General features: G+C 44.4%; 3 long non-coding RNA genes and 2 pseudogenes across 3 annotated transcripts in view; 3 read left to right on the forward strand and 2 right to left on the reverse strand.

The window, feature by feature from the left end:
- The window catches only part of LOC148977213 (uncharacterized), a 10,975-nt gene extending 5,099 nt beyond the window's left edge, over positions 1–5,876 (forward strand). Inside the window, exon 4 of the long non-coding RNA XR_016145592.1 lies at positions 5,177–5,876. This is a non-coding gene — a long non-coding RNA (uncharacterized LOC148977213). The remainder of the gene's footprint in view (positions 1–5,176) is intronic.
- Positions 5,877–27,710: 21,834 nt separating this feature from the next.
- On the forward strand, positions 27,711–38,585 carry LOC148977214 (uncharacterized). Its single transcript, XR_016145593.1, has 3 exons — positions 27,711–27,802; positions 29,993–30,059; positions 38,566–38,585. It is a non-coding gene; the product is annotated as an uncharacterized LOC148977214 (long non-coding RNA).
- Positions 38,586–40,691: 2,106 nt separating this feature from the next.
- Positions 40,692–71,266, reverse strand: LOC148977215 (uncharacterized; annotated as a pseudogene).
- LOC120470737 (uncharacterized) lies at positions 52,980–67,491 on the reverse strand. The gene is made up of 4 exons (XR_016145594.1): positions 66,412–67,491; positions 55,474–55,544; positions 54,876–54,948; positions 52,980–53,362 (listed from the first exon to the last, which is right to left on the reverse strand). It is a non-coding gene; the product is annotated as an uncharacterized LOC120470737 (long non-coding RNA).
- A 3,914-nt stretch (positions 71,267–75,180) lies between the features above and the next one.
- On the forward strand, positions 75,181–76,416 carry LOC148977216 (uncharacterized; annotated as a pseudogene).
- The last annotated feature ends 67,763 nt before the right edge of the window (positions 76,417–144,179 follow it).

Genomic DNA, 144,179 nt, shown 5'->3' on the forward strand with positions numbered 1-144,179 from the left:
TGTATCTCACCACTGCCTGTACCACGTCGAATGCCATTGCCACTACTACCTCCAACCCTGAACGGAGGCATATGGCCAGCACTATTGCAGAGGGACAGGGTAAGAAGTCTCCCTCCAAAAATAAGCATAAGTTCCAGCCTTACTGCCCTTATCACAACAACCGTGATCACTTCTTTGGATCATGCCCAGAGGTGATGAAGTTCACTCCAGCTCAGCTAAGGGATTGGATTGTGGAGAATAAAAGATGCCACAAATGTGCCCGCTGTCATTCGCCAGACAAATGCACACTGAAGAAACCTTGTAACCTGTGTAACCAGCTGCATTTGACCATCCTCCATGACATCAGCGGTCAGAATACGACCAAAATCTTGATGGTTCAATCTCCCCATGAGGAAGCGGTCTACCTTGACCTGCCCAGTCGCTCACCGAGGGTCTTGCTTAAGGTCTTGAGAGTGACCTTACACGCTGGGGGCCATAGCCTGGAGACATTCGCTCTTCTCGACGATGCCTCTAGTCGAACAATCATCTTGCCCACTGCTGGTCAACATCTTCACCTCCAGGGGGAGCCAGAGGTGCTTTATCTGCAGACTATACGGCAGCGGGTAGTCCCGGTGGAGGGCATGACTGTGTCCTTTTCTATATCGCCGGCAGGGCAACCGGAGATAAAATATCCCATCCAGAATGCCTTCACCTCTCTGTGCCTTAGCCTGGCTGAACACACCTGCCCTGCAGAGGCCCTTAAGAAGCAGTATCCCCACCTGAGAGAGTTGCCACTTCAGTCCTTTCCCCGAATAGCACCTCTTGTGCTTATCGGCTCAGATTACCCTGAACTGATCGTTCCGACTGAGCCTGTCTGGATGGGTCCGAAGGGTGGACCAGTGGCAGTTCATACAGCATTAGGCTGGGCCATGCAGGGACCTGTTAGTGTGACCTCCCGCCCGGATGTGCACCTCGAGTCCTGCCTCTTCATGACCTCTACCGCCAATCCGTTACCTTGTGCCACTGCGGAGCTCCTTAGGAATGTCGAGTTGTTGTGGAAGCTGGATGCTTATCCCCACCGAAGCAGCAAGGATGTGACTCGCTCGAAGCATGATGAGTATGCATTGGAGCTGTTACGGACCAAGACTGTCCCTGTGACCGTTGATGGCATTCAACGATATGCCACACCCTTGCTACGTGCCCCGAATCGCCCTTTGCTTTCGGTCTCCAAATATTCCGTCATGCCCTTGTTGCGGGGAACAGAAAGACGACTGGACAGGGATCCTGAACTCGCCAACATACACCATAATGAGATTGTTACGACCCTTGGCTCAAGGGAAGCAACAAAAACAAGGGACACACGCAAACCAAATTATAGGCTCAAAAATAATGTTTATTTAACTACAAATAATAAGACAAAACAGAATAATGAAATGAAAACAATTAAAGAAAATAAAAGTGTTTCTGTAGTAATCAGCAAAATCAGTGTGTAGAGCACGGTGCATGGTTGAAAGTGTAATGCAATGTTGAGGTTTGAAATGTGAATGCAAAAAACAACAAAATACAACGCAAGCCAAACACCAAAGCAAAGTCCGAAACCAAAGAGCCCTCCTTCCTTGGCTCAGATGGTGATCTTTTAAGCGTCTAAGGTCACAGGTGTTTCCATTGAGGCAATTAGGCCATTTGATGCAATTAGCGCGCTCAGGTACCAACAGCAACACTCAAGACCAACAGCAGGGGTCGTCACACCCCTCCCCATAAAGACAGGGACTCCCACAAAGATCCCTGTAACAGAACAAACAAATCTCAACAAATAGGCATAATATATTACTCAAGTTCAGGACCAAAGACAGCTCCCAATAACGCCAAAGGGAATGATGCATTTGAATCCAATAGATTAAAATGCATCACGAGCACGTGACAGCGCATCAGCTACCACATTTTCCAACCCTCGTATGTGTCGAATATCCAGACAGAAGGATTGCAAAAACAAGGACCAGCGAACCAACCTCTGGTTAGGACACTGCAAAGAATTGAGAAAGATTAATGGATTATGATCGGTGTATATCACAATAGGTGCACAGGCGTTAAGGTAAACCGCAAAATGCTGCAAGGCCCAAATCAGGGCTAATGCTTCCTTTTCGACCACAGAATAGTTACGTTGGTATGAGTTAAACTTTCTCGAAAAGAAACTAACTGGATGGTCTACTCCGTCCACATTCGACTGCTGAAGAACAGCTCCAGCCCCAACATTACTGGCATCAACGTGCAACGTGAAGGGTTTATCAAAGCACGGAGCCATAAGCACGGGCGCTGAACACAGCAGGGATTTTACGTTCTCAAAAGCTAATTCGCAACTGTTAGACCATAAAAACTTTGTCTTACCCTTTAACAAGTCTGTCAGTGGTGCTACCACAGTAGAGAAATTGCAACAGAAAGATCGATAATATCCTACCAACCCTAAAAACCTCATAAGCTCTTTCTTGGTCGTTGGGGAAGGAAAATTCTGGATGGCTTGCAATTTAGCCTGTATCGGACACACTTCTCCATTCCCCACTACCTTCCCAAGATACGTGATGGTCGCAAACTCGCATTTGGCCAAATTCACGGTAAGTCGAGCATCAGACAAACGTCTCAACACCGAACGCAACCGTGTTAAATGAGACTCCCAACTGTCACTAAAAACGACTAAGTCGTCCAAATAGACGGCACAACCCTCAAGACCACAGATTACACGATTCATGAGGCGTTGAAAAGTCGCCGGAGCATTTCGTAGACCAAAACTCATGACCCGGTAAGAATGTAACCCTGACGGGGTGACAAAAGATGAAATTTCTTGTGCTCTCTTGGTTAAAGGCACTTGCCAATAGCCCTTCAGCAAGTCAAACTTGCTGACGAACTTGGCTGAACCAACTTGGTCCACACAATCCTCGACTCGGGGCAAAGGAAAACAGTCCGGCTTGGTTAAGGCGTTAACTTTACGGAAATCCGTACAAAATCTTACAGTACCGTCTGACTTTCCAACTAAAATACACGGAGAAGCCCAATCAGAAAAAGAAGGTACTGCAATATCGTGATCCTGCATATATTTAATTTCCCTCTCCATCAGTTCTCGTTTCTCAGGCGCAACACGATAAAAACGCTGTTTAATAGGCTTTGCGTCCCCAACATCGATATCATGTTCTACCCATTCGGTACGCGATGGCACATCTCCAAACAATTCAGGAAAACTACGCAATATGCTACATAATTCCTGACATTTTTCAGGCGATAAATGATGGAGAGTAAACTCCAAATTGTGCAATGACTCGGAATTATTCAAACGGCCACGAAAGACACAATCATCGGGCGAGAGCGTCTCCTCTTCCTCACCCACCAAACTCTCAACATTACCCCCACCGATAGAAACGGTGGGAAGTGCTGAATGTAAAGAAATCACATTTGCTACAGGTTTGGTTTCTTTTTCATAATAGGGTTTTAATAGATTTACATGGCACCGTTTAACTGACTTTTTACGCGATGGCATCGAGACGTCATAATTTTCATCAGTCAATTTTCGTTGTACAACAAATGGGCCATCAAATTTGGCTTCAAAAGGAGAGGATACAATCGGCCGTAAGACAAGAACTTGATCGCCTGGTTCAAACACTCGATGTTCAACCGTACGGTCATACAATTGCTTCATATTTTTCTGATGTTTTCCTAAATTTAATTTAGCTAATTCTCTAGCCTGGATGAGTCGATTTTTAAACCCCAAAACATATGACGCCAAGTTTTTAGGAGGTTCTACAGCTTCACCAACCTGCTGAAAGACAGACAACAATCCACGAACATTATGGCCAAAGACCAAGTCATTAGGGCTGAAACCCGTACTTTCCTGCACTACTTCACGGGCAGCCAACATCATCCACGGCAAACCCTCCTCCCAATCTCTATCCAGTTGCACACAGTACGCACGGAGAAGTGACTTTAACGACTGGTGGAATCTCTCCAATGCACCCTGACTTTGTGCATGATACGCCGTCGATTGATTATGCTTAATGTGCAGCTGTTTTAACACCTGCTGGAAGAGATGCGAAGTGAGATTTGAACCTTGATCACTTTGAATGATTTTTGGAATCCCAAAAACAGATATAAACTGGGTCAAAGCTTTCACAATAGAACGGGACGTAATGGTACGTAGTGGATATGCCGCAGGAAAGCGCGTGTTCAAACACATCACAGTGAATAAATAACTGCTACCTGACTTCGAACGGGGAAGTGGCCCTACGCAATCAACAATAAGATGTTCGAAAGGTTCACCAGTAGCCTGAATTGATTTCAGTGGAGCTGGTTTCAACACCTGGTTTGGTTTACTCGTTAATTGGCAGGTTTTACATGTCTTAATATAAGCAGAGATGTCTCGTTTTAAACGCGGCCAAAAAAAATATCGCAACAGGCAATCATAAGTCTTACGCACCCCCTGATGACCAGATTGATCATGCGCAATTTCGATCATCATTTGTTGAAATTTAGTAGGAACAACAACCTGAAAAACAGGATCTCCCACAAAATTTTTGTGAGGACTCCATTTTCTCAACAACACTCCATCTTGAACAAAATATCCACGGGAAACGTTACACTCCTCTACTGGAGGCACTGCACTCCGTAAGAGTTCATCCAAAGAGGAGTCATTCCGCTGTTCCTTCCCTAATTCTTCTGCAGAAACAGGAAAAGACAAAGCAGACAAATCAGGCATAAACAACTTCATGCCGACTTTATCAGATTTAACCTCGTTTTGACCACATACTACATCCCTATTGGCACATTTCATTGCACGAGTGACGACACACGCTGAATCCTGACACAAAGAACTCAGTTCAGATTCAACTTTCTTATCAGTCATCACTATGGGAAACACTGAAGTATCAGCCCACACTCGTTCACCTACCAGTCCATTTCCCAGAATTATATGGACTCCCTCCACTGGCAAGGCTGGTCGTACTCCCATTACAACCTCACCTTGAATCAAATCAGACTGAAGCCTTACCTTATGAAGAGGCACAGACAGAGTATTCAGTCCTATTCCACGAATTAACACACTCTCACCAGTATGAGACTGTGAGGAAAAAGGCAATACTGATTCCAAAATAAATGAATCCATTGCGCCAGTATCCCGCAAGATTTTAACAGGGATTTCCTCTTTCTCTCCAACCAGGGATACACGCCCCTCTGTAATAAAAGGCGAGTAAGAAGATAAATCAACATCAAATTTTTGATTTTCAAAAATTTCACTCCCTGAAGACAGGACTGGTGCCGCGAGAGCAGAAGGTTTAACATGTGAGCTCTGTGCATTATGTTTGGACTTCTTTTTAAGGACCGGACAATCTGCTTTCCAGTGTCCTTTCTCATGACAGTAATTGCAAATCTTGTTTGGATCAAAAGTTCCTGTGGAAACGAGGTTACCGTTAGACGGAGACTTTATGTACTGAACATCACGAGCATGCCAATCGACAAAAGTGGTTTTGTGCGTCAGTACAAAATCATCGGCCAACCTAGCCGCTTCCTCTGGTGTTTTAACATTATGCTCACCAATGTACACAGCTATACGGCTTGGGACTGAATTTTTAAATTGTTCCAACACCATCAAATGCGTTAAATCCTCCAGTGTTTTAATGTCTAATGATGAACACCAATGATTAAAGTGTTTTCTCAGATCACGCACAAATTCTAAGTTTGTTTGTAACTGGTCTTTTTTCTGCCATCGAAAGCGCTGTCTGTATGCTTCGGGTACACATTCATACGCCTTTAAAATTAAAGATTTAACTCTCTCATAATCTTTACAATCATCCACCGACAATGAAGAAAAAACTACTTGTGCTTTCCCAGTTAACACACACTGTAGTAGAGCAACACGATTATCATCGGACCAGTTCCTTAATTCTGCCATGCATTCAAATAGAGTAAAGAAAGTATCAGGATCTTCCTCGTTGAATTTAGGAATGAGTTTTAAGTTTGAATTGATCGAAAAAAACACATTCTGTTCCTGACCAGAACCAGAAAGCTTACCTTCTTTCACTAGGTTGAGCTTGAGAAATTCCAAATCCAACTTTGCCTTTTCTAATTCCCTTTTACCTTGTTCAGCACGCAGTTTTATGTTCTCATGGTCCATCTGTAGAAGTAGCAGCTCTTTTTGCTGTTCAAAAGACAAATTACTTTTTAAGTCAGGTGCAATCGGTACATCTTTTTCCTCCATCTCGATATCTAAGATACCTTGTTTAATTAACTCAATTTTCAAAGCTGTCTTAACATTTTCTTTGAGCCTTTTATCTTTTATCACAATTTCATAATGTTCAGCAATACTCAATAATTGCTCTTTAGTACACCCGTTCAAAAGTTCATGAGAAGGTGAACTAACAAACTCATCAATATCAGCCATGCTAACCAGCGACGCCTTCAACACCACGGATGTGCTCCCGAGATAATTACTACTACCCACTTTCACCGCAACACTACACAAAAATAACAAACCCGACACATCTCAAAAGAAACATGCCGCTATGCCTATCAGAGAAAACTCACGTTCAAAAAAACAATATTGCACATTCACTTACCAACTGGTGATTTCACACGGTGAACAAATTAACTTTGGCAAAAAACATTTTCGTGTGTCCAACAAATAATCAATTATCAAATTAAGCATCCAAAAATGTACGCAATCAAATTATCAAAGGACGGACGAGCCCCCAATTTGTTACGACCCTTGGCTCAAGGGAAGCAACAAAAACAAGGGACACACGCAAACCAAATTATAGGCTCAAAAATAATGTTTATTTAACTACAAATAATAAGACAAAACAGAATAATGAAATGAAAACAATTAAAGAAAATAAAAGTGTTTCTGTAGTAATCAGCAAAATCAGTGTGTAGAGCACGGTGCATGGTTGAAAGTGTAATGCAATGTTGAGGTTTGAAATGTGAATGCAAAAAACAACAAAATACAACGTAAGCCAAACACCAAAGCAAAGTCCGAAACCAAAGAGCCCTCCTTCCTTGGCTCAGATGGTGATCTTTTAAGCGTCTAAGGTCACAGGTGTTTCCATTGAGGCAATTAGGCCATTTGATGCAATTAGCGGGCTCAGGTACCAACAGCAACACTCAAGACCAACAGCAGGGGTCGTCACAAGATCCAGAAGCTTCTTGATGCTGGTTATGTGACCATTGTGAAGGATGTGGGCGAGAGTCAACCTATTGAGTCGTGGTACTTACCTCATCATGTTATTAAGCAAGCTAGTGGAAAGCACAGGTTAGTCTTCAATTGTTCATTCACGTTCAGGGGCCAATGCCTGAATGAAGACTTGCTTCCGGGACCTACCTTGGGTCCATCCCTCTTGGGAGTGTTGCTCCGATTCAGGCAGCATTCAGTGGCCATCAGCGGCGATATCCGTGCCATGTTCCATCAGGTCCGTCTGCTGCCACAGGACCAGGCTCTCCTTCGCTTTCTTTGGCGGAATCTAGAAACAGAGAGGGAGCCAACCACTTATGAATGGCAAGTGCTTCCCTTCAGTGCAGCTTGCAGCCCATGCTGTGCGATCTATGCGCTGCAGCATCACACCAGGAGTTGTGATGACAGTGACCAAGAGGTAGTGGATTCGGTGGAGAACTCGTTCTACGTCGATAACTGCCTCCAGAGCCTGCCTTCTTCCGTAGCAGCCAAGACCTTGCTTGAGAAACTGCGTATCCAACTTGCTAAAGGCGGATTTGAGATCAGGCAGTGGGCGAGCAACACTGTAGAGGTGGTGAAACATCTCCCTCCAGAAGCAAGGTCAACCAGCACCGAGCTGTGGCTTTCCGAGATGGGTTTGGGCCCTCAAGAGCCAGCCCTGGGTCTCCGTTGGGCTTGTATCCCAGACACCCTTGGATACAAACACAGGGCAGGACTGACCTCAGCTTCACCCACCTTGAGGGTGGTTTACCGCACCTTAGCCAGTCAATATGACCCGTTAGGCTACATATTGCCTTACACTACGAGGGCCAAGGTGATTGTTCAGGACCTATGGAAGACCAAGCAGGATTGGGATGATCCTATTCGCCCAGCTGAGCTGATGGATCGGTGGCTTGAGTGAGAGCGTGAATTGGTGGATCTTCATCGAGTGCAGATGCCCCGGTGTTATGTGCCTGCATCAGTTGATTCCCCTGCAACAGAATGGGATCTCCACGTCTGTTGTGATGCATCTGAGAGGGTCTATGGGGCAGTAGCTTACCTCAGAGCACAGCCTGCAGAGGGTGAGGTTCAGGTTTGCTTTGTCTTGGCCAAGTCAAGAGTGGCACCAAGAAGGCAGATCTCTGTGCCCCGCCTTGAGCTCTGTGCTGCCCTCCTCGGAGCCCAGCTCTCATCCACTGTGCAAACTGAACTTACCTTGCCCATCCGCAAGGTGGTTTACTGGAGTGACTCTACCACCGTGCTCTCTTGGCTGAAGTCAGAGTCCTGCAGGTATAAGGTCTTTGTAGGGACACGCATTGCTGAGATACAAGACCTCACTGATGTAAATAGCTGGAGGTATGTGGATAGCCAGAGCAATCCTGCGGACGACATTACAAGAGGAAAGACACTGCAAGAGCTAGCACAACGTCAAAGATGGAGTGAGGGACCATCGTTCTTGTGGAAACCTGAAACTCAGTGGCCGGTCTTCCCTCCGTTGTCCATTCCACTGCCCGAGAGTGAGACGGATGAGCTCAGGAAGTCTATTGCCTGTTACCTGACTCACGAGATACCTGCCTCTCCGCTGCCTGATGTTTCACAATACAGCAGGTTAGAAGATCTGATTGCAGCAGTATCCAAGATGGCCTCTGATGGGGCGGCTACTGCTGCTTCTCACCTTGCAGCGGAAACACTGCTGATCCAGGGAGCTCAGACGGAGAGTTTCCCAGAAGAGCTTCAAGCTCTACTCAAAGATAGAGACTTACCGAGGAATAGCCGACTCGTCTCCCTCTCCCCTGAGCTGGACCCTGCATTGAACATGATCCGGGTAGGCGGAAGACTGCGCCGGGCGGAGTTGGAACCTGATGTCCTACATCCGATTGTCCTTGACGGTGGTGATCATCCTCTTTCCAGACTCATTATAAAGAGCTATGATGAGCAGCTTACTCATTGTAAAATGGCGGCGCGTGCACACGCAGCGGCTTAGCTCTCCACATATCGACATGTTTTGAGTAGTTTACTAATAGTTTATCTTGTTCTAAGAAACACGTATGCACAAGTATACATAAAATACAGCCAGCATGAACTTCTTGTCATTAGTTCGATGCCCGGGGGCTGTACTTTTAACCAGGAAGATCCTAGACACAACATACCGTCTGAGCTCGTCAGACCACCGAGGTCTCCGTGGATTACTCTCCCAGCAGAGAAGCAACAGAGGCGGCGCTGTGAGAGGAGACAGAAGCGGGGCTGCAGAGCCGGGATACGAGCTAGGCTAGGCAGAGACCCACACAAGCCTCCACTGCCGAGCCTCTTCGTCACAAACGCAAGATCCCTTGCCAACAAAATCGACGAGCTGGAACTCATTACATCTACGCAGAAAACCATCCAGGACTGCTGTGCTATGGTAAATACGGAGACTTGGCTTAGGCCAGCAATCCCAGCGGAGGCTATTCAGCTAACAGGCCGTGTAGCGCACCGAGCCGACAGGACCGCGGATTCCGGTAAGAACAGAGGAGGGGGGCTTTGTGTTTACACCAACAACAATTGGTGTACAAACGCTGTAATAACTGACACTTACTGCTCCCCGGACTTGGAGTATTTAACAGTAAAATGTCGCCCCTTCTACCTACCGCGGGAATTCACAGTTGTTGTTATCACTGCTGTCTATGTACCTCTGGATGCCAACATTAAAACAGCTTTGGCCTACTTGCTAACTGCCATTAGGAAACAACAGCGGGCTTATCCAGAAGGAGTTTTTGTTATAACAGGTGATTTCAACAGTGCCAACCTAAAAACTGTTCTCCCAAAATTCTACCAGCACGTAAAGTGCCCCACAAGAGGGAAAAACATACTCGACCATGTTTATAGTAACATCAAGCATGGATATAAGGCATCACCTCTTCCCCACTTAGGACTGTCTGACCATATCTCATTGTTTTTGACTCCAGTATATAGACCAATCATCAACCGGATCAAACCTACTGCCAGACTAATACAAATATGGCCGAAAGGGGCGTCTGAGGCGACTCTCATTCGCTTGCTAATCACACGTGACCAGCGGTGAAACTTCCATCCCTGCACTTCAAAGACAACAAACCACGCAACGGACCCGGCCGGGAAACCCCCCCTTCGACGCGACGCAGACAAAGGGAATTCCCTCAGCCACTACAAAGCGCAAGTACTCCAGGCTCTAACTGAACTGGTGCTTTAATGTTAATTGAATAATCTCTCTAAGAAATGAAGGTTCAAATTAATGCTTGGTGGTCCTTTCAGGTTATGTCTTACGTGCATATAGGAAGTTGAAACTTTCTTCCTCACTCTTTCCAACTCACTCTTTCCCTTTCGCGACTGTATGAATGTGTGTGTGCGTGATTATGTTTAGTTGTGTTTAGAATAGCTAATAAAGTCTTCCATATATTTGAAAAGATAAATCTTCTTGTGACGTGTTTGCACATTTAATGTCTTGTACTGTTCGATCTAAAGTTACCTTGCTAAGACATAGTGTTTCACTATAGATTCGGTTATAATTACGGCCCGTTCAAATGAATTCTAAGCGAGTCATTTGCTCGGTTCAGTGATTCGGTTCCATAGATTCATTGCAAATCAATTAATCATTTCCCTTTGAGCTAAATTGGCCTTCGGCCCCCTTAAATACATTTTTTGTATATTATTAAATGTTGCATTTGCTACATTTTTGGTGGAGAATGCAAGGCAGTTCAACCTAAATTGTGAACATATATCAAGAAATTATCTTTTCATTTTTGGTTGCGGATGCGAGATCCGAACCTCCGCGAGTCTGTGTGTGACGTATGCGCCGCGCGCACGTTGAATGTTGCTGCTGCTGTTATCTGTGAGTGAAGCTCTCAGAGAAAGCTGAGAAGTCTAGTCTGTCGCCTATTTTGTTTTCTTTATACCTGCATAAAATATAAGACCTCACACTACAATAAGGTAGGAATTAAGCGTGTTCCTTATTTCCAGAAAAATACCTCGTTATAGCTGATCGACATCTGCGTGTTCCAGAGTCTTTCATAGAGCTATAACGTTGTGTGTGTGTGTTTATATCAGTCAGAGAAGCCGAACGAAATCAAACTGCAGTAATTAAAACTAACCCTGTAAGTTACAATATTTTCCTGACAGAGCGTCAAGCGTGTTCCTTGTCGAATCTAGTCATAAAAGCCTTAAAGTTATCTGATCGCAGTGCGTGTTCCATTGCTTCTCCGTGATAAATGCTTAATGCTTTCTGTTTATTTTATTTGATCGCAGTGCGTGTTACATTGTCAAGTCAAGTCAAGTCATTGACTTGTCATTGACACATTGTGATAAACACTTAATGCTGATCTGTTTATTTTATTTGATCACCAGTGCGTGTCCCACTATCCGTGATCCCCGTGATAAACAGTTAACGTTAAAGTTAATGCTTTTCTGTGTATGTCTATTCAATTATTTATCGTGTAAACACTGCGCGTGTCCAAGTGTAATTGAATAGGACTTATTTTAAGTTTTGTCCAAGTAAAGCTTGTTTAGAAACTGAACCAAGTTAGACCCTGTTACTTTGTGTGAAACTAAACCTGCACAAAGACAGAGACGAGATCATCGTTCTCATACAGCGCACCGCCGCGTGCTTAAAGTTATCACTCTCAACAAACTGAGTGAAGCCCCATGTCGTAAACCCAGCTACGAGTGGTGTATTTTATTTGAACAGTGTGAAATGCGCCGACATTTCCCGTAATATGATCGATTGTTACTGTACATGTTCTGTGAACATTGAAATGCGCTCACATTGCATGGAACTCTAACAAACTGCTTACCAACTGCAATTCACTGTTCACCCACTAGCGTTCGCTTGATCGCTTTAGTCGCTATCGTGACACGGAAGTCTTAACCAACACTTCCGGGTGAACTCTGACCCCCTCGAACTTTGTAAACAAACCAAACAAACGCTACGCTAAGCTAGGCTAAGCTAAAGCTGAGCGGTTGTTTGCATTGAGGCCTGTGCTAAAGCCTTTAGCATCAGTTACTATTATCAATACTAACCCCAGCGGTTAGCTATAGCAGTGTTTCCCAACCCTGTTCCTGGCGGCACACCAACACTGCGTGTTTTCTTTGTCTCCCTAATCAAACACACCCGATTCAACCCATCAGCTCATTAACCCACCTGATTATGAGCTGATGGGTTGAGTCAGGTGTGTTTGATAAGGGAGACAAAGAAAACACGCAGTGTTGGTGTGCCGCCAGGAACAGGGTTGGGAAACACTGAGCTATAGTGTCTGTTTGAACAACGTTAAAGTGATTTAACCAGTTAGACACCTATCGATCTTTTCTTGTTTCTTCTTTTAACTTTCTCACACTTTTCTTTAAAGTTATCAATATTGTTCCTGAAAGGAAAATACTGATTAACCATCATTAATTATTTTACCTGCATTTTACTTGAAAAAGAAAATGCTGGTTTATGATTATTAATTGTCAAATTTCGAATTTGATTTTAAAGAACAAGAAAATATTAAACCAAATTGAAATTCTACTTTTTCTAGAAAGATCATTTCTAATGATTTCTAGATTTATTTTTGTAATAGTTCTAACTGCATAATTTTCATAATTTTTACATTTCTCTTTGAGATCTAATCACTTTAGGTGAATTAGGTTTGAACTTAACTCCGAAGTTAAAATTTGGAAAGTTGTTATTACTATTACAAAAATAGTGTTAGACTCAGATTTGCTTATTATCGTCATTGCGCTTTATCCTTTCGTCTTGTTGGTTATAAACATAACCACTATATTGGAATAATTCATTTGCGTGACGCTTCAATAGGAGACATTACCATCTCAATACGAGTTTCAAATAAACCAGAGACAATCGTCTTTTACAAAGTTTATTTGTGTGTTTAGTTGTTCATCAACTATCAATTATATACTCGTAGTAGATCTAAAGGTAGCGGGATCCAACCTCCTTGCTTCATTTCTCCCTCATCGCGTCTTTCCTGTTTTGTCCTGCTTTATTCCATCTAATTTTGCACATTTGTCGGGAACAAACCTGGAAGAACCATCAACCAACTCTAAAAAGAGACAAAGATAATCTTTCCCAACAGATTATTAGGTATTTGATTTTTAATCAAACCTTCTTGTGTTCTTCTCACTCTCCCTGTATTTGTAAACGCAATTTAAACGTTGACATCTTATCCAAGATTAATTAACAGAGACAAGTGTTGAGCAAACTCCGCCTTTAAAGCATCCCTGCTGTAAGCCCTGCTGTAAGCGGTCCAACCGAAGGTGTGTACGTCAATCCTGTCAAACTCAGAAAAGAGGTATCAGCATTATTATTGTATTATTTTTCATTGCAAACATAAACAGTAATATTGTTTACCTTTCTGGAAACAGATTGTCATTGATAGAAACATTTATGAGAAATGAATACTTTCCCTAGTTAATGATTTCCTTTTTGTTTCGTTTCTTTCTCATTTGAAATTGGTTGTTAACTTTTCTCTCTTCTTCTCTTACTCAGTTGAGTGAAGTCCTCACCTCACGAGTTGAAACCAGCTTTCCAGTGATAGAAAATATTCACAAAAAAATATTTTCTCCCATTGAAACAAAAAGCTTTTTTTCATTTGAGATTTGTTTTAACCTCTTTCTTTTTCTTTCCTTTACCCAGTTGAGTGACGAGATCTTCACATCCCTTGCCTCACTGTGTACATTTAGACCAACATTTAGTCATCACGACACTTCACTATTGGTGCACACTTACTGAAACTACACTCAGCCGTGCAACCACATATAGGCTTATACCACACAGATCTGTGTCAGTCTCTTCACCAAGCGTGCCAACATGTCATGGACGACAAACCCCACTGCCCAGCGGGAAGATGTGGACGCCTGGCTCAGAGGCATTACAGACTGCCTCACACCAAAGACAATTGAACTGTTATTATTCTTAATAATAATCATGATTCTTAGAAGATTCCTGACACACGATTCAAGCCTAACCAAAATAACCTGTTCCCTAAGCAATGCCTTCGCAGTCCAGCTAAAGCTAAGCCACCAGCACGTCACCCACCTTCAGGAGGAGCTGACACGTGCCCAAAGCCGCATAGACAAGCTGGAAGTGAAAGTCCAGGACGACCTCAAGAGCACCGGGTTCCTGAGAGAGCTGATGCACACTAAACACTGCAAAGACCAGCTCAAAGCGTCCGACGAAGCGGAGCAAGAAACAAAGACCCAAGTTGACAAGCTCCAAGAAGCCCGTGCAGTCACTGAACGTGACAAACAAGAGTTAAAGACTGTCCAGAAACACCTGGTAAACCAACTCCAGTCTGCTGAACATCAGCTAGAGAAAGCCAAAGCTGACATTGAAAGTAAGAACTCTAAAATCACTGCTCTGGAAGACCACCTGCAAAGGTGCAGCGTTGAAATAGATCATCTGATCCAACAGCGAGACGACGCCAACGACGAGCTCTACGCGGTCAGAAATGAACTCCAACATGTCTTTACACAGAAACCAGAGTCAAGAAGGGAGAGACCTCCCTCAGCATCATCACTGCTGAGCAGAACAGAGTCCTCCATCCAAGAACTGTCATCCTACGGAAGAAGTGAATGGCCACACCCCGAAACGTCACCGGCCTTCACCACAGAACTCTTCCCTGTCAACCGACAAAGAGAGATCATCCAGCCAGACTCCAAAGCTGCACCTGGAATGACCTTCAAAGATCTCAACCAGCTAGCTAAGAACATCACCCAGTTTGACCCGAACTCCACGGAGGGCCACAGCATCCAGGCCTACCTCCAAGATATTGACTTCCTCCTAGAGGTGAGACCCCATATGACTGACAGAGACATTTTATACCTCCTCAGATCCACATCCAGTCAAGAGGTACGAAGCGTCCTAGACCGACAACCTGCTCATGTCAAGTCAAACTACCAGCTGCTACGTGAGATCCTGATTAAAGAATGTACAAGTCCAGAGTCAGAACAAGGCGTGTTAGTCGCCTTGGAAACCAAACAAGGTCGTCAAGAGACTCCCCAAGCCTATTATCACCGTTTCCGACAAGCCTACTTCGATGCACATAGCAAACCTGAATCTGAAGAGGATCTGAACTTCAAAACCCTCTTCCTGAGAAACCTGCACCCAGGAGTCGTCATCTCGGCATCATGGCCTGCCCAGTCACCATGACGCTTCAACAGCTACGTGACCTGACACACAAGGCCTACATCAAACAAAAGATGACTTCAAAGAAAGGTTTGAAAACATCCACAGTGTCAAACTCCAGCAGCCAAGACACAAGCCTTGCACTGGAAGACACCCAGTGGCATGACAACGCCACAGTCCTTCATCAGGAGCACAGAGAACGTGACTCCCATGCCGATGACAGCTACCACTCCAACCACGTGGAAAAGTCATGGGACCCACCAGAAGGAAACAACTGGATTTAACGAGTGCATCCAAAAGCATTCTATGTGGGTAAGCGACAACGAAACCCACCTCCACACCACACTGAGTGTGTCCAAGAACACGACAGTCTCCCCTCAGAAGACATGGAGCAACTACTGAGTCGACTGCAAGTGTTCTTCAAAGACAAGCTGAACACAGAAGACCAGTGATCACCTTGCACACCTTCCTGAGACGTCCACCTGTTCTACAACAACACAGAACAAAGTGGCCTCTCACAGTCAACCACTGACAAACACCCAGAGGTACCAGAAAACACCATCCTGGTTACCCATCACACCACAAGCTCCAAACTCAAGAACCATCTGTGTGCTGCCGCAACACCAGTAAGCACAGAAGTCAGACTGTCTGTCACAACCAGAAGGCATCACAAGTGGAATGCAACAAGGAGACCATGTTTTGCACTACAGCTTCACGCATCTGTGCCAAACCACCTCCCAATGTCTGCCAGAGAACTTCCTGCCTTACTGGACTGACCCCCCATCAGATCACAGAAGATCCCTTTCCAAGGCAAAGATGTGACAAGCTCATCAAAGCTAAGCCATCAAGCAAAGGGGGGAGCAAAACAGACTGAGACAGATCTGACATACATACAGCATACATACAGTACATGCACTACACTACACAGTACTGACATACACAAGTTAAACACATCTACCATGAAAACATTCAACAAGCATGTTTTTCATTGTATTAGCTAACCTTTCCACCACAGGAAACATATAGCAGTACACCCAACAAGTATAACACCTCTCATTACATGTTGACACCTGTCACTGCATCACAGTACCCATACTGGAGTCACTCAACTGCTTTGTTTTGTTTTACCTCTTCCTTCCCTTCTTCTCTTATTAGGTAAAATCCCTTTTGCCCCATAAGGGTCAAGGTTACAATATAAGGATTGACGCACCACGCCTGACGTTTGCAAGTCACCTTAGAACGAATGTTAGCCAGAGAACTCCCTGCATCATTCGAATCAAAATTTGGAAGGTAAATTGGTCTAAACCTAGAACAATTTAGAAGTGGATAAAACAAACAAATCAAATTTAGTCACAAAGTTGATCAATCGCCGTTTAACACAAACTAGAATAACGGTCCTAAAATTGAACTAAACTTTTTCCACATAATTGACTATATTGAGAGAGTGAACTCGTTAGGCCTAGATAACCTAATGCCCTGCACCAGTAAAGTGACCAGTCATGGAGGAGTTGCCTTGTTGTTTGCTGTGTGTGTTTGCTTCTTCTTCTTCTGTTTCTCCAGCGTTCAATGATGTCTTCTTCTCAACCCATCATCGATCGAAGGGGGGATATGTAGGGAATCAAGGCGAATCAAACACAACTTAATCAAATTAATCTCTCATGGGATTAATTCACATGGCTTCAACACTCCAAGTTCTGGAGCCCACATTCCAGAGTCACAGAACGGCATTGAGGGTTTGCTTTGGGGGGACAATAAACCCCCCCCCCCCCCACCCCACCCCTCCGAAGACTTTTATGGTCCTGCAGATAGCAACAGAATGCCACAGGATTCTTCCGTGTCAATATGTTAATGTTTACTAAGACAAATCGGCTCCAAAATGGTGGAACGAGAGGCTCACAACCAAGACCCCTTTGATCCCCTGACAGAGATGTTCCACAGAACACATCTCCTCGTCCCCCTTACGAGTTGAACTCGCAGTAACCTTGCGGTTGAGATCGGAGATCTCACACATAAAATCATATAAACTCACCACAGAACAATTCTTGGACCTATAACCAATCATAATTGTTGTTGTTCCTACACTTCATGTGTTATTATGCTTAGATCACATAATAACCATGTAATTGTTGTTAACTATTAACTCTTGTAATTGTTATACAACCATTAGAAGTGTGAATGCCTCGTTTGCTCTTAAACGAACCGTATTCTCGTAATTCAAAAGATGGCTTGATTGAAAACTGTCTAAAATGCTTTGTTTTATGATTATAATATATAATCTTAAACTGTGTTCTCTTGTTCTCTGCTAAGTGCTGGAGACCAGCTCACAGACCATGCATAAATTATGATAAAGCAAGAAGTAGATCCACCTCCTGAGATCATGCCATTACCCATTGGCCTGAAGTTTCTTGGAGGTTGGACTAGAGTTTAAGTTAAAGATCCGAACAAAGGACCTCATGTTCAGATTTTTGTGATTTTTGTCAGATTTTAGTTCAGTTCGTTCAGTTCTGTAACTGTTAAGATCGTGCCTCTCTCTAAAACCAGCAAGAGAGTGTTCTGTTCGTGCTTATCTCTGAAACAAAGAACATGTCCGCATGCTTCTACATCGACTAGACCAAATTCGACCAGCAGACGAATAATCCATCAAGATCAGGGTTACAATTCAGCTCAGTCAAGCCATCCGACTCGCCTTACTTTCATTTCTTTCCTTTCTTTCCTTTTTCGTAAAAGTCTCGTTTCAAAGTTAAGTTTGCCACGCGCTTCGAATTGGAAAAGACTCTCATTCGCTTGCTAATCACACGTGACCAGCGGCGAAACTTCCATCCCTGCACTTCAAAGACAACAAACCACGCAACGGACCCGGCCGGGAAACCCCCACTTCGACGCGACGCAGACAAAGGGAATTCCCTCAGCCACTACAAAGCGCAAGTACTCCAGGCTCTAACTGAACTGGTGCTTTAATGTTAATTGAATAATCTCTCTAAGAAATGAAGGTTCAAATTAATGCTTGGTGGTCCTTTCAGGTTATGTCTTACGTGCATATAGGAAGTTGAAACTTTCTTTCTCACTCTTTCCAACTCACTCTTTCCCTTTTGAAACAACTACAGATTAAAACATGGAAGTTACTCTAGAAGTACTCCGATTCTATGTCTCTACACAGATTGTCTGTGTTCATTCAAATCATTTAATGCACTAAGGGTGCACTTAACAAAAAACCATTCACATCAGACACATGGTAGTCAATCCAGTCCATGTGATCACATCCCTTTGATATTTCATTGCCCACTGTGCAGTTTTGAGGAGCCCTGCACAAAGTCAATATTTTTTTCTCATTTACGGCAGCATCTAAAAAATCATGAAACTGTGCAGTGTCCATACAACAATTGCAATTTTGAGAGCAATGTCTACTCTACATTTAATTCCCATATATGTAGAGAACATGGTGCACTTGATCAAAGGCAATTGAAATCTGAGATTCTCTTACACGTTGCTACTCACAATGTAGATAATGTGCAACACGAAGAACCTTTGAACCCTGATCCAGTAGATGAGCAATTGGAGGAAAATGATACAGAGAATGAAAACCTAGATTTATTGCATCATCAATTGGAGCACAATTTAGCTGCACTATTTCTCAAAATGCAGGCAATTTTGCATGTTTCTGATTCGGCTGCGCAGGAAATAATTCAAGAAATAAATCAAATTGTACTTTTTTCAGAGCCGCTTGTCTATCGTGCAATTCAGCAAATTCTCCTTCAACATGGACTGAGTGACTGTGATTCATTAGTGAGAAAAATAGTGAATGCAGTTAAAGACAGTAACCCAATCTTGACAATGACCAAAGATGGTGAGCCTCTTTCCACAATAAGCAGAAGAGCATCATATTTTCAAAGGGAATTTCCAATTGTCATGCCGATTGAATACAAGCTTGATTCACAGTCAGTGTCTTATGTGCCTATTCTGCAAATGTTGCAGAAAATTCTAAACAGGGCTGACATTCTAAATAGGGTCCTTTGCAATGATCAATCAGTGAATGAATTAAAGACTTACAGAGATGGCACCAACTATCAAGAAAATGACTTTTTCAACACCGAGACCTTCAGGATTGTCCTGGGTCTTTATGTTGATGAATTTGAGCTGGCCAATCCCCTTGGTACTTCGAGAAAAAAACACAAAATGTTCGCTCTCTATTGGGTTCTAGCCAACCTTCCCTCAAAAGATCGTTCATTACTTCAGTCAATTCAGCTAGGAATTTTATGCAGAGCTACTGCAGTAAAACAACATGGTTATGCAGACATCTTGCGCCCACTTGTTCAGGACCTTGAAACTCTTGAAAAGCATGGTGTATACATTGAACAGTTAGGAGACTGTGTGAAAGGAAGTGTGCTTTTTGTGTCATCTGATAATCTAGGTGCTCATTCTTTTGCAGGACTAACTGAGAGTTTCACTGTTGAGCACCCATGTCGGTTCTGCTTGGCAAAGAAGAGTGAAATCCAGGAGAAGGAAGTCCGGTCGGGAGCATTTGAACTGAGAACCAAGCAGGAGCATGACAGGCATGTAGCTGAAGTGTTACACGATGCGAGTTTGGTAAAGCAATATGGTGTAAAAGGTAGCTGTGTTTTAAGTGAAAGGTTGGAACATTTTCACACAGTTGGTGGTTTTCCACCTGACCTAATGCACGACCTTATGGAGGGTGTCATCCCTACTGAAATGTCCTTGTGCATTAATGATTTGGTCTCAAGGAAATTAATCTCTCTGGAATCCCTGAATCAAACTATCAAGCAGTTTCCTTACAAATTTTCAGACAAAGTTGATCAGCCTCAGATCATCCCAGGCACATTTGAGGGAAAACATAAAGTCTTCAAGCAGGTAATCCGTGACACCAAGAACTTTAAAAATGTTACACAAACTTTGGCTGTTCGCCATCAAAGACTGGTGGCTTACCACATTGACTCCCCCTCCTTTCTCAAGCCACCAATTGAGACAAATAAGGTGATGGGTACTTTGATGTCAACTTTCCCTCAGAACATTCAGGAATTCCTGAGACACAAATATGCAGTTCAGAACACTGTCCTCGCAGCATCATCTGTGAGCATTGATGGAATCAAGTACAATCCAGATATGGTTGTATCTGTTGGCACTTGTTCAGGTCTACCTGATTTCAAACAGATTTTCAAAATTCTTGTCATCAAAAGTGATGTTCTGTTTGTGTGTAAAGATCTGACATGTTGGTACATTGAGCACCTACGTTCTTTTGAACTGTGCAGTCATGTGCTATCACTGTCAATTACCAAACCCTCAGATCTAAATGACCCATTTCCTTTGCCAGCCTATACAATTCGGGGCAGGACCTACGTTACGCTCAAACATTATATCACATGCTGAATGAATGACAATTCATGTTTTAAAGGGACTTCAAAATCATTATTTACTCTCATTCTTATTCTGTAGACAAAAAATATTATTTTTGAAAAGATTTCTGACTGCTTTTGTCAGTACTGTGTCAGAAAATAGTGGGCAAAGTTTCTCAAGCTTTAGGAGGACACAGAAGCATATGTAATTTCATTATACTATTGGTTCAAATAGTAGATCAATAGGTTTGGTGAGAAACAAACTGAAATGTTATTTATTTTCTTTAAATTGTAACATCCTGTATGCACTCGTGAGAGAGCCGCAATTTAATGCTATACTGTGTGAACGGGTGCTCCTTTGCACAGTATAGTTTGTTCAAGTTTTATAAATAGTTTTTTTTTTAGAAAAGTATATCAATCTTGAACAAATTCTCCTGTGCAAAGCAGCAAACCAGCAAACCTTCACACAGGATATACAGATAAATTGATTATATTGAAGTTAATTTCTCAACAATCCCATGTATGCCCCCTTAATGCTTGAACTGTATTGCACAAGTCACATGAAATTATTAATGCCTCTGTGTACTTCTTAAAATATAAAAAGGGATGAGTGGAACTTTTTCAAATCATATTTTTCCCAAAGGATGGGTTTAGAATGATGAAATTGGGGTAAGCAGTCTCTTTATTTTAAGAAAACTAACTAATTTCTTTACCTTTTGTAGAAAGAACAAGAATGGAGACAACAACCGTACTCAGAGTTATAGTTTGTGACAACGACATCAGAAAAATTGTACTTCCTATGAAACCACAGACCGTTGACTCACTGTTGGAACAACTTGAAGAAAAGCTGGGACTTCAGTACAAGTTCGCACTTCAGTTTGAGGATCCAGACTTCAACAATTCCCTCGTGAATCTTACCGACATTACTGACTTGCCAGATAAGCCCACACTGAAGATTGTCTCCCTTGTGACGACACCAACCCCTAGCACAGCTGACACTGAAGTCCTGTCTGTGGCTTCTGATCCTCCACTTCATTGTCTACGTACTGCATGGCCAGAAACTTTCGAGATCCCTACTTTTCCTGTTGACGTTTAATACAGATCGTACAATACGTCAGGGAAATCTACAGTACATGCGAGATCAAACATATCTACAATTGTCAGGAGAGCTTAAGCATGAGATTCTCGAAAAACTCTCGGAGACAATATACAGTTACAAAGCTTACCCAGATAAGGAAGATTTCGAGGCTGTTGCTACTGCTTTGATACAAAAACATCCCTGTCTTACCCAGCCTGGCTCATCCAAGGGGTGGAATGGGTGGTATGATAGCCTTAGATGGAAAATGGGTAATTACCGCTCAAAACTGCGTCGAGCTGGATGTTTGGAGGTATCCATAAATGGTGGGAAAAGAAGAGGACTGCAGCCTCAGAAAAACATCAAAAGACCTAAGAGGTTTGAAATCAATTTTCTACCGAATTTCCCTGATGGTGAAGATGAAGCCAGCATGGAGTCCAAAAGAAAAGAGATGGTGGAAGACATGAAGAAACGTCGTCTTAATGCTGCACTGATATCCCGGAACATGAATTCAACATTTGCCCTGCGTAGGAAGGAATTGGTAGAGAAGGAGCCTGCTGTGAAGATTACAGTTGAAAGGTGACCAGCCCTCTTCACACAGAGTCAGGTGAGTCTTTATTGCTTTCCTATATAATTTAGAGGGATAGTTCACTTTAAAATTAATTTTTGATATGTTTTATCTTACCTCAAGGGCATCCAAGATGCACGTGTCTTTGTTTCCACAGTATTTTAAATTTTGTTATTTTTCGGTCAAACCGTTGTTGTCTGTCAGTTATATAATGGAGTTTTATGGTGTCCTCCCTCGGTTCACGTCAAAGAGCATGCACAGAGAAGTCCAAATTAAACATGATTTAATGACTCGTAAATGTAAGTACGCATAAGAAACTAAACGAGTGGTTTGTGTGAGAAAACGAACAGTATTTATATCATTTTTACCTCGTGTAACCACAGCCATGTCCAACTGATCTGACAGCACGGGCGCTTCGGTCTGAACGCTGGTCCTTCCCTGGTCTCTTCTGTCGGGGAGCGGCCCTCGACTGTGCATCCGGGTGGGGTAACTCCTGCGCGCATGCCGGTCGACCCGCCTCGCTGCCCCTCCAGGGGGACGTCTGTGGTTCGTATGACCCCGCTGGTACACTTCCTGGAAGCTTGGCTAGAGCTTCCCGGTCTGTCTCGCTGGGTCATCAGAACGATCAGATTCGGCTATGTGATTCAGTTCGCACGGTCTTCTCCCCGTTTCAGGGGAGTTCGCTCCACTATGGTCGGTGGTAATGCCCCGGTCATGAGAGCGGAGATTGCGACCCTGCTGGCGAAGGGTGCAATCGAGACGGTCCCTCCAGCCGAGATGAGGTCCGGGTTTTACAGCCCCTACTTCATTGTTCCCAAGAAGACCGGTGGGTTTACGACCGATCCTGTATCTGCGCATTTTGAACCGTACTCTCCACCGACTTCCGTTCAAAATGCTCACAGCCAAACTCATTTTCGAATGCGTTCGGCCTTAGGATTGGTTTGCAGCGATCGACCTGAAGGACACGTACTTTCATGTCTCCATTTTGACTCGACACAGACCGTTTCTTCGGTTTGCTTTCGAGGGCCAGGCATATCAGTACGCGGTTCTCCCATTCGGGTTAGCTCTGTCCCCTCGCGTCTTCACGAAGATCGTTGAGGCAGCCCTTGTTCCCCTTCGCGAACACGGGGTTCGCATCCTGAACTATCTCGACGACTGGCTGATACTGGCACACTCTCGAGAACAGGTTTGCGAACACAGAGACCTGGTGCTCCGGCACCTAGCCTGTCTGGGCCTTCGGGTCAACCGGGAAAAGAGCAAACTTTGCCCCGTGCAGAGGATCTCTTTTCTCGGCATGGAGATAGAGTCGGTCACCATGTCCGCGCAGCTCACGAGCGAGCGCGTGCACTCACTGCTGACTTGTCTTCGACAGTTCGAGGGCAAGAGTGCGGTTCCACTGAAACTGTTTCAGAGGATCCTGGGGCACGTGGCATCCGCAGCCGCGGCAACGGCGCTCGGTTTGCTTCATATGAGACCGCTTCAGCTGTGGCTTCGCGATCGAGTCCCGAGGTGGGCATGGCATCGCGGCTCGCTCCGAGTTCCAGTGACTCCAGCGTGCCGCCGAAACTTCTTCCCGTGGTCGAACCTCAGCTTTTTACGGGCCGGTGTCCCTCTTCAGCGAGTTTCCAGGCATCTCGTTGTCTCCACGGATGCATCTACCACGGGTTGGGGTGCCATGTGCAATGGGCATGCAGCCGCGGGTTCCTGGACAGGACCCCAGCGCCTCATGCACATCAATTGCCTCGCACACGCAAGTATGCGTTTCCCCCAGTGAGCCTTCTTGCACGGGTGTTGTGCAAGATCAAGTTTAACGAGGAGCAGGTCTTGCTGGTAGCCCCCTATTGGCCCACCAAGACGTGGTTCTCCGAACTCATGCTCCTCGCGACAGCACCTCCTTGGCCTATTCCTCTGAGACAAGACCTACTCACTCAGAGACGGGGCACTCTGTGGCACCCTCGTCCCGATCTCTGGAGGCTGCACGTGTGGCTCCTGGATGGGACGAGGCAGGTTTGAGTTCACTGCCACCTGCGGTGGCGGCAACCATCACTTCCGCTAGAGCGTCGTCCACGAGACACCTTTACGCGTTGAAGTGGAACCTCTTCGTCAGCTGGTGCTTTTCTCGCGGAGCTTTCCTTCCTGCAAGAAGGGTTGGAGCGCAGGCTGTCGCCCTCCACCCTTAAGGTTTACGTCGCGGCCATTGCTGCCTCTCATGAAGCAGTAAAAGGTAAGTCCTTAGGGAAGCACGACCTGGTCATCAGGTTCCTGAGGGGAGCGAGGAGGCTACATCCGCCTCGTCCTCCCCTCGTACCCTCTTGGGACCTCTCAGTAGTTCTAAGTGCTCTGCAGAGGCCTCCCTTTGAGCCTTTGCAATCGGTAGAGTTAAAGTTTCTGCCCATGAAGACGGCACTCCTGGTTGCACTGGCCTCCATCAAGAGGGTGGGGGACATGCCCACCACTCCCTTCCGGGACCAGGTGGTGAACCTGCAAGCGCTGCCCCTGGAGGAGGCAGACCCAGCCTTGGCACTGCTCTGTCCGGTACGTGCTCTCCGCACCTATGTTGACAGAACACGGTGTTTCAGGACCTCAGACCAGCTCTTTGTCTGTCATGGGGGGAGCCAGAAGGGAAGGGCTCTCTCAAAGCAACGGCTGTCTCACTGGTTAGTGGACGCCATTGCTTTGTCTTACCAGCAGCAAGGCCGTCCGTGCCCCCTTGGTGTGACGGCCCATTCCACTCGGAGTGTGGCCTCCTCTTGGGCTCTAGCGCACGGCGCCTCGCTAACAGACATTTGCAGAGCTGCAGGCTGGGCGACACCAAACACCTTCGCGAGATTCTATAATCTGCGAATTGAGCCGGTGTCCTCTCACGTACTCGCTTCCACCAGTACTGGACCCGCTTAGGTGTCTTCGCTTGCTCGCCATTCCACTCCACGGATTGGATAAGTGCGATATTTCCTCAGTGTCTTCCGTTGAAGCCTTGAGTCCTCCAGCACCGACGATGCGTTCACCACTGCTGTTGCTATGGATGCTGGCTAGGTGCCTCCATGTGCACGGTTTCCTATTGTAACTGTCTCATGTGTATTATCCACTGTAAGCCTCTCTGAGCATGTGTCTTCCCTTGGCAAGCCATCTGCCACCCCTGGAGTTAAATTCTTGTAGCGACCTGCGGTTGGTGCTCCAGTGATCTCCATATGCGTTCCTATGCGGCCATATGCGTATTTGTAAGTCCTCCTTCGGTAGGCATCTGGTAGCATGTCCCTCCCGGGATATGTTTCCCAGTGTACCTTGGTATTCCCGTGTCAAAGTGGGATCCCTGTTAAAAAAAAAAGGGTTCAGGGGTCCAGACTTTCGCAGGGCACTGGAAGACAGCTTGAAGATGGCGTGATGGCACTGACCTCCATTTTCCGTCACTTCTGACGTAACTCGAAGTGACTACGAAAGGGAACGTCTCGGTTACGGATGTAACCCTCGTTCCCTGAGTAGGGAACGGAGACGTTACGTCTCCCTGCCACTTCTGCTGTATCGCTGGGTAGACGCCGGAGTTCAGCCTTGGCTCCTCAGCAAAGACATACTGCGGTTGCATTCACTTCCTCCTTTTATACCCACTGCGTGGGGCGGAGATACGCTATGCAAATTCCGCAGCCCCAAGGCATTTTCATGCCATTGGCTCGTTTTTAAATACTCGAAGAGGATTGGCTTTCTATGCGAAACCCCCATTCTCCGTCACTTCTGACGTAACGTCTCCGTTCCCTACTCAGAGAACGAGGGTTACATCCGTAACCGAGACGTTATTAAATGTACTCCAAACTTCCATCTCTAGAGAGACAGTATCATGAATTCTGGTGCAATTTTCTGCTGGTATGAGGTGTTGGACCATGGAACTTGGAGCATGTCAGGGCCGGAAGGCAGAGTGAATGGTAGTGCAATAAGTGTCTTATGGTGTTATTATAACTTCAAATATTTCTGGTTTAGCATTGCAATGTTGACAAAAGGTGCATCACCTACTTCAACTCCTTTGGAGAGACAGAGTGGCAGTGCCAAGCAGTTGCTCAACACTGGTGGTAGGTATTTATCATATTTATCATCTAATGGGCTAAAATCTACTAGGGCCATATTATGTAAAATGGCAGTACCTACCCTTTATCAACACTGTTAGTTCACTTTAAAAAAAAAAAAACTTTTGCTGATAATTTACTCACCCCCATGTCATCCAAGATGTCGATGTCTTTCTTTCTTCAGTCGAAAAGAAATTAAGGTTTTTGATGAAAACATTCCAGGATTTTTCTCCATATAATGGACTTCAGAAGTTTTAGTGCAAACTACAAACTGTTCAGAGGGCTTTAAACGATTCCAGAAGATGAATAAGGGTCTTATGAAGCGAAAGGATTGCTCATTTAAAAAAACGAGCGATTAGTCCTTTTTTTTTTTAAATGGACTAATCTTTTTTTGAGTCATTTGCTTCATTCATCGAACGAAATGAACAAATTGAATCGAAAAAAGATTTGTTCATTTTGATAAATGAGTTCGAACATGAGAGTCACACAGAAAAGAGCAAGGTGAGCATTTCAGCTTATAAAACTTAAACTTTGTTATTTATTTTTTAAATGAGCGATCGTTTCGCATGATAAGACCCTTATTCATCTTCTGGAATCGTTTAAAGCTCTCTGAACAGTTTTCACTGAAACTGTCTTTTGAACCTTGAACCGTTTGGTTCCCACTGTTCCCACAAATCCTGGAATGTTTTCATCAAAAACCTTTTTTTTTCATCAAAAATGTATTTTCGACTGAAGAAAGAAAGACATGGACATCTTGGATGACATGGGGGTGAGTGAATTATAAGCAAAAGTTTTTTTTAAAAGTGAACTACTCCTTTAAGTCCTTAGCTGATCGATTTCTAACCAACTGCCTCACAATTTGCACTATTTACAGTATACAGACCCACTCTAGCACAGTCATGCTCACATCACTAGCATAAGTCCTACTTTCTGTAGCTTTGTTACGAGGAAGCAACAACTGAAATATACAGTTTGGACTGACAATTGTATGAGTAGATGATTACAAAATATTTATTTTAAAATGAACTGTTGGAGTTGGATCTTAGTGGTGATAGTGATTTTGTTGATTACAGTGCATTTGCATCTTCAAGGGGAGTGAAAGGAGAGTGGACCATTAAAACCACAAAACACAATTTGCAAACTGATTCCGTGTCATGTGGTATCCACACACTTGCTGTAAGTTAATAATGTTACCCAGTGTAAATCACTGCAGGCATGTGTCAACCAATTTTAACCTTTTATCATATATAATCTACCCATGTACATTGATATATTACAGCACAAACATGTTTCTGATTATATAATTAGTGACAAATATCCTTTTTTTCTTGTCAAAAAACTTTTGCCTTCCTTCAAGTTTGCCACTGAATTCATGAAGTCTGCTGGCTGCATTACCTCCTTCCAGTGCCCTGCAATAAAACAAGAGAGAATGCGCCTAGCCTCACTTTTGTTTCAGTCTTTAGGTATGTACCTTATTGATTGAAATGTTATTAATAGGTATAAATATTTTTAAAGCTTAGAATTTTGTTGAATGATACCAGAGATCAGTATCAAAAATGTCAAAAATGTAACAGGCCGATATATATATATATATATATATATATATATATATATATATATATATATATATATATATATTAGATAGAGAGATTCAAAAACATTAATTAATCGATAACAGCTTTTTGCACTGGCTTAAAAAGTCAATTTATGTTTGTTAGGTATTCAGAAATGTGGATTTAGAACAGCATTAATTTTTAATTTTAAAATATTTACCCTTTTTTTTCATCAGTCCATGAAACTGGAAATGGTGCAAGTGGTCAAATGTGTATATTTACCTTTAATAAGAAAAAAAGACAAGTACATATTTATAAATATATATATATATATATATATATATATATATATATATATATATATATATATATATATATATATATATCCTGTATTTACAGATCGAACTAAAAAATGTGGAATTTGTGCCAAAAATGTTTCAGGGAGAAAGACAGTAAGTGCAGTTTTCCATTAGGAATGGAAACTTTTCATATATAGTATACATAATCTCTGTACCTGACATGTATATAATAATTTACCAACCTGTCATATATGTGGTTCACATCCCTATTGTATATGTGATTTTTCTCTTTGTTTTGTTTTAACAGGAGGCAGAGCCGGCTTCAGACCGCTTTTAGCAGGGGGGCATTTATTTTCAATGGGTGGGCACTAGGTAGGTATGGGGACTTTTTTTCCCGATATTAGATATCCTATATTTATTATTGCTACTGCCTTTTCTGTTAGCTATTAACATGAAGTAATGCAACCCACACAATAAACACATAAAACATTACACATTGTTGCAAGACGAGCGACTCTTAAGAAATTTGATCAAGGGTTAAATAGGCCTATACAAAAAAAAAATTGCAAGACCGACTCTGACCACAGCTTTATAATAGCAAAGCTAACGAACATGTACATAGTCTCTCACTGACAGAATAGCCGATTATATGCTATCTCAATGGCGGAAGTGAGAAAAAAAAAAGCTAAGTTACTCATCTTTATTCTGCTTTGTTCTAACATAAGCATTTACATTCGTAGCCTTAAAAAAGCATCATGTAGTTACCTTTATCAAATAAAACCTTTAACACCTTTAACAAATAAAAAACACCCACAACATACACAGATATTATTCTACAATTTCCATTTACAAGAAAATATAGGCTTAAACACCTGTTTCTCCAGCCCGATCTCATGAAAGTTCGTGTCTATGGCACGAATGTCATTTCTCGTGGCATTTATACGCCAAAAACAGTTTTTGCGTGTATTTGGCACGCGATTTTCGCGTACATATGATACGCACTTTTTTGCGTATAATACGCACGAACTCCCCACCCCCCTCCCCCCTAAACCTAACCCAGGGTTTTTTAGTGCGTACCATATAAACGAAAAAAACACTTTTGGCGTATAAATGCCACGAGAAATGACACTCGTGGTATAGATACGCATCTTCATGAGACTGTGTTGGTTTCTCCACGGCGGGAGTGAGTGACATTTCAGGACAATGGGCAGCGCAAAAACTAGGCCAACTAAACTATTAGTTTCATCACGTGACAACACATAGTGAACATTACAGTACATGCCAGTTAGATAAATAGCTACACTTACGACTCGGACTCGACTGTCTTTGGTCTCGGTCTCGACTACAACACTGCACGGTAGAAGCACCAAATACCAAAGCCGGGCTGTCGTTGTCTTGCTGTATGGGGTAATCGATGTGTAAGGAGAAACTGTGGTATTGAACCATTTTCTAATTTCCATTTTTGGAGAGTTTTCATCTGTTTGCTTTGTTTTGAATGCAGGAAGCTCGCGCGGTCGCGCCAACTGAAAATCATTTCATTCAAGTATTAACGTGCGTGATTGGGGGGGGGCGGCAGGGGGGTTTCCTCACGGCGTCACACTGGTTTTTATGTTGGCTTTATTGTATTTTCAGCTAATGAGCCGTTTGTAGACATATATTTGTACTATTTCTCACTGAAATGTGAATTAAATTAAACTGATATTATTTTGTAAATTATATCATAATTCAATTTGGGGGGGCACAAAATACATTTGGGGGGGCATTGCCCCCTAATGCCCCCCCATAGCGCCGGCACTGACAGGAGGCATGTACCTGTGGGGCAGTGATGCATGTAGAGTGTGCCACACACATGTGCTACATATGTCAAGGTAAAAGAGAATATTGCAGAAGTCTCTCTCTCTCTCTCTCTCTATATATATATATATATATATATGTGTGTGTGTGTGTGTATGTATTTTTTTGTATCTAACCTGTACCCTTGGCAGGTGAGTGTGTGCGTGTGTGTGCGTGTGTGTGTGTGTGTGTGTGTGTGTGTGTGTGTGTGTGTGTCTGTACATACTCACTCACTCACTCGCTCACTTAAACACTCACTCAAACACTCATTTACTGACTCTCTCTCTCTCTCACACACACACACACACAAACACACACACTCCCTCACTCAAACAAACACTCAATCACTCACCCATTCAAACACTCACCTATTAATTCACTAACTCAGTCACTCACTTAATCACACAAACACTCACCCACTTACAGTTTTTTTTATTCGCTTTGGTACTATTTTCACAAGTAAGGTGTACATTTTCAAAACTCTTAGTGCTAATATCACAACAGATCATCAAAAGTGCACTTTTTTCAAACATTTCATCATGTTTTCAACTGTGTTAGTACAATTCACACAATCACAAAGTATCCTTTTCACAACACAAAATAAGTGTTTCATCTACATTATTGTTTCATTCACAGTAACTGCCTTTCATAAAGCTCTTACTATCAAACTTTTGATTTGCATCTCTTTTTGTTCAGTTTGATACTTTTGTCTATTATTTAATCCAACAGATCTTAATGGTTAATCAATTAATTTTGGTAAACATATAGATTTTCATTTCAGCAATATACAGTATATGGATTTTGAGAACTAGAGAAATAAAATGTGTGTTTGTATGAATATTTAAATTACATGTAACCAGTAACCACACATGATGAATACTCGTTATAGCTAAATTTTTTCACATAGTGGTGACCAGTCTGACCACAATTGGCCACTATGTACTGTAATGTGTGCACTAAATGTTATGTTCCCATTCAGGGAACTTCGAGCTGCGTGTAAACGCCGTGGGAACGCCTCTGCGTGACGAGTCATGAAGCACGTATGAAATCTGTCCAATGGCGAGACGGAACGTCATAGGCGGGGTGACGTATCGACCAGGAAACTATAAAGCATCCCCGAAACACAAGCGCAACAGCTTCTGAGTCTTCACAAGCGCTCTATGTATGAATTTTGTCTGTCTGTCTAATATTGTATATTTATATATATTGATATGGCGAGCAAACAACAGCAGAAAGTGTGTTCATCCCTGCCCTCGCTTCATCACGGGTGGGGATACACACGATCTGTGTGTTGTTTGTTTGGGAGTGCAGCATGCTCAGTCGGCTCTCGAGGGGGCCGGCTGTGCACTGCGAGTGTCTGCCCATGAAGACACTTCGCTCCCGCCGGGCACTCTTCGAGGAGAGTGGTTCGGTGCGCGCTCCCCGCGGCTCGGGTCCCGCTGCTGCCGAGGCACAGCGAAGGCTTGCGTCGTGGGGATCGCAGATGGATCTATCAGCGGGGATTGAGACGGGCCCCGCCCTTTCTCTGCCCTTACCTGGTAGATCCAGTGCCTCAGTTCTCGCTGCGGGAGTCCGCGTTGCGGTTTTTCCTGCCCGGGCTGAGGCGCCATCACTTCAATTATCCAGTTCTGAGGAGCTGGATGTTGAAAGTGTGGATGCAGAGTCTATGGACTCAGTGGAGAGCGAGGGAAGCTCGTTTGCCATCCCAGTCTCCCGCGAATGTAGTAAAAATAAAGGGAAAAAAAAAAAAAAATGGAGGTTTTTGACTCGGGCTGTGGAAAAATTAACCATTGAATGGCCAGTTGAGACCTCTATGTATGCTAATATTGCTGGGTCTAGGAGATATGAGTGAGGGGGAGGTCGTCGGCACTGACGTGATTAATGAGATACTGCGTCAGGCGGCAGATATTTCTCTCCGTGCCACCAAGGAGACGGCCAGATCAGTCGGCCGCTCTATGGCAGCCCTGGTGGCCACGGAGAGGCATCTGTGGCTAAATCTGGCTAATATGAAGGAGAAAGATAAAGCGTTTCTCCTGGATGCGCCGCTGTCGTCCGGGAAAAAAACAGGCAGCGGCGCTCCAGAAATGTCTCCCCCTCCGTACTCATCCTTCGGGGGCTGCTGGGCGAGAGCAGCCCCGCCCGTCGAGAGAGCGTCGCGTCTCGGGCTCCTCCCCAGCAAAACTGGGCTGAGACGCGGCGTTCTCAGACGAGGTCTTCCCGGGATAGAACCGATCTGAGGACGGTTATTGTCGCCAGGAAGGCTTCGTCGAAGAAGTCCTGACGCCACTGGTGTCAGGCTACTGAGGGTGGTCCCCACCGTGAGACAGAGGTGTTCGCCGCTGAATCCGGCGCCCGCTCTCTCTCGGTGCCCTCAGGGGTTCGTTCTGCCAACCCTGCCTGTAATGGGGGGTGCAGACGGTCCCAGCGAGCGATTTCCCGAGGGACGCTCGTTTGCTCCGAGGAGCGATACAGAACGGTCGTTAAACCCTGCCTGTGCGCGGTCACAGGGCGCTGTTTCTGTTTTTAAAAACTACTCCAGAGGCCAGTCTCGAGAGACTGGTACCCTTAGTAGAATTTCTGGTAGAATGGGGAAGTCTTCCAAATATATCTCGTTGGGTCCTGCAGACTATCGAACGCGGGTACGCGATCCAGTTCAGGTCGCGTCCACCTCGTTTCCGGGGGGTTTTGCCCACAGTGGTGACCCCCGAGCAGGCTCTGGTTATGGAACAAGAAGTGAAAGCTCTGCTAATGAAGGGGGCGATAGAACGAGTTCTTCCTCCCGACAGAGAGCTGGGGTATTACAGCCGGTACTTCATTGTTCCAAAGAAGGATGGGCGGCTGCGTCCGATTTTAGACCTGCGCCTCTTAAATCGGTCAGTAGGGAAGCTCAAGTTCTAAATGCTGACTCTCAAGCAGATCGTGTCACAGATCAGGTCCGAGGACTGGTTTGTCACGATAGACCTAAAAAAAGACGCGTACTTCCATATCTCCATCCTTCCGCAACATCGGAAGTTCCTGAGGTTCGCTTTTTGGGGCGAAGCGTACCAATATCGGGTCCTTCCATTCGGCCTAGCGTTATCTCCTCGAACCTTCACGAAATGCATGGACGCGGCCTTGGCCCGCTGCGTCTCCAGGGCATTCACATTTTAAATTACATCGACGATTGGTTGATTCTGGCTCAATCGGAGCATCAGGCAATTCGGCATCGAGATGCCGTCCTCGCCCACATCAGAAGGTTGGGGTTGAGACTCAACGCTAAGAAGAGTGTGCTTTCGCCAGTTCAGCGGACCACTTTTCTAGGCGTGGTATGGGATTCGACGACGATGCAGGCACGTCTGTCGCCGGCTTGTATAGCCTCGATTATCTCGACTGTCAAGCAAGTGAAGCTAGGCCAGTCACTCACTGTAAAGGAATTCCAGAGAATTCTGGGTCTGATGGCAGCAGCATCCAACGTGTTACCGTGCGGCCTGCTGTACATGAGACCACTACAGTGGTGGCTCAAGACCAAGGGGTTCTCCCCGAGGGGAAAGCCGCTCCGCAAGATCAAGGTCACGCGACGTGGTCTCCGTGCCCTGGCTATGTGGAAAGAACCTTGGTTCCTGTCCCTGGGACCTGCGCTGGGAGCCCCGTGTCGCCGGGTAACGGTGACGACGGATGCCTCTCTCACGGGCTGGGGAGCGATCATGAGTGGTCGCTCGGCCCGCGGGTTGTGGCAAGACCATCATCTCCGATGGCATATAAATTGTCTAGAGATGATGGCGGTGTTTCAGGCTCTGAAACACTTTCTCCCAGACCTCAGAGATCATCATGTTCTTGTCCGGTCAGACAACATGTCTGTGGTCTCTTACATAAACAACCAGGGGGGTCTGCAGGGACCCGTTCTGCTGAACCTGCCTGTGAGGGTGGGCGCAGACGGTCCTAGCGAGTGGTTTCCCGAGGGAAGCTCGTTTGCTCCGAGGAGCGATACAGAACAGTCGTTAAACCCTGCCTGTGCGCGGTCACAGGGCACTGTTTCTGTCTCTATAATTACTCCAGAGGCCAGTCTCGAGAGACTGGTACCCTTAGTGGAATTTCTGGCAGAATGAGAAAGTCTTCCAAATATATCTCGATGGGTCCTGCAGACTATCGAACGCGGGTACGCGATCCAGTTCAGGTCACGTCCGCCTCGTTTTCGGGGGATTTTGCCTACAGTGGTATCCCCCGAGCAGGCTCTGGTCATGGAACAAGAGGTGAAAGCTCTGTTACTGAAGGGGGCGATAGAACGAGTTCTACCCCCCGACAGAGAGTTGGGGTATTACAGCCGTTACTTCATTGTTCCAAAGAAGCTAACGATATACGCCTCCCTCACGGGCTGGGGGCGATCATGAGTGGTCGCTCAGCCCGGGGTCTGTGGACTTTCTCCCAGACCTGAGGGGTCACCATGTTCTTGTCCGGTCAGACAGCACATCGGGGGTCTTTTTATAGACCATCAAGGGGGTCTGCGCTCATGTCCATTATTCAGGCTAGCGCCAGATCCTTCTGTGGGCCCAGGGGAAGCTTCTTCTTTGGCGATTTTATATCCCAGGATATTTAAATCGGGGAGCAGACATCCTGTCGAGGCAGGGGCCGAGGCCCGGGGAGTGGAGACTCCACCCCGAGGTGGTGGAGCTCCTATGGAGTCATTTCGGTCATACCGAGGTAGGCCTATTTGAATCCAGGGACTGAGACACTGCATGCTGTGGTTTCTCTGTATCCACCAGCCCCTCTGGGGTTGGATGCGATGGTACAGGAGTGGCCGAGGTCACCCCTGTACGCATTTCCCCCGATTGCTCTGCTCCCAGGAGTTCTGGAGAGGGTTCACCGAGTCGGGGTCTTTCTACTGTTAGTAGCCCCGCGTTGGCCGGCCCGAGTATGGATGCGGGTCGATACTTCACCCCCGCCCAGATCTATGGAGGTTGTGGCTTGGCCTCTGAGGGGGCCCAGCTCATAGAATCGGGTCTCTCGACTGAGGTCGTGGAGACCATCCTCCAATCCAGAGCTCCGTCCACGAGGAGATTATATGCCTTGAGGTGGCAATGTTTCACCTCTTGGTGGGGAGAACACCAGTTGGACCCAGTTAACTGCCCGGTGTGGCGGTGCTGGAATTCCTTTGGAGCATTTCTCCACAGGGTTATCCCACTCCACACTAAAGGTGTATGTGGTGGCCTATCTGCTTACCACGTCCCTTTGAGTGGAGCTTTTCACGGGAGATACCCATTGGTAATTCTTTTTCTTCGTGGTATTGTGAGGTCAGACCAAGAGAAACTAATCTGCTCTGCCCTCTGAGGGCTCTAGATGCTTATGTCCACAGAGCTGCCCTGTGGAGAAAGCCTGAACAGTTATCTGTTTGTTTTGGACCTCCGAAGAAAGGTTGTCCCGCATCTGAGCAGAGGTTGAGTAAGTGAGTGGTCGAGGCCATCTCATTTGCATATGAGTCCGCCGGTCAGCCTTCTCCTTTGGCTGTCTGGGCTCACTCAACCAGGGGTATGGTAGCTCCGCTCCAGGGGCGCAGGTGCTTTCGTCTAAATATGTGCCTGATTTCATACAACGGACACCTGCTCGCATGGCGGCGTTGGTATTAGCGTTCCCACGGCGTTTACACGCAGCTCGAAGTTCCCTGAATGGGAACGTCTCTGGTTACGTATGTAACCCTAGTTCCCTGAAGGGAACGAGACGCTGCGTGTCTATGCCATACTCCCAGCATGCCCGTGAGCGCTTGCTTCAGTCCTATCAGAAGCTGTTGCGCTTGTGTTTCGGGGATGCTTTATAGTTTCCTGGTCGATACGTCACCCCGCCTATGACGTTCCGTCTCGCCATTGGACAGATTTCATACGTGCTTCATGACTCGTCACGCAGAGGCGTTCCCACGGCGTTTACACGCAGCGTCTCGTTCCCTTCAGGGAACTAGGGTTACATACGTAACCAGAGACGTTTTGTTCTTCTTTAGTTACATTTCATTATAGAAAGTATACCTATGTTACAATTATATCTGAAAAATAAAAACTATAATTTGCCTAAATGATTGTAGAGGATGTCTTCATTGATCCTTGATTTGATTAGGCCTACATATATGATGGATATTTGGAAATTATAGATTATGTAAATGTTGGGTACTGCAAGTGTATTGCCTAATGTTACAGTAAAACTGTGTAATCTGTCTTTTATAGTACTGTAGCATATTCATTTCAGCACTTCTAAGGCCGATTTGAAACATGTATCTTGCATTGTTTGCTGTTGGATGAACTGATTGTTAAAAGTACTAAACTGAAAGAAGATCATATTGTTGTGTTTCAGTGATTAAACCAAATGTTCTCATTACATATTACAATAATCTTGTGTTTGAAATAATTATTATGTGGACTGAAAACATGTGCAACTGACTGAAAGCATTACATCAGGTTTTGAAAGAATGACTAGCTGCGTTACAAGTGTGATCAGTTTGGATTTTTGTACTAAGAGTTTTGAAAATGTACACCTTACTTGTGAAAATAGTACCAAAGCGAATAAAAAAAAACTGTAATCACTCTCACTCAAACACTCGCCATTCAATCAAACTCACTCACTCCCTCACTCAAACAAACACTCAAACAAACACTCACTCACTCACTCATTCACCAACTCAATCACTCAAACACTCACCCCCTCACTCAAACACTCACTCAAACAAACACTCAATCACTCACTCACTCATTCACTAACTCAATCACATTAAACACTCACTCCCTCACTCAAACACTCAATCAAACACTCATTCAAACAAACACTCAACCACTCACTCACTCATTCACTAACTCAATCACTCAGACACTCACCCAATTAATCACTCACTGAAACACTCTCACTCAAACACTCACTCATTCAATCAAACAACCTCACTCAGTCAATCACTCACTCACTCCAACACTCACTCACCCAAACACTCTCACTCACTCACTCCAACACTCACTTACTCAATGATGCATTCAGTGCATGTACATACTCACTCGCTCACTTAAACAAACACTCACTGACTGACTCACACACACACACACACACACACACACACTAACTCACTCAAACACTCACTCACACACTCACACAAACACTCATTTACTGATTCTCTCTCACTCACACACACACACACACACTCACTCACTCATTCACTCTCAATCACTCATTCACTAACTCAAACACTCATTCAAACACTCACTCAGTCACTCACTCACTCAGTCACTCACTCACTCAGTCACTCAAACACTCAGTCACTCAAACACTCTCACTCAAACACTTACTCATTCACACTCACTCATTTAATCATTCACTCACTCAAACTCAGTCCTTTAAACACTCAGTCACTCAAACACTCAGTCTCAGTCAATCAAACACTCACTCATGCAAACACTCAATCACTCACTCATTCACTAACTCACTCACTCAAACACTCTCACTCAAACACTTACTCATTCACACTCACTCATTGTGACGGTTCAATAAATGGTTGTGCTCATGTGTTTGTCCCCGAGTTATAGGCTGATTGCTGGAGGGCGTGGCTTTACACCTGAACCAGATCATGACGTTTTAAAAGATACTGGGTTAAACAGAGAGAGAACGATGGCTTACTGGTGTTGTTGCGGCTCTGGGAACTTCCAGAGAGCTCACAGGACATATGGGTCACGGGAGAGCACAACCGCTTCGGAGATCTGAGACGATGTACTTCCCCTGATGAGGATCTTTTGATTTTGGATTTTTGATTATGTTTGGTTATGTTTGGTTAAACTGACATCACTTGAGCTTGTTACTTACAAATACATGCTGACATACTAACTAACATTTATACTGATCTCTTGACATATCATATTTAATTACTTTATGTAAAATAAATCTTATGGTTTATGCAGCGGTTGTGTGGCGTGTCCCTTTCTTTGTTGCGATCTTTGAGAAGAATCGTAACATCATTCACTAACTCACTCATTTAATCATTCACTCACTCAAAATCACTCACTCACTCATTCACACTCACTCATTCAATCAATCAAACAAACCCACTCCCTCCCTCACTCAAACACACTCACTCACTCCAACACTCATTTAATTCACACTCACTCAAACAAACACTCACTCACTTACTCACACACACGCTTAAACAGTCAATCAATCTCACTCACTCAAACACTCTCATTCACTCCAACACTCATTTAATTCACACTCACTCAAACAAACACTCACTCACTCACTCACACACTCAAACAAACACTCAATCAATCTCACTCACTCCAACACTCACCCAAACACTCACTCCAACACTCACTTAATTCACACTCACACAAACACTCATTCACGCACTCAAACAAACTCTCAATCACTCACTCAAACACTCACTCACTCATTCACTGACTCAATCACTCTCACTCACTCATTCACTAACTCACTCACTCATTCAAACACTCACTCATTTAAACATTCACTCACTCAAACTCACTCACTCAAAAACTCACTCATTCACAATCACTCACTCTCTTTTATGTCTTGTTTCTTTTTACACAGCTGACCCAGACCTGTTAGGCCAACCCTCTGGATCCGCAGAAGCCTTTGTCCCCATTCATAAATTATGCTGGTCAAACCAAGAGAAAAGAGGTAAAAGCAAACCCAAACTTTGCCCTTGTTCTCAAATATGGTCTATACAGACTGTGTCTCATTTACTGTAGCAACATATGTTGCCTAACTATGCTGTTTCTAACAACATTATTCACCTTAAACAAAAATCTATTATTTTGACCAAATCTATTAGCTCTATAAAACTTTATCTATTTAATTGTACATTCAATTTAATTCAGTATTTTATATAGTTTAGCTTCCTGCAATGATGTGTATGTTTGATAATGTCTCTATGTCCCAGGGCAGAGCAAGTAAACAATAGTTGTTTCTTATATATAAACATTTATGTTTATATATAAGAAACAACTATTGTTTACTTGCTCTGCCCTGGGACATAGAAATAACAAACATGTCAACTCTTATAAAGGATTGACATTCCTCTTCAATTAATAGAAAGGTTTAGGTAGTAATTACATTTTTGTAGAATGTCCCACATTGTAAACCTGTGATGTTGACATGAATTCTGACATATTTTTTGAACAGAAGAGACCGTTATGTCCATGTTGGAGGCCATAGGAAAGCCTATGGCCATATCCAGTGAGGAAGAAATGGAGGAGGACAAGGAGGAAGAGCAAGAAAATGAAGAAAGATATAGGGATGATGAGGGAGTGGAGGAGGACAAGGAGGAAGAGCAAGACCATGAAGAAAGGCGTAGGGAAGATGAGGGAGTGGAGGAAAAAGAAAGGAAAGTTTACAAAGTATTAGGAAGGCTAACAGCGCAAGGAAAGAGCTACCTGGTAGATGAAGATGAGTTGAGGAGGAGGGTCAAAGGAGAAAACATGTCCACAAACATGTTCCGAATGTTGATAAGGGTTTTTATTCCTATTATATGCATACATTTAAGTATAAAAGAAGATCGAAAGTCAGATGTAGTTTGCCACTCTGCCCCTCATGGCTATTGATAGGCATGGTACGGTGTTTAGAAAGCTCTGCTCTCATGCTTTGCATCTGTGACACTGTATTTGTTCATACATAGGTTGGCAAAAAAGATGTTCCACCCAATGTGCTGCAGCAGCCTAGAAAGGCAAAGATAAAGCTGACAATATTCAGCACTTTAACAGAGGGAGAAGCAGAAGACCTAGCCAAGGGGTTTGGTATGGCACTGGCCAAACATGTCCCGAAAGAGAAACTACTTGCAGGTATACCTGAAGAGGACATCCGAGCAACACGGAAAAAAAACTGGCAGTGTAAATGAACCAAAATAAAACAATCCCGGGTCACATTATCCGTGTATTTTTCGGAATCTATGTGTGAAAGGGGCTATAGAGTATATCCATTTAGCCTCTTCCGGGTCCAATAACAATAGCGGAACCTGTTAATTTGTTTACGATCAAGTCATTTAGTGAAGCACCCTTGCCGGGAAAGGGTTTTTCCCTTTGTTAAATTTAATTGGCCTAATATGCATTTTATTCTAACATTACCATTGTACAAAGTCTCTGTATCAAGAGGTCAATTAATCAAGTGATAATGTCATGCATATTGTAATTCCATATGATCCTCAAGTCTTGGTCACCTTCCTATATTTATATAGCGCTTTTAACAATATGGGGCTATGGCTATGATGCAACAGAGTAACAATTCCAGGTAGTAACATGAATATTTTAATTTATTTACAGGAGGAGCATTGAAAAAATGAAAAGTAATGTGGAAAACCTTGGTCCTGAATCTGAGCTGGATTTGGCCACCCACCGCTTTGGGCCTACAGCGGCTGAGGTTTTCTTGTCCTTTTTAGAGGACTCTTTGAAATAAACAGTACCCATGTTTCTGCACACATGTACTAATTGTTGCTGTTATCAGCTTATTTCTAAATAAAAACATAAAAGCTCATTACTTTATTTGATATTTGAGAAGGCTTTTATTTTCGTTGTCAATTGTTTTATAGTACAATGTGAACAATCAAGTCAATTGTTTTATAGTAACTTTTCTGGAGGACTCATAGTGGAGAACAAGTAAAATGTTTAATAAAATGGCAAAACTCCATTTGAATAAAAATTTCTTGTCAAACCTTATTTGTATTATCTTTTTGGGCCACTGATTGCTTTGTTTTTTCTTCTTGATTTTATAGGAAAACTTCATGTAACATCTGTCCTAGTCTCTGAGGCAGTGTTTCTGTCAGTCTTTCTTTTTCTGTTTGCAAGTAGTGGGCGTATTTTACGTGAATTGTCCTCATCACAATGTAGCACAAATCTTTTAAAGTTTATATTTTCTTCCTTTGTTTGCTCTTCAAGTTCATTGACTTTATGGGCAATGTCCTCAGGAATTCTCTCCCAGGTCTGTAAAGTCTTCAATATGCTTTCCAGTTTCCTGACAGTTGTACTATGCCTATCTTCACCTGCATTTTCATCCTGTATAGGCCCCACTGAAATGTTAATTGCATGTTTTGATGTCATCTCACTCATCTCATTTGGTCATTTGACGCTCTAGAGCGTCAATCGGCACTCCCCTTACATATATTAATAACTTCGGATTGGATGACGGTATTAATTTACTTTTTTTTATGAAAAAGCTGACATTCGTCTGCATAAACTGTGTTGACTTCCGCGATTCAAAAGCATTTTGTATTTTAGTGCAAATCTATAGCATTTTACTGCAAAACAAACGTCTCGGTTACGTATGTAACCCTCGTTCCCTGAGTAGGGAACGGAGACGTTACGTCAGAAGTGACGGAGATTGGGGGTTTCGCATAGAAAGCCAATCCTCTTCGAGTATTTAAACACGAGCCAATGGCATGCAATGCCTTGGGGCTGCGGAAATTTGCATAGCGTACTCCGCCCTTCTCCGTGAGTATAAAAGGAGGAAGTGAACGCAACCGCAGTATGTCTTCGCTGAGGAGCCAAGACTGAACTCGGCATCTACCCAGCGATACAGCAGAAGTGGCAGGGAGACGTAACGTCTCCGTTCCCTACTCAGGGAACGAGGGTTACATACGTAACCGAGACGTTCCCTTTCGTAGTCACTTCGAGTTACGTCAGAAGTGACGGAGATTGGGGGTCTGTGCCATCACGCCAACTTCAGGCTGTCTTCCAGTGCCCTGCGAAAGTCTAAACCCCCGAGCCTTACCTGTTTTCCTTAGGGGATCCGACTTAGACACAGGATTACCAAGGTACACTGGGAAACATATCCCGAAGGGGACATGCTACCAGCTGCCTACCGAAGGGAGGACTTACGATTACACATATGGCCACATAGGAACACATATGGAATCACTGGAGCACCAACCGCAGGTGGCTACTAATTTCAGCTCCAGGGGTGGCAGATGGCTTGCCAAGGGAAGACACATGCTCAGAGAGGCTTACAGTGGATAATACACATGAGACGGTTACCAAGGGGGAACCGTACGCATGGAGGCACCTAGCCAGCATCCAGAGCCACAGCAGTGGTGCCCGCATCGTCGGTGCTGAAGGACTCAAGGCTTCAATGGAAGAACTGAGGAAATATCGCACTTATCCAGTCCGGGGAGTGGAGTGGCGAGCAAGCGAAGACACCTGAGCGGATCCAGAACTGGCCGAAACGAGTACGTGAGAGGATACCGGCTCAATTCGCAGATTATAGAATCTGGCGAAGGTGTTGGGTGTCGCCCAGCCTGCAGCTCTGCAGATGTCTGTTAGCGAGGCGCCGTGCGCTAAAGCCCAAGAGGAGGCCACACTCCGAGTGGAATGGGCCGTCACACCAAGGGGGCACGGAAGGCCTTGCTGCTGGTAAGACAAAGCAATGGCATCCACAATCCAGTGGGACAGCCGTTGCTTTGAGAGAGCCCTTCCCTTCTGGCTCCCTCCATGACAGACAAAGAGCTGGTCTGAGGTCCTGAAACACTGCGTTCTGTCGACATAGGTGCGGAGAGCACGTACCGGACAGAGCAGTGCCAAGGCTGGGTCTGCCTCCTCCGGGGGCAGCGCTTGCAGGTTCACCACCTGGTCCCGGAAGGGAGTGGTGGGAACCTTGGGCACATATCCAGGCCGGGGTCTCAGGATCACGTGAGAGTAAGCCGGCCCGAACTCCAGGCACGCTTCGTCAACGGAGAATGCGTGCAGGTCCCCCACCCTCTTGATGGAAGCCAATGCAACCAGGAGTGCTGTCTTCATGGACAGAAACTTTTAACTCTACCGATTGCAAAGGCTCAACGGGATGCCTCTGCAGAGCACTTAAAACTACTGAGAGGTCCCAAGAGGGTACGAGGGGAGGACGAGGCGGATGCAGCCTCCTCGCTCCCCTCAGGAACCTGATGACCAGGTCGTGCTTCCCTAAGGACTTACCTTCCACTGCTTCATGAGAAGCGGCAATGGCCGCGACGTAAACCTTAAGGGTGGAGGGCGACAGCCTGCGCTCCAACCCTTCTTGCAGGAAGGAAAGCACGACACTGATCGAACATCTCCGGGGGTCTTCTCCGCGAGAAGAGCACCAATTGACGAAGAGGTTCCACTTCAACGCATAAAGGTGTCTCGTGGACGACGCTCTGCGGAAGTGATGGTATCCGCCACCGCAGGTGGCAGCGAACTCAAACCTGCCTCGTGCCGTCCAGGAGCCACACGTGCAGCCTCCAAAGATCGGGACGAGGGTGCCACAGAGTGCCCCGTCTCTGAGAGAGTATCTTGTCTCAGAGGAATAGGCCAAGGAGGTGCTGTCGCGAGGAGCAAGAGATCGGAGAACCACGTCTTGGTGGGCCAGTAGGGGGCTACCAGCAAGACCTGCTCCTCGTCCTCCTTGATCTTGCACAACACCCGTGCAAGGAGGCTCACTGTGGGACACGCATACTTGCGTGGGCCCCGTGGCCAGCTGTGCGCCAGCGCATCCGAGCCGAGAGTGCCGCGGGTCAGAGAATAAAACTGGGCGCAGTGGGACGAGTCCCGAGAGGCGAACAGGTCTATCTGTGCCTCCCCGAACTCGTCCCAAATCAGCTGGACCGACTGGGGATGGAGTCGCCATTCGCCGGAGATGGGGCGGACCCGGGACAGCTCGTCGGCTGCCCAGTTCCGGTCTCCAGGAATGTAAACTGCACGAAGGGACCTCAGGTGCTTCTGACTCCATATCAAGAGGTGGCGGGCGAGCTGCGACAACTGGCGTGAGCGTAGACCCCCCTGGTGGTTGATGTACGCTACTGCCGTAGTGTTGTCTGAGCGGACAAGCACATGCTGGCCCTTGAGCAACGCTCGGAAGCGGTGTAGGGCGAGCCGTACTGCCAACAGCTCGAGGCAATTGATGTGCATGAGGCGCTGGGCTCCTGTCCAGGAACCGGCGGCTGCATGCCCATTGCACATGGCACCCCAACCCGTGGTAGATGCATCCGTGGAGACAACGAGATGCCTGGAAACTCGCTGAATAGGGACGCCGGTCCGTAAGAAGCTGAGGTTCGACCACGGGAAGAAGGTTCGGCGGCACGCTGGAGTCACTGGAACTCGGAGCGAGCCGCGATGCCATGCCCACCTCGGGACTCGATCGCGAAGCCACAGCTGAAGCGGTCTCATATGAAGCAAACCGAGCGGCGTTGCCGCAGCCGCGGATGCCATATGCCCCAGGAGCCTCTGAAATAGTTTCAGTGGAACCGCACTCTTGCCCTCGAACTGTCGAAGACAAGTCAGCAGTGAGTGCGCGCGCTCGTTCGTGAGCTGCGCGGACATGGCGACCGAGTCTATCTCCATGCCGAGAAAAGAGATCCTCTGCACGGGGCAAAGTTTGCTCTTTTTCCGGTTGACCCGAAGGCCCAAACGGGCTAGGTGCCGGAGCACCAAGTCTCTGTGTTCGCAAAGCTGAGCTCGAGAGTGTGCTAGTATCAGCCAGTCGTCGAGATAATTCAGGATGCGAACCCCGTGTTCGCGAAGGGGAACAAGGGCTGCCTCGAAGATCTTCGTGAAGACGCGAGGGGACAGAGCTAACCCGAATGGGAGAACGGCGTACTGATATGCCTGGCCCTCGAAGGCAAACCGAAGAAACGGTCTGTGTCGAGGTAAGATGGACACATGGAAGTACGCGTCCTTCAGGTCCATCGCTGCAAACCAATCCTGATACCGAACACATTCGAAAATGCGTTTGGCCGTGAGCATTTTGAACGGTAGTCGATGGAGAGAACGGTTCAAAATGCGCAGGTCCAGGATCGGTCGTAACCCACCGGTCTTCTTGGGGACAATGAAGTAGGGGCTGTAAAACCCGGACTCCACCTCGGCTGGAGGGACCGTCTCGATTGCACCCTTCGCCAGCAGGGTCGCAATCTCCGCTCTCAGGAGTGGGGCATTGCCACCAACTATCGTGGAGCGAACTCCCCTGAAGCGGGGAGGAGACCGTGCGAACTGAATCGCGTAGCCGAATCTGATCGTTCTGATGACCCAGCGGGATATCCCGGGAAGCACTAGCCAGGCTTCCAGGAAGTGAGCCAACGGGGTCATCTGAACCACAGACGTCCCCCCGGAGGGGCAGCGTGGCGGGTCGACTGGCACGCGTGCAGGGATGACCCCGCTCGGATGCGTCGAAGCCCGCTCCCCGACGGAAGGGACCAGGGAAAGCGGAGCGTTCCACGGGGGTCCGTTCCGCCGGGGGTCTGGCGACAGAGGGGGAAGGGATTGGCGTAGCCCGGGGACGACACTCGCACCCTTCCGCACCCTCAGAGACAGAGAGGAATGTGTGGGCTGACGCACTGGAACGTCGAGCGCACTCATTCCAGTCTGTGGGCTCAGTGATGATGTCAAGTCTTTCTTAACCAACTCAGGGCGCTGCCCACCCGTGGGCGAGCAGCGGGAACTGAAAACGAAAGATTTTCCCCCCGGCCCTCCACCGGGGGCAGGAGGGGGCCTGCTCCCGCCTCCTGGGGAAAAACTCAACTCCATCACTGAGCAGCCCGTATCAGGATCATCGCTTACCTGGCGTTTAGCGGGGTGTGCGGCCTGAGGGGGCTGTGACGCCTGCCGGCGGCCTCCTCCACGCCGTGGCCCGGATGAAGGCTGCTGCTGGGGCGGGGCGGGAGGCAGGGGAGCCGCGGGGGGGCGTCCTCGGCGGCGAGCAGCGGGAGGCATCTGTGCCGACGACTGGGTGGAGGCAGCAGCTGGTCGTCGGGGCAGAACATGTTTGATTGCCTCCGTCTGCTCCTGGGCAGTGGAGACTGCTGGGCAACAGTTCTCGACTGCACCGCCAAAAAAGGCCAACCTGGGAGAGAAGGGCGTCGAGCAGACGAATCCGCTCAGCGCTCCGAGTGTCTGCCAGGTTGACGCTCCTGGACCACACTAGTGGCCATCACCTGACCAACGGCGCGAGCGGCCACTTCCGTTGCCCTTTTGGAGAGCAAGGTCAGTGGCGGACCGCAAATCTTCGAATGCCGTTGGATCAGTCCCGCCCTCGAGCATATCTCTGAGCATCTGCGCTTGCACAGTGCTCATCGCATGCAAAGCGGAGGCCGCCCGTCCCGCCGCTCTACAGGAACGCGCCGCCATGGCAGACGAGAACCTACAGGCTTTGGATGGGTGCCTAGGAGGACCACGGAGGAGGCGCCCCGTGGACACAGCTGTATCGCAACAGAACGCTCCAGCGGGGGCATCCCAGTGCACCCACGGGCGGCCCCCCCATCGAGGGGGGAAAGGCGGGGGAGAGATCGCGCTCTCGAGTGGACAGAGGAGTCCCCCAAGAGCGCGATAACTCCGCATGCAGCTCGGGGAAAAAAAGGCAATGGAGTTGGCCGTGGCCTCGCGGCGGCAGCTTTGTCCAAAAACCAATTATCCCTCCGTGAGAGATCGGGGGAGAATGGAGGATGCCACTCTAACCCAATACTCCCAGCGGCTTGAGACAGCATGCCGTCAGCTCGGGATCCGACACGGGCAGCGCTGGCTCTCCCGAAGGGGGCAGTGCAGCCGCATCCTCATCTCCCGAGGACTGTAGCCCACCTAGTGATGCTGCGATCGACATCACATCATCATCTGGAGCGCTGCTCGAAGCAGCCGGTACCACTGAAGAGGCAGCCGACTGAATCGAACTAACGCTCGCTGGCTCACGCACTGAGGCGGGAGGTGTGGCCCGAGAAATCGTCGGGGCTTTATGCCACACCGTCACCGTTAATTCGCCGGGTCCCCGGTCGACGGGCCCCCTTTCGTGAAGGAAGCCGATCGAGTAAGGGGGACCGGGGCTCTCACTCTAGTGAGATTTTTATTTTTTTTTTTATATATATATATATATAAAAATATACATTCTATATATAAAATATAATTTTTCTATATATATATACATATCTTTTTTTTTTTTTTTTTTTAACCTCAGTGTGGAGATGGTCATGTCCCCATAGCAGGAACACGAGTCATCCACGAATGCTGCTGCTGCATGCTGAATGCCCAGGCATACAGAGCAGCGATCGCGACCATCAGATGACGACAGAAATCGACCGCATCCAGAAGAACACGGGCGAACCGTCTTTAAAAAGACGTGCCGCGTGTAGCTCTTTTACAGAGAGGAGGAAATTCACTCTTTCAGCGCTGAGGCGACCAGGGAGAAGCGCAAAGTCTGGCAGACCACTGCACAGATCGCAGGCAATGCAGAAACTCGCTGGGTACCGCCGTCACACCAACACTGAAGAGGACGCTCGTCTCGAAGAGTCTTGTAATAGCTTTCAGGAGTGAAGAGGTTCTCTTGGCTCCGAAGCGAAAAACATACTGCGGTTGCGTTCACTTCCTCCTTTTATACTCACGGAGTAGGGCGGAGTACGCTATGCAAATTTCCGCAGCCCCAAGGCAATGCATGCCATTGGCTCGTGTTTAAATACTCGAAGAGGATTGGCTTTCTATGCGAAACCCCCAATCTCCGTCACTTCTGACGTAACTCGAAGTGACTACGAAAGAGAACAAATATTACTTTACTCTAGTCTATTCAAATGAAGTGCAATGCTTTCGGTGTGTGTCCAATCAAAGATCTGTGTGTGAACCAATCACAGACCAAAACACAAGATGACGTTTTCAGACAACGTGAAGGGGTGTGGAGATTAGCTTTAGCCAGGTGTTTGCGTGTTAGCGGGTGCTAAATGCTAAACACGGTGTCCAAACGCGCACAGTTGGAAGTGATCAGATACAGCTTATTTGCACTTTCCAAGATTATTTTCAGAGAAGACCTGCCACAACGGAGATTCTCTGCCGATCAAGTTGCTGAAATGCTTTTTGCCGACAGTGATGAGAGTGAAATCGAATCTGATCTGATCCAGAGCGGTTTGATTTGGAGGAAGATCAAATATTCCACGGACTCGATCCATTTGAGGAGTAAGTATGAATGATAGATTACTGACAATATATTGTCTAATATATATTGTGTAGTTTTTAGTCAGATTATTTTATTATAGCTTTTCAGAAATAACGGATCTGTAATCAAACAATGTGTGTGCGCACAAACCATTTGCGCCAAGTCATGCGCAAAGTATGCGCGCAATCAAACTATGAACGCCATGTGCGTAATCAAACATGTGCGCGTTTTGCCCCAATGTAATCCATCTGCTTTTATAAGCTATTTCGTTTACTTTGCTTGTCTATTTATTGAAATGTTTTTTAGGAAAATGTTATTGTAGTTTTTCAGAAATAATGGTGCAGTAAGTTATATTTATCTATATAGGCCTATATTTGTCTATATGGAATAGAGTGCGGATCGGGCCGCATTTTTCTGTCCGAGCCCGACCCGCGTCCGACAGGGCAGTACCAGAACCCGACCCGAGCCCGACAGGCATTAAGATATTTATGTCCGAGCCCGACACAGTTAAAAATCTTCTTTTTTTTTCTCATACTAATGACACATACGTTTGTTTGTGTTGAAAGCCCACTTTTATTTAGCAACTGGAAGGCATTCGGAAAATGTTTACAGATGTGCGCAACGCATCAGCATGCGCCACACACGGCCAAAACAGCGCATGTTAACACAGGCGCGCACAAGAGGCCCAAACAAATAAACCAATTGAAATTAAATTAACAAAGCTAGGTCTATATTAAATTACCCAAGCTAACAAAACAAAACATTAACGTAACAATTTTTAAACGTAGGCCTATGAGCTTATTGAAATGAAAATCACTCGTCTCTTACCATTTTTCTCGGAAACTGTGAGGCTAACTGTAACATGGGATTCACATAATCTATCCTTCAAGGTTTAGGCTAATCCAGGTTCTTATGCAGAAAAAGGATTGCATCAACGGTGGATGGCTTCAAGGCTGTCCTCCTCTGCTCGATGGTCCTGCCAGCAGCACTGAAGTTGCGCTCACTGCTGCTGCTGCTGGCTGGAATAGCAAGGATGCCGCGGGCAAGGACACTAAGCTTCGGGTAGTTGAGTTGATGATCGCTCCACCAGCCCAAAACATCTCTGTCATCCTGCATTGTATGATTTTGAGTCGAGTACATCTCGACTTCGTCTGTCGCATCTGCCACAGGTACATTTTCCCACTCGTCGTCAAAGTCAACTGCAGCTTTCTTGGGCGCGGGTCCTTCAGTGGCGGTCTCCTGGGTGCGGAATGGGATGTCACTGAGCTGTCTCCGAACCTCCTGGAGAAGGTTGTCTCTCTCTGAGGAGGACAACATTCGGAGCTGGCTATATTTAGGCCAAAGGAAAGTTGCAATTTTTTGGAGTTCTTGGATCTCCACTTTACGCAAAATCCAACAGAGATGCCGCTCGCGGATGATGGCTTGATAGGGGCTGTCAGTCGTTTTTTTTTTTGCAGTGGCGCTTCAGCCGCTCAAACCACAGAAACACTAGGTTTATCGTTGGGTACTGGTCACCTTCAAGTTCAAGCTGGGCATCGTAAAATGGTTGCAGGAACTCGACAAGAAAGTCAAGGACATCTGGAGATATGGCATCGATCCGCCAGCCCTCTGCACGATCATTTAGTTTTTCGCGTAGTTCTTGATAAACCGAGCGGACAGAATTTAAGGTCAGATATACCGTGCTAAACCTTGTGTCTGCCATTTGGATGACTGTTTTTGACAGCAAAGCTGCCATGCCCGACTGTTTGACATATTTGACAAGTGCCTTGGTAGCTTGCAGAGTGTCTGCAACATTTGGAGCATCTTTGGCCAGCTGTGTGGGGTCTAGGGCGTGTCTCATCACCGTATTATACACATGATCTTGGCAGTCAAGTCTTCGATATGGTCTCAGGGCACTGATGATGTTTGAGCCTTGGTCTGTGACCCACACCACTTTATTCAGCAGACTCATATCCAGGCCATCCTCCGTTAGAAGTCTGATGATTTCTCTCCTAATATTCTCCCCCGTCTTAGCCTCTTCCAGTGGGAATGCGACTGTTGTTAATACGGTGCTTATCATTTTAAATGATCGTGTCACGAAATGGCAAGTGATGGTCAAGTAGCTTAATTTGTGGTAGTCCTCCGTCCAGATATCCGTTGTCATTCCGATTGAATTCACCTCAGACAGAGTATCATTTAGCTGCTCGACCAGCTTTGCGCGTTTCTCTATTGCCAGCTCACGGCACCGTTTTGACACAGTGGTGGGATCAGGCAGTACATCCTGCGCTGCCACTGAACCATATGTTGCACCGATGTTAATAAGCTGCTGGGCCAGCTCAATGAAACCCTCTCCTTCAATGGAACGAAATGGCCTTATGTCTTTACAGCAGTACTCAACGCATTTTTCAGTCAGTTTTTGTTTGTCCCGCTGAGGAATTTTTTTTGAGGAACTAGCAAAGGCAGTGATACTCGGCTGCAGTAGCCCAGGTGACTTACAATTTTTATCCACATGACGCTGCAAGGCGGAATTCCCGGTCCTCTTGCTGTCATATTTCATGAGAAATCCACAACTCTTACATTGAACATAACCAACATGTTCATCACTATCAGCCTTGACAACAATGTAGAAAAACTTCCACACAGTCGACTTTCCTTTATTTTCGGTGGTTTTAAAATCTCCTGAGGCCAATTTCTTTTTAACGTCTTCCATTTTTGCGCTGCCAGCCACATGTAGCCCAATATGCAATATTATGCACGCACGTGTTGCACGTTGTCACAGCAACATAAACAAATTTCCGCACACATGGAGATGGAGGTTAGGGTAATATTTAAAATTTATTTTAATCACAAAAACAAACATTTGCATCCAGTTAAACAATATAATAAAACTGTTTTAAATTTCAAATGTTAAATGCCTTATCGCGCCGACGTGACCGAGCCCGACCCGAACCCGAACGTCATTTCAAAATATTTGTTCGAACCCGGCCCGGCCCGTCGGGTACCGTCGGGTCCCTTCGGGCTCGGTTCGGGTATCCATCCTCTAATATGGAAGGGGCTTTGCTTTAGACATTGTATTTACTCTGTGCATTTTATTATAATGTTTTGTAGGGAAAAAGACATTATAAAACTTTTTTTGTGTGTGTAGCTTTTCAGAAATAATAGTGCAGTATGCCTTATCTAAGGCCTGATACTATTTTGTCTACATGGGAAGGGGTTTCATACATTTTATTTACTCTGTGCATATAGTATGATAAAGGCTCCAGTAATAATTTTGTCACTTTCCCCTTTCAGATGTCCAGCACCACCAGGGCAGTTGGAGTAAGGATTGGAGACTGAAAATAATACTGATGTGATGTGGCGCCCAATCCACACAGGTTTTGCCCCAGACTGGAACCTGGAGTGCAATTGGACACCTCCGTAGAGCAAAGCCCCATCAGCCTTTTCAAGCACTTTTTTTTAGTGCTGATTCAATCAGGACATTGTGTGCCAACACAAACAAGTTGGCAGAGAGAAACATTGCTGCTGGGAAAAGTTGGACCAGCATCAACCCTGCAGAGATGCTCAAATTCATTGGCTTGGTTTTGTACATGGGAGTTCTAAAGCTCCCAGCAGTAAGTGACTATTGGAAGAGCATTTTTTTACAATCAAACATCAAATATTGAAACATCAATATTTCAAGTCTTTCAAATGCAGTCCACAGTGCCATCTAGGGGTGGTTTTGTATATTTTATAAATTGAGAGATGAGAACATCCTTTGGATCCATCAGATGGCTGCCTTTATATTCTTATTTATTTGTTTTTCTCAAAAAAGTATGGTGACTACAGTTACAGAAATGTAAATATTTGTTTTGTTCCTTTATATTTTTTCACCCAGTTTTTTTTGCAGGTGTTCTAAAGTTTTTGAGGAATAAATATTTGTTGTAAAATCCCTTGTTCATTTATTTTTCATATTTTTATATAATAAAAACAAAAAAAATTAATTTCTGTTTTTGTATTTATTGGTGAAATATCACATTATAACACACATAATTGTTTCAAAAAGTGTATTTTCAATGCATCCAAATTGTAGCTGAGAATCTGTAGAATCCATAAATATGTCTCTCTTTTCTCTGCTATGAAAATTGACCGTTCCAGAAGCCAAAATATCAACATAGTGCCAGGTGGACTTAAAACCCCAATGACCTTGAAGGGTTAAAAGTCCCTTTGCAAGTAGTAGACAAGCACATTTTTTATGATATGAGAAAGTACAGCAGTCACATACATTTGTCACTATACATGGTTTTGATACTGCTCTTCCAAATAAGCTTTCAACCTCAAGTGTTTTGTGAGGCTTTGTAGAAATTATATACTTATTCTTTTGAATCAAGTTGTTGGCATGGGCTTGCAGTTGTGTGTCCATATCTGGAAAGATCTCACCATCACCACAAGTGAGAAGACTAAATAAAATGAGACGCTTACATGTACGCCCCCTTGTACCAGCGAGACAATTGCAGAACTGCTCTGCAGGGCATACACGGTAAACTACATCCCAGCAAACAAGCTTCTTTGGGGCCCGAATGGGGCCCTTGCGGGCAGCCCACTGTGGGCCCAGATACCGGCGTGAAATGCGGGGCACGTGTGGGCCCCACACTTCGGGACCCAGGTGGGGCCCCAGTGGGACAGCCCACAAGTGTGGGCTGACTGTGGGCAGGCCCACAGTAAGTAGAGTGGACCCCATTGGGGCCAGTTGTGGGCCCACGGTAAACCCTTATAGGGGCCGATGTGGGGCCATTGCGGGCAGCCCACTGTGGGCCCAGATACCGGCGTGAAATGCGGGGCACGTGTGGGCCCCACACTTCAGGACCCAGGTGGGGCCCCAGTGGGACAGCCCACAAGTGTGGGCTGACTGTGGGCAGGCCCACGGTAAGTAGAGTGGGCCCCCATTGGGGCCAGTTGTGGGCCCACAGTGGGCTGCCTGCAATGGCCCCAAATGGGCCCCTATAAGGGTTTGCTGTGGGCCCACAACTGGCTCCAATGGGGTCCACTCTACTTACTGTGGGCCTGCCCACAGTCAGCCCACACTTGTGGGCTGTCCCACTGGGGCCCCACCTGGGTCAAGTGTGGGCTGACTTTGGGCTGGCCCACACAAATTATAGCAGGCTGGATGTGGGCACACTGTGGGTGCAGTTGCAAAGTTTCAGCACACAGAGTAGGTACACCCATATTACTATATGCAGTACAATTGCACTTGTTAGCAGCAATAAATCGAGGGTCATGTTTTTTTCCCCAAATAATTTATTTATATTTAATAATAATTATAATTAATGATAATACAGTTTTAAACGGCAATAACCACAGAAAACAGGGGATTGAAAATTAAAAATCAATCCCCTCAGGGGAAACAGTAGGTATTTCTGCAGTTCTGGCCCTTCCTTGCCGTCCCCATCTCTGTCCCAGGGATTACGGAGCCATGTCTTCATAGAGGCTTCCACATCACATGCAGTGGCTTGACTGCTTTTTGTCACAGCATCTAAGTGAGAAAGGATCAATTGAAATACAAATGTTAAAAACAAAATAAGGGTTGTACTGTTGAGCCATTTCAACCTAAGAAAGTTTTCAACCTGCACTTTGAATGAGGAAACGTCTTCTGATTGTTCCAGGTGCTATTTATAAATGCTTAACTAAGAGAATGACTGAATAGGTCAATGAGAGAGCTGCGGTTTATAATAACATTTAGTTGTAAGTCATTTTGGTTGGTTAATGATGAACTAAGCTTTTACAAAACATTCATAAATGATTAGCAATTGATATACTAACATTTTATGTATGTTTTGTTAATTCTGTTACAAGTCATTTACAAGTGATTAGTAAATGATTAACTTATTTTTTATGAAACATGATTATGCATTTCATAAATGTTTAAGTGATGTTAATTATTGTATGTTTTGTAGATTCAGTTATAAATAATTTACAATTGTTTAGTTAATGATTAACTAATCATTTAGAAAACATTAACATGCATTTAATAAATGTTCAATAAAGGTTTTTATTTTCTCCCTACTTATTAAAATTTAAATTTAAAATTACAAACAACCACCAGCCTGAAAAACATGTTGTATGAAGACTGTTTAAAATACCCCTCCTAATCCTCACAGAATTTGCAAGACAGAACTGATAACACCTGGGCTTATCGATACTGCGGTCTTCCTTAAAAAAAGCTTGTAATTATTTTTTTTGTACTCGTAATGATTTGTCATTACAAGTGCACAGCTATGTGAGTGGTGTTATTAAGAGTGACCACGGTTAATAGATATGAAAGATATTAATAAAAATGATGTTAATTCAGCCAGCGCACATACCTCTATTTGCTTCCTGTTTTCGGGCGAAGCCCACAGTAGTCGATTGTCGAGTTCACGCGCGCGATCATAAGTGAATATCATCTCAAACCTCTGTGTGTTCAACATCTGATTCGGATGAACTATCCATTTGAGCTGATATTCTCAGAACACCACACAGTGGTAGGTTTGAGACGATATAAATGAACTCACGTGTGAGATCGACAATCGACTACTGTGGGCATCGACAGAAAACAGGAAGCAAATAGAGGTATGTGCGCTGGCTGAATTAACATCATTTTTATTAATATCTTTCATATCTACTGCAGTCAGATTGACCGTGGTCACTCTTAATAACACCACTCACATGGCTGTACACTCGTAATGACAAATCAAGGATGTTAAGAGGCTAAAAGCAGGTTTAGACCATGCCCCATTGAAGTCAGCAGGGTGCAAATTTTAAAAAGATGATAACACAGTGTAGGCAACACCAATTTTTGTCTGTACTGACAGCACTCCAAATGTACAAAAAAAATAGCTCAATGTTAAAATTGACCGGAGTTTTCCTTTAATTTGGCCCCAGGGCCCGTTTAATGTTTAATACCGGGTTTTGGTTACTATACCAACGTATGGGTGAGTTCTTATGGATGAAGGCCTGTTGTGTTCGGTCTCTTGGTTTGTGGTAGTGGCAGCTATTGTGAAACTCACCTTTGTCATGTACTGGGTGTGGATGGCATCAAGATCTGGTCCTGAAGAATCACAGGGTCAAATGATATCTCATCTGGTAACAAGAGCATAGTAACTTTAGAAACTCTAATGATATCTTTACCCCCTGATATTGCATTGTGGATTTAAATTCAAACATTTAAAGGCTAAGAATATGAGCCATGAGTAAACTGGCCAGATATCTGTGAAAAATAACTTGCGTGCCTAAAGTTGTCGACCCCCTGAATTCAGCATTAAAAAGTTAAAAGAACTTTAGTATTTATCATTAAAAAAAATTACATGAAAATAAATAAATACCTTAGCGCTGGACAGTATGGTGTCTCATTGGCCAACATAATTAAAAACACACCTAGAGAATATACCAATGACCATGATATCCATGTTATCATAATAGTTTAATTATTATAACTTATGACCATTATAACATTATATTATTTTGCCAGCTATTATTTAGCCTACAGGCTTCTCAAGGACAATATCACTGAAAAAAAACTGGGGTTAATGAGTGTGAGACTTAATTAAAAAGCATAAATCCTACAGACCCCAAACTTTTGAACAGTATGATTGAAGTTTTGCTTACTAGTCGAGTTCATAGCCGTGGAGGTTGTCTTGGGACAGGGCTGTAGCAGGACATCATGGTGATTTTCTAGACTAGAAAATAACATGCAATGTGTCACAGAGCCAACAATGTTACATAGGATTTGCAATAGAACAAAGGGTTTATTACAAGGAATCAAGCTAGAGATGCAATGCAGAAAAGAGAAAAAGAATATATAAAATCTTAACGTAATATATTGTGCAAGAAATGCATATGAAATTATTATCATGAAACAATAATTCCTCCTTTGTTGTGGAGGTTTTTTTCAGTCCCTTCTGAAATCACTTTTATTATCAATCTTTGTAAGTGACGTCACTGATCAACAGTACGTTACAGCAGGCACGTGCAGAGGGGGGGGCGTTGGGTGCTTCAGCACCTGCCCCTTTGCCCCTTGGTGCACAAAGTGCCCTTTTGTCAAAGCAAAATTTCCTCTATTTTTTTTTTTTTTTTTTTTTTGTATTAACATGCCCTTTTGTGAATGCCTTCCTGCCCATGCCCAATCTAAATATTAGTAAAATTTATGAATAATTAAACCCAATTAATAAATAAACCCACGTGATGACCTTTCACCTGACGACGACAACCTCATCATAACGGGACGATTCGCCGCCGCCCGGCCGCCGCCCGCGCATTTTTTTTATTGCCAGAGGATATTTTCAACACTGCGGCAGCTGGTAAGTGGTGTTTCATTCTCAGCAAAGTGATTTTGATGATGTTTATTTACTTATTATTATTTTACAAGATCGATGTGATGTGAAGAGAGCATGCAGATGTTGTTTTGTGTAGAGAGGTAACGTTAAATAACGTGCTGTTTCAGTTTGAGGGAGAAAAGTTTCACAGGCTTCGAAGGATCTGGTTATTTGACAAATGTTATTTGACTAAACTATTATTATATTACAATATTGTTTTTTTAAAAACGTACAGTGCCTTAAAACCAATTATCTTTTTTTTTCGAGTATTTTCCCGTACTCAAAAAAAAAAAAAAAAAAAATCAGAAATTAATTAAAATATATTTTAAATGTAACAAAATATTTTTTTTTCTACAATAGCAACACTGTTTACAACAGCAAGACCAATATAGCCTGTAAACTCAATAATATCTCTCTGGAAATAAATGTAATTTATATATCAATGTCAATATAAAATGAATAATATACCTGACCCTACATCAAAGTGCAGTGTGAAGAAGATGTGACCCTAGTAGATATCAGGAAAAGGTATGAAATGTCCTTTTGTGTTTGTTTTCTGCAGTGCAAAGATGCCTCGCAAAGAAAGGATAAAAAAGCAAAAAATGAAGGAGCTGCGTGAGGCAGCAAAGGGCAGTGGATCCCTTTCCAGCTGGTTCATGAAGAGCACAACAGGTAAGAATAACACATGTAGCCTGTCATTTGTTTTGCAAAGGTGTTCAATTTTAGACAACAACTACTACAACAACAGTAATAATAACATTAATTGCTATATTCCAGTGTATCAGTTGTTTAATGTTTTGTTTTGTATCAATATTTAAGGTGGACTTATTGATTAGGTGCAAGAGTAGTAGTGATGGTTAAAATAATAGATTTATGCTGAAATAGTAAATTGTGCCTTGTTCCTAGATGGACAGAGAGTGGAAAGTAATAGATCAGATGAGGAGATGGAGATAGAGGAAGAAAAAGAGGGAAATGTAAGCGCACAAGTGACAGAAAGAGAGCAGGGAACAGCAAGCCAGGAGACAGAGGCTGGTGAGAAAGAGGGAAATGTAGAGGCACAAGCGACAGAAACAGTGCAGAAAGAAGCAAGCATGGAGAAAGAGGCAAATGTAGAAGCACGAGCGACAGAAACAGTGCAGAAAGAAGCAAGCATGGAGAAAGAGGCAAATGTAGAGGCACACGCGACAGAAACAGTGCAGAAAGAAGCAAGCATGGAGAAAGAGGCAGATGTAGAGGCACGAGCGACAGAAAGAGAGCAGGGAACAGCAAGTCAGGAGAATGAGGCAGATGCCAGAGAGAGGCTATTTTCAAACCTGCTGAAACAACAACAGCCAACTGACCCTGCCCACGTCCTACAATTCAACATTAAATACGATGAGGCCTTTATCCAAATGTGTGACAATATTGGACCCTGCCAACCAATACTGTCATTTCCAAAGAATGTTGAGGGACGGTCATTTCAGAAGAAATGGTATGAGAACAACCCATGGCTGGAATATTCTCCTAGCACTGATGCCATGTTTTGCTTCAGCTGCCGTCTTTTTTTAAATGATGAAAAATACAAGTGTCACACTAACTGGAAAAGTGTTGGATTAAATCGCTGGAGGAAGGCTTTAGAAAAAATTAAAGAGCATTGTGCATCAGAGGCTCACATGTGTGGTATGGTGAGGTGGAACTCGTTCAAGAAAAAATTACTGGAGTCAGCATTTGAAGTGGGTGACCTTGAGTCGCAAGCTGCAAAAGACAAAGAGAGGGAAAGGAACAGAGAAGTGTTGTCTCGACTGATTGCCATTACTCTTTTCCTGGCAAGACAGGGCATGTCTTTCAGGGGAGATGATGAGACTTCATCAAGCCAAAATCGAGGGAATTTCTTAGAGTTAGTGGAGTTATTCAGCAAGTATGACAGTGTAATTAAATTACACCTTGATGCCGTAAAAGAGAGCCAACGAACCCAAAAAAGACCTCTTGTCTCGCTCCTCTCGAACAGAACCCAGAATGACTTAATCAAAGCTTTGGGCATATCAGTAAAACGTGTCATCAGAGAAGAAATTCAAGAGAGCAAAATCTTTTCGATACTCCTGGATGAAACGACAGATGTGTCCCACACTGAACAGGTTTCATTTGTTGTGAGATATGTACACAACATGAAAATAAAGGAGCGATTCATTCAGGTTTGCAATGTGCGTTCAACAAGCGGAGATTCTCTTGAAAACCTTGTGATGGCTCTACTGGAAGAAAATGACCTCAAAATAGAAAACATCCGAGGTCAAGGTTATGATGGGGCTGCGAACATGAGTGGGCACTATAAGGGACTGCAATCCAGAATCCTAAAGCAAAACCCAAAGGCTTTGTATGTGCACTGTCAGGCACACTGCCTTAATCTGGTATTGGTAGAAAGTGCAAAGTCAAACATCTGTTTTGTCAACTTTTTCAATCTAGTTGAAAAACTTTACACTTTTATATCCAACTCATCAAAACGGCACTCTGCATTTATTGAAATGCAGAAGAGGAAGCACCCCGATCAGCGTCCACTGGAGCTGAAGAAACTCTCAGATACTCGGTGGGCCTGTAGAGAGAGTGCACTTAAAACTCTGATGAAGGTCCTCCCATCTGTCATGCAGTTCCTTGAGGAAATGACACAGCAAGATCCCCCAGACTCCTCAGCTGGTGATGCAATGATCCTTTTAAAAAGCATCAATTTTGAGTTCTTCTTGTGTCTGGAGATGACCTGTCCAATCTTCCAGGTGACTGCAGTTGCATCTGATGCATTGCAGCAGAAAGACATGGACCTGGCTGCAGCATACAGCATTGTTGATGGAGTTTTAAAGAGGCTGGCCTACAGCAGAACAGAAGAAGAGTTTGAGAAGTTGTATAAACAGGCTGCAGAGAAGGCGGCATCAGTGGGCCTGGATCCTCCATCTGAGGTCCCTGGTCAAGCTAGGAGGAGGAAAGTGCCAGAGAAGTTCAAGTTTGCTGCCACATCAGCTACGACTGACCATGCTTTCCCAACTTTGCTGGAGTACTACCGTGTTAAAGTGTATTACGTTTTTGTGGACACGATGATACAGGAGCTTCAGAGACGCTTTAAAGGAGGAGATGATTCCAAATGGGAAATCTTGCATGCCTTCCATTGCCTGGCAGTCCCAGAGAACTGGAAAACAGCTAGCATTCCAACAGCAGCATTCCAGGCTGTGAAGAAACTGTGCCAGTTTTATAACATTGAAGATGAAGACAAATTGCAGACCGAATTGAAGGTCTTCCATACATCATACACATGCCCACCACCAGTCAATGTGTCATCTATTCTTTCAGTGGTCAAGGAAAACGTCTCGGGTTATGACTATAACCCTTGTTCCCTGAGAAGGGAACGAGACACTGCGTCGATAAAATCGACTCTTTGGGGACGCTCCCTAAGCGTGCGCCTCTGAAGTATGAATGAAACTAATCCAATCCTGATTGGTGTTGCGTCGTGACGTAACATGTGACGGCATACCCGGAAGTATAAAAGTGACGCTGTCACAACACACACTAGCCTCGCGATGAAGCAAGACGCTCAAGGGTCTGAAAAGGGGGCGTGGCAACACGACGCAGTGTCTCGTTCCCTTCTCAGGGAACAAGGGTTATAGTCATAACCCGAGACGTTCCCTATCGAGGGAACTCAACACTGCGTCGATAAAATCGACTCTTTGGGGAACGAGTACCCACTAGGCCACGCACCGAACAGACCCGCCCCAGAGTGAAACTGATTAGGCACTCAGCAAGGGCCGAGTACGTGTGCACCGGGCGTACTGGGAAGGCTGAGACTGTAAAACCTGATGAAAGTATGCGGGGTAGCCCAGCCGGCTGCCTCACAAATCTCCTGCAGAGGTACTCCCGACAGAAGGGCCCTAGAGGAAGCCATGCCTCTAGTCGAGTGAGCCCTTAAGGCCAAAGGTGAAGGAACCCCACGTACCTTGTAAGCCTCAGTAATAGCCTGGACAATCCAGTTACTTATAGTTTGTTTGGTCGCCGGGAGCCCCCTCTTAGGTGACCCAAAGCATACTAACAACTGGTCAGATCTTCTCCAAGAAGCAGACTTTTCCAAGTATACACTCAAAGCTCTGACGGGGCAGAGCAAGTGAAGCCTCTCTTCTCCCGCCGACACATGAGGTGGAGGATGGAATGCCTGAAGGACTACAGAGCGAGCCGTACTCGAAGGAACTTTAGGCACGTAGCCCGGACTCGGGTGCAAAAAGGCCTTTACTTTGCCAGGGGCAAACTCCAAGCAAGCTGGCGTTACCGCCAGGGCCTGGAGATCTCCCACCCTCTTAAGAGAGGTAATCGCTAAGAGAAAGACCATTTTCAACGTTAAGTCCTTAGGCGAAGCCGACTCTAAAGGTTCGAAGGGAGCGAGGGACAACCCTTCCAGAACTATTGCCAGATCCCAGGCAGGCACCCTGGACCTGATCGCCGGCCTCATCCTCCAAGCACCACGGAGAAACCTAATGACCAACTGGTGCCTCCCCAGAGGTCCACCATCTACTGGCGCGTGGAAAGCCGAAACGGCAGCCACGTACACCTTAAGAGTGGACGGGGAGAGACCCGCAGAGAAACGATCCTGAAGGAATTCCAGAACTGAAGCCACTGGGCAGTTTACTGGATCCAACCTTCGTTCTCCACACCAAGTGTGAAACACCTTCCACTTGAGGCCATATAATCTCCTGGTAGATGGGGCCCTAGAGCTAAGTATGGTTTCAACCACCTCAGCTGATAAGCCAGCATTTAGGTACTGAACCCCCTCAGAGGCCAGACCCACAGCTTCCACAACTCTGGGCGAGGGTGGAAGATTGTGCCCTCCGCCTGAGACAATAGATCCCTCCTCAGAGGAATCGGCCATGGCGGAGCTATGAGGAGTGATATTATATCCGAGAACCATACTCGTGTCGGCCATCTCGGGGCAACCAGAAGTAGACTGATGCCCTCTTGACGGACCCTCTCCAGGACCCCTGGGAGCAGAGCGATCGGGGGGAAAGCATACAGGCGAAGCCTCGGCCAAGCCTGTACCATGGCATCCAACCCCAGTGGGGCTGGATGTGAGAGGGAGAACCAAAGTGGACAGTGGGACGTCTCTCGAGACGCAAACAGATCCACTTCCATCGGTCCGAACCTCTCCCATATCGACTTCACCACATCCGGATGAAGTCTCCATTCCCCGGGCCTCAGCCCCTGCCTCGACAGGATGTCTGCTCCCCGATTCTGAACCCCTGGGATATACATTGCCCTTATTGACAATATCTTTCCCTGGGACCAAAGGATAATCTGATGCGCCAGTTTGCACAGAGGGCGCGATCTGAGTCCCCCCTGTCGGTTCAGATAGGCCACCACTGACGTATTGTCTGTCCGTATAAGGACGTGGCGACCCTCGATGTCTGGGAGGAAGCTCCTCAAAGCCTTGAATACCGCCATCATCTCCAGGCAATTTATATGCCAAGTGCGATGATGGTCCTGCCACAGACCCCTGGTAAAGCGGCCGTCCATGACCGCGCCCCAGCCCGTAAGGGAGGCGTCTGTCGAAACGGTTTCCCGGCGACATGACACCCCCAACACTGGCCCTTGGGATAGGAACCAAGGCTTCTTCCATATTTGCAGAGACTGAAGGCACTTGCGCGTTACTCTGATCATACGGAACGGATTTCCTTTGGGTGAGAACCCCTTGGTCTTCAACCACCACTGGAGGGGCCTCATGTGAAGGAGGCCCAGAGGAATAATGTTGGATGCCGCTGCCATGAGGCCCAGCATCCTTTGAAAGTGTTTCACAGTGACGGCCTGACCTAGCCTCACCCTGGACACCATCGCCAGAATTGACTCGATACGTGCGGGAGACATACGTGCCTGCATTGTAATCGAGTTCCACACGACTCCCAAAAAGGTCGTGCCCTGGGACGGTTCTAGCACACTCTTCTTCAAATTGAGTCTTAACCCCAATTTTTGAATATGGCCAAGAACGACATCTCGATGCCGAACTGCCATCTCCCGAGACTGGGCCAAAATAAGCCAGTCGTCGAGATAATTCAATACGCGAATCCCCTGAAGTCTCAGTGGAGCAAGGGCCACGTCCATACACTTGGTAAATGTGCGGGGAGAGAGTGCTAGGCCGAACGGAAGAACCCGATATTGGTATGCTTCGCCCCCGAAAGCGAACCTCAGGTACCTCCTGTGACAAGGAAGGATGGAGATGTGAAAATAGGCGTCTTTCAGATCTATCGTGACAAACCAGTCCTCGGATCTGATTTGACTCACGATTGTTGGAATGGTCAACATTCTGAATTTGAACCTTCTCAGAGACCGGTTCAACACCCTGAGATCCAAAATTGGCCTTAACCCCCCATCCTTCTTTGGAACTATAAAGTACCGGCTGTAAAACCCGGACTCCCTGTCTACCGGAAGAACACATTCTATGGCTCCTTTCGACAGCAGAGTCTGTACTTCTTGTTCCAACACCTGAGCCTGCTCTGGGACCACCGCAGTGAGCACCACCCCAGAGAACTTGGGGGGGCGGTGCGCGAACTGCAGTCTGTACCCAACTCGTATTATCTGCAGGACCCATGGAGATATGTTGGGAAGATGATACCATCCCTCTACAAAATCTGCTAAGGGTACCAGCCTCTCGAGGCTGGCCTCTGGTGTCTTTTCGCTGGAAATTGATGCGGCCCGAAGCGCTGTTAACGGCGGACCTGCATCTTTTCCTAGAGGGCCCCGTTGTGAGAACAACCTCGGTTGTCTCACTGCGGAGGGGGCAGCCCTCTGAAGTCCTGCCTTGGCTAGGACCTCTTTTCCGAAGTCCTCTTAGCCTGAATGACGTCCCTCAGGTCGCCCCTCTGGCTGGAGGACTTCGGTTTTTGGGAGCGTTTCCTCTGTTGCCAAGACCCCGGAGGGGGGGCTCTAGAGGAAACGCTCTCCTTCTGCTCTGCCCTGTGGGAGGAGCTGGCTGATGGCTGGGGCTGATTGCTTTGCCCCCCCCTACTAGATTTGGCCTTCGCTTTCCGGGGGAGGTACTGCTGGAACGCCGCAGATTGTTTTCTCGACTCCTGAAACCTGTCGACAACCGAATTAACGGCGTCGCCGAACAGGCCAGAAGCCGAAAGCGGCGCATCCAGCAGGAAGGACCTATCCTTTTCTTTAATACCGGATAAGTTCAGCCACAGATGCCTCTCCGTGGCCACCATGGCCGCCATAGAGCGGCCAATAGCGCTGGCCGCTTCCCTAGTGGCCCGGAGAGACAAATCTGCGGCCTTCCTCAACTCCGCGACATCTTCAGGAGTAGGCCCCTCCCCCTCATCCAAATCTTTCAGGAGGTCGGCCTGGTATGCCTGCAAAATCGCCATTGAGTGCAGACACGAACCAGCCCGACCCGCCGCCATGTAAGCCCTGCCCACCAATGCAGATGTCTCTCTGCAGGGCTTACTAGGCAACACCGGGGTCTTTAGGGAAGACGCCGATTCGGGAGAGAGATAGCTCGCTAAAGCCTCCTCCACCTTCGGCATCTTCCCATATCCCATATCTCGAGCCCCCATAACATTGCTGTAATCTATTACATTGGGACTCGAAATACGGGACGAATGCGGTCTTTCCCACGTTCTCGAGATCTCTTTATGGAGATCAGGGAAAAACGGCAGACCCCGGCGGTGAGGCTGTGACCTGCGCTGCAGGTAACGCTCGTCCATTTTACTGGTGACTTGCGTTTCCTGCTCATGTTGTGGCCAGCTGATGTTTAGTCTGGCCACAGCGCGTGTCACAACCTCCACCAGCTCCTCATAACCCAGGCCGCGTGATGGCGTGCTGAGATCACGGTCGTCCGCATCGATGCTGAGCACGTCCCCTTCCTCAGAAGTAGACAGCTCAAGCACCGGGACCTGATCGCGGGTAGGAGAAACCGCAGCGCGGGCTCCCACACCACTCTCAGAGGCTGCGGGACCAGCCGATGGCGAGCGAGAAAATGCCTCAGCATTCTCACTCTCCTCCGCCAGATCCCGCTGCGAACCCCAGGATCTCAGTCGCCGCATCGCCTCGACATATGCGGGACCGGAACCCTGGGGAACGCGAGCCTGACCGTGCTCGTCAAAGCACGCCAGCCGGGAGCGCAGCACTCTAATAGGCAAAGCCTCACACATTTCACAAGCAGCCCCCTCGAGAGCTGCCCGTGCGTGCTGCACTCCCAAACAATACACACATAGAGAGTGTGCGTCCCCACCCGTGATGAAACGAGGGCAGGGATGCACACACCTCTTGAATTGTTCACTGGCCATACTTTCTTTCAATAATAAGACAAACAACACCAAATAAGACAGACAGTTTCAACATAAAGCGCTTGCTGAAGAGCGAAAGCTAGTGTGTGTTGTGACAGCGTCACTTTTATACTTCCGGGTATGCCGTCACATGTTACGTCACGACGCAACACCAATCAGGATTGGATTAGTTTCATTCATACTTCAGAGGCGCACGCTTAGGGAGCGTCCCCAAAGAGTCGATTTTATCGACGCAGTGTTGAGTTCCCTCGATAGGGAACAATGCACATCTAGTTTTCCCCAACATGACTCAGCTGATGAAGACATATGGCACACTTCCAGTGTCCACAGCAACTGTGGAACGTTCCTTCTCTAAACTGAAGATGGTGAAAACCAAACTTCGCAGCCTTTGCAAAGAGGAGAGATTGTCTGACCTTCTTTTGTTGGCCATTGAAAAGGACATTCCAATAAATGACAATGATGTCATTAACATTTTTAGGGACATGTCCAACAGGAAACTTCTGTTATAAGTGCCTACAACCACTTCTCCTCCATTTATTGGTAAGTTTAAGGCTACACTGTGATTTTTAGTAGGTGCCAACAGAATGAACTCACATGCACACATTTTAGTTTCTTTATTTATATTTTTGATTAGACATAATCAAAATCCAACTACATCTCATAGTCACAATGCTATCTGAAATCATGATCCCAGTATTGTATACTGTAGATACACAAACACACACACCTCTGTCTATATAGATTTTTCTCATCCCCCAATTAATGTTTGTTTGTTTTTTTTCTCAGATAATTTTACTTTTTTTTTAAAATCTGGTCTCTTATTTTCTCTACCTGCAGCTCTTGGTGTGCAGCAGCCAGTTGGGAGCATCTCCCTGAGTCCCTCTTATTTTCTTGGAGCAGTCAGCCTTGGCAGGTCAGTGAGCAACTTCCAAACACTGTTAGCAATATTTACATATTGTCATGGTCACATAACAATAGTTTAATCAGCTAATATGTCTCCAATATGTTTGTTGTTTTAATGTCTACAGTCTACCGTCAACTCCATCAGCTGCAGCAGTGGCAACAACAACAGCAAAAGCAGCATACTTTTGCTGTATTTTTTTCTGTTTAATGTAAATATTAATGTAACTTGTATTTTTGTAATTCAGTTTTTGCCTTCAAAATAGTCACAAAATAGCCACAAATGCTGACATGGCATTGAATAAAACTATATTGAACTGAACGAAACATGGGCCACGTTGATTTTACTATAACATTTTCTATAGTTTTTACTATAACAGCTGTTCTTTATTATTCTGTAGAACAGAGAAGAAAAAGTCATCAGGTTGGGACAACTTAAGACATTTCAGTTTCTAATCCCAGAGTTATTATTAGGTGGACAGAATTTAAAACTTAAAATGGTCTTTTCTATTCTGTTTTTTTTCTTTTTTTCAAAACTGCATCACAGCATTTGCTGCCATATCAATACATATTCTTCCGCATCGATACGAGAATCAGCAATGAATATTCACAATATATTGCTGTATTGATATTTTGAGCAGCGCTATTTAAAGTCTTGTTCCATGTGCCCCTTTTTATACTTTGAGCACCTGCCCCTCCAAAGGTCTCTGCACGGCCCTGCGTTACAGTGTGAATTCTTTCAGGCTAGCTAGCAATTAGCTAATTTCCAATAACCCATTGACAAATTACCAGCAAAACAAAAACTGTAATCAACACAAAGATGTGGTTAAAACCCCAAACTTATGTAAAACAAGAGCTAACGTTAACTTAACTTAACGTTTAACGTTACATATTCTGAAAACAGTTGAGATGCTAACGGACTTTTTCGAAGACTCAAAACCTTTTCTACAAAGTAAATATTCAACAGAAGCGTATCAATTATACGTAAGAAAGGTGTCAGGAACGTTTGTATGTATTATTTGTGTGATTTTGTTAACCAAACTTACCTGAAAGCAGTGGAAAAACAGGGAGACGCTATTTTTTGCTGTTTGTCAGTTATAGAGGTTTCCTCGTTTCCATGGTTTCCATCTGCTCGCGTGCGCTCCTGTCTTTGAATCGGACAACTTTGAATGCGACTCGCACGCGCACGCGCGTTGAAATCATATCAATTCAAAAGGCACGCAGCATTTAAACATCTAGAATTATAACATGTAACAATTTAAAATATCATTCATTTTATATCATGAATTTAAAAATCATTATGTAGTTCTATGACCAATGTAATATTATTTTTTTCATTAGAATATGAAAGCACTAAAATGCTTTATATAAATGAAAGTTGGTAATGAAATTACGTCCAGTGACGTCGCAGTTTCGTTTGTGTCTGATTGGGCTCAGTCGTTACATCAGTGATGTAGGCCCATTTATTAGTAGCAATAATATATGTTATATATCAATAGTATAAATAATATAATATTATGATAAATATCCATCACTGATGAATACCAAAACATATCTGTAAACCATTGTATTGTTTTTATTGTGACAAATAAGTTAATTTTATTTAATAAATATGGTAACACTTTCTGTGCAGTCCATACTTATAATGAATTATAGCACCATTTCTACTTATTTATGAGCAATATTACAATTCTATAAATATATTTATAAAGACTCATTAAGACCTACCGCATTACAATATATAGTTACATCTATATTTTTTTTATAATTCCTTATAAGTCAAAAATTTGTTTTTAAATGCACATGCTCATAATCCATTATATGCAGTTTTAGTTAATTATGGACTGACATTTCACAGGATCGTTAAATAGTTTGATTAAGCTTCTAATATTAAACCTTCTAATGTTAAAACATTTGACTGTTAAACAACTTAACTTTGCATGGGCTAACTGCCTGGGGCCCCATGTGGGTTTTCTGTGGGCAAACCCACAGTGGGTTGCCAACAGTAAACCCTCATGGGGGCCCCATAGTGAAAAACAGCTGTGGGCCCCGTATGGGCTAACCCACTGGGGGCCTGTGTGGGTTTTCTGTGGGCAAACCCACAGTGGGTTGCCCACAGTAAACCCTCATGGGGGCCCAAATGGGCAAATCTGCTATGGGCCCCGCATGGGCTAACCCACTGCGAGCCCGTGTGGGTTTTCTGTGGGCAAACCCACAGTGGGTTGCCCACAGTAAACCCTCATGGGGGCCCAAATGGGCAAAACTGCTATGGGCCCCGCATGGGCTAACCCACTGCGAGCCCGTGTGGGTTTTCTGTGGGCAAACCCACAGTGGGTTGCCCACAGTAAACCCTCATGGGGGCCCAAATGGGCAAAACTGCTATGGGCCCCGCATGGGCTAACCCACTGCGAGCCCGTGTGGGTTTTCTGTGGGCAAACCCACAGTGGGTTGCCCACAGTAAACCCTCATGGGGGCCCAAATGGGCAAATCTGCTATGGGCCCCGCATGGGCTAACCCACTGGGGGCCCTTGTGGGTTTTCTGTGGGCAAACCCACAGTGGGTTGCCCACAGTAAACCCTCATGGGGGCCCAAATGGGCAAAACTGCTATGGGCCCCACATGGGCTAACCCACTAGGGGCCCTTGAGGGGTTTCTGTGGGAAAGCCCACTGTGGGCTTGCCCTCAGCAAGCCCACATGGGGCCCCAAAGGGTTTGCCCTTGCCCACACTGTCCCACAGAAAACCCACACTTACCCACAGTGGGCCCGCACTGGCATGTTTGCTGGGATGTTGATTATTTTCTGATGGAACATTGTATACGTATGTTTCTGTTGAAGCTGCAGTAACTGCTGTGTCCCAACCATTGTCTAGCATCCTCTAAGCAGACTTCTTTATTTCTTCCATTTTACATTCCAGAGGGTTATAGATCCTCCCAGCAGACTGCAAATCCTGTATTATGTTGAAATACCTGCCAGTCTTGTTCAGTAGCACATCAATCAAATGATCCAATCTACGATTCCGGACGCCACAGAGGAATTGGTATTTTAAACGGTGGAAGAAGCTATAACGTAAATGAAAGATGAGAGATCAGTATGTTGAATGAGGAGCAGCAACAGGTTTGAAAAAATACAATGTACTCTTAAACAAATTAAAAAATATGCAAAACACCATGCTAGCTTTCAGTTAGCCCACTAATAAATGAGGTGAACATGCATAAAAACATATACCGTTCTATTAGATTGTTTGTTTCTGAGTCTCCATGCTTATAACATCTTCCGAAGTTAGACCACAGATGTCCAATTGGCTCCCAGTGGTTCCTAAAGTACTTGCAGACATCTTTTAAGTTCTTAAACTGGCAGTGAAACGTCTCAGCTTTTTTCTTGAATTCATGTTCCTGTAAAAATGGACAAGGAAAATTATGTTGTTTTGTGTTATTAGTGTAAGAACTGAATTTATAGGTTATAAAGGTAATCCTTGACATAGACCTCAATCCTAGTGTGTGCAGTTAGTGTACTGAGAATGTCATGTTCTTGATACATTTTTCTAAAGCCATTTAGGCCTATATGAATGATAATAGCATAAACAAACATATTGATTCTACTTGCAGTAAATAAAACAATGATCCACCTCAAAGTATAGGCTGAAATAATTCTTACTTTTGTAAACTTTTGAACGGGGTCATTATCATAAATTTAGCAATTATTTTCTGTTGATGACTATATATAAATATCTGTTAAGTGAAATATCTCATTCAGGACAGAACTAAAATAAAAAATGTATGATCCCTCTTATTCTGTTATATAAGATACCCCATTCAATCTCGGAATTAAACTTCGAAGGCGGTAATATCGTCCACCTTGCACGAAAACTGGCCAAAAAGCTCACAGGATTTTATGGTCCAGAGGTCACAAATAAAGTTGCAAATCTTTTATCCTATTTTTTTTTTTATTTCTTTTTGGTTTTCTTGGATGTACTTTCTGCAAGATGTTTATTCATCTGTTTGCGGACTACTGCTTCCATTTTTTTCTTCTCTTATTCTGTTAAAATAATAACATTTTGTAGATACTGACCACATACATTGCTTGCTACCATTGAGAAAAAAACTAAAACACTACAACCTATAATTAATCTATAAAACAAATGAAAAGTAACACACCGTGGAACAGGATTTCAGCTCCGACATTAACTGCATGATGTGTGCTCTTGAATCTGCATTTTCAGGTCCACTCACTCCAGATTCAGATCTTGACAGCCAACGAGTTACTGCCTTCGTGTAATAAATAGTGGGGAAATATAAAATAATGTAAACTGGTGAGACATTCAAATAGTCTAATGCATTTGACTAGTATTATTGTGATCAATTGATGGCAACAATTGTCTACAGTTAAAGTGAACTCAAACCACATTAAAAATGTAATTATGTTATTGCTTTAGAAATCCCATATGTTTATAATTCCAACAATACATTAAAATGACATGGCAAAAAAAAAAAATACCAGTTTACAATATCAAGTGGCATTAACAGGCTGTTTTGAAAATGTAACTGTTTTTGATTGAAATTTTAGCACAACAATAATAGATTTATAATGCAAAATGAGAAAAATCAAAGCAGCCTCCATTCAAACTTAACTTAGTACTTACTTGGGTTACATGGTACCAACAAACGAGAACATGTGACTCGTTGAATACCTTTCGGATAGCATTGATTTCAGCCTGGTCTTTATCAACCATAAAGCACCTAATGAAAATAAGGTAACACTTTACAATAAGGTTCATTAGTTAACATGGAGATAACACCTAGGCTAATCAGAGAATGCAGTTACGAAATCAATACAAGTTTGTTCTGGTTCATTAAAGAAACAAAAAATGAAGTTGAATTAATAAACTGAATAATGAACCTGAAATAAAGACATGCATAAAAAGTTTAATCTTAAGGAACTGTGTACCAATACGTTATATAATAATATTCATTTAATTTGTTTACTAGTATATCTGTTTGTATTACCTGGTTTCAGCTTTTCCAGTGCCAACTGAAGCGTTGCCTGCTTTTCATTTCCCAAGATGATATAGTCAATGGGTATGCCATGACCATGACTGTCCCTGACAACTAATGTAAATAAAGGAAAGCCATACTGGTTGACGCCATGTGTTGCATCCATAAAAACAATATCTCTTCCATATTCTTGAAGGTTGTCTCTCATGGATGGTGTTTGTAGAACTATGACAAGATCTGTTTGAGGACTGTAAGGTTGATAAAAAATAACACTGTCTCTGAAAGCACCCTCAAGAAGTTGTGTTGTACTATTGGCATCATCTTTGTGTTGCTGATTTTTTTGCATCATACATGTCCGAACATTTTCAATGTCTTTTGGGGTAAAAAAACATGCTCGGTTGTTGAGATCAGTATGCCCTTGTTCCTTTGACCATTCGTGAGATTTTAAGAGAATTGTACCTGGCTTAACACCAAGAGATATTAAATCTTGAATATGTTTGACTAGCTCTGGACTAATTTTTTCTGAGTGACCCTCAGAAGAACTTGTTGGATCATGTCTGAATGAATCCTGTAAATCCTTTCAATTATAACAAGTTTGCTGAGCCAGTCTGTCCTCTTTTTAAAGGAAACATAGGCTTTACATCCTTTGGCCCTTCGACTTGGGGGTGTGCATGTTCCAGAGCGTTTGCATGTAAACAAGAAATATCAATTTTTCTGATTTTCGAGACTTGCAGAATTCACACTCCTGAAGTTGGCATCTTTGGACGCGTTTATGGTAGAGAGCCTTTCTCGAATAAATTCAAAAGTATCCAAATCCTTTTCTAAAACATGGATTGTTATATCTGTCTCTTTTTTGTTTCCTTTAAATCTCTCCTCTTTGTATACAGATGTCTTTATAAATTCCTCCATATTTGATGTACAACCTAAAAAGAAAAGACAAAAGATTAGGCTAAAAACATAAATAATGTAAAGACCTAAAAATCCATGATAATCTTATGAGTACTGTAGACTAATTGTTTAAACATTGCCGTAAAAACCAAGATTTTACAAACAAGTTAACATATTCATATGATGGTCTAAGGACAACATCGTGTAAAGAATAAATCAGAGACGACTTGAGGTCGACATATTCATATAATGGTCTGAGGACAACATCATGAAACAGAATACTGTAAATCAGAGATGACTAGAGGTTAACATTTTCATATGATGGTCTGAGGACAACATCATGAAACAGAATACTGTAAATCAGAGATGACTAGAGGTTAACATTTTCATATGATGGTCTGAGGACAACATCATGTAACAGAATAAATCAGAGACGACTTGAGGTCGACATATTTACATGATGGTCTGAGGACAACATCGTGTAACAGAATAAATCAGAGACGACTTGAGGTCAACATATTTATATGATGGTCTGAGGACAACATCGTGTAACAGAATAAATCAGAGACGACGTGAGGTCAACATATTTATATGATGGTCTGAGGACAACATCGTGTAACAGAATAAATCAGAGACGACTTGAGGTCAACATATTTATATGATGGTCTGAGGACAACATCATGTAACAGAATAAATCAGAGACGACTTGAGGTCGACATAATTATATGATGGTCTGAGGACAACATCATGTAACAGAATAAATCAGAGACGACTTGAGGTCGACATATTTATATGATGGTCTGAGAACAACATCATGTAACAGAATAAATCAGAGATGACTTGAGGTCAACATATTTATATGATGGTCTGAGGACAACATCATGTAACAGAATAAATCAGAGATGACTTGAGGTCAATGTCACCGGGTGAACCAACTAGGAACCAAAAAAATATTGACTCGTTTCCAGGGGGAAGAAGTGCCGGTGTAACACCGGGCCGGCTTTTGGTAAACATATCTGACTATAATGAGCGCCAGCTGAAGCCAATGAGCAGCGCTTCATTGAATCTCATGCCGGGAGGGAAGAATATAAAGAGAGAGGCTTGAAGCATAGGAGGTGAGCTTTTGCAATGGGAGAACTTCACACAAGTGCTCGAGGGGATTAGAGCAGTGACAGCGGGCGGCGGCGGCGGCGGCGGCGGCGGCGGCGGCAGCAGCAGCAGCAGCAGCAGCAGGATAAGGCTGGTTCCTTGTTCATGTCCGTGAGATCATTTGTCTTTGGATCATCCATCCTATGAAGAGAAGAGAGGCGAGTTGTTTTAATCACTGTGATGGTAGAGTGAGTTGCAGTGTCTGAAAGAGTGAAACAAACACGTGTGAAGATTTCCAAGAGTGATTTATGCACGAGTGTGGTGAGATCAAACAAATGTGTTCTCTCTGAGTCTCTGATGGATGAGATCGACCCATAACCTTAAGAGTTTTTTTCTGATCTGCTCTCCTGCCTGTGTTGAAGTAAAACAGAGCTGCTGAATCGAGTATTTCCCCCAGCTGTCATCCAGTCGTGTGAGTACAACACACTGAGTTAATAGTGACCTCCTCATCTGTCCCCTGCCTGTGTTGAAGTAAAACAGAGCTGCTGAATCGAGTATTTCCCCCAGCTGTCATCCAGTCGTGTGAGTACAACACACAGAGTTAATAGTGACCTCCTCATCTGTCCCCTGCCTGTGTTGAAGTAAAACAGAGCTGCTGAATCGAGTATCTCCTCCTGTTGTCATCCAGTCGTGTGAGTACAACACACCGAGTTAATAGTGACATCCTCATCTGTCTTCCTGCTTGTGTTGAAGTAAAACAGAGCTGCTGAATCGAGTATCTCCTCCTGCTGTCATCCAGTCGTGTGAGTACAACACACCGAGTTAATAGTGACATCCTCATCTGTCCTCCTGCCTGTGTTGAAGTAAAACAGAGCTGCTGAACTGAGTATCTCCTCCTGTTGCCATCCAGTCGTGTGAGTACAACACACCGAGTTAATAGTGACATCCTCATCTGTCTTCCTGCTTGTGTTGAAGTAAAACAGAGCTGCTGAATCGAGTATCTCCTCCTGCTGTCATCCAGTCGTGTGAGTACAACACACCGAGTTAATAGTGACATCCTCATCTGTCCTCCTGTCTGTGTTAAAGTAAAACAGAGCTGCTGAACTGAGTATCTCCTCCTGCTGTCATCCAGTCGTGTGAGTACAACACACAGAGTTAATAGTGACCTCTTCATCTGTCCTCCTGCCGGTGTTAAGTAAAACAGAGCTGCTGAACTGAGTATCTCCTCCCGCTGTCATCCAGTCGTGTGAGTACAACACACCGAGTTAATAGTGACATCCTCATCTGTCCTCCTGTCTGTGTTGAAGTAAAACAGAGCCGCTGAACTGAGTATCTCCTCCTGCTGTCATCCAATCGTGTGAGTACAACACACAGAGATAATAGTGACATCCTCATCTGCTCTCCTGCCTGTGTTGAAGTAAAACAGAGCTGCTGAACTGAGTATCTCCTCCTGCCGGCATCCAGTCGTGTGAGTACGACACACAGAGTTAATAGTGACATCCTCATCTGTCCTCCTGTCTGTGTTAAAGTAAAACAGAGCTGCTGAACTGAGTATCTCCTCCTGCTGTCATCCAGTCGTGTGAGTACAACACACAGAGTTAATAGTGACCCCTTCATCTGTCCTCCTTCCTGTGTTGAAGTAAAACAGAGCTGCTGAACTGAGTATCTCCTCCTGCTGTCATCCAGTCGTGTGAGTACAACACACCGAGTTAATAGTGACATCCTCATCTGTCTTCCTGCTTGTGTTGAAGTAAAACAGAGCCACTGAACTGAGTATCTCCTCCTGCTGTCATCCAGTCGTGTGAGTACAACACACAGAGTTAATAGTGACATCCTCATCTGCTCTCCTGCCTGTGTTGAAGTAAAACAGAGCTGCTGAACTGAGTATCTCCTCCTGCTGGCATCCAGTCGTGTGAGTACAACACACAGAGTTAACATTGACATCCTCATCTGCTCTTCTGCCTGTGTTGAAGTAAAACAGAGCTGCTGAATCGAGTATCTCCTCCTGCTGTCATCCAGTCGTCCTATGCAGCGAGCCTGACGACGAGAGAAGTCACTGTCAGTCCCACGAGCCTATGCAACGAGCCTGACGACGAGAGCAGTCACTGTCAGTCCCACGAGCCTATGCAACGAGCCTGACGACGAGAGAAGTCACTGTCAGTCCTACGAGCCTATGCAACGAGTTTGACAACGAGAGAAGTCACTGTCAGTCCCACGAGCCTATGCAACGAGCCTGACGACGAGAGAAGTCACTGTCAGTCCCACGAGCCTATGCAACGAGCCTGACGACGAGAGAAGTCACTGTCAGTCCTACGAGCCTATGCAACGAGTTTGACGACGAGAGAAGTCACTGTCAGTCCCACGAGCCTATGCAACGAGCCTGATGACGAGAGAAGTCACTGTCAGTCCTACGAGCCTATGCAACGAGCCTGACGACGAGAGAAGTCAATGTCTGTCCTACGAGCCTATGCAACGAGTCTGACGACGAGAGAAGTCACTGTCAGTCCCACGAGCCTATGCAACGAGCCTGACGACGAGAGAAGTCACTGTCAGTCCTACGAGCCTATGCAACAAGTTTGACGACGAGAGAAGTCACTGTTTGTCCTACGAGCCTATGCAACGAGCCTGACAACGAGAAGAGTCACTGCCTGTCCCTACTTTTATTCTTTTTTTTAAACTTAATAAAAAGTTACCCTTGAACCCACTTCTGTCGTCTGCCTCTTGGTGTCCTCTGGTGACTGCTCCTCCGGAGTGTGGTAGATTACCCTTGGTCTTGACCCCGGTGACATAACTTTTGGCGCAGTCGGCAGGGTTATCACTCGGAGTTGAGCGGCCAGAGGACCCAGGATGGCGGACGAGGATTTGCCGGCCGTCCGTCAGCCAATGGCGTCTATATTTATGGGAGCCCCGTGGGCTCCGAGGTACAGTGGGCCTGGCTCAGAGTTAAGCCTGACAGACTGGAAGACGCAAGTGGAGTATCTAGCCGGGCTGCAAGGGCTCCGAGAAGCCCAGAGGATACAATTTGTGTTAAATTCGCTCGAGGGGAGGCGAAGAGAGAAATACGAGCAGCACCTGAAGCCGTCCGAGCCACTACACAAGCAATCTTCGAGTTTTTATCCAAACAGTATGGTGATTCCACTCCAGTGGCAGTGTTGCGGGCTCAGTTTTTTAACTGTAAGCAGGGACCTGGGCAGACTCTGCGAGCGTTCGCTTTGCGACTACGGGAACAGTTCTCCAGGTTGAAGAGTCGGGAGCATCATGGACTAGGAAATGAAGAGACTTTATTGAGAGACCAGTTCCTGTTGGGATTGCGGGAAGGTCCAGTGCGACAGAGTCTGAGGTTACAGCTTCGACGGGATGCCGCCCTGACTTTCGAAGATCTACGCGAAGAGGCTCTAGCCCTGGAACAGGATCACCATCAGGCCATGGAGTCGCCGGTGTGCATGGCTGCAAGTGGAACTAGTGCCCCAGGATTGCCTGAATTGACGGATTGGAAACAAGCCTTCCGTGCAGAGCTGATGAAAGATGTTCGGGAAGAAATGGCTGAGTTCTCAAAGACTATTCTGGGAGAGTTCCGCCGGGGACGGCCAGAGCCCCCGCCTTTGCTCCGAGACCGGTCATATTCTGATGGAGAGAGAGATCCGGGAAGACGTACCGGCCGACCACTCAGTTCCAAGTTCCAGTGGGATGAGCAAGGGCGCCCGATCTGTAACAACTGCAGGGAGCCAGGTCACTATAGCCGCCAATGCAGCTCTCGGCATAACTCGCAAGGGGGTTTTTAGGACGACCGGCCACTGTGGGTCAAGTGGTCGGGACCCCCCGGATGGACCCCTTTCCAAGTTCAGCTCCACGAGACAGCTTGGTGGGACGTTGTCCCGTCGTGGAGATTAAGGTCAATGGAGTTATTGTTCGTTGCCTGGTAGATACAGGGTCCCAGGTCACCATGTTTGCCGAGAGTCTGTCCAGAGATCTGTTCGACGCCCATCACTTACTAGAGGCTGAAGTCCCCTGGCTCACCTTGCGAGGAGCAAATGGCCTGAACATTCCCTATATCGGATACCAGGTGACTGATTTTGAGGTCCAGGGCACCACGATTCCACAGAAGGGGGTAGTGATTGTGCGGGACTCCTGTCTGGGGGAACATCGTGCTTTGTTGGGGATGAATGTAATCATGGACTGTTGGGAAGAACTGTTCCAGGCTGGTCCTCTTCATTTTACTTCTGTAGCCGAGAAGCGAGAGTGGGAACGGGTTATCACCGACTGTCGACAGGTACAGGTGGCCAGCTCCCAACAAGATCGGGAAGACTCTGGTCGAGTGGTATGTCGATACGCCATCTCTATTCCTGCCCGGAGTGAGGCTGTGGTCTGGGTTCGTCTTCCTGAGCGGGCCTATGGTCGAGAAGAGTATGTCCTTATCGAGCCCCACTGGGAGTGTCAGTCGGTCGAAGTTGCTCGGGGGTTAACAGTGGCCCGTCGAGGCCGGATTGCAGTAAAAGTGAGGAACACAAACACTTACCCTGTCCAACTCCATCGTCACCAACGGATGACCCGAATTACGCCAGTGGATTCCCATCAGGTGAGGGAGGAGCAGGAGGTCCGCTTCTGCCAAGTGAGCGCAACGGTGGTCGAGGTCGGTCTTGCAAGGGAGGAATCTGGTCCTAGTCCCGCTGCGTGCAACATGCCGACCCATTTGCAGAGCGAGTCCCTGCAGGGGGAGGGCCTACAGGAAGAACAAACGCGTCGACTCCAGGGTCTGTTGGCCAAGTGGCAAGGCGTCTTCTCCACCCATGAGGAAGACTATGGATGCACCGACATCGTCAAACACGTTATACCTACCGGAGATGCTCCGCCTAGTCGAGAGCGGTACCGGCCGGTACCTCCAACCTTATACTCTGAGATTCGTGCCTTATTAAAGGGGATGCTGAGACGCGGAGTTATTCGAGAGAGCAGCAGCCCATGGGCCGCCCCAATTGTCCTGGTCCGTAAGAAGACCGGCTCTTGGAGATTTTGCGTGGATTATCGCAAGTTGAACCTTGTCACCAAGAAGGATGCTTTCCCCCTGCCCCGGATTGAGGATTCCCTTACAGGACTGACCAACGCCGCCTGGTATTCTACCCTTGACTTGGCGAGTGGCTACTGGCAGGTGCGGGTGGAGGAGCAGGACCGAGAAAACACCGCATTTACCACCCCCTTTGGCCTGTTTGAGTGGGATCGTATGCCCTTCGGACTCTGTAACACCCCTGCGACCTTCCAGAGGCTGATGCAGCGATGCCTGGGAGGACAGTTGATGGACTCTACCCTGGTGTACCTGGATGATGTGATCGTCTATTCTCCCGACTTTGACTCTCACCTGTTGCATCTGGAGCAAGTTTTCCGTGCTATGAGGCGGTATGGACTGAAGCTCCAGCCAGGAAAATGCCAGCTCTTTAAGAAGGAGGTCCAGTTCTTGGGGCACCGAGTGAGCGCCGCAGGAGTGGCTGTCGACCCGGAGAAGGTGTCTGCAGTGCAGGGTTGGATTCCACCAAAAACCATCAGGCAGGTGCGGTCCTTCCTGGGATTCGTCGGCTACTACAGGCGCTTCATAAAAGACTTCTCAAAAATTGCGAAACCCTTGAACCAGCTGCTGGCCGGATCTGGTTCTTCACGGAGCCGCAGCTCCCCCATGATTACTTGGACCCAAGAGTGTGAGACCGCCTTTCAGAGGCTGAAGCAGGAATTGCTGCAGGCCCCCATTTTAGCTTACGCTGATTTCACCCGACCCTTTGTACTTTACACCAACGCTAGCCACCGCGGATTGGGAGCCGTACTGGCCCAGCGACGAGACGGAACAGAGAGGGTCATCACCTACGCAAGCCGGAGTCTCCATCCAGCAGAGCGGAATGATGCCAACTACAGCTCTTTTAAAATCGAGCTGCTGGCCCTGAAGTGGGCTTTGTGCGAGAAGTTCAAGGACTACTTGTGGGGAGCGGAAGTATTGGTGGTGACCGACAACAGTCCATTAGTCCACCTCCAAACCGCAAAGCTAGGGGCAGTGGAGCAGAGGTGGGTGGCCCAGCTCGCCAATTTCAATTATCGGTTGCAGTATCGACCAGGCCGCGAACACATAAATGCTGATGTCCTGTCACGATTACCACCGGTGGGGGAAGGGGGAACCCCAGGACTGGAATCAGAGGAAGTGCTGATGGTAGGAATAGTAGAGGCGCAGGGAATGCGATCGGAGGGAGTACCGGCAAGTTGGGGATGGGACCCCCACCGATGGAGAGGGCGGCAGGAACAGGATGAGGAGTTGGCTATCCTGCGGGCTTGCCTGGAGCAGAATCGACTCCCCGGTGCGGACGAACGACGGGAACATCCCGTGGGATTGAAGAAGCTTCTGGGACACTGGAAGAGATTGAAGTTGCGGGAGGGAGTAATCTGTAGGTCTGTCTTGGACTCGAGGACCCATGAGATGGTCTATCAGGTGGTGGTGCCTAGAGCCCAAATCCGGCCGTTGCTTCAGGCCTACCACGATCAACTAGGACATCAGGGCCAAGAACGAACAGTGTCACTGCTGCGCCGGCACTTCTTCTGGAGCGGGATGGAAGAATCAGTGGGGACGTATGTGCAGGGATGCCCCCGCTGTACGCTGTTCAAAACCCGACGAGACGTGAGGGCCCCCATGGTCCCGGTGAGGCCCAGAGCCCCGTTGCATATGCTGGCTATGGACTTCCTGACCTTGAGCCGCCCAATGGATCGCTACCAGAACATCTTAGTAGTCACTGACTTGTTCACCAAGTATGCCTGGGCAATACCGACTTTGGATCAGACCGCCACCACCACTGCCGGTGCTCTGTGGAGACACGTCTTCCAGCCCTTTGGATGTCCCGAAACACTCGACTCGGACCAAGGGCCGAACTTCGAGTCCCGTGTCATCCAAGAATTATGCCAATTGTACGGATGCAAGAAGACCCACACCACCCCATACCATCCACAGGGAAACGGGGGGTTCGAGCGTTTCAATCAGACGCTTCTAAGTTTACTGGGGACTCTGGATGCGGACCATCAGGGTTACTGGACGGATAGCCTCCCGGCCCTGGTGCAGGCCTACAACAACAGTGTCCATAGCACTACGGGTTATGCCCCTGCTTACCTGATGTTTGGGAGACATGTGCGTCTGCCCACAGATCTGCTACTAGGGGCAGCAACGGCTGAGGCCCCCGCTACCACCACCGAATGGGTACACCGACACCATCGCCAACTACACTCTGCGTATGAGAAAGTGTCCAAGCACCTCGACGCGGCCGCCCAGAAGAACAAACGTCTGTATGACCGCACTGCTCGAGAGGCCCCTTTGTTACCTGGAGAACGGGTGCTGGTGCGAGATAACTGGCGCCAGGGGAAGGGGAAGCTCAGCGACCGGTGGGAAATTGTGCCGTATGTGGTGGAGAAACGACAGAGGCCGGACCAGCCCGTCTATGCCATTCGGCCAGAGGGGAAGACTGGCCCCGTGAGAATCTTGCACCGAAACCTGCTTCGCCCTTGCCCCAACTATCCGCGGCAAGAGACTGAGGCGCCACCGGCACCTGTGGCCCCTGTACCACCTTTGATGGGTTGGGTTGTGGTCCCTAGAGCCCCCACTCCTGAACCAAGGGAGGAAGAGCCCGTTGACCCAATTCGACATTCCCAAAGGGAGACTCGAGGAGTACCTCCTACTAGGTATGGAGACTGGGTGTCTGGACCCCGTTCTCGGGACTAGAACGGATCCGGTGGGGGAGGGTGTCACCGGGTGAACCAACTAGGAACCAAAAAAATATTGACTCGTTTCCAGGGGGAAGAAGTGCCGGTGTAACACCGGGCCGGCTTTTGGTAAACATATCTGACTATAATGAGCGCCAGCTGAAGCCAATGAGCAGCGCTTCATTGAATCTCATGCCGGGAGGGAAGAATATAAAGAGAGAGGCTTGAAGCATAGGAGGTGAGCTTTTGCAATGGGAGAACTTCACACAAGTGCTCGAGGGGATTAGAGCAGTGACAGCGGGCGGCGGCGGCAGGATAAGGCTGGTTCCTTGTTCATCTCCGTGAGATCATTTGTCTTTGGATCATCCATCCTATGAAGAGAAGAGAGGCGAGTTGTTTTAATCACTGTGATGGTAGAGTGAGTTGCAGTGTCTGAAAGAGTGAAACAAACACGTGTAAAGATTTCCAAGAGTGATTTATGCACGAGTGTGGTGAGATCAAACAAATGTGTTCTCTCTGAGTCTCTGATGGATGAGATCGACCCATAACCTTAAGAGTTTTTTTCTGATCTGCTCTCCTGCCTGTGTTGAAGTAAAACAGAGCTGCTGAATCGAGTATTTCCCCCAGCTGTCATCCAGTCGTGTGAGTACAACACAGAGTTAATAGTGACCTCCTCATCTGTCCCCTGCCTGTGTTGAAGTAAAACAGAGCTGCTGAATCGAGTATTTCCCCCAGCTGTCATCCAGTCGTGTGAGTACAACACACAGAGTTAATAGTGACCTCCTCATCTGTCCCCTGCCTGTGTTGAAGTAAAACAGAGCTGCTGAATCGAGTATCTCCTCCTGTTGTCATCCAGTCGTGTGAGTACAACACACCGAGTTAATAGTGACATCCTCATCTGTCTTCCTGCTTGTGTTGAAGTAAAACAGAGCTGCTGAATCGAGTATCTCCTCCTGCTGTCATCCAGTCGCGTGAGTACAACACACCGAGTTAATAGTGACATCCTCATCTGTCCTCCTGCCTGTGTTGAAGTAAAACAGAGCTGCTGAACTGAGTATCTCCTCCTGTTGCCATCCAGTCGTGTGAGTACAACACACCGAGTTAATAGTGACATCCTCATCTGTCTTCCTGCTTGTGTTGAAGTAAAACAGAGCTGCTGAATCGAGTATCTCCTCCTGCTGTCATCCAGTCGTGTGAGTACAACACACCGAGTTAATAGTGACATCCTCATCTGTCCTCCTGTCTGTGTTAAAGTAAAACAGAGCTGCTGAACTGAGTATCTCCTCCTGCTGTCATCCAGTCGTGTGAGTACAACACACAGAGTTAATAGTGACCTCTTCATCTGTCCTCCTGCCGGTGTTAAGTAAAACAGAGCTGCTGAACTAAGTATCTCCTCCCGCTGTCATCCAGTCGTGTGAGTACAACACACCGAGTTAATAGTGACATCCTCATCTGTCCTCCTGTCTGTGTTGAAGTAAAACAGAGCCGCTGAACTGAGTATCTCCTCCTGCTGTCATCCAGTCGTGTGAGTACAACACACAGAGTTAATAGTGACATCCTCATCTGCTCTCCTGCCTGTGTTGAAGTAAAACAGAGCTGCTGAACTGAGTATCTCCTCCTGCCGGCATCCAGTCGTGTGAGTACGAAACACAGAGTTAATAGTGACATCCTCATCTGTCCTCCTGTCTGTGTTAAAGTAAAACAGAGCTGCTGAACTGAGTATCTCTTCCTGCTGTCATCCAGTCGTGTGAGTACAACACACAGAGTTAATAGTGACCCCTTCGTCTGTCCTCCTGCCTGTGTTGAAGTAAAACAGAGCTGCTGAACTGAGTATCTCCTCCCGCTGTCATCCAGTCGTGTGAGTACGACACACCGAGTTAATAGTGACATCCTCATCTGTCTTCCTGCTTGTGTTGAAGTAAAACAGAGCTGCTGAACTGAGTATCTCCTCCTGCTGTCATCCAGTCGTGTGAGTACAACACACCGAGTTAATAGTGACATCCTCATCTGTCTTCCTGCTTGTGTTGAAGTAAAACAGAGCCACTGAACTGAGTATCTCTTCCTGCTGTCATCCAGTCGTGTGAGTACAACACACAGAGTTAATAGTGACATCCTCATCTGTCCCCTGCCTGTGTTTAAGTAAAACAGAGCTGCTGAATCGAGTATCTCCTCCTGCTGTCATCCAGTTGTCCTATGCAGCGAGCCTGACGACGAGAGAAGTCACTGTCAGTCCCACGAGCCTATGCAACGAGCCTGACGACGAGAGCAGTCACTGTCAGTCCCACGAGCCTATGCAACGAGCCTGACGACGAGAGAAGTCACTGTCAGTCCTACGAGCCTATGCAACGAGTTTGACGACGAGAGAAGTCACTGTCAGTCCCACGAGCCTATGCAACGAGCCTGACGACGAGAGAAGTCACTGTCAGTCCCACGAGCCTATGCAACGAGCCTGACGACGAGAGAAGTCACTGTCAGTCCTACGAGCCTATGCAACGAGTTTGACGACGAGAGAAGTCACTGTCAGTCCCACGAGCCTATGCAACGAGCCTGATGATGAGAGAAGTCACTGTCAGTCCTACGAGCCTATGCAACGAGCCTGACGACGAGAGAAGTCACTGTCAGTCCTACGAGCCTATGCAACAAGTTTGACGACGAGAGAAGTCACTGTTTGTCCTACGAGCCTATGCAACGAGCCTGACAACGAGAAGAGTCACTGCCTGTCCCTGCTTTTATTCTTTTTTTTAAACTTAATAAAAAGTTACCCTTGAACCCACTTCTGTCGTCTGCCTCTTGGTGTCCTCTGGTGACTGCTCCTCTGGAGTGTGGTAGATTACCCTTGGTCTTGACCCCGGTGACATCAACATATTTATATGATGGTCTGAGGACAACATCATGTAACAGAATAAATCAGAGACGACTTGAGGTCAACATATTTATATGATGGTCTGAGGACAACATCATGTAACAGAATAAATCAGAGACGACTTGAGGTCGACATATTTATATGATGGTCTGAGGACAACATCATGTAACAGAATAAATCAGAGACGACTTGAGGTCGACATATTTATATGATGGTCTGAGGACAACATCATGTAACAGAATAAATCAGAGACGACTTGAGGTCGACATATTTATATGATGGTCTGAGGACAACATCATGTAACAGAATAAATCAGAGACGACTTGAGGTCGACATATTTATATGATGGTCTGAGGACAACATCATGTAACAGAATAAATCAGAGACGACTTGAGGTCGACATATTTATATGATGGTCTGAGGACATCATGTAACAGAATAAATCAGAGACGACTTGAGGTCGACATATTTATATGATGGTCTGAGGACAACATCATGTAACAGAATAAATCAGAGACGACTTGAGGTCGACATATTTATATGATGGTCTGAGGACAACATCATGTAACAGAATAAATCAGAGACGACTTGAGGTCGACATATTTATATGATGGTCTAAGGACAACATCATGTAACAGAATAAATCAGAGACGACTTGAGGTCGACATATTTATATGATGGTCTGAGGACAACATCATGTAACAGAATAAATCAGAGACGACTTGAGGTCGACATTTATATGATGTCTGAGGACAACATCACGTAACAGAATAAATCAGACACAACTTGAGGTCAACATATACTATGATGGAATATAATATAATATAATGATGGTAATATATGATGGTCTGAGGATAACTTCAGAATAAATAAGCTAACGTTAATTCAAACATTTCTCCCTGGATCTCGCTGCAAATCACGCTGTACTGTCTGACCAAGCTGAATGGTCAGTGCGACGCGCAAATGCTAACGTAATATTACTTAAAACCGATTTTAGGAAACCTTTCTGTCGAACCAGTCTGATTCTATTTTTAATTTTATTTTTTGTAAAAAAAAAACTGTTTTTTTTATAGCTAGGTACACTATAAAAATATAAACATCTAAACAGTATTGTAAGAAATTATAGTCTGCTCCGATCCAACTTCCACTCCAATATAGATTATATTGAAAGGTTCCTTCACTTAAAATAGCTTATTTATCATAGAATCAATTCCTTACAATCTTAAAATAATCACATCACCTATAGTGTGGGAAAGACAGCAGGTATTCAAGAACCATCTTGATTAGGGGGCTTCAAAGAGATGTTATCACCTTAAACATTTGGCCGTATTGCTTTAAACATTTGGCCGTTATTATTTAAAAGAAGATCAAAGACAGAACACAGCTGTTACGACAAGAGCAACTTCATTTACATTAAGAGGACAGTAACAGGATAAAAGGTTGAAGATTTGAATGTTCGGGGTTCATTCTGACGCTGGTGAACCCAAGGTGCTTCGTGTGCCTTGCCACTGCTATGCTGTAATAAACTTCATTTTTGAGATCTTCGAAGTCCACTTCATTTTTTCTTACATTGGCGAGCCACCCTTCCAGGAGGTTTCCAACAAAAAGAGGGGAAAAAGGTAAGAAAAAGCTGTTTTCTTTCATTTAAGTGCAGTTTTGTCAGGAAACCCCTTGTTTAAAAAAATCTAGAAAAGGAAAATTTAAGGACAGAAGAGAATTTGGTTTATTCAGTCTTAGCAGGAGGAGTTGTTAAGCCTATTCTGTACGATTTTGTTTAAGATTCTAACGGAACTGAATCAACCCGAAGTAGTGTGGTGACAGAGTTGTAGGCTATTTGAATTGTTGTTTCTAAAGTAATCGAAACAAAGTGCTTAAGTGTAAAGTTTCTAAAGTAACTGAAACTCGGGATCGGTCTGTTATATAATTCTGTTGAGATTCTAAAGTGAGTGAATAAACCCGAAGTAGTGTGGTGGCAGAATTATATTAGATTTGTTGTTTCTAAAGTAACTGAAACAAATGTTTCTAACGTATTTGAAACTGCTGGTGAAGTTGTTATAATTCTATGAAATTCTAAAGTAATTGAATAGACCCGACGCTGTGGTCACAGAATTATTTCACAACTATTGCGTGTTATAGGAGGAGTTGTTAAGCCTATTCTGTACAATTACTAACTACAAGCGTTACCTTGTCATCCCGCAATGTTTACACAAGGTAACGCTTGTAGTTAGTTAGGAGTTAACATGTTTTTCACTTTAAAATAATGGACCACATCACTAGTAGTTCCTGAGGGATGACAAGGTAACGCTTAAGTAGTTATTGAGGAGTTAACATGTTTTTCACAAATGATACAAGTTATTTCATTTTATATTTGACACATACTGTACAGGTTCTGTGAGGCACTAATATTCTAACAAACACTGTAATCTGGAAGATGTGGTTTTGCGCTTATCGTAACATAAATGCAGCCAATTTCTTCATTAAAGATACAAATTGTTTTTGACAAGTGAACATCAATGTTTATATTCATGTCCTAAAGAGAAGTCCTCCTCAGGCAGCTACTGTAACATAAAGTTATAGGTCTTTGGAGTCTGAGATATATGTGACTGACATTCAATAGAGCTCATAATAGTGAACTAATCCAATCATGAGAGTGTCAGCAACACTTCCTAATTATTTAAGATTTATTTTTAAAAACTGTCTTTATTAGGATTATTTTATGTTTAAGTTTTAAATAAACAGAGAACATGCATCCATCCTTTGGCAAGAGTAGTGGTCACAATCTCAACCTAGCTAATGTATTTGGGGGGATGTGTAAACTTCATAAACTGGTTTCCACAAAGAACCCATTTGAGGCACATGCTTCTGAAATGTTATGACCATGTTAAGAGTATAAAACCCCCACAATTGTTCACTTTTTAGACATATTACTTTTGTGATTAGTAATTAATTGGTTATTATTTCTTAGTTCACAAGTAGTTCTCAATGAGGATATATTTCTTTAGTAACAATCAAATACCTACCAAGGAACTACCTTTGTACTGAATTACCTATTACTTAATGCTTAGTTAATATTGCTTCCATATTAGTTAATAGTATTAACTTCGGTGTTAATGCAGTACTACCTATTACTTCCTGCATAGCTACTTGTTAACTACTGACCATTATTTTAAAGTGTTACCCAATTTTGTTTAAGATTCTAACGGAACTGAATCAACTCGAAGTAGTGTGGCGGCAGAGTTGTATTAGAATTGTTGTTTCTAAAGTAATCGAAACAAAGTGCTTAAGTGTAAAGTTTCTAAAGTAACTGAAACTTGGTGTCGGTCTCTGTTAAGTTATAATTCTGTTGAGATTCTAAAGTGAATCAACCCGAGGTAGTGTGGTAGCAGAGATATATTAGATCAGTTGTTTCTAAAGTAACTGAAACAAATGTGTATGTTTCTAACGTATTTGAAACTGTTGGTGAAGTTATAATTCTGAGGAAATTCTAAAGCAATTGAATAGACTCGACGCAGTGTGGTCACAGAATTATTTCACAACAACTGTGTTTTAAAGTGTAGATTAGTGAGTCTGACACCGTGGGTGTGTGAAATTTAAAACAAAAAACCCGAAGCAGTGTGGTTTTGCCCGACGTGTGGCAGTGTTTTAAATTTTAGAAATATTGTTTAAGCCCAAAGTTCTGTGGATATCAACTGTTTTAAGAAAATAACATGAAACCCGACGTAGTGTGGTTTTGTCCGACGTACTGTGACAGTGTTATTTTTTTTAACTGTTTTGTCCAGTGAAATTTATGGTTTAAAAAGACTGTGGCCATGGTTAAGTTAAGCCTCAGGTGGTGTGGCTGTCTTGTTCAATTGCATCCGAAGTACTGGAGCTGTGAATAATAAGACTAACGAATATGCTAAAGGAACTGGATAATGTGTTGTGATTATATCAGACGTTGGGAATAACTATTAGATCACGAGATAGCCTACTGTAAAGTCCGATAACACATTTTGAAAATGGAAGAAATGATTGTGAAATACGTTGCTAAACACGGTACACAGGGAATGTTTGATGGAATAGAGAAAATTGTTGATAGTCCGTACAAGTGGGCAATCTCTAAGTTTGAAAATGATCCCAAAATGCCTAAGAACAAAAATGGGAAAATTGCTAATGCGCTCCAAGCTCTTTTTGCTTCATACAAAGTAACTAGGAGGAGAGTAGATGAGTTAGAGGCTGAAAATGAGCGACTCAGTGTTGGGGTAATTTCTACAAAAAATTACCTGGCTAGTGAAACGATATGGAAAGAAGAAAAGGTAAAGATGCAGAATGAGATCGCACTTCTTATAACTAACAATAGTATGTTCAAATCATCTATGGAAACATTGTCCAAAAATTTGGAGGAAGCAAAGGCGGCTTGTCAGTTCATGATAAAGAGTGACACCACTGAGAAAAACCATAGTAAGACATTGTTAGGTGTCAGATTCCAGAAATGCCAGATTTGCCAGATTTGCAGGAAGACAGAGCTGAGGGTTGGGAAAAAGATTCTCAGACATGCAGTAGCCAATACTTAGACTGTACAGTCAGATTTCCCATGGCACTGTTACATAATACGACGACTATGCGTGCTAGTGAAGGAAGAGAAGAAGCAATGACCTCTACCATAGTCTGAGGGTTTAATCCAACTGAACTAGAAACTATGATCAAGAATATTGGTAAATTTGATCCTGCCAAACAAGATCCATTAGATTTTCTGAAAAACTTGGAGGAATATGCTGAAGTGTACAATTTAACAGATGGTGATGTGTGCGTTGTGTTAAGATTGTGCTTGCCTGACACTTTGTCTGGAGCCTTAACTCGGAATGTAAAGGACAGAAAGGCTAATAAGTCAGAGAGGAAAAGGGCACTGCTTGAAGTCTTAGGTGTGATGTCAGTTAATTGGGATAGAATATCTGAGATGCGCATGAGGAAAGGGGAGCATCCAGCAGCTTTTTCAGAACGATTATTGGAGATGTTTAAAACTTTCAGTGGCAATCCTGACATTACTAAGAATGATGTCAGTTTCAAGACTGCCTTGATTAACAAATGTGACCCACTCACCCGGTCTGCTGTGACAATGCTTGTGACTCCACTCTCTGAATACAGTGACATCATTGGTAAAATGACACAGTTCCCTATCGAGGGAACTCAACACTGCGTCGATAAAATCGACTCTTTGGGGACGCTCCCTAAGCGTGCGCCTCTGAAGTATGAATGAAACTAATCCAATCCTGATTGGTGTTGCGTCGTGACGTAACATGTGACGGCATACCCGGAAGTATAAAAGTGACGCTGTCACAACACACACTAGCTTTCGCTCTTCAGCAAGCGCTTTATGTTGAAACTGTCTGTCTTATTTGGTGTTGTTTGTCTTATTATTGAAAGAAAGTATGGCCAGTGAACAATTCAAGAGGTGTGTGCATCCCTGCCCTCGTTTCATCACGGGTGGGGACGCACACTCTCTCTGTGTGTATTGTTTGGGAGTGCAGCACGCACGGGCAGCTCTCGAGGGGGCTGCTTGTGAAATGTGTGAGGCTTTGCCTATTAGAGTGCTACGCTCCCGGCTGGCGTGCTTTGACGAGCACGGTCAGGCTCGCGTTCCCCAGGGTTCCGGTCCCGCATATGTCGAGGCGATGCGGCGACTGAGATCCTGGGGTTCGCAGCGGGATCTGGCGGAGGAGAGTGAGAATGCTGAGGCATTTCCTCACTCGCCATCGGCTGATCCCGCAGCCTCTGAGAGTGGTGTGGGAGCCCGCGCTGCGGTTTCTCCTACCCGCGATCAGGTCCCGGTGCTTGAGCTGTCTACTTCTGAGGAAGGGGACGTGCTCAGCATCGATGCGGACGACCGTGATCTCAGCACGCCATCACACGGCCTGGGTTATGAGGAGCTGGTGGAGGTTGTGACACGCGCTGTGGCCAGACTAAACATCAGCTGGCCACAACATGAGCAGGAAACGCAAGTCACCAGTAAAATGGACGAGCGTTACCTGCAGTGCAGGTCACAGCCTCACCGCCGGGGTCTGCCGTTTTTCCCTGATCTCCATAAAGAGATCTCGAGAACGTGGGAAAGACCGCATTCGTCCCGTATTTCGAGTCCCAATGTAATAGATTACAGCAATGTTATGGGGGCTCGAGATATGGGATATGGGAAGATGCCGAAGGTGGAGGAGGCTTTAGCGAGCTATCTCTCTCCCGAATCGGCGTCTTCCCTAAAGACCCCGGTGTTGCCTAGTAAGCCCTGCAGAGAGACATCTGCATTGGTGGGCAGGGCTTACATGGCGGCGGGTCGGGCTGGTTCGTGTCTGCACTCAATGGCGATTTTGCAGGCATACCAGGCCGACCTCCTGAAGGATTTGGATGAGGGGGAGGGGCCTACTCCTGAAGATGTCGCGGAGTTGAGGAAGGCCGCAGATTTGTCTCTCCGGGCCACTAGGGAAGCGGCCAGCGCTATTGGCCGCTCTATGGCGGCCATGGTGGCCACGGAGAGGCATCTGTGGCTGAACTTATCCGGTATTAAAGAAAAGGATAGGTCCTTCCTGCTGGATGTGCGCTTTCGGCTTCTGGCCTGTTCGGCGACGCCGTTAATTTGGTTGTCGACAGGTTTCAGGAGTCGAGAAAACAATCTGCGGCGTTCCAGCAGTACCTCCCCCGGAAAGCGAAGGCCAAATCTAGTAGGGGGGGGCAAAGCAATCAGCCCCAGCCATCAGCCAGCTCCTCCCACAGGGCAGAGCAGAAGGAGAGCGTTTCCTCTAGAGCCCCCCCTCCGGGGTCTTGGCAACAGAGGAAACGCTCCCAAAAACCGAAGTCCTCCAGCCAGAGGGGCGACCTGAGGGACGTCAAGGCTAGCCAAGGCAGGACTTCAGAGGGCTGCCCCCTCCGCAGTGAGACAACCGAGGTTGTTCTCACAACGGGGCCCTCTAGGAAAAGATGCAGGTCCGCCGTTAACAGCGCTTCGGGCCGCATCAATTTCCAGCGAAAAGACACCAGAGGCCAGCCTCGAGAGGCTGGTACCCTTAGCAGATTTTGTAGAGGGATGGTATCATCTTCCCAACATATCTCCATGGGTCCTGCAGATAATACGAGTTGGGTACAGACTGCAGTTCGCGCACCGCCCCCCCAAGTTCTCTGGGGTGGTGCTCACTGCGGTGGTCCCAGAGCAGGCTCAGGTGTTGGAACAAGAAGTACAGACTCTGCTGTCGAAAGGAGCCATAGAACGTGTTCTTCCGGTAGACAGGGAGTCCGGGTTTTACAGCCGGTACTTTATAGTTCCAAAGAAGGATGGGGGGTTAAGGCCAATTTTGGATCTCAGGGTGTTGAACCGGTCTCTGAGAAGGTTCAAATTCAGAATGTTGACCATTCCAACAATCGTGAGTCAAATCAGATCCGAGGACTGGTTTGTCACGATAGATCTGAAAGACGCCTATTTTCACATCTCCATCCTTCCTTGTCACAGGAGGTACCTGAGGTTCGCTTTCGGGGGCGAAGCATACCAATATCGGGTTCTTCCGTTCGGCCTAGCACTCTCTCCCCGCACATTTACCAAGTGTATGGACGTGGCCCTTGCTCCACTGAGACTTCAGGGGATTCGCGTATTGAATTATCTCGACGACTGGCTTATTTTGGCCCAGTCTCGGGAGATGGCAGTTCGGCATCGAGATGTCGTTCTTGGCCATATTCAAAAATTGGGGTTAAGACTCAATTTGAAGAAGAGTGTGCTAGAACCGTCCCAGGGCACGACCTTTTTGGGAGTCGTGTGGAACTCGATTACAATGCAGGCACGTATGTCTCCCGCACGTATCGAGTCAATTCTGGCGATGGTGTCCAGGGTGAGGCTAGGTCAGGCCGTCACTGTGAAACACTTTCAAAGGATGCTGAGCCTCATGGCAGCGGCATCCAACATTATTCCTCTGGGCCTCCTTCACATGAGGCCCCTCCAGTGGTGGTTGAAGACCAAGGGGTTCTCACCCAAAGGAAATCCGTTCCGTATGATCAGAGTAACACGCAAGTGCCTTCAGTCTCTGCAAATATGGAAGAAGCCTTGGTTCCTATCCCAAGGGCCAGTGTTGGGGGTGTCATGTCGCCGGGAAACCGTTTCGACAGACGCCTCCCTTACGGGCTGGGGCGCGTTCATGGACGGCCGCTTTACCAGGGGTCTGTGGCAGGACCATCATCGCACTTGGCATATAAATTGCCTGGAGATGATGGCGGTATTCAAGGCTTTGAGGAGCTTCCTCCCAGACATCGAGGGTCGCCACGTCCTTATACGGACGGACAATACGTCAGTGGTGGCCTATCTGAACCGACAGGGGGGACTCAGATCGCGCCCTCTGTGCAAACTGGCGCATCAGATTATCCTTTGGTCCCAGGGAAAGATATTGTCAATAAGGGCAATGTATATCCCAGGGGTTCAGAATCGGGGAGCAGACATCCTGTCGAGGCAGGGGCTGAGGCCCGGGGAATGGAGACTTCATCCGGATGTGGTGAAGTCGATATGGGAGAGGTTCGGACCGATGGAAGTGGATCTGTTTGCGTCTCGAGAGACGTCCCACTGTCTACTTTGGTTCTCCCTCTCACATCCAGCCCCGCTGGGGTTGGATGCCATGGTACAGGCTTGGCCGAGGCTTCGCCTGTATGCTTTCCCCCCGATCGCTCTGCTCCCAGGGGTCCTGGAGAGGGTCCGTCAAGAGGGCATCAGTCTACTTCTGGTTGCCCCGAGATGGCCGACACGAGTATGGTTCTCGGATATAATATCACTCCTCATAGCTCCGCCATGGCCGATTCCTCTGAGGAGGGATCTATTGTCTCAGGCGGAGGGCACAATCTTCCACCCTCGCCCAGAGTTGTGGAAGCTGTGGGTCTGGCCTCTGAGGGGGTTCAGTACCTAAATGCTGGCTTATCAGCTGAGGTGGTTGAAACCATACTTAGCTCTAGGGCCCCATCTACCAGGAGATTATATGGCCTCAAGTGGAAGGTGTTTCACACTTGGTGTGGAGAACGAAGGTTGGATCCAGTAAACTGCCCAGTGGCTTCAGTTCTGGAATTCCTTCAGGATCGTTTCTCTGCGGGTCTCTCCCCGTCCACTCTTAAGGTGTACGTGGCTGCCGTTTCGGCTTTCCACGTGCCAGTAGATGGTGGACCTCTGGGGAGGCACCAATTGGTCATTAGGTTTCTCCGTGGTGCTTGGAGGATGAGGCCGGCGATCAGGTCCAGGGTGCCTGCCTGGGATCTGGCAATAGTTCTGGAAGGGTTGTCCCTCGCTCCCTTCGAACCTTTAGAGTCGGCTTCGCCTAAGGACTTAACGCTGAAAATGGTCTTTCTCTTAGCGATTACCTCTCTTAAGAGGGTGGGAGATCTCCAGGCCCTGGCGGTAACGCCAGGTTGCTTGGAGTTTGCCCCTGGCAAAGTAAAGGCCTTTTTGCACCCGAGTCCGGGCTACGTGCCTAAAGTTCCTTCGAGTACGGCTCGCTCTGTAGTCCTTCAGGCATTCCATCCTCCACCTCATGTGTCGGCGGGAGAAGAGAGGCTTCACTTGCTCTGCCCCGTCAGAGCTTTGAGTGTATACTTGGAAAAGTCTGCTTCTTGGAGAAGATCTGACCAGTTGTTAGTATGCTTTGGGTCACCTAAGAGGGGGCTCCCGGCGACCAAACAAACTATAAGTAACTGGATTGTCCAGGCTATTACTGAGGCTTACAAGGTGCGTGGGGTTCCTTCACCTTTGGCCTTAAGGGCTCACTCGACTAGAGGCATGGCTTCCTCTAGGGCCCTTCTGTCGGGAGTACCTCTGCAGGAGATTTGTGAGGCAGCCGGCTGGGCTACCCCGCATACTTTCATCAGGTTTTACAGTCTCAGCCTTCCCAGTACGCCCGGTGCACACGTACTCGGCCCTTGCTGAGTGCCTAATCAGTTTCACTCTGGGGCGGGTCTGTTCGGTGCGTGGCCTAGTGGGTACTCGTTCCCCAAAGAGTCGATTTTATCGACGCAGTGTTGAGTTCCCTCGATAGGGAACGTCTCGGGTTATGACTATAACCCTTGTTCCCTGAGAAGGGAACGAGACAATGCGTCGTGTTGCCACGCCCCCTTTTCAGACCCTTGAGCGTCTTGCTTCATCGCGAGGCTAGTGTGTGTTGTGACAGCGTCACTTTTATACTTCCGGGTATGCCGTCACATGTTACGTCACGACGCAACACCACTCAGGATTGGATTAGTTTCATTCATACCTCTGAGGCGCACGTTTAGGGAGCGTCCCCAAAGAGTCGATTTTATCGACGCAGTGTCTCGTTCCCTTCTCAGGGAACAAGGGTTATAGTCATAACCCGAGACGTTTTACAACAATAATGCTAATGCAAATAGTCAAATGAAAACTGTCAAATCTAGACATCCAGTTGCTGCCGTTGGCGGGAGAGAATGTTCTACTCCATGGTCTAATGGTTTCCATCATAGACCAAGGAGATTTGCAAGAATAAATTCAGAAGGTGTTGTTATTTGCTATGTCAAGACAATGAGAGACCTTTGCAAAGCTTTGTTTGTCATGCGTGTGGAAAGGATGGTCACATTGCAAGGCACTGTTTGGAGAAAAGAAAGGAAGATCAGGAAGTTGTTTGTTTTGCTTGTGGACTGATGGGGCACAAGGCAAGAAGGTGTCACTTGTCACACAAAAGAAAGATGAGCTGTCATGGTTTGCTTAAGAAAATACGCAATTTAGAAACCCAGTTGGCACTGTTGAAAGGAAATAAAGAAGTGGTTCACACCTTTTCCAATGTATCACCGCATGAGCAACAGGACTGTAGCTCAGTCTCAAGCAGATGCTGATGCAAATTAGAATTAGGTTCATGATAGTAACACGTTTTAGAAAAGGGTTTACTATCAAAAGGGGGGTGATTCTTTATGATTTATGAAACATGTTTTATTTGCATTGCTATGTAGTTGTAATTTATAACAAATGTTTTAATGGCATTACGTTTAGGAATATATATATTTTTTTAAAATGTTACCGATGTTTAATGTTTTGAGATTAAACTTCTGTGACTTTGATGTTTGAATGTGAAAAGATGATTGTGGGGGAAAGGGGGGGCAACCTCTTCTTTTGGTCATTGTTTCAGATATAAGCATCGAGATGTTTGCCTGAAACGTGTAACCTCCTGGAAAAAGATGACATGGTCGTTTGAAGGACGAGAAGGAAGTAGAACCAGTGGAGCCAGGGGATTCTCTCAAGAAAAAGAACAGAATACAGAGATTTCCAGACCTGCAAGATCCAGAAATCCAGGCCTAAAAGATCTAGAAACCATGAGACCCACCATGGTTTGGATGGAATTGATGAAGAGGCACAGACTCGAACAACACCAGTGACTGCTTCTTCTAGAAGAACATATGGTCCATGTGAAAAAGAATGGACAATGAGAAAAGAAACGAGAAGAGATAAAACCATTTCAGAGACTACGGACAGCAGTCTTTGCACATAGATGGAAAACAAGTGTACAGAGGACAGACCCACTCTAAGAAATGCACAAAGAGACAAAGACTGAACATGAAGAGACAAGTATATGCATACTCATTTGCATTGTTGTCAAGTGGATGCACACATGTGGATAAAGGATGTCCACACTGAGAAAATGAAAAACCACACACACACACACACACACACACACACACACACACACACACACTATATTGTCTATTGATTGTTGATTGTTTAAGTTATCAAAGCTAAAACAAAATGCTAACAACATTGAAAAAAAAAAAAAAAACAATGAAGTGTTGACAAAAACAAATGCATGATGGAGACTTGGCTATTGCCTATACTGGTTTACTTTGAGATGCAACTTTTAAAACTGCTGTTTGTGTATGTATCATTCTTATTATCGGTCAGTGCGTTATATTATGTTGTTTGTGTTCCATGTTGAAACGTCAGGTTGAAGATAATTCTATGATCAATATTAGACATTCCCGTTGGATGTGATGGTTCTTGATTACCTCTCAAAAACCCAAATATTTTTCAAAAAAACAAAAACAAATTATAATTCTTAACACAAACTATAAGTCTGCTCAAGTGAAGTAGAGCTGTAACCAGTGTGCATGAGGTGTCATTCCTATGACGGGTAAGACTTCTCCGATGGCCATAGGGGGGCAACCTAAGCCAGGGTGGCACCGCCACTGGGCACCTGCCCACCAAGAAAGGGAGGTGTTATTTAGGAAAAGGGAGTGGATGTGATGCTACTTGTGGCCAAGAGCATCATAGGGGGGACTGTAAGAAATTATAGTCTGCTCAGATCCAACTTCCACTCCAATATAGATTATATTGAAAGGTTCCTTCACTTAAAATAGCTTATTTATCATAGAATCAATTCCTTACAATCTTAAAATAATCACATCACCTATAGTGTGGGAAAGACAGCAGGTATTCAAGAACCATCTTGATTAGGGGGCTTCAAAGAGATGTTATCACCTTAAACATTTGGCCGTATTGCTTTAAACATTTGGCCGTTCTTATTTGAAAGAAGATCAAAGAGAGAACACAGCTGTTACGACAAGAGCAACTTCATTTACATTAAGAGGACAGTATTCAGTCCTCTTCATCAAAGATAACTTCAGTAGACTATGGAGTACCGCAAGGATCGGTTTTAGGCCCTCTGCTATTCTCAATATATATGCTGCCACTTGGTAATATTATAAGAAAACTGTTACTGTTAATTTCCACTGTTACGCGGACTATATATTTCATCATGACCAGATGAAAACACTAACACAATACAACTTTAATATAGACGGATGTCCTGTTACTTTATCCACTACAGTAAAAGACCTGGGTGTTATACTAGACCGCAGTTTGTCTTTCGAAAATCATATTTCATATGTTACAAGGATAGCCTTTTTCCACCTTAGAAACATTGCTAAGCTACGTAACATGCTATCTATCTCTGATGCAGAAAAATTAGTTCACGCATTCATGACCTCGAGACTAGATTACTGTAATGCTTTATTAGCCGGTTGTCCTGCATCCTCAATAAACAAGCTACAGTTAGTACAAAATGCAGCTGCTAGAGTTCTTACTAGGTCATGAAAATATGATCATATAACACAGATTTTATCATCTCTACACTGGTTACCTATTAAGTTCCGTATCAATTACAAAATACTGCTACTAACCTATAAAGCCCTAAATGGTTTAGCTCCTATGTACTTAACGGACCTTCTTTCGCCCTACAATCCACCGCGTTCCTTAAGATCACTAAATTCAAGGCTTCTGGTCATTCCTAGGATATCGAAGTCCACTAAAGGAGGGAGAGCGTTCTCGCATTTAGCTCCAAAACTCTGGAATAGCCTTCCCGATACGGTCCGAGGCTCTGACTCCCTGACACAGTTTAAAACTAGATTAAAGACGCATCTCTTTAGTCAAGCATTCACATAATGCTTACCTTTTAGTCCTCTGTTATGCCATACGGAACCGTTTGCCACTGAAACGCATTTCCGCGACAGTGGGGCTCGACAGCCTTAGTCAAACGGGTCGGCGCGTACAGTTGGGTTGGGTTGCGGAGAGTTCAGGTTACGGAGAGTTTGTGAGATAGTGGTTTTCTAACACCGATTCCCGTATAATGGAAATCATTATGAACATCAGCTATGCTAATTATTCCCCATCTGCCTTTCTGCTGTTATCTCGGGACACTTGTCCCGAGAAAAATGGCGTTCGTCAGGTCCAGTTTTGTCTCCAGCCTCTCACGGGGATTTCGGATGCCCCAACGCCTGCGATGAGAGGACCAACGCCTGTGAGGAGACGACTCAACGCCTGCGATATGTTATGGTGCATTTTATACATAAACAATATTTATATTTATTATTTATATATAAACAATATAAATGTAAGCCAGAGGAGAACTGGCCCCCGACTGAGCCTGGGTTCTCCCAAGGTTTTTTCTCCATCCAATCTGATGGAGTTTTGGTTCCTTGCCACTGTCGCCTTGCTTTTGGCTTGCTCAGTTGGGGTTATTTAGTGTTTAGCAATATTATTGATCTGTGTTGTACTACTTTCATGTTATCACTGTGAGGCTGCTTTGATACAATCTGTATTGTGAAAAGCGCTATATAAATAAATGTGACTTGACTTGACTTGACAGTAACAGGATAAAAGGTTGAAGATTTGAATGTTCGGGGTTCATTCTGACGCTGGTGAACCCAAGGTGCTTCGTGTGCCTTGCCACTGCTATGCTGTAATCAACTTCATTTTTGAGATCTTCGAAGTCCACAACTGTAAGAAATTATAGTCTGCTCCGATCCAACTTCCACTCCAATATAGATTATATTGAAAGGTTCCTTCACTTAAAAGAGCTTATTTATCATAGAATCAATTCCTACATTCCATACAATCTTAAAAGTATCACAGTCATGTTCATCACCTATAGCGTGGGAAGGACAGCAGGTATTCAAGAACCATCTTGATTAGGGGGCTTCAAAGAGATGTTATCACCTTAAACATTTGGCCGTATTGCTTTAAACATTTGGCCGTTCTTATTTGACGGAAGATCAAAGACAGAACACAGCTGTTACGACAAGAGCAACTTCATTTACATTAAGAGGACAGTAACAGGATAAAAGGTTGAAGATTTGAATGTTCGGGGTTCATTCTGACGCCGGTGAACCCAAGGTGCTTCGTGTGCCTTGCAACTGCTATGCTGTAAATAAACTTCATTTTTGAGATCTTCGAAGTCCACTTCATTTTTTCTTATAGTATTTTCATCTTTTATAGTTTTTATTAAGAGCCAGAATGTCAGCGATGCTGTTTAATTGCTGTTAAGCACGTCCTGTTAATTACATTTCATTACATTAGCATTACATTTCTTCACTGGAGGAAAAATGCTAACCTTATTCTAAAAACAAATATGCTTAGTTGTAGTACAAGACTGCTGTTAATTAATAGCAGAATGTAAGAAGTTGGTCTTACCTTGTAACTTGTGCGCTTGTTGGTGTGTTTCTTTTTTCTTTTTTTTGAATTTGGCGGACTCGACAGGGGGCACACATCATAAACGTTGATTGGCTGAGGCAGGTGTTGTCCCAGGGTCATCATAAATATATTGGTCTCAGGACAACTCCCACTTGGCAAAATCAGGACGTGCGTCCCACCACTGCTGTATTGATCTAAAATTAGACTTTGATTTTCTATAATTCTGCCAAAAATACTTAAAAGAGTCTCTAAAAAAACTATCGCTCAGTAAAGAAATATTAAAATGCCAATAGGCACTGCTCGTTTTACTGGAACTTAAAATAAAACTGCATTGTACCATACTATGATCAGAGAAACCTATTGGAACTATAGAGCATTTTTTGAAAATATTAAACTGATGTGAAAACCCATACAATCTGTCCAATCTGGCAAAGGATGCCCTGTTTTCCCTCATATGAACCCATGTATATTGTTTTACATTTCCATTTACTTGTCTCCAAATATCACACATTTCAAACTTTTTAATAAAATGAATAAGACGTTTCTGAGACGGTAAATGGGGTTCAACATGGTTCCTATCAATCATACTTTCTGTGCAATTAAAATCACCCCCCAAAAACAAATATTCCTCCTCTGAGCAACTTTGTACAGTCGTACCTAATACATCTAGAAAAAGCAATCTCTCCATAGGGACTGTTGGAGCATAAATACAAATAAAAACCAAAACATAGTTTTCATAAACAGCCCTGATTTTTAATAATCTTCCTTTCACAACTTCATCAATTATGTAAGAAATTGGACTAAAATTCTTAGAAAATAACACTGCAACTCCTGCACTTATTATAGTGTTATGGCTTGAATTGTTAACCCTTCAAAATCTCTTTCCCAGTCTGCTGCATTCCCCCCATCACTACGTGTTTCTTGTAACATTAAAATATCAAGATTCTTCTGTTTCATTAGTACATTTAACATTCCTCTTTTCTTAATATCTCTAGCACCATTTACATTCAGGGTTGCTAGATTAACTTCACTCATGGCCAATAGGAGAAAAGCCCACCAAAAAAAACCACACTCAATGTAGAAAATGAGCTTAACTTGTTATACATAATCCTTAAGTTTCTCTACGTTCCTCACCAATTTTTTTAAACGATAAACTTCTTTATTTGTGAAGCATCCTTCAGCCATAAAATTCCTTGTTTTCTCAACAAACTGTGTTATATTGGGGAAATAGTCTTGTACACATACCCCTCTCTTATTCTTCGTTGACTTAAGGAACATTTTTATCTCTTCACTATCATAGCTCCGAGCAGAGAAGTCACTCAAAGACAACGCCACACTGGAATCTGATGAATCACTTTCACTTTCAATTTCATCATCATTGCTACCATCTAAGTCAGCTTTCTTCCCAGTTTTTTTATTTTGAGACTTATCATTTTTTTTTCCTTTTTAGCGGTGCTTTGAACATTTCTATTTGTGCCTCCATTTCAATGTCCACACATTCAAACCCACTCTTCTTCTGTACAACCTGTGTTACACTTTCTTTCTCAGGATGTTTTGATTGTTTTACATCAGATACATTGTCAGTTTGGTCTTTTTTTCCTGTATCTATACCTGTCCCAACAACAGATTTTGTTCCAGCTACCTCCCTACAAATATCCACTTCAGTCTCACTATGATTATCATTCTGCAACTCTAAACTCAGTGAAACTACAGGCCCACCAGTTTCTCCACTCATACTTGGATTAGAAACCGTATCCCCTTTCTCCGTGGCTTTCTTTTCTGGGCAGTTACGAATCAAATGTCCTGCTTTTCCACAACCAAAGCATTTTGTCCTCGCAGTTGTAACAAAAATGATGTAATCAAAATCATCAACTCTAAAACTAAGCGAGAGATCCAATTCCTCATCATCCTTAATAATCATGTATGCAAATCTCCTGAAAGACACGATATGTTTCAACAGGGGAGAGCCCGTGCTAATCGGGATTTTCTTTATTGGGGACACCAACTTTCCATAACGTGATAAAGCTTCTGTTATAATCTGGTCACTGAGAAAGGGGGGAACGTTAGATAAGGTGACCCTCTTGATGGTAATGTGAGGGGAAGAACCTGAACAAAATCGCCACCAATCACAATTCCACTCTCAACTGCTTGATTCACTTTTTCAACGTTACTAAGAAAAATCACAGTAGCGTTATTCATCCTCGATGCGGATAAAATAGATCCATGTCCCACAACTTCGCCGATCGCCAAACAAATATCTATACTCGCCACAAACGCCACTTTCACCGCATTATGCCGCGTGAGCGTGGACAACACCTGTGTAGTTGGGGTCGTCATGCTTTCCCCGGTAAAGCCCGGCAGCATGCGGCCCAAAACCACACAGAACTACCCCAAACTAACTAAAGCAAAAATAGACACAAAACAAAACAAAAAAAAAACAAAAAAAAAAACGGAAAGAGAAAAACAGAAAAACAAATACACTCACCACACTCACACAGCAGCCCGCGGGCCAGCGCTCTCGCACTCCACACTCGCTCAGCTCAGACGCTCACGCATGCGCACACACAGAGAGAGAGAGAGAGAGAGAGAGAGAGAGAGAGAGAGAGAGAGCTTGAGTGTGTGAGAGAGAGAGTGTGTGGGTGGGTGTGTGTGCGGCTGTTCTCTGGCAGTTTCCACCGGTTTCAGTGCCTTTTTCGAACCCTCAAGATATTACAATTAAGTTAGCTATGGCTAAGACGAGATAGCATGACATTAGCGGCTACCGAACCTTGCTTGCCGCGATTATTAATATCGGATTCGGCTACCATATAAGAAGACACGACAGCTATATCAATGACATGAATGAGAATACTTCCCAGTCAATGTTGTAGAAATAAACAATAGCCTACATACTGACATAATCTCTCATCGATTGACCGCTTGACTACTTCTTCTTCTTCTTCTCTGGGTTTTATGGCGGATCGCAACCAAATTGAACAGGTGCATACCGCCACCTACTGTGCCGGAGTGTGCAATATCAGGATTTTAATACTTCAGGTTACAGGTTATACATATATATATATATATATATATATAATAAAAAAACTATATTTTATGATCTAATCCTGTATCTTTGAGAAAATTAAAGAGAGCTTTGCAGCACTCCCCTGTTTCCTCACTCATCCCTAAAATCACAGCTAAATTCCATCCCCGGCCTAATTTATATATCTTGTTTTGTAAGACGTTCCGCTCAGAATTATATTTACTACACTTCATGATGACATGCTCAACATTTTCAGGAACATTACAAGCCTCACATTTATCAGACAAACATTTTGACATTAAATAAAGTGTTGATTTTAACCCAGTATGTCCAAACCTTAATCTTGAAAACATCACTTCATCTCTTCTACATTTCCTTTGAAGCTCTTCACCTTAAATGATTTCTGTATACTGTAATAGTGTCTCCCTTTAGTGTCTGTGTCCCACTTCTTCTGCCATACGTCACTCACTGCTTTCCTAATTAATGATTTGGCCTCTCCTTTTCCAAAGGGAACGGTCATTATTTCATCTTGTTTTAATTTCAATGCTGACTTCGCAATCTCATCTGCTTTCTCATTCCCATCAACACCAACATGAGCAGGTACCCAAACAAAATGCACATCCACTCCAGTTCTTTGAATTCTCAGCATTATTGTGCAAATTTCAATCAATAGATTATCTCTTGCTGTCTTTTTGGAATTTAGACTATACAGGGCTGCAGCGGAGTCTGAACAAATTACTACTCTCTCAGGCCGCACCTCTTCTATCCATTGTAACCCCAAAATAATAGCAACCATTTCCGCTGTATATACAGATAATTTATCATTAATTCTTTTACATATACTTATATTAAACTCAGGTATGTATGCTCCTGATCCTACATGATCAGTCCCTGGATCTTTTGATCCGTCAGTGAATAATAGTATATAGTTATAATACTTTCTCTTTATATAGTCATTAACCAGATATCCAATATTATCTATATTATTTTCACTCCATTCTTTCTTCTTCTCTATAAGCATTAAGTCTACGTTGGGTACCGGTAAAATCCATGTAGGAACATTTACCCATACAGTAGTTGGTCCATAATCTTTGTAATTTAATCCATATTCTTCTGCTAATGTATTAATGTTCCAGCCAAATCCTTTACCTTTTCGTTGTTGAGTATATTCCCAGCAATGACCCAGGTGAAAAAGACGTTGTATTAAATGTATTAAAAATATATTTGAAATACAAATAGTGTGTTTATAATACATTTGTATTTACAACATGCTTATTTAAAGTGTACTAAAAATTTATTTTATTGCATTTTAGTATATTTCTAAAAAGTATACTAGAAGTACATTGGTAATAAATATATATTTAATTACACTTTTAAGAAATATACTATAGAAAAGCATACTTTTAATGTATTTATAAAAAGTATATTAGTAATATATTGGTAATAAATGTATGCTTTATTATATTTGTAATAAATATGCTAATGATAATTATACTTTAAATGTATTTCTAAAAAGTATATTAGAACTACATTGGTAATAAATATATGTTTAAATACACTTTTAAGAAATACACTATAGAAAAGCATACTTTTAATGTATTTCTAAAAAGTATATTATTAGTACATTGGTAATAAATGTATGCTTAATTATATTTTTAATAAATATGCTAATGAAAGTCATGCTTTAAATATGTTTCTAAAAAGTGTACTAGAAGTACATTGGTATTTAATTACATTTTTAAGAAATATGCTAAATACAAACATATTTTAATTGTATTTAAAAATGTTCTACTAGAAATGCAATGCTAATAAATATACACTTAATTACACTTTTAGAAATATGCTAAAAACAAACATAGTTTTAGTGACATTTTAGTGTATTTACAGAAAGCATACTTGTTGCTAAATTAAAGTAATTTTTGTGTTTACTTTGTGTGTATAGCAATTTGTAACCTTATAACTTATTTAACCTTGTATAGGACTAGAGCAATATATTTTTAATATTTATGTTATACTGTAGCATGTGCTTCAGCCCTGCTTTAAAAAAATATTGTGAAAAACAAATGAGACATATATATATATATATATATATATATATATATATATATATATATATATATATATATATATATATATATACATATATATATATAAAGTTTAAAAATTGCAGTAATGCACTTCTATACTTCTGCATTAATTAATCAAATAGTCTTTCCCACAAAACTGAATACCAGTACTTGCACACATCAACATAAAAGATCAGGTGTACATTCTAGAAAAACAAAATAAATTTGTTAAAGCTTGACTCTTACATTTGTTTAGCCAAAATGAATAAAAAAAACTGTTTATAAAGCATGTTATGTTTATATTAACAGAGTTGTTTCTTTTTTTGTGGCCGTTAGTTAGTTAGTATTTCCAGCTGCATTCATTTGGACCAATCAGAGCCAATCTTTTCAAAACAAGCTTGCCGGCAATTGTCCAATCACACACTGCCATTTGAACTTACATGTTGGGCGGGGCGCGGACAGCGGTACTGACTGTCTGTGGTATTCCATTATAGCTTCGGATATTTCAACGGAAATCATGTATTTTCCAAATTTTGCTTTGTTATTTCACTGACTCTGACCTAGTGAATGTGGATAGCACCGATTTAATATTAAGAGAACACACGAGCAGATTACCAGGTCGTCAGCTCCCGCGAACAATTTAGCAGTGAAGAGGACAACGCAGAGGTGCGCCGCCACGACATGGACAGAGCAAGATACTGCCAGAAAAGATCTTACTTCTTGGTGGTAAGTTTATTAGTTTAAGTGATTAGTATAATTGGCTTTATTCTCACTTTGGGTTTAGAAAATACTTTCAGAAGTTGATGTCGATGTTCTGTGGATTACTGCGTTTCTGTTTATTTGACACGAGTTATCGTCTATCCATTGACGTCTATCAACTTAATGTCATAGATCTAGACAGTGACATAAAACAACTATAAAAACATTGCACACTGTGTTTGCAGAAAAAAAGGTTATTTAGGTGATTACACAACAGGCTTGATTGTCCCCAAGTAACGTCTTGTGTTTTAAATATTATAATATATTTTAAGCTCTAATAAAACTTACACATTTGTGATATTTAATTCATAGTAAAATCTAATTAATTATTAGTAGGCTGTCAGTTTTCATGTCAATTCGATAAATAAATTGAGTTGTAATCACCAACTATAAGCTTTCACAAAACCAATTATTAAATATCTTGCACTGAGAAATTAAAACGATGTTAAATAATGAAATGAGAGATTTTATATTTAATATTTAGCCTAGCCAAGGAATTTGCACATTGCAAAGACATTTTTTTTATTAAACCTGTGAGTAGATGAGGTCAAGTCGAGTAAGTAGTAGTTGATCCTCTTGATTTGTAACTTTTTGTTGGTGAAAAACAACAAAAACAGTCAATAGTGTGTCATGTAGCAGCTAAGTAGCTAAGTGACCTATTATATATTAACAGATATTTGAAAAATTGCGTCCCCCGCATGAATATGTATTTTGCCTGATTATGCATTGAATTATGCAATCGCATAATCGTGTTTTTCTCGAGGGACTGATTCATATGATTTTATGTGTGGTATTCAGCTTTTTTACATTTAATCAAGTCGTTATCAGCTGTCACCAACTTGTAACTTTCAATAGAATGTTCTGTCTTTATTAATAATGAATAATTACTTTAATAATAGCGTGGAAGTTACAGTAATGGTTCATTAAATCATTTAAACAAAATACAAATTATATATGAAGAATCCTATTTGTTATAATAATTATATCTGACTTTTTGTGCATTAAGTGTTCTGAATTAAGTAACAAAGTGACAGCTTTTTATTAGAATTATAAATGAACAAGTTTATACTAATGCTTGTTTTATTTATTCTTTCCAGATTTCCCTCAGTGGTTCTGATGTCCCCAAAAGAGTCTATGGCAGACTGAACAAGTCACAAACTTCTCTTTTTACTCACGACTTGGCCACTTTACTTTTTGCTATTGCATTTCACTTTGTTTGACTTAAAGGATTAGTTCACTTAAAAAAAAAAACTTTTGCTGATAATTTACTCACCCCCATGCCAAGATATCCATGTCATTCTTTCTTCAGTTGAAAAGAAATTAAGGTTTTTGATGAAAACATTCCAGGATTTTCTCCATATAATGGACTTCATTGGGAACCAAACGGTTCAAGGTCCAAAAGACAGTTTCTGTGCAAACTGTTCAAAGGGCTTTAAACGACACCAGACGATGAATAAGGGTCTTATCAAGCGAAACAATCGGTCATTTAAAAAAAAAAAACAACGTTTAAGTTTTATAAGCTCAAATGGTCGCCTTGCTCTGTTCTGTTATGCATGTTCATGACTCTCCTATTCGAACTCGTTCATCAAAATTAGTCATTAGGTTCATTCAACGAACGAAATGAATGAATTGACTCGAAAAAAGATTTGTCAGGGCTGACAACTCTCAAGCATTCAGCACGAGACTCTCGCAATTGAGCCAATTCTCATGCTTTCACGACAAATTGACTGTTAGCCATTGGACCTTGAACCGTTTTGTTCCCAGTGAAGTCCATCATATGGAGAAAAATCCTGGAAAGTTTTCATCAAAAACCTTAATTTCTTTTCGACTGAAGAAAGAAAGACATGGACATCTTGGAAGACATGGGGGTGAGTAAATTATCAGCAAAAGTTTTTTTTTTTTAAAGTGAACTACTCCTTTCAGTTAGTTAATTTATTTATTTATTTATTTTTTGTTCTGTTTAATACCTCTGTAAATCAATGCATTTTATGTCAATGTATTTTGTTTAGTTTTCATAATGCTTTACTGATGTAGTGCATTAAAGTTTATCTTTCAAAGAGTGTTTGTGTGTTTTGTAGAAATATTTGTTTTGTTGAATTAAAATGTTTAACTGTATTTTTAATACATTAAAATATATTATTTTTATATTAAATGGTTTTTGGATAAAATATATTTTTAATATGTTAATAGTGGGTCCTAAAGTGTTCTACTAATACATTATTAATAAGCTGAAATTATATTTAAAATATACTTAGAACGCATTAATGTGAAGCTAAAAATATACTAATGCTGTATTTCTAAAGTCTATTTAAAGTGTATTAAAATACACTTTAAATAAGTGCTATTATATTACATTAAATGTACTTAAAATGGTTCCATTTTAGCACAATTTAGTATAATAAAATATATTACTATTACCTTAAAATTGAACTTAAATACATATTAAAATACACTTAATATACTTGAAGTTGTTTCAATTTAGCACATTTAATACATATTTAATACGGTACACTTAAAATACATTAAGTATATCAAAATAAGTACAATTTAAATATATTTCCTTTTCACCTGGGGACACAGAACCTTTGTTGCAGGTTGTTGTTCTCCAGATCCTTTTAGCTTGACCCAATATGCTAAAGATAATTTAGTACGTCTTAAACACAGTGGCAATTCATCAGCTTCTACCAGCAGTGCATAGGGGTTGTTTTCACTGCACCTAAACTGATTCTTAGTGCTCTGAGCTGTATTCTGTCTAGTTTTTCTAAGATACTCTTGGCTGCTGCTCCATATACCATACATCCATAGTCAATACATGATTGTATTAAGGCTCTATAGATATCTAGTAGTGATTGTTTGTCTGCTCCCCATTGGTAACCAGAAACTGACCTCATGAGATTCAATACCTTTTTACATTTTGTTTCAACCTGTTTCACATGGTTTCTCCATATACATTTCTCATCAAACCAAGAACCTAGATACTTGAACTCTTTCACTCTTTCCATATTTTGTCCATATAATGTAAGCTGTGTGTTATTAAGATTTCTCTTCCTGGTAAAGATCATATAACACGACTTTGCGACTGACATCTTAAATCCCCACTCATATGACCATCTTTCAACTTTTAATATAGCACTCTGTATACTGTTATTCACATGTCTAATGTTTTTCCCTCTTTTCCAAATAGCCCCATCATCTGCATAAAGTGATGACCCAATATTTCCATCTACATTTACAAATATATCATTTATCATGATGTTAAACAAAATAGGGCTTATAGCGCTCCCTTGAGGGATACCATTTTCAATTCTAAAATCATCTGACACAGCATCTCCAACTTTAACACGAAAAGTACGGTTAGACAGAAAATCTAAAACCCAGTTGTATAGTCTCCCGCCAATACCCATTTTTTCCATTTTAATTAGTAGACCTTCTCTCCACATTGAGTCATAAGCTTTCTCAATATCAAAATATACTATAACCATCTCTTTCATACTAACCGCCTTTTCTGCCTCATTGCTAACTTTAATCAAAGCATCTATCGTAGATCTTCCTTTACGAAATCCACTTTGGTATTTGCTTAGCAATCCTCTTTGCTCTAAATAATAAGATAGCCTGCATACAATTATTTTTTCCATCCATTTACACAAGTGCGATGTTAAGGCTATAGGTCTGTAGTTTCCTGCATTAGTTATGTCTTTACCAGGTTTACCAAACGGTAGTATCAGAGCACTTTTCCAGCTATCAGGCATTACACCTTCTCTCCATATCTTATTGAACAGTTTAAGTATAATTTCCAATCCTTCTTTTGGTAATTGTCTAAACATAGCATAGCACAGTTGGTCTTGTCCTGGAGCTGTATATCCACTTCCCTCCAGGGCCACTTTTAACTCGTGTAAAGAAAAGTCCATGTCAAGTGCTGATTCATCACTATCTTTTTTCTTATTTACATCACTATTTAAAATATCAATCTTCCGCTGCTTATGTATTTCATCTAAATGGCTTCCACTATGAACATTTGCAAATTTCTTACCTAGCAGTTCAGCTTTTTCCTTATTTGTAATTGCTAGATGTTTCCCTTCTATCAGCACTGGGATTTTAATTGTTTTTCTTTTCCCACTCATCTTTTTGATCATTGCCCAAATATCATTTAAATTAACTTCTCTACCAATGGAGGAGCAGAATTGCCTCCATGCATTCTTCTTCGATGCCTTTATTATTTTCCGTGCCATAGCCCTCTTTCTTTGATAGTCAACCAAGTTATCTTGGCTCAAGTGCTTTCTTAAAATTCTGAAAGCATTATTTCTGTTTTTTATAGCATTTTTACATTCATCATTCCACCATGGAACTATTTTCTTCTTCTCATTCACTGTGCTCTTAGGGATACAGGTTGTTGCAGCACTAATAATCATGGAAGTCACTGCTGCTGCACAGCTATTTACATCACCCTCCATCGATATTCTTTCAGTATACTCAATACAAAGTTCCTTGAATTTTTCCCAGTTAGCTTTAGAAAAGCACCATCTCTCTATTACGTAACCCTCTTGAATGTACATATCAAAGTCCATGGAACATATTATTGGAAAGTGATCACTCCCTATGTTGGTATCATTCTTTATATCCCATTCACAAATATTACTCATATTTACAGAGACTAAAGTAAGATCTAAACAGGAGACTGAATTTCTTATAACATCAACCCTGGTGCCTCTTCCATCATTAATGCAGTAAAGTGGTCTCTCCTCGATGAATTCTTCAACTACTTCTCCATTATTGTCTGTATGGTCACTTCCCCAAAAAATTATGAGCGTTAAAGTCTCCACACCAAATTTCCCTACTATCAACACTTTCTGATATCTTATGGAATGTTTGCATCGATAATTTCTTGCATGGATTATAAAAATTGACAACTTTGATATTACCTCTGGGACTGTACATTTCTACTACTACACATTCATACTCATTTGGAACATGAAGTTAGCTTCTGACCAAGGCTGTATTTCAATACTAGTCCTACTTGATCTTAGCGCTGCGTTCGACACTATAGATCATATAATACTCTTGGATCGACTACAAAACTTCACTGGTGTCCAGGGACAGGCATTAAGCTGGTTTAGATCGTACTTATCGGACCGTTCTCATTTTGTCTGTTTAAATGGGAAAAAATCAAAGATAACGTCAGTAGACTATGGAGTACCGCAAGGATCGGTTTTAGGCCCTCTGCTATTCTCAATATATATGCTGCCACTTGGTAATATTATAAGAAAACATGGAATTAATTTCCACTGTTACGCTGACGACACTCAATTATATATTTCATCACGACCAGATGAAAACACTAACTCATCTAAAATGACAGAGTGTCTCAAAGATATAAAATGCTGGATGACGCGTAATTTCCTGCTATTAAATTCAGATAAAACGGAGGTATTACTTATTGGTCCAAAAAACTACTCACAAAACGTCTCTGGTTACGTATGTAACCTTAGTTCCCTGAAGGGAACGAGACGCTGCGTGTAAACGCCGTGGGAACGCCTCTGCGTGACGAGTCATGAAGCACGTATGAAATCTGTCCAATGGCGAGACGGAACGTCATAGGCGGGGTGACGTATCGACCAGGAAACTATAAAGCATCCCCGAAACACAAGCGCAACAGCTTCTGATAGGACTGAAGCAAGCGCTCACGGGCATGCTGGGAGTATGGCATAGACACGCAGCGTCTCGTTCCCTTCAGGGAACTAAGGTTACATACGTAACCAGAGACGTTCCCATTCAGGGAACTTCGAGCTGCGTGTAAACGCCGTGGGAACGCTAATACCAACGCCGCCATGCGAGCAGGTGTCCGTTGTATGAATATCAGGGTGCACATTCTGACGAAAGCATCTGAGCCCCAGGGGTGGAGCTGAAGTCCAGATGGTAAAACTTCACAAATGTGTGAGGTGAAGACCATCCTGCCGCCTCACAGATGTCACACAAGGGAACTCCTGATAAAAATGCCTTAGAGGCAGCCATACTCCGGGTTGAATGAGCCCGGACAGCCAAGGGAGAAGGCTGACCAGAGGACTCATAAGCAAGTGAAATGGCCTCGACCACCCACTTACTCATTCTCTGCTTAGACGCCGCAGAACCTCTATTAGGAGGCCCAAAGCAGACAAATAATTGTTCTGATTCCCTCCACAGGGCAGCTCTGTGGACATATGCGTCTAAGGCCCTCACCGGGCAGAGCAGATTTAGTTTCTCCTGGTCTGGTGTCCGAAACGGAGGAGGACAGAAGGCCTGTAGCACTATAGGTTTGACAACCGTAGTTGGAACCTTCGGAACATACCCCGGTCTAGGGAGGATGAAAGCCTTCGCCATACCGGGAGCAAATTCCAAGCACGAGGGGGAAACCGACAGCGCCTGAATATCTCCAATCCTCTTTAGGGAAGAGATGGCTAGGAGAAAGATGGTTTTGAGAGTAAGAAACTTCTCAGGCACCTCATCAATGGGCTCGAAAGGGGCTAAACAGAGCCCCTCCAACACAACCGCTAGATCCCAGGTCGGTACCCTCGTACGCACTACCGGCCTCAGCCTCAGGATACCACGAAGGAAACGGGTTACCAGGGGATGTCTCCCAAGAGAAGCTCCACTCAAAGGGACATGGTAAGCGGATAGGGCCGCCACGTACACCTTTAGTGTGGAGTACGATAACCCTGTGGAGAAGCGTTCCTGAAGGAATTCCAGCACTGCCGGCAACGGGCAGTTAACTGGATCCAACTGTCGCTCTCCACACCAAGAGGTGAACAGTTTCCACCTCGAGGCATACAACTTCCTCGTGGATGGGGCTCTGGACTGGAGGATGGTCTCCACGACCTCAGTCGAGAGACCTGAATCTATGAGCTGGGCCCCCTCAGAGGCCAAGCCCACAACCTCCACAGTTCCGGACGGGGGTGGAGTATCCCCCCGTCCGCTTGAGACAGAAGGTCCCTCCTGACCGGAATCTCCAGAGGAGGACCCTCGAGAAGGGAAATCAGGTCCGCAAACCATACCCTGGTTGGCCAACGGGGGGCCACCAGAAGTACACTGGCCCCCTCCTGGCGAATCCTTTCCAGAACCCCTGGGAGCAGAGCAATCGGGGGAAAAGCGTACAGGGGTGCCCTCGGCCACTCCTGTACCAACGCATCCAGCCCCAATGGAGCTGGAGGACTCAGGGAAAACCACAGCGGGCAGTGTGAGTTCTCCCTGGACGCAAAGAGGTCCACTTCGGCCTGACCGAAGTGTCTCCAAAGGAGCTCCACCACCTCGGGGTGATGTCTCCACTCCCCGGGCCTCGGCCCCTGCCTCGACAGGATGTCCGCTCCCCGATTTAAGTATCCTGGGATATAAATCGCTCTCAGCGACCGAAGTTTCCCCTGGGACCACAACAGGATCTGGCGCGCCAGCTTGTACAATGGACGTGAGCGCAGACCCCCCTGGTGGTTTATGTAAGAGACCACAGACATGTTGTCTGACCGGACAAGAACATGATGATCTCTGAGGTCTGGGAGAAAGTGTTTCAAAGCCTGAAACACCGCCATCATCTCTAGACAATTTATATGCCATCGGAGATGATGGTCTTGCCACAGCCCGCGGGCCGAGCGACCACTCATGATCGCTCCCCAGCCCGTGAGAGAGGCATCCGTCGTCACCGTTACCCGGCGACACGGGGCTCCCAGCGCAGGTCCCAGGGACAGGAACCAAGGTTCTTTCCACATAGCCAGGGCACGGAGACCACGTCGCGTGACCTTGATCTTGCGGAGCGGGTTTCCCCTCGGGGAGAACCCCTTGGTCCTGAGCCACCACTGTAGTGGTCTCATGTACAGCAGGCCGCACGGTAACACGTTGGATGCTGCTGCCATCAGACCCAGAATTCTCTGGAATTCCTTTACAGTGAGTGACTGGCCTAGCTTCACTTGCGTGACAGTCGAGATAATCGAGGCTATACGAGCCGGCGACAGACGTGCCTGCATCGTCGTCGAATCCCATACCACGCCTAGAAAAGTGGTCCGCTGAACTGGCGAAAGCACACTCTTCTTGGCGTTGAGTCTCAACCCCAACCTTCTGATGTGGGCGAGGACGGCATCTCGATGCCGAATCGCCTGATGCTCTGATTGAGCCAGAATCAACCAATCGTCGATATAATTTAAAATGCGAATGCCCTGGAGACGCAGCGGAGCCAAGGCCGCGTCCATGCATTTCGTGAAGGTTCGAGGAGATAACGCTAGGCCGAATGGAAGGACCCGATATTGGTACGCTTCGCCCCCAAAAGCGAACCTCAGGAACTTCCGATGTTGCGGAAGGATGGAGATATGGAAGTACGCGTCTTTTAGGTCTATCGTGACAAACCAGTCCTCGGACCTGATCTGTGACACGATCTGCTTGAGAGTCAGCATTTTGAACTTGAGCTTCCCTACTGACCGATTTAAGAGGCGCAGGTCTAAAATCGGACGCAGCCCCCCATCCTTCTTCGGAACAATGAAGTACCGGCTGTAATACCCCAGCTCTCTGTCGGGAGGAAGAACTCGTTCTATCAACCCCTTCATTAGCAGAGCTTTCACTTCTTGTTCCATAACCAGAGCCTGCTCGGGGGTCACCACTGTGGGCAAAACCCCCCGAAAACGAGGTGGACGCGACCTGAACTGGATCGCGTACCCGCGTTCGATAGTCTGCAGGACCCAACGAGATATATTTGGAAGACTTCCCCATTCTACCAGAAATTCTACTAAGGGTACCAGCCTCTCGAGACTGGCCTCTGGAGTAGTTTTTAAAACAGAAACAGCGCCCTGTGACCGCGCACAGGCAGGGTTCAACGACCGTTCTGTATCGCTCCTCGGAGCAAACGAGCGTCCCTCGGGAAATCGCTCGCTGGGACCGTCTGCACCCCCCATTACAGGCAGGGTTGGCAGAACGAACCCCTGAGGGCACCGAGAGAGAGCGGGCGCCGGATTCAGCGGCGAACACCTCTGTCTCACGGTGGGGACCACCCTCAGTAGCCTGACACCAGTGGCGTCAGGACTTCTTCGACGAAGCCTTCCTGGCGACAATAACCGTCCTCAGATCGGTTCTATCCCGGGAAGACCTCGCCTGAGAACGCCGCGTCTCAGCCCAGTTTTGCTGGGGAGGAGCCCGAGACGCGACGCTCTTCTTCTGCTGCGCCCTATGCGAGGAACCCGACGGGCGGGGCTGCTCTCGCCCAGCAGCCCCCGAAGGATGAGTACGGACGGGGAGACATTTCTGGAGCGCCGCTGCCTGCTTTTTTCCCTCTTGGAATCTCTCAATCACTGCGTTCACAGAACCACCAAAAAGACCTTCGGTCGACAGCGGCGCATCCAGGAGAAAAGCTTTATCTTTCTCCTTCATATTAGCCAGATTTAGCCATAAATGCCTCTCCGTGGCCACCAGGGCTGCCATAGAGCGGCCGACTGATCTGGCCGTCTCCTTGGTGGCACGGAGAGAAATATCTGCCGCCTGACGCAGCTCATTAATCACGTCAGTGCTGACGACCTCCCCCTCGCTCATATCCTTCAGCAGATCTGCTTGATACGCCTGGAGGATGGCCATCGTATGCAAGCAAGATGCTGCCTGTCCCGCCGCTGAATAAGCTTTGCCCACCAAAACCGAAGTATTTCTGAGTGGCTTGGTGGGCAACGCCGGTGTTTTAAAAGATGATGCCGTCTCAGGAGAAAGATGGCTCGCCAAAACTTCCTCCATCCTCGGCATCGCCCCATAACCGTGTCCCCTAGACCCAGCAATATTAGCGTACAAAGAGGTCTGTTGTGTCAAAATTCTAGCTGACACTGGTTTGTTCCACGATCTACACACCTCGGTGTGTAGATCGGGAAAAAAGGGCAAACACCGGCGTGGAGGTAGTGAGTGTGATTTTAAAAATCTCTCATCCATTTTACTTTTTACTCTCGACTCTTGTTTTTCAACTGGCCATTCAATGGTTAATTTTTCCACAGCCCGAGTCAAAACCTCCATCAGCTCTACATTCGCGGGAGACTGGGATGGCGAGTCCCCGATCTCCACTGAGTCCATAGACTCTGCATCCACACTTTCAACATCCAGCTCCTCAGAACTGGATAATTGAAGTGATGGCGCCTCAGCCCGGGCAGGAGAAACCGCAACGCGGACCCCCGCAGCGAGAACTGAGGCACTGGATCTACCAGGTAAGGGCAGAGAAAGGGCGGGGCCCGTCTCAATCCCCGCTGATAGATCCATCTGCGAACCCCACGACGCAAGCCTTCGCTGTGCCTCGGCAGCAGCGGGACCCGAGCCGCGGGGAGCGCGCACCGAACCACTCTCCTCGAAGAGTGCCCGGCGGGAGCGAAGTGTCTTCATGGACAGACACTCGCAGTGCTCACAGCCGGCCCCCTCGAGAGCCGACTGAGCATGCTGCACTCCCAAACAAACAACACACAGATCGTGTGTGTCCCCACCCGTGATGAAGCGAGGGCAGGGATGAACACACTTTCTGAAATTCTGCTGTTGTTTGCTCGCCATATTTTCCAATATATATATATATACAATATCAGACAGACAGACAATATTCATACATAGAGCGCTTGTGAAGACTCAGAAGCTGTTGCGCTTGTGTTTCGGGGATGCTTTATAGTTTCCTGGTCGATACGTCACCCCGCCTATGACGTTCCGTCTCGCCATTGGACAGATTTCATACGTGCTTCATGACTCGTCACGCAGAGGCGTTCCCACGGCGTTTACACGCAGCTCGAAGTTCCCTGAATGGGAACCTCTCACAATACAACTTTAATATAGACGGATGTCCTGTTACTTTATCCACTACAGTAAAAGACCTGGGTGTTATACTAGACCGCAACTTGTCTTTCGAAGATCATATTTCATATGTTACAAGAACAGCCTTTTTCCACCTTAGAAACATTGCTAAGCTACGTAACATGCTATCTGTTTCTGATGCTGAAAAATTAGTTCATGCATTCATGACCTCGAGACTAGATTACTGTAATGCTTTATTAGCCGGTTGTCCTGCATCCTCAATAAACAAGCTACAGTTAGTACAAAATGCAGCTGCTAGAGTTCTTACTAGGTCAAGAAAATATGATCATGGAGATGCGCATGCGCAGCGGACGGTGATGGCTGCTTAATATCGACGCTCTCCCTCAGTTGTCTTTTTTTCGGATTTATCTATCCCTACTAAGTTTTTGGCCGAATTTTATGTAAATTCCTGGTTTTAGTGGCACTCTAGATGGCATCCAAACGAGATTTAATCCACTCCCCGGCAAAGAAAAGGTATAAAGACGACGAGCACCTTCACGACGCCATTGCCGAAATGCTGGATAAGCAACTGAGCGCCATAAAACTCAGTATGTCGACGATTGTTCGCGAGGAAATATCGACGATTACGGCACGATTGGAATCGCTGGAAAAGGATGTCAAATCGTTCGGCAAAAGATGTGACAACATCCAGGCTACGGTGCGGGATGTTAAAAGGGACTCGATTGCTAACAAGACTTGCCTAGAGGAGCTCCAGGAGAAACTATATCTTTATGAAGATAAATCCAGACAAAATAACCTAAGGTTGGTGGGCCTGCGGGAAGGAGCTGAAGGAGGGGATGCAATTCAGTTCTTGCAGACCCATATTCCCAAGTGGATTCCAGCTCTACAAGGGAAGACGATCGAGATTGAACGGGCGCACCGCCTCTACGCGAACGAGGATCCCTCCAGGAATAGAGCGCGCACTTTGATTTTCAAACTCCTTCGTTACAATGACCGACAGGCGATCCTACAGGGAGCCAGAAGTGCACCGTCTCTGAGTTATGAAGGGGGTAACTTAAGGTTCTATCCTGACTTCAGCCAGGGAACGTCCAAAAAAAGGAAAGCTATGGCCGAAGGGAGGAAACGCCTCCAGCAACTAGGCATCGAGTCATTTCTGCTTTATCCTGCTTCGGTCAAAGTACGTAACGGTCAGGAGCAATTGTTCTTCAAAACCCCCGGAGACCTGGACCGTTTTATCGCGTCTCTGAGTGCCACTACGGAAATGGACATCACCGTGCCTACAGGGATGCCTGATGAGTAAATTCGGCCTTCTTTGTTTTGTATTATGGCACTTTGAGTAGGGATATAGGTTTAATTTTCGCTGAGACGGACACTCAGGTGAGAGTTGCTGATGCTTGAGTAACTGTTGCCACTTATAGTCCGAGTGCATGCCCTCGACTAAATTTGCTTTCCAGGCAGATAAGAGAGTGCGTTCTTCCTCTCTGCAAGCTGCCGATAGTAATTTGATTGTTGTTTTTCTATTGTATTTAACCATTAACGTTGTAATGTTAGAACTACCAGGGTTTGCCGTTTTTGTTGTACTTTTTGTGTTGTTTTGGGGTGAAATTATTATTGATGCGTTCGGTTTCTATAGCTACCTCTGCCTTATGTATAATTATATTGAGACAGAATGAGGGACTTTAATGTGATATCGTGGAATGTCAATGGTCTAAATTCTCCCGTGAAAAGATCCAAATGCCTAGATTATCTCCATCGCAAACGAGCTGACATGGTCCTAATACAAGAATCCCACCTCAAGGCTCCTGATGTTACTCGCTTTCAGAATAGACATTTTAAAGTGATAGCTTTTTCATCATATAATAGTGCATCAAGAGGAGTTATTATTCTTCAGAACAGAAAATTCCCGTTTCTAATAGAGAAATCGGGTGGGGATGAAAATGGGCGGTTTACATATGTGTCAGGTTCATGGAATAATTTGAAAATGGTTCTCTTCTCAGTATACTCCCCTAATAACTATGATGCAGATTTTTTTCCATCTCTTACCAAATCCCTCCTTAATTTTGCTGACTACAAACTGGTCGTAGGAATAGATGCTAATGCAGTTTGTAATCCATTAATCGATAGATCCCTTGTCTCTGTTCATGGTGATCAGGCTTCGCAGTCGTTAAACGATCTCATTGCTGATAACGATTTATGTGATATCTGGAGAGTGAAGAATGAGAGCGGTAGAGATTATACTTTTTATTCTGCACGCCATAAATCATTTTCGAGGCTAGATTACATTCTGATTTCTAAATCTCTTACTCAAGGTGTAAACCATATTGATATTTTACCCATACTGATTTCAGATCACTCCGCTGTGATTTGTAATCTATCTCCTCCGATAATTCCCCTAAGCTCCAAAAGGTGGCGTATGAATACAACTCTTTTGCAAAATGAAGATTTTGTAAAACAGTTACGTTCTAAATTATCTCTGTTTCTCAAAGAAAATTCGAGCTCAGCTACTAATCCACAGATGCTATGGGAAACAACCAAGTGTTTTTTGAGAGGAAATTGTATTTCTTTTGCCTCCTATGTAAATAAATCCAGAGTTAAACAATTAACCCGTCTGGAGGATCAGATTAAATGTGTAGAGAAGGATCTTAAAAAAACATTTACGGAACAGAAAAGCAGAATCCTAGCGAATTTAAAAACTGACTACAAGGCAATCTTACTAAAAAGGGTAGAATTTTTGATCCACCGTACCAAACAAAATTACTATTTTAATGGAGAACGACCAGGCAAACTAATGGCTTTAAGGTTGAAACACAATGAGGCCTTGGCCTCAATAACTGCCATTAGGGACAATGCAGATGTTCTTCACACAGCTCCGGGTGATGTAAATAGGATATTCAAGGAATTTTATGAGCATCTATACAAATCTGAGGTGGGAGTGAATGAACAACCTGTCATTAATTTTCTGTTAAATTTAGAACTACCCCAATTAAGCGAGCAGCAATGTGCTTTTCTTGATTCTCCAATAGAACTTAATGAATTGAAGGAGGCTTTAGAAGTTATGAATAAGGGAAAGGCCCCTGGTCTGGATGGTTTACCCCCAGAGCTGTATCTGGCAATATGGGATTTGATTGGACCGCTCCTCCTTGACTCCATAAATTTTGCTATTGATACGGGTTGTTTCCATCGAGATCAGAACACTGCTCTTATTTCTCTTCTACTGAAAAAAGGGAAAGAACCCTTATGCTGTTCTAGTTACAGGCCGATTTCACTAATTGGTACGGATGTCAAGTTATACGCTAAGGTTCTAGCCCGTCGTTTGGGACCAGTCGCCAGCTTCCTAATCGCCCACGACCAGACAGGATTTCTTAAGGAACGTTTTGCTACAGATAATGTGCGACGCCTTTTGGACATCATTGACTCACCCAACCCGGTTAATGAGCAACGCGCTATCCTCTCACTAGACGCAGAGAAAGCCTTTGACCGGGTCGAGTGGACATATTTATGGTCTGCCTTAACCCGTTTTGGATTTGGCCCTCGTTTTATTCATATGGTTCAGACTCTCTATGGTAACTCTTCTGCACGGGTTTCAACGGGTTTGTGCTGTTCGGAAGCATTCCCGTTGAATAGAGGCACTAGACAGGGTTGCCCTTTATCGCCCCTATTATTTGCAATTTCATTAGAGCCCTTAGCGCAGGCAATTAGGCAGGACCATATTATTTCCCCGATTATTGTTGGCGACTCCAAACATTTTATCTCTCTTTTCGCGGATGATATTCTTCTCTACATGTCTAATGTTTCCTCTTCTCTACCTCAGTGTCTTAAAATATTTAATGACTTCAGCGTCTTAAGTGGTTACAAAATTAATTGGGGAAAATCTGTATTAATGCCCCTGTCTTCGTCATCAAATACTGCATTAGCGTCTTCCTCGATCCCAATTAGTAATACATTTAAATACCTGGGAATCCAGATCTTTCCATCACTTCAAACTATCTCTAAAGAAAATTATAGTTCTTTATTTACTGCTATCAGACGAGATTTACAGAGATGGGACGTTATTCTAGTCTCACTGCAAGGCAGAATTGCAATCATTAAAATGAATATCCTCCCTCGACTTTTATTTCTGTTCTCCATGATTCCTTTATCTCCCCGTATAACCTTTTTTAAAGAGATGAATTCCTTGATTACAAAATTCATTTGGAATAACAAACGACCAAGAATTAAACTCTCAACATTGCAGAGAAGATCTGATAAAGGAGGCTTGTCACTTCCGAACTTAAAATTGTACTTTTGGGCATGTCAGCTCCGCTCGCTCAAGATTTGGTTACAGGTTGACTCGCAGATCGCCTGGCGGGAAGTGGAAGCATCAGCTGTGCTCCCACATCGGCTCCAGGATATTTTATTCACGGGTTTATCAAAGAAAGACCTAAAGTTTGGGAATACAATTGTGTATAATTCTCTTAAAATTTGGCATGAGGTATGCAAATTCATGGGAAGTTCATCTAAGTTCTCATCTGAATCGCCGATCTGGTATAATCATAATTTGCAATCCGACAACAGACCTTTTGTTTTTAAGCCATGGTCGGATCGAGGTGTACATACTTTTGGTGACATATTCAATAATCAGGGATTAAGGTCTTTTCAAGATCTGACAGAGTGTTATAATCTGCCTGGACATTCCTACTTTCTCTATTTAAGGCTGAGAAGCGCAATGCGCGCTTATGGAGTACCATGGAACTGTAACTTGGACTCTCACCCTCTGATGGACTGTGTGAACTTTTCACAGACACGAGGAGCAGTGTCATTCATTTACAACAGACTGCTCAAGCACAGCTGCGGAAAGCTCCCCATCACCACGATATGGGAAAAGGAATTAGCTCCTTGCAAACCAAATTGGGACTGGATATGGGACACTATTTCAACAATGTCAAAAAATCTTGCCCATCAGTTAATACATTATAAACTGCTTCATAGGGCTTACGCTACTCCAAATATCTTGCACAAAATGAAACGCTTGCCTACCCCATTCTGCTCACTCTGTAATTCAAACACTGTGGGTACTTATATGCACATGTTTTATGAATGCCAACATATTGGTAACTTTTGGGATGAGGTATTTCAAGTAGTGTCAGAACTATGTGATAAGGTAATCCTTAAGCACCCAAGTCTCTGTTTGTTGAATGATGATGCAGATTTTGATCTGACTGTTAGCCAGCGTAGGATTCTTCACACTGCTCTAACTGCACAAAAAGATTATCTTCAAGATTTGGCATGAGCCTACAATGCCAGCAGGCAAATTGTGGCTCATAGAAATTAAATACATTGCACTATTAGAACTTACTACAGCAAGAATTAACAAAGCCAAGCCAAAAACACTTAAGGCCTGGACTGAATTTGTTACAAAGCTATCTTCTATCATAATTCAATAGGTCACCCGTACTGATTACTTCTGAGCATTTTTAAGGAGGAGCAGTGGTAATCCTGGAGCTGTGCTGGTATTGTTATTCCACCCCTAACTTATTAACATACATGTCTATGTGTATTTTATTTGTTTTTAGTACAAGCAAACCCTGGTCTTGTACATAGTTATATGTGGTTGCACTTGTGGACCATGTTAAACTTTGCAATAAATAAATAATCATAAAAAAACAGAAAATATGATCATATAACACCGATTTTATCATCTCTACACTGGTTACCTATTAAGTTCCGCATCAACTACAAAATACTACTACTGACCTATAAAGCCCTAAATGGTTTAGCACCTATGTACTTAACGGACCTTCTTTCGCCCTACAATCCACCGCGTTCCTTAAGATCACTAAATTCAAGGCTTCTGGTCATTCCTAGGATATCGAAGTCCAGTAAAGGAGGGAGGGCGTTCTCGCATTTAGCTCCAAAACTCTGGAATGGCCTTCCCGATACGGTCCGAGCCTCTGACTCGCTGACACAGTTTAAAACTAGATTAAAGACACTTCTCTTTAGTCAAGCATTCACATAATGCTTACCTTCTAGTCCTCTGTTATGCCATACGGAACCGTTTGCAACCGTTTGAGTTGTAGCCTGCGGTATTACAAAATCCAATTGTGGTCTTAACCAGGTTTCTTGTATACACATAACATCAGGTCTGACTTCCATATCACTCACCACTTTCTTAAACTCTTGTCCATTTGAAATTAAGCTTCTGGCATTCCAGTGGAGGATGTGAAACACCATAACAAGTTCAATCACCTTGAGAGTCTCCATCATAATTGTTTGGGTTCAACATCTCATGAATCATTTCAGCTGTAACTTCCGTGATCCTTATTATCTCTGTGGCTACCTCTACAATTGTCTTGATTCTATCACTTTTTTTCTTCTGCTGTATTGCCACATTTACAGTCTTACATATGAAAGCAACAAAGTTTGTTTTACCCACAATCAGCGTATCTCCATTAATGTCCTTTGGATTAGTTTCTGTTTGCTTCTGACTTGTTGGAGAAACAACCTCTATTGCTCGCCTGTTCTCAGGCTCATGGTCACTATTTACAACTTTTGCAACATTGGGTCTGAATAAAACATTTTCCTTTACTTTTTTTGCTGCATCAGCATAAGATACCTGATTAGTTACTTTGTATTTCTGTACTTCTCTAGCTTGTCTTTGAACAGGGCATCCTCCAAAAGCAGCGCTATGCTCACCGCCACAATTACAGCATTTCACTTTTGTATCCTGTCCACATTTTCCATATTCATGTTCCCCTCCACACCTAGCACATCTTTGTTTTCCTTTACATTGTCCAGCAGTGTGTCCGATTCTTTGACACTTGAAACATCTAAGTGGTGCTGGGATAAACGCTCTCACATCATAACTTAGGAATCCCATTCTTACTCTCTTTGGCATAACTTTTTCAAACTCCAGTACTACTGACAGGCTATCAGTTTTCACCCCTTTCCGTTGTGTTTGCAGTCTTGTGGCTTTCACCACTTTTCCTCCTTTCACTTCCTGAATTATCTCCTCCACTGACATTGCCAGAGGAACATCATATATAACACCTCTAAGCTTTGCTGCATTCCCTGGGATATGAGTACTGATCCTTTCACCATTAAGTGTTTCTGCTCTCATAAACCTATCTCTTTGCATTTGATCTGTTGCAAAGACCAGCAGCCTCCTATTATGAATAAATATTTGGCAAACTTTATCTTACCCATTTCTTTTTCAATTGCTTTTGTTAATTTCAGTGGGTGGAAATGCCCCCCTTCTTTTTTGAATGTTACCATCACTTTCCATTCTGTCGTTTCATCCTCTTTTCTCGCATTTATCATTGTTGACTTAACTTTTTTAGCTATATCGCCCACCTCCACATCATAGCTTGAACTTCCAGAACTATCACACCTTCCTTTCCTCTTTTTATTTACATCCTGCCATGACATACTATCACTATCTCCATCCGTACTTTTACCCATGATGATTACATTCACGGCACAGTTGTTGCTTAAATCGCCAAATACCAACGTTCGTCCTCCAGGTTGGGTTGTAGCGTTCCCAAACCAGCGTGCTCATTCGGCGTCAGCCGATGCGCCATCCATCCGGAAGCCAGTCAAACTCTAGTGGCCAGGTTCCGTGCTCACCAACCGACCGCTTGACTACTACTTCTCCCAGGAAATTTAAGGGAAATGACATCATACCCAGTGTGCCTTGCGAAACTCTTCGTGATTGGACGATGAAACGCTATCAGGAACGCCCGATGGGCTTTCTAGTGTCATTACGGGAACGCCCAAGCCGCAGCTGGACCCTCCTCATTGCTTGCGCTATCTGTTCTGACCGGAGCGGAAGAAGATTACCACGACAATTGCGTATTTCCGGTCACAAATACGTAAGTTGTGAGAAAGGTCTATGAACTACTTCTAATGAGCAGGGTTGCCAGATTTGGCGGTTTCCCGCCCAATTGGGCGGTTTTGTAATCTTTTTTGCGGGAAAAAATGGGTTTGGGCGGGTGGATAAAAATTGGGCTGGTTTTGCATCAGTTCGGCGGGTTTTTGTAGTCGAAACACCGGGTCTTGCGTGTAATGGCTTGACATCAGCTGCATTCCGTCTGCCCGGAAAGTCGTTGAAGTTTGACTGTAGTATATACTAGAGCTTTTGTGTTAATCAATTCAGATTATTCTTAATACCAATTGTTCAAAGCTATTTTCAGAAAACTCATACTTCTAACTGTCTGACGGGGAATAACCTCAGGCAGTTCGACGTGTGTTTTATGAAAATCGCTTTGAACATGTTATTCAGAATAATTTTATTAACACAATTATGTTTTTTATTGTGTTCTGTTCTGAGCCCAGCTCTGTTCTATAATCAACTCGATTTTCATGTAGCCTATTGTTATTCATAAATAGGCCTATGCATGTTTCATGGGGCTAATTTAAATCATTTCAATTTTAAAGTGAGTTATTTTGTATGTCCATATCCACTCAATGTTTTTATGTTACTGAATGGTTTTGTTCCGAGCGACTTTTATTGACGATAAACAGACTCATTGATAGCCTAAGTTGTTCACATTATTTTCCATAAAATAAGCTAGTTTAATAGTAGAATAGCTTACTTTTGTGTTCATTTGATTTCTGAAATTGGATAGGCTAAGTCGAAGACCGGTGTACTTTTCCGTCCATTCCTTTTTCTTTTTTTTTTAACTCGTAATTGAATAACGAAAAACATGCCTTCTTTATTAGTTTGTTATTAGACTGTTGAAACGATATTCACAAACTTTTTTATTTTCTTTATATACAATGCTTAAATATTTAACTTCACATAGGCCTATAAAAAAGACAGCCTAAAACAAAAACTTTTCAAAAACTGTAAAATGTTAAGTTATATAAAAATAAAACATTAATAAATTATTTTATGATACACATAGCCTTTTACTGTCTTAAGTGAACTCATTTATAAATGCCAATAATAATTGTCATTATTATTATTAGTCTACATTTAGGCTAGAAGACTTTTATCCAAAAAATGAACAAAGCAATTCATCAAATGTCAGTCATAATATACAGTAGGTTAGACAATAATAATACAAGGTTATTACAAAAGAAGGGTTAGGCTTTTGGCACATATCCAAGTGTTTGTGCGGGGTGGAGCGCTCCTAAATCACCTCCCTATGGTTCCAGACAGAGTGGCTCTTCTCATTCAGCACTGCGGGAAAAATATAATTATAAAATATAATTTCTGGGTTTGGCCAGAGCCTGTCTACTACGGACAGTCTATTAGACATTCTCTGGTTTAGCCTTAGAAAACGTCTCGGTTACGGATGTAACCCTCGTTCCCTGAGTAGGGAACGGAGACATTACGTCAGAAGTGACGGAGATTGGGGGTTTCGCATAGAAAGCCAATCCTCTTCGAGTATTTAATCACGAGCCAATGGCATGCAATGCCTTGGGGCTGCGGAAATTTGCATAGCGTACTCCGCCCTACTCCGTGAGTATAAAAGGAGGAAGTGAACGCAACCGCAGTATGTCTTCGCTGAGGAGCCAAGACTGAACTCAGGCGTCTACCCAGCGGTACAGCAGAAGTGGCAGGGAGACGTAACGTCTCCGTTCCCTACTCAGGGAACGAGGGTTACATCCGTAACCGAGACGTTCCCTTTCGTAGTCACTTCGAGTTACGTCAGAAGTGACGGAGATTGGGGGTCAATGCCATCACGCCATCTTACAGCTGTCTTCCAGTGCCCTGCGAAAGTCTAGACCCCTGAACTAGGTATCACCAGGAGATCCTACTTTGACACAGGAATACCAAGGTACACTGGGAAACATATCCCGGGAGGGACATGCTACCAGATGCCTACCGTAGGGAGGACTTACGAATACACATATGGCCGCATAGGGACGCATGTGGAGATCACTGGAGCACCAACCGCAGGTGGTTACTAGATTAACTCCAGGGGTGGCAGATGGCTTGCCAAGGGAAGACACATGCTCAGAGGCTTACAGTGGAAATACACCTGAGACAGTTACCATAGGGAACCGTGCACATGGAGGCACCTAGCCGGCATCCAGAGCAACAGCAGTGGTGCCCGCATCATGGGTGCTGGAGGACTCAAGGCTTCAACGGAAGACTACTGAGGAATATCACACTTATCCAGTCCGAGGAGTGGAATGGCGAGCAAGCGAAGACACCTGAGCGGGTCCAGTGCTGGCGGAGCGAGTACGTGAGAGGACACCGGTTTGATTCGCAGATTATAGAATTTTGCGAAGGTGTTTGGTGTCGCCCAGCCTGCAGCTCTGCAAATGTCTGTTAGCGAGGCGCCATGCGCTAGAGCCCAAGTGGAGGCCATACTCCGAGAGGAATGGGCCGTCACACCAAGGGGGCACGGTCGACCTTGCTGCTGGTAAGACAAAGAAATGGCGTCCATGATCCAGTGAGACGGCCGGTGCTTTGAGAGAGCCCTTCCCTTCTGGCTCCCCCCATGACAGACAAGAGCTGGTCTGAGGTCCTGAAACACCGCATTCTGTCGACGTAGGTGCAGAGTGCACGTACTGGACAGAGCAGTGCCAAGGCTGGGTCTGCCTCCTCCAGGGGCAGCGCTTGCAGGTTCACCACCTGGTCCCGGAAGGGAGTGGTGGGTACCTTGGGCACATATCCAGGCTGGGGTCTCAAGATACGTGAGAGTAAGCCGGTCCGAAACTCCAGGCACGCTTCGTCAACGGAGAATGCGTGCAGGTCCCCCACCCTCTTGAAGGAGGCCAATGCAACCAGGAGTGCCGTCCTCAAGGACAGAATTTAACTCTACCGATTGCAAAGGCTCAAGGGGAAGCCTCTGCAGAGCACTTATATCTACTGAGAGGTCCCAAGAGGGCACGAGGGGAGGGTGAGGCGGATCTCGCCTCCATGATCCCCTCAGGAACCTGATGACCAGGTCATGCTTCCCCTAGACTTACCTTTCACTGCATCATGAGACGCGGCAATGGCCGTGACATGAACCCTAAGGGTGGAGGGCGACAGCCTACGCTCCAACCCTTCTTGCAGGAAGGAAAGCACGACGCCGATCGAACATCTCCGGGGGTCTTCTCTGCGAGAAGAGCACCAGTTGACGAAGAGGTTCCACTTCAACGCGTAAAGGTGTCCCGTGGACGACGCTCTAGCGGAAGTGATGGTTGCCAACACCGCAGGTAGCAGCGAACTCAAACCTGCCCCGTCCCGTCCAGGAGCCACACGTGTAGCCTCCACAGTTTGAGACAAGGGTGCCACAGAGTGCCCCGTCTCTGAGTGAGTAGATCCTGTCTCAGAGGAATAGGCCAAGGAGATGCTGTCGCGAGGAGCATGAGTTAGGAGAACCACGTCTTGGTGGGCCAATAGGGGGCTACCAGCAAGACCTGCTCTGGGCCCCGCGGCCAGCTGTGCGCCAGTGCATCTGTGCCGAGCGTGCCCTCAGACAGGGAAAAAAAACTGGGCAAAGTGGGATGAGTCCCGGGAGGCGAACAGAAGTATCTGTGCCTCCCCGAACTGGTCCCAATGAGCTGGGCCGTCTGGGGATGGAGTCGCCATTCGCCGGAGATAGGGCGGACCCGTGACCGCTCGACGGCCGCCAGGTTCCGGTCTCCTGGAATGTGCACTGCACGAAGAGACCTCAGGTGCTTCTGACTCCATATGAGGAGGTGGCGGGCGAGCTGCGACAACCGGCGTAAGCGTAGACCACCCTGGTGGTTGAAGTACGCTACTGCAGCGGTGTTGTCTGAACGGACAAGTACGTGTTGACCCGTGAGCAGCGCTCGAAAGCGGTGCAGAGGCCAGGCGTACTGTCAGCAGCTCGAGGCAATTGATGTGCATGAGGCGCTGGGGTCCTGTCCAGGAACCCGCGGCTGCATGCCCATTACACATGGCATCCCAACCCGTGGTAGATGCATCCGTGGAGACAACGAGATGCCTGGAAGCTCGCTGGAGCGGGTACACCGGCCCGCAAAAAGCTGAGGTTCGACCACGGGGAGAAGGTACGGCGGCACGCTGGAGTCACTGGAACTCGAAGCGAGCCGCGATGCCATGCCCACCTCAGGACTCGATCGCGAAGCCACAGCTGAAGCGGTCTCATATGAAGCAATCCGAACGGCGTTTCCGCGGCTGCGGATGCCATATGCCCCAGGAGCCCAAGAGTTTCAGTGGGACCGCATTCTTGCCCTCGAACTGTCGAAGACAAGTCAGCAGTAAGTGCGCGCGCTCGTTCGTGAGGTGCGCGGACATGGCGACCGAGTCTATCTCCATGGCGAGAAAAGAGATCCTCTGCACGGGCCAAAGTTTGCTCTTCTCCTGGTTGACCCGAAGGCCCAGACGGGCTAGGTGCCGGAGCACCAGGTCTCTGTGTTCGCAAAGCTGTTCTCGAGAGTGTGCCAGTATCAGCCAATCGTCGAGATAATTCAGGATGCGAACCCCGTGTTCGCGAAGGGGAACAAGGGCTGCCTCGACAATCTTCGTGAAGACGCGAGGCGACAGAGCTAACCCGAAAGGGAGAACCGGGTACTGATGCCTGGCCTCGAGGCAAACCGAGAACGGTCTGTGTCGAAGCAAAATGGAGACATGAAAGTACGCGTCCTTCAGGTCAATCGCTGCAAACCAATCCTGCGGCCGGACGCATTCGAAAATGCGTTTGGCTGTAAGCATTTTGAACGGTGTCTCAAAATGCGCAGATCCAGGATCGGTCGTAACCCACCGGTCTTCTTGGGGACTGTGAAGTATGGGCTGTAAACCCGGGCCTCACCTCGGCTGGAGGGACCGTCTCGATTGCACCCTTCGCCAGCAGGGTCGCAATCTCCGCTCTCATGACCGGGGCATGGCCACCGACCACCGTGGAGCGAACTCCCCTGAACGGGGAGGAGACCTCGCGAACTGAGTCGCGTAGCCAAATCTGATCGTTCTGATGACGCAGCGGGACAGGTCGAGGAGCTCTAGCCCGGCTCCCAGGAACTGAACCAGCGGAGTCATGCGAACCACAGACGTCCCCCCGGAGGGGCAGCGGTACAGGGAGACCGGCATGCACACCGGAGTTACCCTGTGTGGATGCACAGTCGAGCCCCGTTCCCCGACAGAAGAGACCAGGGAAGGACCAGCGTACCACGGGGGTCTGTTCTGCCGGGGGTCTGGCGATAGACGGGGAGGGGAGTGGTGTAGTCGAGGGACGACACATGCTCCCATCCGCACCCTCAGAGACAGAGAGGAATGAGCGGGGTGACGCACTGGACGTCGTGCGCGCTCATTCCAGTCTGTGTGCTCAATGATAGTGTCAGTTTTTCTTCAACCAGCTCAAGGCGCTGCTCACTCTTGGGTGAGCAGCGAGGAGCTAGCTAGAACAAAAGATTCTCCACCGGCCCTCCACTGGGGGAAGGAGGGGCCCTGCTACCGCCTCCTGAGAAAAACCATGACAATTCACTCTTTCAGCGCTGAGGCGACCAGGGAGAAGCGCAAAGTCTGGCAGACCACTGCTCAGATCGCAGGCAATACAGAGTCTCGCTGGGTACCGCCGTCACACCAACACTGAAGAGGACGCTCGTCTCGAAGAGTCTTGAATCAGTGAGAATGGCTTGAGGAGTGAAGCAATCTCTTGCCTCCGAAGCGAAAACATACTGCGGTTGCATTCACTTCCTCCTTTTATACTCACGTACTGTACGGCGGAGTACGCTATGCAAATTTCCGCAGCCCCAAGGCATTGCATGCCATTGGCTCGTGATTAAATACTCGAAGAGGATTGGCTTTCTATGCGAAACCCCCAATCTCCGTCACTTCTAACGTAACTCGAAGTGACTACGAAAGGGAACCAGTAAAATTAGTGAATATTTTAAATGTTTAATAAAGGGGCAAAATAAATATTTATTTTTTATTTATTATATAAAAATAAATGTTTATTATATAGGCCTATTTATTTTATTTATTATACAATATGTATTTATTTTTTAAACTGCAGCATTTGCAGTTCAAATTCAAATTTTGGTGTTCAACTTTGCGTTTTAAAATTACAACGACCGTTAATTTTCCGTTTTTCAATTACAGGTTAAAAAAGGAAAAATGAACGGACGCAAAACTACACGGACCAATGGGTAATTTTAAAAGTAGTTAATGATTATAATGTGTTTAAACGAGAAACCATAGCGAGAAACAAGCCAAAACAAATGTGGGCGTTTTTTTGTGCATCCTCACGGTTTTTGACGAGGTTTTGGGCTGGAAAACCTTGCTGGCAACTGGCAACCCTGCTAATGAACCAAGAGCCAAAACCAATATTAAAGGTTCTCAACCTGTCACATATGGAAATAATAAAAGTATACAGGTTATGAAGGAGAGTAAATTATGACAATATTTTTTTATGTGCACTATTTATTTACTGGTAAAATAATCTTTGACTTGGTTTGTTTTAGTATGTTACAGTCAACCCATTTAGAACATATAGTATGACATGTTTACAGATTAAAGCTGTCTCAGGCTTCACACCATAACCACTTCCACATTTCACACGAAAATATTTATGTATTTAGACATTTTGTCACCTCTCTTGGCTTTTGCCACTGTAAGAAAAAATGAAGACAGTGTTGAAGATTAGAAGTTAAAGAAGTTTAGTGTAGTAGTGACAATGTACATTAAGCATCTTGTGTTCATCAGAGTCAACATTGCATGTATTAACTGAAGCATTATCAATACAACAGGGGCTGGATTTATAACAGAGTTTATAGTACTGAATAAAATACCAGGACGGTGGCTATTGTTATTAATGAGCTTAGAGAGGTACTGACTTTTAGCTTCCTTCACGGCTCTCTGATAGATGACTAGGCAGTCTCTAAATACCTCCAATGATACGTGCAGCCTGTCTCTTCTCCATTTCCGCTCAGCCTGCCTGCACTGTCGCCTGAGGGTCTCGCCTCGTAGGGGAAAATTAAAACGCTACTCTGGAAGACTTGAGAGCGAAAGGATCTTAGTCCCCGCTCTGGTGCTTTGAGTCTCAATATGCACGTTGTGTATATATGTTACACAACTTAACTTAACTTATAAATTACACTATTTTTGGGTATAATACTGGAATAGCTAGTGTAGGCTTCAGGCGAATATGTATATGGTGGCTTCCTGAAGTGCATGAGGTGAAAAGTAAATTTTAAATTCATGTCCCCACCCACCTAATCCTAATAGTGTAAGTGAGACGCCCCTACCCCACGGTAAATTCAAAAATAACTAATCAGTTGTATTCATTTAAACAATTAGTAATTTATTTCTCCTCCCTTAGCAAATAATGTTTCTGCTGGAAGAGACAGCTCAAAGGAATAAAATGACAATAAAATAAAAATAATTAAATAACAATTATAGTGTTCTTATTTTCTTGAATGACTTTCAACTGACTAATATATTCACCTTTAAACACCTCCAAAGTGTTTACCCAACCATATTATCTGGATTAGGATATTCACATTAAACACAGAAAAACGTATTCACAACCCTGGGTACGAATAACTTTTGTGATTCAATTCAAATAACTCATTCCATTAAATGACTCACTTCAAATGACCCATTTCAAATGCATAATTAAACCAACAGGACAAACCACATTTACAATTTCAAGAGATATGTGCATTAGTGTGAATGCAGCTTATCATATCTAAACGGGGGAGGAAATCACTCCAGCTCTTGAATGATAAACATTCAGACAGCCTACTTTTAAATACTGAGACCACTCGTTCTTTATTGCTTGTAATGCTTTTTTGTTTCTCTTTATTTACTAGCTTTTGTATTTTGAAGATTTATTATTTTATAAAGCCTATTTAAAATTCTTAACATTGGTTTAATTAAATGTTTTTTTTAAATTATTTTTTTAAAGTATGTGTTTTTACACATGTAATTAAATACATATTTTAAGTGTTATTAAGATTAATTAATAAAAAAAAAGTAGATCGGATCATGAGCTGCCTAAAGATTCCCATCCCTACTGTACAATGATTTATTGCTTGTCTTTGTCGACTAATACAGAAGGTAAAGAACTTTTTTTTTAAATCGCATATTAAATCGCAATCGCAATATTGGTTAAAAAAATTAGATTATTTTCCATAATCGTTCAGCCCTACTTCCCAGGATCCTCTTGTCTCCACACCTGTTCTCACTCCCTCACAGAGCCCGTCTAACGGAGAGCCTTGGGACTTCCTATTAGCCCCATTGTGTATCATCCTGGTTGAAGTTCCATTACAATTCCAGTGGAGGTGATCGCGGGCGAGAGCAGAATATGGGGCTAAACGGCTAAAAGTGTCTCTTTCACCTGCTTGTCGTTAAATTAACATAGATTTTATTGTTGATTCCGCAAGATTATAGGCCAAAAGTCGAATGAACGAGTACTTATGTCCTTTTGATCTCCTACAGTTTAGGCTGTTGTTGGCTGGAACACGCTAGCATTCTGCTATTGTGTGACGTCATCACATTTTTGAACGGATTTTTAGAACAGATAAGTGAACTTAAAAATGCAATTTTCAGCTGAGTGTATTATCTTAGCCCTCCCTTTTGAATGCAACTTTCAAATTACTTGACAAAAAATTACATCCTGAGAAAAGTGGATTTATGGGGGTGAAACCCCATTCAAGTTCAAGTTCAAGTTCATTTATTTATATAGCACATTTAAACAGCCGCTCAGACAGACCAAAGTGCTTTACAGAACACAGAATTAAAAACAAACAACAAAAAAAAAAAACAAAAAAACATAAAAGGCAGCAAAGCTACAAATAGCCTTGTCAGGGACCCAGTTATAACCTAATAAAATACTTAAAAGGAGATCAGTATGCTAAAGAGAAAAGGTGGGTTTTCACCAAAGATTTAAAAATAGACAGGTTTGGGGCCGTTCGAATCTCTAGGGGCAGGGTGTTCCACAGACGGGGCCCTGCCACAGCAAAAGCACGCTCCCCTCTGCGCTTAAGTCTGACACGAGGGACTACCAGCAGAGCCTGGTCGTGGGATCTTAGGCTTCTGGATGGAGTATAGGGATGAATAAGTTCGGAGAGATAGGCTGGGGCTAGGCTATGTAGCGATTTGAAGATAAATAGTAGGACTTTAAAATCAATTCTCTGCCGGACAGGTAGCCAGTGTAAAGACTCAAGAATTGGAGTGATGTGGTCATATTTGCGAGAGTTGGAAATAAGTCTAGCCGCAGCGTTTTGGACCAGCTGAAGACGGGCAATTTGAGAAGCAGATATCCCACAATAGAGTGAGTTGCAATAGTCGAGCCTACACGTGATGAAAGCATGAACTGCCATTTCCAGGGTTGTCGGAGTAAGAAAGCCTTTGATTTTAGATAATAGACGTAATTGGTAGAAACCGGAGCTGACGACGCCTGATATGTTGACTCCCATTCATTCTGCACTCGACCGCGACATTCTGTTCGACATCGCCTGCGGCTGGATGCAACCGATCGGCGAGAATAGCCGCGTGCAGGCGGGGAGGAGCTGCAAATGGAGACGTGAAGTCGGACAATTTCTGGTTCCCATACTGACGGCTCACGTGGTGTTTGCATGCTTTACTACAGCCTAAGTGAAATAAATGCAACATTTGCCAAATAAACAGATATTTCAGACACATTTTCATTCAACACTTTACTGTTTCATACAGCATCTGTTTGAACTGGAATAAAGATCAAAATAAGCCTATAATCAATGACGTGGAGTCAACGTTTTTTAATCAGTTTTATTTTGATAAACCTGATAAACATGACACAATATTTATCGGGACTACATGAAAAGACTGTTTACTGTTATAGAAAACCGATTTGTGAGCTTTAGTGGAACTAAATGTGCGAGAATAAACACGAAACGCACGTGATCGTTGTCATGCGTTGAATCCGACGAATCGTGGAACAGCTGTGACATCATCAGAGCTCGTGCAGCCGCTCTTGAGAAGCTGCGCTGGCTGAGTCCTCCGGCTACTCTCGTATCGCTCTCGCGGTACTTTGATGGCATACATCACAGTCACATGGAGTCAGCGCTGCATCAAGTCGGACAAAATTTCTAACGGGCATGCACTGTTTCAAGTCAGCCGCCGATCGGTCTGCGCAGAGCTGCATGAAGTCAAACAAGCCTATTCTCTGCTCCCTCATTCATTCACCTGTTCATCATCATTCTCATCTGTGTTCACCTGTCTTTACCTCGTTAGTGTTCATTTGCTTCTGTATTTAGTTCCCCTTGTTCAGTCTGTCTTGGTTGGTTCTCGTCTACTGTATGTTACTACATATCTACTCTACTCTATCTACTCTAAACTAATTTAGAGGTCTAAACTAATTTAGAGGTCTTTAGAATCACGTGGAAAGACAGTATGTCACGTTATAAAAAGTCCCTAAAAACAGCCAGGGCTGAGCATCTCCGCAAACTAATCGAAAATAACCAAAATAATTCAAGGTTTTTATTTAACACCGTGGCTAGACTAACAAATAAACAGACATCACCAGAGCAAAATATACCGTTACAGTTTAGTAGTAATGATTTTATGAATTACTTCAATGAGAAAATAGAAAGCATCCGAAACACAATTATAAATGTACAATCCTCTATGGTGTCTTATGATTCAGCTTCAATTATGGCCCCTCTAGAACAACTACACCGCTTTACAACCATAGGACAGGAGGAGCTAAATAAACTTATCATTGCATCTAAACCAACAACATGTTTATTAGATCCAATGGGCTATGTGCACAACTGTAGTTTCGAACTTCCGCTTTTGTCAGAAGTTGCGTATCAGTTTCCGGTCTACGACTGGTCATCCGCATCCACTAATAAACAAACAAGATGAGTGCTGCTGTTGTACGAAAAAAAGAGTTCTTAAACACATCTAAGTTTCTAAGAACTGCAGTGGATCTAACGTCCGTTTCACACCCGTTTGCTGTGTGTGTTGCGGTGCAGGAGCGTGCTGTAAGTGCGTTCATATTATGAAGCGTTTGCACAGTGAATAACTGATCAGTGGCTGTACAACAAACACATACTTAATATTTTTATTATTTTTTGCGCGTCGATCAAAATGTCTATTTTGTGCAGCCACTGCTCACGAAGGTTGGTGTTTATCAGGAAGCAGTAGAAGCTCAAATGGCTGTTAGCGACTTGAAGCAGAGCAAAGTGCCGCACAGCAGTTTCCTAATGCACCATGTAAACAGGTTAGGGCTTTCACTTTTCACTGGTGTGGTACATATAACAGCAGCACAGCGATCGTTTCCACACCGAATCTATTTCTGCTGTGCTGCAAACGCTGGTGGTCAAAATGATAAAGATTGACCTGAAAATTTCACCATAAATGCGTTTAATTAAATAAAATTAAGTAATCTCACCATAAATGCACATTTAATCAAGGAAAACTACAATTTACTTCAACCAGGCGACAGAATGAACTCGTCTCGAATCTCGATCGTGGAGGTGGAAAAATAAGTTTTGTGACATGCAAGATCTATTGTTTTAAAATTAAGATGCAAAAGAAAAGGCAAGTCGGCTGCTTTTGTCAATTTCAAGTTTTAATTTAAATTATTTGCGATTTTAATATAGGAAATATTTGACTGAGCAACTTGTAATGCATGGAGTAATAGCCCTAACTTACATTGTTTAGATTGTGTTTAAACGTGCATACAAAGAATCGCAATGCTGACACAACTTTTTGTTTTTAAAAATAAGTTGCAACATAACTTCTGGACTTTAAATAAAAATATTAAGTATGTGTTTGTTGTACAGCGGCGGATCAGTTATTCACTGTGTTAAACGCTTCATAATATGTGAACGCACTTACAGCACGATCCTGCACTGCAACACACACTGCAAACGGGTGTGAAACGGACGTTAGATCCACTGCAGTTCTTAGAAACTTAGATGTGTTTAAGAACTCTTTTTTTTCGTACAACAGCAGCACTCATCTTGTTTGTTTATTAGTGGATGCGGATGACCAGTCGTAGACCGGAAACTGAAAATCGAAACTACGGTTGTGCACATAGCCTATACCCACTAAACTACTAAAAGAACTATTACCTGCAGTGGAAGAGCCTCTCCTCAATATTATTAACTCGTCTTTATCTTTAGGTCATGTTCCAAAAATATTCAAGCTGGCAGGAATAAAACCGCTCATTAAGAAACCGCAATTGGATCCAAATAACTTGGCAAATTACAGACCCATTTCAAATCTTCCATTTATGTCCAAAATACTTGAAAAAGTAGTGTCCGCTCAATTGTGCTCTTTTTTGCAAGAAAATGATATCTATGAAAAATTCCAGTCAGGATTCAGACCGCATCATAGTACAGAAACTGTGCTAGTTAAAATTACAAATGATTTACTTTTAGCTTCTGACCAAGGCTGTATTTCAATACTAGTCCTACTTGATCTTTGCGCTGCGTTCGACACCATAGATCATAAAATACTCTTGGATCGACTACAAAACTACACTGGTGTTCAGGGACAGGCATTAAGCTGGTTTAGATCGTACTTATCGGACCGTTATCATTTTGTCTGTTTAAATGGGAAAAAAATCAAAGATAACGTCAGTAGACTATGGAGTACCGCAAGGATCGGTTTTAGGCCCTCTGCTATTCTCAATATATATGCTGCCACTTGGTAATTGTCACGGTGTGGTGCAGGCAGAAGAGCAGACAGATTCCAGATTACATCGAAGATAACTTTTACCATCAATATACATCACAAGAACACAGGTAGGAGCAACACAAGGTAACATGCAACATCGACCGACAAAGACTGACTAAAACAGAGGGAACTAAATACAAGGAGGAATCAAACATAATGGGGTGAAAACAGGTGATACTGATGAATGAGACGATGAACAGGAGGCTGATGAGCGAGTGAGTTCAGGTGTGGGTGACAAGAGGATCTTGGGAAGTGTAGTGCTGGAGACGCAGACGATCTGAGGGCGGAGCAGGTCGAGGACGTGGCCAGGGCGGAGCAGGCTGAAGGCGTGGCCAGGGCGGAGCAGGCTGAAGGCGTGGCCATGGCTGAGTGGGTCGAGGGCGTGGCCATGGCGGGGCAGGCTGAGGGCGTGGCGGAGCAGGCTGAAGGCGTGGCCAGGGCGGTGAGGACCCTTCAGGCGGCCACGGCGGTGAGGACCCTTCAGGCGGCCACGGCGGTGAAGACCCTTCAGGCGGCCACGGCGGTGAAGACCCTTCAGGCGGCCACGGCGGTGAAGACCCCGAAGGAGTTCCAGGGATCCCCAACTGAGCCGGAGGGACCCAGAGCCGAGGCGACACCACAGGTGTGGAGGGCCAAGGCGGATCTGCAGGCTCATGGGACCGAGGCGAAGAAGGGGCTCTGGAAGCCCGTGGCGTAACCAGTGTGAGGGAGGACACCTGAGGAGCAGGAGGGAAGATGGAGCCCGGTGGAGGGCAGAGGCGCAGCCGGTAGCACGGAGTCCCGAGGTGGAACCTGGGTGACGGCTGACCAATGCAAGGAAGGAAGGAGGAGTGAGCCTGGTGGAGATATAGGGCTGACGAGACCCGGCGGAGATGAGGGCACAATGAGTCGAAGAGAAGCTGTAGGGTCGGAGGGCCAAGGTGGAGTCAGAGGTTCAGGGGATTGACACGAGGATAAGGGATCCCCTGACCAGGGTGATGCTGAGGCCTGGAGACCCGGAGGTGGTTCCACAGCAATACAGGTGGGTAGCTGTGGATGGGCAGCAGGGTCGACAGGGCTCAGTAGAGACAAAACAGGAAAACCTGAAGACACCAACAGCAGAGGTGGGAGAGGGAGGCAGGGTGGGACTTCAGACTCGGTCTCGGGCTGGACGGTCTCGGGCTGGACGGTCTCGGGCTGGACGGTCTCGGGCAGGACGGTCTCGGGCAGGACGGTCTCGGGCAGGACGGTCTCGGGCTGGACGGTCTCGGGCTGGACGGTCTCGGGCTGGACGGTCTCGGGCTGGACGGTCTCGGGCTGGTCAAGGGAAGTGACAGGGCAGGTGGTCATGGCTGGAGATGGTGGTTGAGTGGCGGTGTCGTCAGCCTCACCTACGGTGAAGGCGGAGCCATTCAACCACAGCACATGGTCCAAGTACAGGGTAAATGAGCCTGGGCTTGCCGCAGCTGGCGCTTGCTGGTATAGAGATTCATCCAATCCGCACCAGAAAACGGTTTTTAAAACCTCATCTGTCCAGTTTACAAGATTAGAAAGTTCAAGGAATCTGACCACATAGTCCTCAATCAGGCAGCCATCTTGAAAGCATTGAGTCAAACGATCCACAGGAGGTAAGTGGTCGAGGGAGACTCTCATCCTTTGTACGGTCGGTCGATCTGTCACGGTGTGGTGCAGGCAGAAGAGCAGACAGAGTCCAGATTACAACGAAGATAACTTTTACTATCAATATATATCACAAGAATACAGGTAGGAGCAACACAAGGTAACATGCAACATCGACCGACAAAGACTGACTAAAACAGAGGGAACTAAATACAAGGAGGAATCAAACATAATGGGGTGAAAACAGGTTGTAACAGCTTGCAGTTACATTTGTCTTATTAGCTCTCTGTACTGTGTAATACTCCGTTCTACCACTAGGGAGTACTCTAGTAAGGAAGGTTCCTAGTAGCATAAAATGGTAGAAGAAGTAGAGTAAGGAAGGAAGGATGTGTTAAGCACATGGAGAAGCTTCCCTACTAGTGTGGTCATGTTTTTCCCTGATTTGAGGAACCTGTGGTTCTTATGCTCAAACGTAAGTGTTCAGTTTGTACTTTGTTTGTATGTGTAATGTTAGGTGATGTGTCAGCAAATGAGATGTAAATGTGTTATGGTGGCACTCAGTTTGTTTGTTTGTTTGATGCAGAGGGTTCATCGTGCAGGCATGAGGCAGCAACTCATCTACAACTAAACCCTTGACCAATATGGAATTAATTGTCTATCACACCTTTGGCATCTGCTGTTTGTGCCTTGAACTACAGTTTGTCCTAGTATCAACCGCTGCTTGGACACTTGGATTCAGACCATTGTGAACTCTTCCACTCTGCGCTTAAGTACAGTTTCTTGTTACTTGTGGGACTCTAAGGACTGAACTCTTGGCTACCAAAAGCATTATTGGGAAGAGCTAAATTAACCCTATTGTCTTGTAAATGAATGCCTCATGTATATTTTGTATGGTTACTGCCTGAATGCTGATTTATGGTATAATACACATGGCTCATTGAAATGTGAAGTCTCTGGTCCCTCACTTTATTATGTAGCAAGCTTTCTTAAAAGTAGATGTTACATAAAATATGGCGCCCGAACAGGGACTTGAAGCAACATTTTGTTGAATCTTGAAGAGAGACATAAATTCTATTTGCAATGAGCCATTCTACACAAGTGTTTTATTGTGACCATAGTTTGAGGTATCTTTACATTTCATTTACTTTGGGTCTTCAGAATTAAGATTACTTAAAGAGGTTGTTAGTTGCAAAATGGCTTTCTCACAAAGAGAGACAGGGGGAAATGATCCTTTAAGTCCAGACTATTCTTCAGCACCTTTCACTACACGTCGTGAGCCTGTCAGAGACCTTATTCATTCTCTTAGTAATTTGTATCTGGAAAATGAACAGGAAGATCTAGAACAAGAATATGATTTTGATGATTCTTTGTTGCCTCCTCCTCCTCCTCCCAACGAAGATGATGACTGTTTGGCCGCAAGAATGCATAAAATTGAATGTAAAATGGAGGGTTGGGAAGGATCCTCTAATATACACTTTAAAGATATACAATACCAGTTAGATGTGCAAAGTAATCGCATGACTGCCATTGAAAATCAGTTGCAACATATTTTAAATTTGCATCAAGATCATCATACAGAGATACAGCAGTTAGAAGACTCTTTATCTGCTAAACTGGAGGCTGGATGCGGGCAAGTAAAAGTCACATTGGAAGCTAAGGTCCAGGATTTGGAAAAAGCAACTATAGATTGCCTGAAACGGAGAGATAGCCAGTTGAGATCTTTGATTCAGTCTTCTGAGGGAGCCACTTCTACCCCAAATTTTAACCACACTGGAGTAACCCATAGTTCCTTCAGACCGATGCACTGTCAGACCCCTGTCAAATTAGAATTTCCAAAGTTCGGAAGTTTGGATGGAGAGGATCCCATTACGTATCTGGAGCGATGTGATGAGTATCTAGCTATGCAACCTTTGAATGATGTGGAAATATTATCCATGCTTCCTTCTGTATTAACATACACAGCTAAAGACTGGTGGTTGGCAGAAAAGAAGAAAGTAAAAACTTGGGCACAGTTTAAGTCTGCTTTTCTTCAATCCTTTTTATCTGAAGATCACGAGGTTGAAGTGGAGAGAAGAATAAGAGAACGGAAACAAGGAGTTGATGAGAGCATCCGGACATTTGCATACCAGTACCGAGCGCTATGTTTGAGGTTGAAACCAGCGATGACAGAACGTGAAATCCTTCAAGCAACACTTCGAAACTGTAATCCAAAAATAGCTAGTATTTTACGAGGTACTGCAACTACAGTGGATGAGCTAGTACGGGTAGGAACACTCATAGAGAGAGATATTGCGGCAGAGAGAGCTTTCTGGAGGCAAAGGCATCAAGAAAACTCCCCTAAGTCTGCTGAAGCCAATAGGAACTCAAAAGGACGACCATTTAACCCGCATATTGCAGTCTTTTCAGAACATGATGGAAAGCCGATGTCTACATTAACTTTACCCATAACCATAAAAGGCCATCAATATCAAGCAATTCTAGACACCGGAAGCACTTATTCAATAGTACAAGAATCCTGTTGGCAGCAATTGTCACCCAATGAAGTTATGCAGTCAAGTAGGGGACAGTCATTTTCACTCGCAAATGGTCATGTACAGACAGCCTTGGGGAAGATAGCTTGGCAGGCTACAGTCCATGGTCATGACTATCCGCTAAGGGCTTATGTAATGAGAGACAGTGATCTGGCGTTCTCAGTTGTACTGGGGCTTGAGTTCCTGATGACTTCCGGTATCCGTCTTGATTTTAAAAATTCCACTTATACATTACCTGAAGACAGTGACACAATCTACTCCTTCAACACTTCGTCACCCTTGCCAATGGTCAGTCTACACCTTGCACTACCTTTAGTGCCAACGACTTCCACTACACTAACGGCTGTAAAAGAAGTAGTGAGTCGAGCTGATGCTTCTAAAGCGCAGAAGCGGCAGTTAGAAGGTCTAATGCTTGATTGGCCGACAGTATGCACAGATAATTTGGGACAGACTACTTTGATTCACCATCGAATTCATACGACTGACGAGATTCCTGTGCGTAAGAAAGCTTACCCCGTTTCCGTTACCAAACAAAAGTTCATAGATGAAGAGGTAGAGAATCTGTTGAACAAAGGCATCATAAGGCCATCTGTTTCTCCTTGGGCTGCACCAGTAGTCTTAGTGCCAAAGAAGGATGGTAGCACTCGCTTTTGTGTTGACTACCGGGGGTTAAATGCAAAGACTCCTCTTGATGGATTTCCAATGCCACAGATTCAAGATATCCTAGAATCCTTGTATGGAGCGACCATATTCAGCACATTGGACCTTAAATCTGGTTACTGGCAAGTAGGAATGGATGAAGACAGTATTAAAAAGACTGCTTTTGTCACCAGAAACAATCAATTTGAATTTGTTCGTCTTCCTTTTGGTCTCAAAAACGCCGCTGCAACATTTCAAAGGCTAATGAACAACGTTCTGAGAGATTACTTGGGGAAGTTCTGTTTTGTTTATCTTGATGACATTGTGATCTATTCCGGGAGCATTCAAGATCACTTCCAACATCTCAAGCAACTCTTTGCAAAGCTGGAAGCTTCAGGATTAACTCTCAATCTCAAGAAGTGTTCTATGTTGCAAAAGACCATCACTTACCTAGGACATGTTATTTCTGGAGAAGGAGTCCGTACTGAATCCTCAAAAATTGAAGCGGTCCGTGATTTCCTGGTACCCAAGAACGTCAAGGAAGTACAGAGATTTGTAGGCCTTGCAAGTTGGTACCACCGCTTCATTCCTCATTTTTCTGAGCGAGCAGCACCTTTGTACGCGTTAAAAGGGAAGGATGCAGTGTGGGATTGGACAGTTGAATGTCAAAAAGCTTTTGATGATCTTAAAAGTGCCCTTCAACAAGCACCAGTTCTAATGCCACCTGATTTCACAAAAGATTTTAAAGTACAAACGGATGCTAGTGATATAGGATTAGGAGCTGTTCTGACACAGGAGGTTGATGGATTGGAGCATGTCATCGCTTATGCTTCGAGACTGGTTCATGGAGCTGAGAAATCATATTCAACAGCTGAGAAGGAGTGTTTAGCCGTGGTGTGGGCTGTAGAAAAGTGGAGACAGTACCTGGAGGGAAGAAACTTTGAAGTACTCACAGACCATTCTGCCCTGACTTGGGTATTCAATCAACCCAAACCATCCTCCCGTTTGACTAGGTGGGCTTTAAGGCTGCAAAGTTTTAACTTCACTGTTAAGTACCGTAAGGGATCCTGTAATGTGGTACCTGATGCCCTATCCAGAGGCATACCTGTGCAAGAGGTGGTAGGCCACATTGCCCTGTGTCAACCCACAAAACCAGACCCTAATTTACCAGTCAGCTGGGATGAGATTGGGAGAGCTCAAAAGCTTGATCCTTCTTTACAGACCTTATGGGAGTCAGCTAACCAAACTAATACTGACCCAAGCCGTGTTGCTTACATTGTGGAAAATGACTACTTGTTTCGTAGGGTACCGGACAAGCAACTAGGGTACACTAATCAGCTAGTCATACCTGCATCATTGAGGGAAGCATTCCTGCAATTTGCTCATGCAAATCCATTGAGTGGTCATTTGGGAAGAATGAAAACTCTACGGAGGCTACTTGACAATGTTTATTGGCCTGAAATTCGCAAAGATGTTTGGAGTTTCTGTAAGGTATGTAAGACGTGTCAAGCCTACAAACCAAGAATCACTAAGCTATCTGGATTGTTGCAGTCAACCCCAGTAGTAGAACCGGGATATATGCTCGGAGTGGATTTGATGGGTCCTTTCCCGAGAAGCCCTCGATCCAATGAATTCCTATTAGTCTTTGTGGATTATTGCAGCAAGTGGGTTGAACTCTTTGCTCTGCGGTCTTCGAAAACTCACCTCATAACCAACATACTGATAAAAGAGATGTTCACAAGATGGGGAACGCCGGTATACTTGGTTTCAGACCGAGGACCTCAATTCACTGGCCAGCTACTAAGTGATACCTGTAAACGATGGGGTGTGGTTCAGAAACTCACAACAGCTTATCATCCTCAGACCAACTTAACTGAGAGGGTCAACAGAACCTTGAAAACGATGATAGCATCTTTTGTCCATGATAACCATCGTGACTGGGATAAGTGGTTACCAGAGTTCCGATATGCTATAAATTCGGCGTGGCAAGAGAGTACAGCTCTTACTCCAGCGGAAATTGCACTTGGACGTAAGTTAAAAGGACCTCTTGAACGGTTAGTCCGCAAGGCGCCTAATCCCGATCATGTAGCCTATACCACAATTGAGAGACAGAAGATTCTTCTGGACCAAGTGAGGGAGAAAACTAGTCAAGCACAGGAGAGGCAAGCCAAGTACTACAATAAACGAAGAAGGGCTGAAACCTTTGAGGAAGGAGATCTGGTTTGGGTACTGACTCATCATCTTTCTCGAGCTGCTGATTACTTTACTGCCAAGTTAGCTCCAAAATGGCAGGGACCTGCAAAGATTTTGAAGAGAATGAATAATGTCAATTACAAGGTAGTAATGCTTGACAATCCGAACCAATGTGATACTTACCATATTGAAAAGTTAAAAAAATTCTATGGGAGTATTTGAGACTTTTCTTTAGGAAGAGGGGTGTGTAACAGCTTGCAGTTACATTTGTCTTATTAGCTCTCTGTACTGTGTAATACTCCGTTCTACCACTAGGGAGTACTCTAGTAAGGAAGGTTCCTAGTAGCATAAAATGGTAGAAGAAGTAGAGTAAGGAAGGAAGGATGTGTTAAGCACATGGAGAAGCTTCCCTACTAGTGTGGTCATGTTTTTCCCTGATTTGAGGAACCTGTGGTTCTTATGCTCAAACGTAAGTGTTCAGTTTGTACTTTGTTTGTATGTGTAATGTTAGGTGATGTGTCAGCAAATGAGATGTAAATGTGTTATGGTGGCACTCAGTTTGTTTGTTTGTTTGATGCAGAGGGTTCATCGTGCAGGCATGAGGCAGCAACTCATCTACAACTAAACCCTTGACCAATATGGAATTAATTGTCTATCACACCTTTGGCATCTGCTGTTTGTGCCTTGAACTACAGTTTGTCCTAGTATCAACCGCTGCTTGGACACTTGGATTCAGACCATTGTGAACTCTTCCACTCTGCGCTTAAGTACAGTTTCTTGTTACTTGTGGGACTCTAAGGACTGAACTCTTGGCTACCAAAAGCATTATTGGGAAGAGCTAAATTAACCCTATTGTCTTGTAAATGAATGCCTCATGTATATTTTGTATGGTTACTGCCTGAATGCTGATTTATGGTATAATACACATGGCTCATTGAAATGTGAAGTCTCTGGTCCCTCACTTTATTATGTAGCAAGCTTTCTTAAAAGTAGATGTTACAAGGTGATACTGATGAATGAAAACAGGAGGCTGATGAGCGAGTGAGTTCAGGTGTGGGTGACAAGAGGATCTTGGGAAGTGTAGTGCTGGAGACGCAGACAGAACGGTGCAGACGCAGACTGTGACAGTAATATTACAGTTTTTTTTATTTGCTTTGGTACTATTTTCACAAGTAAGGTGTACATTTTCAAAACTCTTAGTACAAAGATCCAATCTGATCACACTTGTAACGCAGCTAGTCATTCTTTCAAAACCTGATGTAATGCTTTCAGTCAGTTGCACATGTTTTCAGTCCACATAATAATTATTTCAAACACAAGATTATTGTAATATGTAATGAGAACATTTGGTTTAATCACTGAAACACAACAATATGATCTTCTTTCAGTTTAGTACTTTTAACAATCAGTTCATCCAACAGCAAACAATGCAAGATACATAAATCGGCCTTAGAAGTGCTGAAATGAATATGCTACAGTACTATAAAAGACAGATTACACAGTTTTACTGTAACATTAGGCAATACACTTGCAGTACCCAACATTTACATAATCTATAATTTCCAAATATCCATCATATATGTAGGCCTAATCAAATCAAGGATCAATGAAGACATCCTCTACAATCATTTAGGCAAATTATAGTTTTTATTTTTCAGATATAATTGTAACATAGGTATACTTTCTATAATGAAATGTAACTAAAGAAGAACAAAACATAACATTTAGTGCACACATTACAGTACATAGTGGCCAATTGTGGTCAGACTGGTCACCACTATGTGAATAACGAGTATTCATCATGTGTGGTTACTGGTTACATGTAATTTAAATATTAATATACAAACACACATTTTATTTCTGTAGTTCTCAAAATCCATATACTGTATATTGCTGAAATGAAAATCTATATGTTTACCAAAATTAATTGATTAACCATTAAGATCTGTTGGATTAAATAATAGACAGAAGTATTAAACTGAACAAAAAGAGATGCAAATCAAAAGTTTGATAGTAAGAGCTTTATGAAAGGCAGTTACTGTGAATGAAACAATAATGTAGATGAAACACTTATTTTGTGTTGTGAAAAGGATACTTTGTGATTGTGTGAATTGTACTAACACAGTTGAAAACATGATGAAATGTTTGAAAAAAGTGCACTTTTGATGA

The sequence above is a fragment of the Pimephales promelas genome, chromosome 11 (genome assembly GCF_988280905.1).
Source record: "Pimephales promelas chromosome 11, fPimPro1.hap1.1, whole genome shotgun sequence".
NCBI classification, from domain to species: Eukaryota; Metazoa; Chordata; class Actinopteri; order Cypriniformes; family Leuciscidae; genus Pimephales; species Pimephales promelas.